The sequence below is a fragment of the Scyliorhinus canicula genome, chromosome 1 (genome assembly GCF_902713615.1).
Source record: "Scyliorhinus canicula chromosome 1, sScyCan1.1, whole genome shotgun sequence".
In the NCBI taxonomy this organism is placed as follows: Eukaryota; Metazoa; Chordata; class Chondrichthyes; order Carcharhiniformes; family Scyliorhinidae; genus Scyliorhinus; species Scyliorhinus canicula.
This window is the reverse complement of record NC_052146.1, coordinates 86,103,803-86,205,071: the sequence shown is the minus strand read 5'-3', so window position 1 is coordinate 86,205,071 and position 101,269 is coordinate 86,103,803. Positions and strand designations below refer to the sequence as shown.

At 49.0% G+C, this 101,269-nt stretch overlaps 1 protein-coding gene and 1 non-coding gene across 4 annotated transcripts; both read right to left on the bottom strand.

Moving 5' to 3' along the window:
- Nucleotides 1-4,823: 4,823 nt before the first annotated feature.
- On the bottom strand, nucleotides 4,824-89,033 carry LOC119964771 (myotubularin-related protein 9-like). 3 transcript variants are annotated; one of them, XM_038794736.1, is made up of 11 exons: nucleotides 88,458-89,026; nucleotides 46,366-46,425; nucleotides 44,591-44,699; nucleotides 42,780-42,905; nucleotides 41,398-41,571; nucleotides 39,285-39,502; nucleotides 28,419-28,580; nucleotides 26,539-26,680; nucleotides 24,399-24,619; nucleotides 18,394-18,545; nucleotides 4,824-6,672 (listed from the first exon to the last, which is right to left on the bottom strand). In XM_038794736.1, the coding sequence occupies exons 1-11, from the start codon at nucleotides 88,637-88,639 to the stop codon at nucleotides 6,527-6,529; spliced, it is 1,692 nt and encodes a 563-aa protein (XP_038650664.1). In that variant the 5' UTR covers nucleotides 88,640-89,026; the 3' UTR covers nucleotides 4,824-6,526. The 3 variants fall into 3 exon arrangements, with proteins under 3 accessions (XP_038650664.1, XP_038650673.1, XP_038650681.1); XM_038794745.1 differs by lacking the exon at nucleotides 46,366-46,425 and having other exon boundaries at nucleotides 88,458-88,949; XM_038794753.1 differs by lacking the exons at nucleotides 4,824-6,672; nucleotides 18,394-18,545 and having other exon boundaries at nucleotides 24,395-24,619; nucleotides 88,458-89,033.
- On the bottom strand, nucleotides 53,938-54,134 carry LOC119978880. The gene has a single exon (XR_005463589.1). It is a non-coding gene; the product is annotated as a U2 spliceosomal RNA (small nuclear RNA).
- Nucleotides 89,034-101,269: the final 12,236 nt, after the last annotated feature.

Below are 101,269 nucleotides of genomic sequence, written 5' to 3'. Positions count from 1 at the left end.
TGATACCATTTTCCTCTTTAATTCTTCATTTTGTGTATTTGGCTGTATGCCTCCCTCAAATTCCTTGAATCTAGAAATTTGCATATGTCTACCGCCACTGGTCCCTCAGTTGTCTAGTTAAGCTGGTTTTACTAATATGGGGTGCGATTTAACGATCGCTTTGCGCCGGGTGTGGATCCGAGTAAACCGGTTAGATCACAGGAGAGACTAAACTCAGGATACGCTCCAGGCACCAATCAGTTTCCGATCTAACCGGCCCACTCCCGTTGCAGAGGTCCCAGCTAGACATGGCAAGAAATCAATAATCACCAATTAAGGCCAATCGCCATATCATTAACGGGACAAATCCCCTATCTAATAACCTCCCATAATCTAACCGGCTCCTCAGTGAGCCTAGAGTGCGGTTCCAGAAGACTGACCTGCTGCCAGCTCTGGAGGCAGACTTGACTGAGCACCTTAATGGAGGCACTGGAATGATACCTTTGAAGTTCTGCTGTGAACTGCGTACGGGGAGAACATGAGCAGTTTGCTGCAGGCATGCTCTTGCAGACTATTTAATGTACTGCTGACTGTTCACTGTCTACTGTGCATTTAGGATTCTTTATACAAGTTTTATGTTTATACCGATGGCGAATGCCGATTATTAGCTATTGTGATGTAAGTGATTTGGTTGTATCCTTTTGTATCCTTTTGTGTGCTGTTGATTGTTTAATAAACAAAATATTGCCAAGTGGATTCCCATGGGTAGACATGCCATGTCACATTCCAATCGGACTGCGAGGCCTGGACACTTTGCTTGAACACTGGAGGCATCAACACCACAGGGGCAGCAGCCAAGACTCAAACACTCGAGTTCAGCCAGACACCGGGGAAGGTAGCGGCGGCAGCGTCGACAGAGGCTCAAGGCGGCAGCCCATGTGCAGGGGCCACTCCACATCCTGGCGATCCGACTGCCCATCAGGTGAGGGAGGGATCCAGAGGGGGAGGCCGGCGATGGCCCAAGGCGTTCAGGCATCGCTGGTTGTTTGAGGAGATGTCAGGCAGCTTGTGCAGAAGGAGACGGTGCAGTCCCTGTGCCATGGAATACAGGCAGCGAGGGCCCGGCATGTCTGGAGAACTAGCGAGGCTCTCACCCTCTTCTCATAGGATGTGGCTTCATTCATCATCTCACATCCCACCCCTTCCCACCCACCTTTCCCCCCTACCCATCCCCACTTGCCCACCTGGCCTCCCACCCCCCTCCCGATCCACCTCTCCCTCACCCCTGCCAACCATTCTCCGACCAACCCATTTCCCCCCTCCACCCAATCATCTGTTCCATCCTCCCAGGACCTATGTTACATCACTCCAGGTTAATAGGCCTGTGTTAGCACTGTCAGCGGGTCAATATACAAGACAGGAGGGTGATGATAACCCACTGTGAGCCCTGCTGGGGTGCTCCTCAATCTATGCCATAGTCTGACTCCTCTCTATCGGCTGGCAGCGCTCTCACATCCATCATCCGCACATGGCATGCCTCAGCGGGGTGGGCGCAGATCTAGCACCGCCATGTCCAGGGAACTGGGGCCAGGGTAGGGCAACTGGGGGTGCGGGCCTGCCTGCTGTGCAGAATAACATGACAGATGCTTCATATGTCTTGGGTGTAATGTGTTTTAATGGTGAATAATTGTGACCCTAACTGTCCCTCGCTGCCGATGGCGCCATCCCCTCCCGCTCCAATGCCCTCTCAGCGATCCTCAAACTGCTGAGCCCTCTGTGCTTGCCTGCTACGCCTAGGTGAGCTCCAGGATGTACGTCAGAATTGGAGGTAATAAAAATAATAATAATGATAATAATAATAATAATCGCTATTGTCACAAGTGGGCTTCAATGAAGTTACTGTGAAAAGCCCCGTTCGCCACATTCCGGCACCTGTTTGGCGAGGCCTGTACGGGTAGCCTGCAGATTACCATGCCTTGTGGCCTTTGATGCCCCTAGTGGGTGCCCTCTGTGGGCTCTGGGGCCTGAGGGCCCCGGCCGCCTTGCCGGTGGCACATGCCTCGCCATGCCACCTTGTTCCGCCCGCTGACCCCGAGACGTAATGTTGTCAGGAGCGGGAACTCAGGAGAGCTGGTCACCGCCATTGTCTCCCTGTATTGAGGCTCCAGGTTGGCCTCCAGTGTTCCCTCCTCCCGGTCAGTGCGGCTGGTGTGAGCTCCAGTGGCCCCTGCATCATCTGGCTTTGCCAGCCCTGACAGTTCCCCATTGTCTGCACCATGCTGTCAGCGCCATCAGCGATGCCCCTCTGTGACCGTGCCATGCTCTGAAGTGCCTCGCCAATCTCCACCTGCATCTGGGGCATGTTCCTCAGTGACTGGGGTACATTGTCAAGCCCCTTAGCCATGGCCACCACTCACGGTGCTGATGTCATGCTCCAGGCTTCCCACAATGGGCTCCACTCTAGAAGTGGTGGCCTCAGTGTCACGTATTGCTGGCAGCATCTCCTGCACCCATAACCTTTTGGACTCCTCCAATTGGCTGTGAACCTGCTGGTGTGTCGCTGTCATCCCCCTCTGAATCTCACAGCTGTACCCTCAAGTCTGCATCAGCTGCGGGATACCTTGTCCAGAGGTTCGGCATTGACCTGGGAGCCAGCTGAGTCCTGGGATCCAGCAGCCCTCCGACCGTTGTTCCCCCTGGACGTTCCTGCCTCCACCTGATTTCACCCTGGATGAGTCGGCACCATCAGATCGCGATCCTGCGGGAGAATGGATCTGTGGTCAGTGGGAGGGAAGATTCATTATGTCTGGTGTGAACTATACACGTAAGACATGACATCTGGCTAGGAGCCGGTGGATACACACCTCTGCGGCGCAGGCCGATCTCGATGTCAGAGACCGATGTGTCCTCGGCAACCCCCATGATCTCCATGACCCGCTCCTCATAAGGGGTGTGGACTCTGATTTCCGGCACCCCACCACCCGTCAGGGCCATTTCCCCTCTGTTATGGGCCAACGTCTCCTACAGGGACAAACAGAGGGCATTGTGATCTGCATGCTTCATGCATCGTGAGGGTGGGTGGGGAGGGGGGGGAGGGGGGCGGTGCATGCGTGGCTATGGCAGGGGACAGGCACTGGCACCACTGCTGGGAATGGGTGTGCTGTGCTGGTGAGTGCCATGGTGTGCTGGGGTACAGGTACAGTATTGCACTGGGGGAGGGGAGGGGCATGGAATGTTGCAGTTCCAACCAAAGGGTCGTCAGGAGGGATGGTGCAGCCAGGGGTGGCAGGTGAGACCAGTGTAAAGGGGCTGATGTCAACTCACCCATGCGGCTTGGTGGAGGGCATTGAGCTTCTTATGGCAATGGGTGGTGGTCCTCCTGGTTACACTGCCTCTTAGACGGCACTGGCTGACCTGTGGTTGAGCCTCCACCTCTTCCGAGGAATGTCCTGTCTTGGTTCTAGGTCAGCATTCCCGAATCATCGAGTGGGTCTGAGTGGTGGCATGGCTTCATACTGTCTGGGCGTTGCTCTGCGGGATGCGTTAAAGAATTTCTTCCCATTGTTAGCGGGGCGATGCGGGGCACGGTCAAGACAAATCCGCTGGTGGGACAGTCATTTTGTGCGTGTGCCGAGGGCATCATTACCGACCCTAATTGGCGTTATATACCGGTGACAGTCTTGCCTGGTCAGCCGTCGGGAAGCACCCGGAAATTCTCACTCGCCTCCACACTTAGAAACCTTTCCATTAGATCACAGCCAATTGTCATTTAAGCCTGATAATGTTTAGATGCCTGCTGATCTCGTTACTGGGAAAGTCATATCTCAGCATGCCTTTTGAATGCTGGCTACTGCTGTCACTCGGCAGATTTCTACCTGTTGTTGCGAAGATCACATCCAATCATGCCTTGTTAAATTTATTTCACTGATGTTACTAGGCATATCCATAACACAAAGCAAATATCTTTTCTGTTGGATATTATTCTTCAAGATAGTGGAACCTGTGTGAAGATGCAATTGAACAGTGGGTGAGAGGTCCAGGTGAATGAGATAGATTGAGAGGTCTAGGAAAGGATAAAGGTAGGAAGATGGAGAAGGAAAGCACAGGAAAGGGGAAAATGTGGAGAAAAGGGGGTGAGGAGGAATGACAGAAAGGAGAAAGAGGGGCCTCATAGTATTGCTTTGTTAATAAATAGGGTGTCCTGCCTTTTCCATGCAGGGCATTTTGGGCTTATGCATAAGGCATTGTATCATGGAGGACTCATTCATTGGATTTGAAAGCTGTACCTAGCACCATCGGTCAATGAAAAGTAGCTGCCTACAGATTGTTTATTGAATGTACACTGAACTTAACTGAATAATTATAACCAATCTTTACTCTGGACCCCCTGATAATCAAAGCCTTTGTTCCAGCAGATCCTTTGTCCCTACAGAATAAGTCATGGGTTCTATTTGAGTTTGATTATCTGAATCTAGTAAAGGTATGGGACCTGTCTGAAAATTTACCTGGTGGGATTTCCTGAGGAAGTTAAAGAACCTCCCCAGATATGCCCTGTTGTTGTGAGGGGACGGGAAGGCTGTGACACATTTACCCTCCCTCCTTCAAACCTTAATTCATCTCTCTCCCAATACACACATGCATGTGGAAACACAATGTTGCAACTTTAACACTGTCAAATGAATTGAAAACTGTATTTCATATCAGTTAAGTTACATATTGGTGACCAAACCTATTATAGATAAAATGGTAGAAATTATGCAAAAAAAGGAAAAATTAGAAATTCACATTTAAATGTTGACACTGCAAAGGGTGCATGGATTAAAAAATAAAATGTTACAACTGAGCATTGTACAGATAAACTTTATTTAAATTTTGATTTTATACAAATATAAATGCTTTGAAACTTTATTAACGTGCAGAATGAACAAACCAATTTTGATCTACAAGTGAAATAAAACCTGCCGTAATCCTATGAACACATTTTTTGGTCACTTAGTAAAACACACATCAATTGAGAAGCAATATTCAATAATGTCACAATGATAAATATATAGGGGAGGCAAAGGAAGAACGCATCACTGTCATGTTATTAACGCTTCTAATAAACGTCTGCTTGGCACCATCAAATTTCAGATTGTCTGAAACAACCTGTAAAAAATACAGGAAACCTTCACTCCAACGCTCTCTGAAATATATTAATAACATAGATGGAAATCTGTTCACTTTCAGAATTTAGTATCTTGTCAGTGTGTAAAGCTTTGCTCTGAATTGGGTGGATTAATTAGGCACATGTCCATTGAACCAACCACGCTAAATATTATTGCAGTATTTCTTTACCGGCACTAGATGGCATTGCATTGCTGGAACCATGACCTTCAATTACATTGCAGCACTTACTAAACACAATGAAAATGTGACTTTCTGAGAGAGTAAACCTGAAATAAGATTAGTATCTGTTCTGTTAGTTAAAACACAAATCCCTAGCTATTGAGGGTCAAAGCCCCCACATCTCTTACACTGTGGCTTTTTACTCTTGTCTATCATCCTTCCTATAGAGGAAAGCAAACTTCCACGTCTTTAGATAGCTGCCCATTGAAATATTGGCCGGAATTCTCCAGCCATTGGGATTCTCTTTCCCCACTGGTAGCGCACCTCCGTTCGTGGGTTTCCTGGTGGCGTGGAGTGGCTTCAATGGGAAATCCCATTGACAAGCGGCGGCAAAAGAGAATCCTACCACCAGTGAACGGTGCCGAGAAGTACGTGGCTGTGGAACGCGAGAACCCAGCCCATTATCTTTCGATGTGCATGCACATTTCTTATTGAACTTCCCTGCATAAACCAAAGCATGCTGAAAGATAATGGTGTGAGTTCAAGTGAAATTATCAACTCAAGACCATAAGACATAGGAGCAGAATTAGGCCACTCGGCCCCTCGAGTCTGCTCCCCCATTCAATCATGTCTCAGAATATCTTTCAAGTCTTTCAAAATTGTAATAAAGCTTTTCCATTAAACCATGCTAACTCTGTATTTAAAAAAAAATAGTATCCATTAGAATAGTGTGGGCTCTTCCAGTTCCAATACTGGAGAGATTTCCCAGAGAACGTGGCTGTCCCATTATGAAGTTGTATTGTTGGTCCTAACCATGTATCTACTTTGGGGTGGAAACAAGTATAGGTCAGTTGGCTAAATAATCAGTAGCGAAGGAGCAAGTGATCTGGTCACATCTTATTAACTGTTATATATTCATGGCTGATTTATTATAATTTTCATATCAACAGAGCAAATAATTAGGTAAAGACTGTGCGTTAAAACTTTTATTCAGCTACAGTTGCATTTATTAGGATGGAAACTGCTATCGCCTAACTCTCCTTCCAACTCAGTGATCGATGGTTTTCCCTGTCCACCTCTGTGGGCACACGGTCCTCGTTTTAGTTTTGTCATTTCCACAGTCTTACAGCTGGTGATGACCTTGAAAGGATGAAGCTGAGAAGTTCTGAAAATCATTCAGAGCTACGCTGGCCTCGGAATGTCAAGTGCTGAAAGTTTCCTAGTTTGCAGCATAGTCTTCTTTCAGAACGGACAGTTCTGTACTTGATGGATTTGCTTTTCTCCTGCTGAGTTCTATGATGTGCTTAATCTGCTCCCAAGCCTCGTTTTGATGCTCCGGTGTTCGAATCCATCTTAGGAACAAACCTGAAACAAAAACAACAAAATATCACTGAGGTGAGTGTCGAATTGGACCAGTTCTGTGTTCACATTTAAACCAAGGGGAACTCTTCACATTTTCTCCCTTCTTTATTTATCTAATTTTCTTTTCTTCACACTCAGCTTTGTTAACTTGTTACCCCTTCCTCTTCATTGCTTTTGCCTTCCCTCACAGATTCCTCATTCCTTATCCACCTATTTCCTCTTTTACCAACTGTCATCTTCCTCGTGTTCCTCCCACCATCTTCACTTCTTTCATCACAATTTTCTTCCAATCTATCGAATGTGCATATTACTTTGTTATTCTTCATTCTTCCATCTCCACCTTCATCATTTTTATCATCATCTACCCCTCTTCGCCTTCCTCTTCATTCTTTTAATCTTCTTTGAAATATACAGTATACTCCTGCTGCTACAATACAGCTTCTTCCTTTAGACTTTGGGATTGCTATATATAGCATAATGCTTTATCCTGAATTCTTCATTCGCAGCACAAGTGCCGGCTTGAATGACCAATATGGACAAAATAATTTTATTGTGCGAGAGAGGTGAGTGACAAGAAGGCTGAAAACTTACAAATAAGGTTATCTTTCAGCAACTATGAGATTATTTTCTGCTATTTTGGTCATGATTGATCAAGGGGGAAGAGTTTATTTAGAACCTCTTCCTATACTCACTTCCTCCTTTAAACCAGTTGCAAGTGAATGAACCTTTTTCATCCTTTCTACCTTAGGGTCTTCTCTTATTAATTTGTTCTCTATAGTGATCTCTGTATGTGCATGTCCATAAGGGGTTAATGTGTAATCAGTAGCACCACATGATCACTAGAAGGCCGGACCAACTGGGGTATAAAAGCAACCACATTGGGTCTCTCTTTCTTTTGGGGTACTGTGATCAGGGCATATCAGATTAGTTCAGATGGTTAGTGGAGTTACGTATAGTTACTGTAGTTAGATCTTGTTCACCTTATCACTCGTATTAATGTTAAAGGAAAGAACTCGCACAATTATTGTTATAGTTACTCAATGAACCTCTTGTTACTACTGGATGAGTTTGAGTCTTCTTCATCGAGATTCAGAAGACCTCATCAGTAACCAAGGTTTGAGTAACACATACTACACTCCGTAGTATATCAAAGCACACAAAGAAGTGTAATCAAAGATAATACAGGAGGGTAATAAAAGATTCTCCAGCTTGCAAACTAATAGGCTTACAAAACCTTTGAGTTGCTGACAAAATGATGTCTACATACTTGGGAAATATTATCATCCACTTTAAGTTCTCCTTTTCAGCTTGCAAACCGTCATCTTTGGTTTTGATTCAGTTACAATTTCTTCCCCTCTCATCCACTTTGGGTAGTTTCTGAAAATTTACGCTGTCAGCAGCATATTACACATTTTTAAAAGCTCCCATGAATCTTGTTTGACAAATCTCATTACAGTTTGATTCTTTCAACATCATACGTCATTGGTTTGTACATAACCATTAGAATGTTTTCTCTTTGTTCTTTGAGAACAGATATTTCTACATTCATGCATGTATTTCAATTTTCAATTGTTGTCCTGTACCAATCGCTCGCCTTATCTAAATATATCCTGTTTGAATCAGGTTCTAGCGAACTCTTCCAAAAGTATCTGGCTGATTTCTGCAGGGTAAACATTCAAAAATAATGAGCAGGGAGGGGGGGGGGGGGGGGGGGGGGGTCAAACAGCGATTCAGAAATCACATGTGTCGTTTTTTTTACAAATAAAATGAGGATTTACAGATAAAGTGGGTTTTGAAATGGAGAGATTAACCTGGATCATTCTTCAGAATTGGGCAAAGCCTTGACTGGGTACATCCACCAGCCAAACCGTAACCTGACTGCTCCAGCCCTATTTCTGCGACTCTGCCATTGAGGCTGGAGAAGGGCGGAGGTTGGGAATGGGGCGAAGTGGAGGCGGCCGAGAGTCAGACCAAGAGAGGAAGGAGGCAAATTTGGGTCTGGCGTTTGGGCCCTGGCGGTTGTCTTTCTCTACTCCAGGACAGAATATGGTGAATGGATAGAGAGCTGAGTGGGGAGGCAGTGCATGGCTAAGTGAATGTGGATGGGAGGGAACATAAGTCTGGTTAGAAATAATAATGTGTCTGCAAAGGTTGGTCATTTCTTGCGGCTCTCGAATGTCCGGAGATTATGGTATGAGACCCTTTTTGTGAGTATTCGAAAATATCCCTGAAGTGTCTGCCACTGCTTCCCTCTTGATCTGTCCCTGAGCCTAGTATCCAAGTTTAATTCAGCTAGCTCAGCTTTAATGCCCAAATAATTGTTTTTATTTAAGTTTAAATGCTCGTCTTATATCCATTCTCCCTTTCTAAATAGATCTAAAATTCAATCATATTGTGGTCACCACTACCTAGGTATGTCTTTACTCTGAGGTCAATAATTAATCCAGTCACATTGCACAATACCAAGTCTAATATAAACTGCTCTCTGGTTGGTTCCAGAATATGTTGCTCCAAGGAACCATCTCAGAAACATTCTATGAACCCCTCATCCAGGGCATGACTGCAAATCTGATTTTTCCAGTTTATATGTAGGTTAGAGTTGCCCATGATTATTGCCACCCCCTTATCACAAGCCCACAATATTTCTTCTTGTATATTTGGCCTTACACCCTGGTTATTATCAGTGGGCTTGTCGGCCACACCCGAATATTCCTCATCTCTATTCAAACTGATTCCAGATCCTAGGTTCCAAGGACATCTCTAACAATTACACAAATGCATTCCTCGATTATCATGCTATATCCACCTTTACCTAGCTTCCTCTTCTTCTTGAATATCATATACCCCTCAGTATTCAGGATGCAATCCTTGTTATCCTGCAACCAGATCTCCGTAATGGTTGTCAGATCAGATTTCTTTCATTTAATGTGCGTTATCAATTTGTTTACTTTGTTATGAATGCTACATTCATTCAGATACAAAAGGCAGGATTCTCTGATCCTGTGGCTAAGTGTTGACACTGTCATAAACGCCGTTGCGTTTTACAAGGGTGTCAACAGGCCCCCAGGATCAGAGATCCTGCGCCCTACAGGGGGCCAGCACGGCACTGGAGCGACTCACACAACTCCAGCTGCCAATGCCGGCATCAAATGGGCGCCGCATGCGTGCTGCGACTGGCGCGGATTCGCGTATGCGCGTTGCAGCCGGCGCAAACTCAAGCATGCGCGCTAGTTGCCATCTCCGCGCCGGCCCCAATGCAACATGGCCCGGTGCGGAGTTACAGGGGCCCGGTGTGGAGTAATAGAGGAGAAGCCGGCCGATCGATAGGTAGGCCCCGATCGCAGGCCAGGCCATAGTGAAGCCCCCCCCCGGGGTCAGATCCCCCCTCCCCTCCACCAGGCCGCCCCCCCCCCCCCCCCCCCCCCCCGCGGCATGCACACTGAGGTCCCGCCGGCTCAGACCACACGTGAACGGCGCCAGCTGGACTCGGTGGTCACTCGTCCCAGCCCCCGCGGAGAATGTGGGCAGCACGGTAGCATAGTGGTTAGCACAATTGCTTCACAGCTCCGGGGTCCCGGGTTCGATTCCCCACTGGGTCACTGTCTGTGCGGAGTCTGCACGTTCTCCCCGTATCTGCGTGGGTTTCCTCCGGGTGCTCCGGTTTCCTCCCACAGTCACAAAGATGTGCAGGTTAGGTGGATTGGCCATGCTAAATTGCCCTTAGTGTCCAAAATTGCCCTTAGTGTTGGGTGGGGTTACTAGGTTATGGGGATAGGGTGGAGGTATGGACCTTGGGTAGGGTGCGTGCTCTTTCCAAGAGCCGGTGCAGACTCGATGGGCTGAATGGCCTCCTTCTGCACTGTAAATTCTATGAATCTATGAAGTATCAGGTGGAGTTAACAAATCAAAGTGTGTTTGTAGTTTCCTCTAGAACAACAGCATTGCCGGTGAACGTTGTGTGGTAGCAAGTACAGTCTTCCGATAAGATATCAGAAATTTGTTTACTCTTTTTGATAATGTTCCCTGGTCCTTCAATGCTTTGATCAAATGCTATAAAGATTTTACAAAATGTTCGGCCAATCCATTCATTGCTGGATGATTGCAGCTGACTTGATCTGGTGTATGTTCCTTTTCAAATAGTCCTCAAACTCCTTTGATGTAAACTGCATCCCATTATCACTGACCATCTGCTCCAGTGCTCCAAATCTTGTGAATATTTTGTCTAGCTTTTTAATCACCTTCTCAGTCATCGTTGATTTCATTATGGTGACTTCTGGCCATTTCGAATGTGTGTTCATAATCATTAAGAACATGTGTCACTCCCGTGTACCAGCATAATCAATGTCTGTTCTCTGCCATGGCTGTGTTGGCCATTCCCACGGATGCAATGGTTGTAAAGGTGGAATGTTCCTTAGTTTTGCACAAGGTTGCCATTGCCCAACTTACACTTCAGTTTGAACATCTTGGCCACCAAAAATAACTTCATGCCAATTTTTTTATCCTCACACCAGGATGGCCCTCATACAGTTGGTCAAGGATTCTACTACATAAGCACAGAGTAATAATCACAGATTCCCCACAATCGAACTCCATTCTGTACTGTCAGCTCAAGTCTTCATGTAATGTTGGCTTGAGGTTTGGATTTTTCCGATGAATGTCTCACAGCGTTCCTTTTTGGACCAAGCCCAGCACCCACCCTGCACATCTTTTGGGTTGTGGGGGGGGGGGGCGAAACCCACGCAAGCAGGGGAGAATGTGCAAACTCCACAGGAACAGTGACCCAGAGCTGGGATCAAACCTGGGTCCTCGGCGCCTTGTGATGGCAGTGCTAACCATTGCGCCCCTGTGCACCTTCCCCATTAGTGGATTGTTTTTTGTATATCTTTGAACTTGAGATTAAGTCACAGGTATACCATTCACGAGCGAAAAATATAAAATACTGATGACATTTTCTTCTGGGTCATGCTTGACTTGTAACGGCAATCATGATAAAGCATCAGCATTTACATGGTGCTCTGACTTACGATTCTGGGTATAATTTTGTTTTAATTTAATGTACCCAATTATTTTTTTCCAATTTAAGGGGCAATTTAGCATGGCCAATCCACCTACCCTTCACATCTTTGGGTTGTGGGGGTGAGCCCCACGCAGACACGGGGAGAATGTGCAAACTCCACATGGACAATGTCATGGGGCCGGGACCGAACCTGGGTCCTCGGCGCCATGAGGCAGCCGTGTTAACCACTGCACCACTCGTGCCACCTGATACTGGATATCATGGGCGGGATTCCCCCTTCTAGGGACTAAGTCCCCATGCCCGCCGGAAAATGGGCGGGAATCATTCTGGATGTTTTCCTAGAAAGTCCGGGGTGATTATCCGTCTTCAAGGGCCAGCAGGGCCCCGGCGTTTGTCCCGCAGCTCTGGCTGCTGGCAGGACCCTGCAGTTATGCCCGCGCGGCACACATGCACACGGCGGCCGGCCGCGGGTCCACGCATGCGGGTGGCGGCTGTCTACAGGCAGCAGATGCGGAGGAACATAGGCCCCCCCCCGGAATGAGCACTCCCTCCGATCGGTTGCCACCGATCGCGAACTTAGCCACCGTGGAGGCACCCCCCCCCCCCCCCCCGAGTTGGATCGCACGGCCCCCGTAGCCAGAAAGCCGATGTCCCGCTGGGTGGGACCACATGTGAACCACGCCGGCGGAACTCGGCAGGCATTCGGCCCGTCGAGCGCGGAGAATCGCCGCGGGGGCGCGTCGATCCTGCGCGCGCAACTGGTGGTGATTCTCCGGTTGCCGGAGAATCGTGTGCCGGCGTGGAAGCCTATTTTGGGTAATTCTCCACCCCCACACCAAGCGTCATTTCGGCGCGGAGGATCGGAGAATACCTCCCCATATGTTTGTGCCGCCAATATCAATGAACATCTATACAAATTACTAGCTGCCAAGGCACAGGTATACATTGATACGGACCAAAAATTGTAGTCAAGCTTCAATGATCCATCAAAAGTGCAAAATGACGCCAATAAAGATTAAATGAAACCTTCTTACATCAAAAATCATGCTCAAAGGTTCTTTTTCTAGCTGAGCATAATTAATTTCTGTGCAGGTAATTTCTGTGAAGCAAGTGCTATCTGTCGTTCCTCGCCTGAAGGCATAATGTGCGAGACGACTGCACCAACCCCATAGGGGGACACGTTGTAAGCTAATTGCAACTTAATTTGGGGATTATAATGAACAAACAGCTCTGACTTTAGTAAAACTTCTTTCACTTCACTATGTATTTTCAATTCTTCTGACCAGTGCCAAACTGTTTGAGACATTGCAACGTGCGTAAAGGCATCAATTGTGTTGCTAAATCCAACACAAATTTACCATAATAATTGATCAATCCAAAAAACAACCTTAATTGTGACACATTTTGAGGACGTGGTGCTTTTAAAATTGCTGACATTTCATTTGGTTCTTTGGGTTGATGATGTGACCAAGGTAGTTTATGGATGACTTGAAGGAGTCACACTTTTCCTTCTTAACTCTCAGGGTAACTGCTTCAGGGTAGTTTCTAAATTCTCCAAGTGTTCCCGATCACTTGAACTGGTGCTGAGTATGCCATCTAAATTACACTGCACTCCCATTCAACCCTCTCAGAATTTGATCCATTTGATCCATAGATCTTTGAAAAAGAGCAATTGCAGATGTTATTCCAAAATGAAGTCATCTGGACCGAAACAGACCTTTGTGCGTCACGATGGTGAGTAGTGGCTGTAGTTTGGCAGCCTCATTCATTTGCAGGTACGCTTATGAAAGATCAATTTAACTGAATTTCTGTCCTCCAGAAAATTCCGCAAACAGCTCTTCAATCAACGGCAGTGGATAATGATTTACGCACAAAACTGGATTCATAGTTGTTTTTAAATCTCCACAAATTCTCACTGAGCCATCCCGTTTTAATACAGGAATGATTGGTGTTACCCAATCACTTGTAACAAAAGGCTCAATGACTCCTGTCCTCACTATTCTTTCTAGTTCTTCTTCAACTTTATGCCTAATGGCATATGGTGTGGTTCTAGCTTTGAGACATTTAGGCGGTCTGTTTGGATTGATCTTTAGCTGTAGCTCAATTTCTATCGTAGAGCCTAGTGAATCATCGAACACCTTCTCATGCTTCTTCAGAAGTTGTTGCACGTTGTTCTTTGAACCCCACTAATTGATTAATTGTTTCCCAGTTAAACCTTATCTTTGCCAACCATGCTTTGCCAAATAGAGCAGGAAAATTTGCATGCACAACGTGAAGAGGTAACTTCACCTCTGCCCATTTGTTTCTACTTTCATCATAGTGCATTCTTTTAGTGGGATGTATACATCCTTAGAATCACATTTGACGATTTTAAAGACAATTGCTTTATCTTTTGATGATAAATTGTCTCAGGTGTCAGCGATACTGCTGCCCCCGTATCCACTTCCATTTTAATTTCATGACCTTCATGTTTTGGAAATGCCCCAAAACAATGTTGATCGCCCTGTATTGATCAAGATATATCAAACCACTGTTTCACTGTCTTTTGATATATCTTGAACTTCATCCACTAATTTGTAGGCAAGACTAGATTGTTTACTTGTATTGTTCTTCTTGGCGTTGAGGTTTTCTGAGCCCAACACACTTTGACAATATGGTCCTTCATGTCACAGTTCTTGCATGTATTCAATTTACTCCATCATTCCATCTCTGAGTGTCCAACCTGTCTATAACAATGACATGGTTGCACCTTTATAGTCCTTTCCCCTGAGGTATCCATTTTGTGGATCTTTGGTCCAGACCCTATCTGTGAAGCGTCCTTTATTGCTAGCTCCATAGATGTGGCAATGTCCACAGCAGCTCTTACAGTTAAATCACTTCCTCTGAATAGCTTCACTGTCAGGTCAACAAACTAGCTTGTCTCGAAGAGTATGATCAAGTGTTTACAAAATTCACAATACCTAGCTAACCTTCTTAAAGACACTACAAATGGTAAAATGCTTTCACCTTCTTCCTGGCTATGGCAGTGGAACCAAAACCTTTCTGCAATCAATAATGGTTCAGGAGAGAAATGTCCGTCTGAAATGTTCATTAATTCACTGAAGAACTTTTCTCCTGGTTTTTCTGGTGTACAAGATTCTTTAGCAGCATTATTTTTTACGGCCAGCTGAACTGAGAAATGTTGTGACATTTTGGTCCTCCAGTCTCTGATTAACTATTGAAAACAATTGGAATCTTTCTTCATATGAATTCTATGTTTCATAATGCTCATCAAATGCGTCCATGGCACCTGCTTTTCCAGCATTTTTGATCCATGCTCCACTTCCGCCCTTCCGACTGTGTTGAAAAGTATGGCACAAACAATCCCTTGAACAAGCAACTAGGAAATCTTTCCATTTTATGCATGAGTATTTTGACTTACACACGAGTAGTGGCCTGTGCAGACTTTAAAATACCCGTTCCCTCAGCCCGGGTATGTTTGCCATGTGCACGGTCTTTGCAGCCTAGATCCCATTCACTTCAATGCAAGCATGACTTCCCCGGTCTTCTGCTTCAGAGTTCCCACATGCTGCGACCTTGACACATCATCTGTCCCTGCATCCTTAATGCATTTTTATTTATAACTTAGTTCTATTATTTACTTATTTATGTTGCTTTTTAATATATTTTACTAACAATTAGTGTATTATTTTGAACTTTTGCGATCGAATAGAACATACCCACTTTTTGTTTTGTTCATGGATTACCCATCCCTGAGGAGCATTTAAGAGTCAACCACATTGCTGTGGGTCTGAAGTCACATGTAGGCCAGACCAGGTAAGGACGGTGACTTTCCTTCCCTAAAGAACATTGTGAACCAGATGGGCTTTTACCAGATGGTTTTTTTATGACATTAGTTTCTTGGTCATCAGTAGACTCTTAAGTCCATATTTATTTAAAACTAAATTCAAATTTCACCACCTGCCGTGGTGGGATTCAAATCCAGGTCCTCAGAGCATGACCCTGATTATATCGACCACTAGTCCAGCGACAATACCACAATGCCACTGCTTTCCCGGACACTTACCACGTACTCACCAAACAGTGAGATCCTTTCCTTTGAATTTAGTTACTTTTCACCCAGTATCTTAGGCGGGATTTTCTGATCCTGAGGATAAGTGTTGACGCTGTCATAAACGCCGTCGCGTTTTACGAGGGTGACAACAGGTCGCTAGGAGCAGCGATCCTGCGCCTTACAGGGGGCCAGCATGGCACTGGAGTGACTCACACAGCTCCAGCTGCCGATACTGCCGTCAAACGGGCGCCACGGGTCTGCGTGTGCGCGCTAAGGCTGGCGCAAACTCGCGCATGCGCGCCAGGGGCGGCGCAAACTCGCACATGCCTTCTCCGCGCCGGCCCTGACGCAATATGGCGGAGAGCTACAGGGGCCCGGCATGGAGGAGCATAGGTCCCCACCAGGACAAGCCGACCCGCCGATTGGTAGGCCTATCTCAGCAGCCACTTGGCCCATTGTGCGCGGAGAATTGACGGGGGGAGGGCCGCGTAGAACGGCACCCGACCGGCGCAGCACTGACCGCGCTGACGTCAATGGCGCCAATACTCCTGTCATCGGAGAATCGGCGGACTGGCGTCAGAGCAGCGTCGCGCGAATCGCGCCCCCGCCCCCTGCGATTCTCCGACCTGGCCCGGGGTCGGACAATCCCGCCCTTAATTTGTCATCCCTCTCTAAACGACTGTCAACTCTCTCTAAAAGTCGGCATTGCTGATGTTTCCATGGATGTTTCACCATTACTATTCTCATCGCTTTTCCCAGAACTTCAACTTCTTAACTAAGTAAATTCTGCAATTATTTTCCAACATTTCAGATATTATCTGTGTGTCAAAAAACTGGACAATAAAGCCAGGATGGGGACTCGCGATCTTTGGGGTTGGGGTAGAGCCGGGAGTGCAGGAGGCGAAAGAGGCCGGTGTGCTGGCCTTTGCGTCCCTAGTAGCCCGGCGAAGGATTTTGCTACAGTGGAAGGACGCGAGGCCCCCAAGCGTGGAGACCTGGATCAATGACATGGCGGGCTTTATTAAGCTTGAGAAGGTTAAATTCGCCCTGAGAGGATCGGTGCAAGGGTTCTTTAAACGGTGGCAACCTTTCCTCGACTTCCTGGCTCAACGATAGGGTACTGGGACAGTAGCAGCAGCAACCCGGGGGGGGGGGGGGGTGGGGGGGGGGGGGGGGGCGTTGATTATGTTAGCTTATTTTATTTAAATTTGATTTATCTAATTTTAATTTATGGTTAAGTTCTCTTGTTTGGGGGGGGGGGGTGGGGGAATGTGATACATGTGATGTTACGGTATGGGGGGGAATTGTGGGTGTTATGGGGCTGTTAGTTGCATATTACTGCTTTTTGCTATACTTTTTGTTATATTTTCTGCAAAAAATTCCAATAAAAAAATTAAAAAAAAAAAAAAAAAAAAAAAAAAAAAAAAAAAAAAAAAGAGACTGGGGTCGATACAGCTGAAGGTAGTGTACAGGGCGCACCTCACAAAGTCTAGGATGAGCTGGCTGTTCGAAGTGTTGGAGGATGTGAGAGGATGTTGGTGCGGTGTGGGAGGGACCCTGTGAATCATGTACATATGTTTTGGTCCTGCCCAAAGCTGGAAAGGTTTCAGAGGATGGTGTTCAGCACCATTTCAGGGGTTCTGCATGTGCACTTGGAGCCCAGTCCCCAAGAAGCCATATTCAGGGTGTTGGATTGGCGAGGGTTGCAGGCAGGAGTGGGGGCAGGTGCTTTAACCTTTGCCTCGCCGATTGCTCGTAGGTGGGTCGTGTTGGGATGGAGGTCAGCTTCTCCGCCCTGTGTCATGGCATGGCGGGGGGAACCTACTGGAGTTTCTCACCCTGGAAAAGGTGAAGTTTGCTCTGAGGGGGGCAAGTGATGAGTTCCACAATTGTTAGGGTTTGTTCATCATGCATTTTCAGGAGTTGGTTACCATCGACTGTTGCAGGAGGGGTGAGTTTGGAGGGGCTGGGGGCTTTATATGGGGTTGTGTTCTTTTGTAAAATTGTTCAAAATTTGTTGAATAAAAATACTTTAAAAAAAAAATAAAAAATTTGATGGCCTGAACTGGCCAGAGAAAAAAAAAAAAAAAAAAAAAAAAAAAACTGGACAATGGTCATGTCTGTTCCCTCATGGGGAAATTACGACACCAGAGTCCGTTCATAGACTTCTGAAGCACAGTGGCATTGGCAAAGGAGAGAACAATAGACAAGAGAGAAACACGGGTCGTAGTGGGAGTTTGAGAAGTAGGGAGAGGGGAGAAGGAGGAACGGGAGAAAAAAAGAATTAGTATTTATAAAGAATCTTTTACGACCTCCAGATGACTCAAGTATGTCACGGTTAATAAAATATTTTGAAGTGTAGTCACTATTGTAATGTAGGAAACACAGCAGCCATTTGTGCACAGCAATCTCCCACAAACAGCAATGTCATCATGGCATTTGTTTTTTACTGATGGTGTCGGAGGGTAAATATTGGTCCTTTGCTGTTCTTCAAAATAATACCACTCTGAGAGCGAAGACGAAATTGAGTTTAAATTCTCATCCAAAATCTGTTTCCTGTCACCTGCTGCACCAGCTGATAGATGCGCCAGGGAGAGCAGGCAAAAAGGGGAATACAGGTTGCCGGTTTGCTGAATATTTTAATCAGACATACCTTGCCAAAGTTGCAAGCTCTGTGGAGCTACTGATGGCCAAATGGTGAAGTTGTTTCTTTCATACAGAGGATTAACATATTGTTTTTGCTCAGAGGGGCTATTCATCCGAGCCCAAATGGAAATTGTCTGTTCCTTCACATTCAGAGTAAACCTGCAAACAATAGAGAAAATATTCCAAAAGTGAATGTACTTTACAGAGTGTTTCTGTTGTCATTTATCTCTATTTTCTGCCAACTGTTGCAAACTTGGGGGAATGGGATAAAATTCGATACAACAAATGGGTTTTACTCTCTTCTAATTTACAAATGAAACAAGTGGCAAGAATTAGGATACAATAACAATATTGCTCATTAATTGCACCGATTGAGAGTCTGAAACATTGGCTGCTGCTGATTAGTTTGAAACCTCCTTTTCTGGGAGTTGAAATAAAATGGAAATTTATCAATCAGGTCCTCGATTAATCTGCTAATTTATCTTTGATCATTATGTTAGGTTTTATACCAGATAATATCAATTGTCACTAAGTAAATCTTCCTTTTTATTCATTGGTTAGAATTAAATTTCTTTCAAAGTAATAACTCTGTTTTGTGCTAAACACACTGCTCTTTCTAAAAGGCAGGAAGATTATATTCACATCACACAAGTACCAGGCAATGGCCATCTCCTACAAGAGAGGATCTAACCATCGCCTCTTGACATTCAAAGGCATTACCATCGCTGAATCCCCACAATCAACATCCTGGGGATTACCATTGATCCGAATCTGAACTGGACTAACCATATTAATACTGTGGCTACCAGGGGAGGTCAAAGGCTCGGAATCCTACAGCGAGTAGTTCATCTCCTGAACCCCCCCAAAGTCTGTCCATCATCCACAAGGCACAAGTCAGGAGTGTAATGGAATATTCTCCACTTGCCTGGATGAATGCAGTTCCAACAACACTCAAGAAGCTCAACACCATCCAGGACAAAGCAGCCCTCTTGATTGCTACCCCTTCCACAAACATTCAAACCCTCCCTCACCACGAACAGTGGCAGCCGTGTGTACCATCCACAAGATGCACTGCAGTAACTCACCAAGATTCCTCAGACAGCACCTTACAAACCCACGACCACTATCATCTCGAAGGACAAGAGCAGCACATACCTGGAAGCCCCACCACCTGGAGGTTCCCCTCCAAGTCACTCACCACCATGGAAATACATCGCCGTTCCTTCACTGTGACTGGGGCAAAATCCTGGAACTCCCTCCCTCACAGCACAGTGGGTGTACCTACACAGCAGGACGGCAGCAGTTCAAGAAGGCAATACACCACCACCTTGTGAAGGGCAACTAGGGGTGGGCAATAAATGCTGGCCTAACCAGTGACACCCACATCCCATAATTTTTTTTTTTTAAAAGAGACTCAAGGAGCAAAGACATTTTATATTGCTGGTGAGGTTCCATGATTGGATGTGCAGGTAGAGCCCTTGGGTCTCTGAGTGTCCTTCTCATCGTTTTATAAGGACCTGTGGAGAGTCAATAGGAAGCAGTACACGTCTTCTATGTCTTTGATTGTCCATTTTGGGACTTAGGAAAAGTCATCTCTGGAAAGCCACCTGAGATACAGGACAAGGTTTTACTGGAGTAAACCATATAGCCGCATGCAAGTTAGATTAGTTTGTGCACATTTCATTTTTAAAGTTTTTGCCCACAAAATTACTGGAAATATTGGTACGTGATAACAGCACGCATTGTGAAAGTGAAATTATTCTTTTCAGCAAAGTATGGCCATGGAATTCACTGAATTTGTATATATTTTTAAATAAATTTAGAGTACCAAATTCTATTTTTGTTTCCAAATAAGGGGCAATTTAGCATGGCCAATCCACTTAACCTGTCCATCTTTGGGTTTGTGGAAGTGGGACCCACGCAGACACGGGTTGAATGTGCAAACTCCACATGGACAGTGACCTGGTGCTGGGATTGAACCTGTGTCCTCGGCGGGCGCCGTGAGACAGCAGTGCTAACCACTGTGCTACCATGCCACCACACATCATTTGTATAAACAGATATCGCCCATGTTTTGAATAGCGCAGACTTGTTGCCAGCAGCGTGATATCAATATAAAAGTGTCTTATGATTTACAGAAGACAGTCAAGCCCCTCCCGTGTAACATCATTGCCAAATCACATTAAAAAGGTTTGATCCAAACTGTAATGATATTGACAATTTTGCTTGCCTGAAATGTGCCAGATCTCCAAGAGGAGATAACAACAAATGTGACCATTTCCTCTTTCATAATGTGCAGTGATAGTATTGTCACTGCGCTAGAAATACAGAGACTCAGGGTACTGCTCTACGGACCAGGTTTGAATCCCAACATAGCAGATGGTGAAATTTGAATTCAATAATTACAAGACTATTAATGAGCATAAAGCCATTAAAATCTCCATCTAGGGAAGTAAATCTGCCATCCTTGCCTGGTCTGGCCTACATGTGACTCCAGACCCACAATAATGTGGTTGACTCTTAATTGCCCTCTGAAATGGCTGAGCAAATCATTCAGTTCAAGGGCAATTAGGGATGGGCAACAAATGCCGGCCTTGTCAACGATGCCACATCCCATGAAAGAAGAAAGAAAAAAAAAGATGTTGGAATCTAAAACTGCTTCCTCAGTCAAAGTGAAAGGACTAATCTGAGTTACACTGTGTGAAGCAACTTCTTCTGATGTGTCACTGAATGACTGGAGGATGGAGGGTCCACCAGGAACTATGCTTTCCCACTAGAGAGCCAATTCACTTCATTGGCAAAAAGTTTTTATTAAATGGAATTATTGGCCATTGTGACCATTTTAGATAATGGAAAATAACAGATCATTGGGAATTCCAAAATCTGCCAAATTTGTGTTTTATTTTGAACTTGATGTTTTTTCTTTCTGGTAGGTTTCCACTAGTCTCCAAACTTAATACTCCCATGTTGGTTATTCAAGAGTGTGGGTAGCAGAATCTTGACTAATCATTGTATTCCTGTGTAAGGAATTTACTGAGCCTATAGATTTAGGAAATCTGAAACCAAGGTCATGTCATACACGGCTTTTATATTGGACACCATCTTGAATCAAAGGCAAATTCTGATTTTCTTATTGTTCCACCCTCACTCACTAGAATACTGGTAGCTGTGTCTTAACTTCTGTTGAAGTTGATTTTTTGATGGTCGGCTCGTCTATACTAAAGCTAAGGAAGTAATTTATTGCACAAGTAAGATTTCACACATTCCCATTGCCGACTGGATGTATGGCCTTTCCCAGAACCAACGAGGAAATGGAATTGAAATAGACAACAAAATGGTGAATTGACTTCCATGTCAATTGGCATTTTAGCAAGACAGTGAACAGGAGATCGTCATTGGGTAGGGTACAGTCAGGGCAGATGTCTCTCAGAGAGTTCAGTGAGGCCCAGGCCATACAGTCATAGAGTCCTAGAGGACTGAAAAGATCCTTTGGCCCGTCACATCTGCCGGTCAAAAACAACCACCAAACTATTCTAATTCCATTTTCCAGCACTTGGCCCATAGCCTTGTATGCCTTGGGATCACTAGGGCACATCTAAATACTTCTTGGATGTTTTGAGGGTCTCTGCCTCCACCACCCTTTCAGGCAGCGAGTTCCAAACTCCTACCACCCTCTGGGTAAAAAAACTTTTCCTCACATCCTGTCTATATCTCCTGCCCCTTACCTTAAACCTATGCCCCATGGTCATTGATCCCTCCACCAAGGGAAAAGGTTTATTCCTGTCAACTCTATCTATGCCCCTCATAATTTTATACATCTCTATCATGTCTGCCTCAGTCTCCTCTGCTCCAAGGAAAACAACCTCAGTCTATCCAATCTCTCTTCATAACTAAAACTCTCCAGTCCAGGCAACATCCTGATAAATCTCCTCTGCGGCTTTTCCAATGTTATCACATCCCTCCGATAATGTGGATTCCAGAACTGCACACAATACTATAGCTGTGGCCTAACCAACATTTTAAAGAGTTCCAGCATAACCTCCCTGCTCTTAAACTCTAAGCCTCAGCTAATAATGGCAAATGTATCCTTAACCACTGAATCCACCTGCTCTGCTAGCTTAAGGGACTAGCGTACATGCACACCAAGGTCTCTCTGATTCTCGGTGCTTTCCAGGGTCCTGCTGTTTATCATGTATTCCCTTGTCCTGCCCGAGAGCATTACCTCACACTTGCCTGGATTGAATTCCGTTTGCCACGGATCAGCCCATCTGACCAGCCAGTCTATATCCTCCTGTAATTGAAGACTATCCTCCTCACTATTTACCACCCCACCAATTTTCGTATCATCCACAAACTTACTGCTCCATCCTCCAACATTCATATCTAAATCAGTTATATAATCCACAAACAGCAAGGGCCCCAACACTGATTCATGTGGGACCACACTGGACACAGGCTTCCAGTCAGATAAACACCTCTTGGCCGTCACCCTCTGCTTCCTGCCACTCAGCCAATTTTGGATCCAATTTGCCAAATTTCCTTGGATCCCATGGGCTCTTACCTTCGCTACCAGTCTCCCATGTGGGACCTTATCAAAAGCCTTGCTGAAGTCCAAGTCGACTATGTCAAATGCATTTCCCTCATCTATATACCTGGTCACCTCTTCACAAAATGCAATCAAGTTGGTCAGACATGACCTCCTCTTAACAAAACCATGCTGACTTTTCTTGATTAATCCTTGCCTCTCCAAATTCAGATTAATACTGGCTCTCAGAATTGCTTCCAATAGATTCCCCACCATGGAAGTTAGAATGACTGGCCTGCAGTTTCCTGGTTTATCCCTTCCTCCCTTCTTGAATAATGGTATCACATTGGCTATCCTCCAGTCCTCCAGCACCTCTCCTGTGGCCATAGAGGAATTGACAATTATTGCCAGCGCCCCTACAATTTCCTCCCTTGCCTCACTCAGCAGCCTGGGATACATTTCATCTGTCCCTGGATATTTGTCTACTTCTAAGCCTGTCAGACCACTCAGAACCTCCTCTCTGTCTCTGTTTATCTCTTTAATTTTATTACAGTCCTTCTCCTGCAATAGTTAAACTTTTGGGTGTTATTTGAATAAAGCTGGATCATCTCCCCACTCAAACTCAGAAGGTGGACCTCCCAGCTGATGGTCAGGGTCTGAGGATGCTTGGCTCACAAGGAACCTGTCCCAGTGGTGTTGGTGCTGGGGAGGGGGGTTGAATGAAGAGGTTGCCACTAGGAGAAAGAGGTAAGGCTATGGATGAGGAGGCCAGGGATTCACTACGAAACCCAGGGGGGAAATCCCCATTCCTCCTGGCCCCCAGACTTTCCACATGATATTAAAATGCTGATACTTGCTGTGGCGTCTTCTTGCTCCTGCCAGGATGTGTTGTTAGATTTACTGGCCTCACGGATTTTTCAGTTAAAATGGGGTTGCGGATCAGTTATTGGAGCATGACTTGTCCAGGTAACATAGCTTTCCCCTACCCTCTGCCAGGGGCAGTCAACCATTCTTTGCTTGATCTGGGGTCAGTTAAGAGAGTGGGTTTGGAATATAGCATTATACCCCCATCCCCAAAATGTTGCCACGCCCATCAGCTCCATTCCTGTTGCGTGGGTAGGGTTAAAGTCAACCCTGGTGTCTCTCACCTTCATAATCCTTTGACATTTTAAAGGACTACATTAATTACTGGGAAAACAGGAAACTGTTGTTAAGGGAACCATGGGGCAGGTTGATGGGATAAAGGTGGGGTATATTTGGTCATCCACTGTCCAAAGAATTATTTTATTCACACCACACATGTTTATAATTTAGTTTTCAAAACATTTAACACTTCAGAAACATCTTAAAACAGGCATGAAAAATTTGACCTACAGCAACTAAAGCGTGAGAATATTGTTACTCAGACTGCTATTTTACAGAACTTGACAGTGATTCACTGACAATGCCCTTCGCACTAGGCGGAGTTTGATTTCCTCGTACATTACCGTTCCTTTTCATTATTACACAGGAATGTCCCAAAGCAGGAGGCGTATGCATGTTCAAACAGGGTGATGAGGAATTGCTCATTGAACTGGAATGAGCAGGGGAATTGGCAGCTCATCTGCCAGCAGCAGTCAAGGAAGATGAGGAAGATTGGTGCCTCTTGCTTCAGCTTGGCATGAGAATAAGCTGAGCTCGCACAGCGAATCTGGAAAGGATGACCTGCCTGAAGAAAAGGAAAATCAAAATGTGACTGAATGTTTCAGGGAGAGCAACACTGTCCAGTCACTTCTTCAAAGATATCAGAACAGAGACAACTTCAGGATCAGTGGAAGAGGAATAGCATTAATATTGTTTCTCAAAGAAAGTCTCTTCATTCTGTGAGCCTGGATAATAAATACTAGCAGGCCATGCAACCAAGTGAGGCATCACAGCTGAGCATTATCCTGTTTCCATGCAATGTGAACGTAAAGAGATTTCCCAGAAGGATCACCAGGTAGAAATCAGAAGTTGGGATTCTAGAATCATATAAAATCATAAAAGCCGACACACAGAAAGAGGCCATTCGACTCATCAAATGTCTGCTGTCTCTTTCAAAGAGCAATTTATTTAATCTCATTAGCTGATTTTCTCCCATTCCTAGCTCAACAATGCTTTGCCATTTGTAAAACACAAGCCAGTATGCTGCCTGTGAACAATTGGACCTTCGGTTGAAGGTAGCTGAGACCCACATGATCCTCTCCACGAGGGATGTTGGGCGGGATTCTCTGGTTCCCCCAGCCGTGTGTTTCTTGGCAGCGTGCCGTCTGCTGGTGGCGGGATTCTCCACTGCCGCAGGGATTTCCCACTGAAGCCACCCGACGCCGATGGGAAACCCGCAGGTGGGAGTGCACTGCCGGCGGGAAAAGAGAATTCCAATGGCCGGAGAATTCCAGCCAACTGTGTATTCCCTCAATCTCTCACGATTCGAGAGGTAGTTGCAGCCTCCTGGATCAAAAACTTCATAGATCAATAGTCTGCTGCTGAGCTGGCGGGTGGGGCAGGTTAATGTGAATACCTGATGCTGTTGGTATATCAAAGATCTGAGGATCAATGGGCTGGATTCTCCCCTACCCGGCGGGGCGGGGGGTCCCGGCGGGATGGAGTAGCGTGAACCAGTCCGGCGTTGGGCCGCCCCAAAGGTGCGGATTTCTCCGCACCTTTGGGGGCCAAGCCCTCACCTTGAGGGGCTAGGCCTGCGCCGGAGTGGTTGTCGCTCCGCCAGCCGGCGGGAAAGGCTTTCGCCGCCACGCCAGCCGGGGCCGAAAGGACTTCGCCGGCCGATGGAAGTCCACGCATGCGCCGGAGCGTTAGCGGCTGCTGACGTCATCCTCGCGCATGCGCAGGGAGGGGGTCACTTCCGCGTCCGCCATCGTGAATGCTATGGCCAACACAGAAGGAAAAGAGTGCCTCCACGGCACAGGCCTGCCCGCCGATCGGTGGGCCCTGATCACGGGCCAGACCACCGTGGGGGCACCCCCCGGGGCCAGATCCCCCCGTGCCCACCCCCCCAGGACCCCGGAGCCCGCCCGCGCCGTCAGTCCCGCCGGTAAGGTAGGTGTTTTGATCCACGCCGGCGGGACCGGCATGACAGCAGTGGGACTTCGGCCCATCACGGGCCGGGGAATCGCCGGGGGGGGGCGCCGACAGGCGCGGCGTGGTTCCCGCCCCCGCCGAATCTCTGGTGCCGGGGACTTTGGGAGACGGCGGGGGCGGGATTCACGCCGCTCCCGGCGATTCTCCGACCCGGCGGGGGGTCGGAGAATCCAGCCCAATATTCTGGGATTCTCCGGTTCGCCAGCCGTGCTGTTCGCTGGCAGTGGAATTCTTTCTTCCCACCGCTTGTCAATGGGATTTCCCATTGAAGCCACATTCATCCCACGCTGCCAGGAAATCCATGGTTGAGGATGCACTGCCAGGTGGAAAAGAGAATCTCCAGCCCTGATTGCTATTTTTGTATCTTTACATATTCATGCAGGCTTTATCCTTAAGGGATTAAATAGGCTGAATAGCGTCCCTGGTAGGATAGACTGCACACGCTCTCTGCAAAGTGTGTACTCAGGGATCAAAATTTTCTTAATAATGCGTTTTTCTGATTTTGCATACCTGTAACCATTCCCGTTCAATAAGTGCTTGAAAACCACTAATAGTCCTGCAGTCTGGATCCAAGATGATTTGTGCCAGAGATGTAAGTTGTAGTGTTGTGTCTCTCCCCTCAGAGCCATGAATCAGGACAGATGCTCCTTCCCTGGACAGAGTGACAGTGGAATTCGATCATTGATTCAAATATTCAGCCGTGTACTTTTTCAGGTTTAGTTACAGTTACTTAAATTAACTTTAAACCAACTTGATGATTCGTGTTAACGTACCGTAATCAAATTCTGCACTAAAATCCAATTTCTTTCTCCAAACAAGAAAATAGACAACACCAAACAAAATAAATGTCCTGAAGAATTTTATAGTCAATAAATTACATTTTGAAGTTTGATGAATGTGTTGCAGGCAATCTTTAGATACTAAAATTAGCATGCTAATGTTATGAGCACCCATTTAAATCTTGGGAAGACTGCAGCCATTGTCTTTGGACCCTATCACAAACTCAGTTCCCTAGTCAATAACTCCTCCCCTCTCCCTACAAACTGGGAGTCTGAATCAGAATCTCAATTTTGATTGTTGCCGAGCTCCAATGATATATCTCCGCCATCATTAAGACTGCCTATTTCCACCTTTGTCACATTGCCCGACTCTATCTGTCTCAATTTCTTTACTGCTGAAACCCTTGTCCATGCTTTGTTAACGCTAGACTTCACCATTTCATCAAACCCCTGTGTGGTGGTATGAATAGGAGCACTACCATTGGTGCAGAGCACTGGTTTCCCATTGGCTCTGGCTGGTCATGTGCCTCTCAGCTGATTGGCTGGGACTAGTCATGTGACTGCTCACCAATTGGTCAAGAGGCAAGTAGACCCCGCCTCCGAGGCGGGGTATAAGTACCCAGAGTTCCCGGCGGTCGGCCTTTCACTGTAGTCGACCACCGGGCTAACATCTAGCTGATTAAAGCCTAAGTTTGGGCCTTCATCGTGTCTCGCGTCCAATTGATGGTACATCACCCTGCTTAGTTTTTCATGATCTTCTTGCCACAAACTTGAGGAACGGGATTCTCCGTCCCGTCGGACCAGTTTTCTGGTGCAGCGCACCCCCGCCGGCAGCGGGATTCTCCATCGTGCCAGCCGGCCAATGGGGTTTCCCACTGTGGGCAGCCCCATGCCGCCAGGAAATCCCCAGGCGTGGGTGGCTGCCGGCACAACGGAGAATCCGACCAGTGGAGAATCCAGCCCGAGATCTTCCAAAACGCCTGTGTCAGCCTCACAATGTCCCTTTCCCCTATCAACCTGTTCTCACTAACCTACTGAGTTTTTCCGGCATTATCTGTTCTTGTATAAGGCATACTAGACTGGCAGAGACCATTAATTTAGAAACTGATTTCAAAGTCCCATTTAACAGTAGAATCAAGAAATAGGAAGTGTGCATTTATGCTTCACTCGTACAGGAATACAAATAATCAAATGTTTAATATAAACAAGCAAAGTTATGAAGTCCCAATGCTGTAAACATTTATCCATGAAGTTATCACAAGAGGTTCTACATTTCTTGTTGCGATGACAGTTAGATCACTGCAACGGGTCTCAATGTTTGTGAGAGGTGTGCTAACAAGACTGTTTGTCCTGATATCTATTAGGTGACCCTGTGAGGAAGTGTGGTTTTGTGAACACCACACAAGGGCAAAATTAGGTTTGACTGTAATGACTCACAGTTGAAGAGACTGCTGATAAACTAGTTTAACACAGGAGAAACAGCCACATGGGGGAGATGGTCGCTGCCACATGAAACATGTTCAAGCAAGGTAGTTCCAAGAAGAGAAAGAAGGTTTGGGGAACACAAATCTCCATGTTGTTTAAAAAGCAACTAAAGTAAGAGTCCATTACCTGTCGACACACTGTGCAGCCATACAAGCTATTGTCAGCACAGTTTTAAGATGGGTCAGCCATTTTGAAGTCTCCAGTTTACTGAGCCATCTGTCAATGCTATTGGATTGGTCATTGCAGGCATCAATCAACTTAATCAGACTTTCCTGAAGGACCCTACCTCTGCAATAAAAGAAATGCATTGAGGTCAATTAGAAAAAGCTGAGTTTTGCTGACAGTAATCCATAAAAAATAATTCAGAAACAATGGAGTCACAAACTTTATGGATATTCTGTTTTATTATCATTACAGTTCTATTGACTAGAATAGAGGGATTGTGTGCCGAAAAACTCATTGGGTGCCAGACTGCCCCTTTCTCCTTCTCCACCTGTCCGTTTCCCCAGGGGTTATAGCTGGTCGTTCTGCTCGAGGCGATACCCTTGTGGAGCAGGAACTGACGCAGCTCATCGCTCATGAATGAGGATCTCATGTCACTGTGGATGTCGGCGGGGAAGCCGATCAGAGCGAAGATGGTGGCGAGGGCTTTGATGACGGTGACAGATGTCATGTCGGGGCACAGGATGGCGAAGGGGAATCTGGAGTACTCATCGACCACACTGAGGAAATACGTGTTCTGGTCAGTGGAGGGGAGGGGCCCTTTGAAGTCCACACTGAGGCGTTCAAAGGGGCGGGAGGCCTTCACCAGGCACGGTTTGCACTCCGCACAGTCCTGGCACTCTCTGGTGATGGCCCCGACTTCCTTGACGGAGTAGGGCAGATTGCGGGCCTTAATGAAGTGGTACTACCGTATGACTCCCAGGTGACAAAGGCTGTCGTGTAGGGCCCGGAGTCGGTCTACTCGTGCGCTGGTACATGTACCTTGGGATAGGGCATCGGGGGGCTCGTTGAGCTTACCAGGGCGATACAAAATCACGTAGATGTAGGTGGAAAGCTCGATCCTCCACCTCAAGATTTTATCATTTTTGATCTTGCCCCGCTGTGTGTTGTTAAACAGGAAGGCTACCGACCGTTGGTCAGTGAGGAGAGTGAATCTCCTGCCAGCCAGGTAATACCTCCAATGCCGCACAACTTCAACGATGGCTTGGGCCTCTTTTTCGACGGAGGAGTGCCGAATTTCGGAGGGATGAAGGGTTCGTGAAAAGAATGCCATGGGCCTGCCTGCCTGGTTCAGGGTGGCGGCTAGAGCGACGTCTGATGCATCGCTCTCCACTTGAAAGGGTGACGTCTCATCGACTGCGTGCATCGCGGCCTTGGCGATGTCGGCCCTAATACGGTTGAAGACCTGTTGAGCCTCGGCCGCCAGCGGGAAAAGAGTGGGCTGGATGAGTGGGCAGGCCTTGTCCGCATAATTTGGAACCCACTGGGCGTAGTAAGAAAAGAACCCCAGCAGCGTCTGAGGGCCTTGGGGCAGTGGGGAAGGGGGAGTTCTATGAAGAGCGCATGCGGTTGGTGTCGGGCCCCAGAACTCTGTTCTGGACCACATAGCCGAGGATGGCTAAGCGGTTCGTGCAGAATACGCTGTTATAAGTGAGGTTTAGGAGAGTGGTGGTGCGGAGAAATTTGGCAAGGTTGGCATCATGGTCCTGCTGATCGTGGCCGCAGATGGTGACATTGTCTAGGTATGGGAAAGTGGCCCGCAGCCTGTACCGGTCAACCATTCGGTCCATCTCCCTTTGGAAGACCGAGACCCCGTTGGTGACTCCGAAGGGAACCCTAAGAAAATGCTAGAGGCGGCCATCTGCCTCGAAGGCAGTGTATGGGTGGTCCGCCTTACGGATGGGGAGCTGGTGGTAGGCGGATTTTAGGTCTACAGTTGAGAAGACCCGGTACTGTGCAATCTGATTGACAATATCAGATATGCGTGGGAGAGGGTACGTGTCGGGCTGCGTGTACCGATTGATGGTCTGGCTGTAGTCCACGACATTCTGTGTTTCTCCCCCGTTTTCACCACTACCACTTGGGCTCTCCAGGAGCTGTTGCTAGCCTCGATGATGCCTTCCCGAAGCAGCCGCTGGACCTCGGACCTGATGACGGTCCTGTCCTGGGTGCTGTACCATCTGCTCCTGGTGGCGACGGGTTTGCAATCTGGGGTTAGACTGCGAATAGGGAAGGTATTCGTGTCACGAGGCCTCACACCGTAAGGAGTGGTAGGGGCCCACCGAATTTCAATGTTAGGTTCTGGAGGTTACACTGGAAGTCCAGGCCGAGTAGCAGGGCAGCGCAGAGGTTGGGGAGGGCATAGAGGCGGAAGTCGCTGAACTCTATGCCCTGGACAGTGATCGTGGCTCTGCAGTACCCCCGGATCGCCACGGAGTGGGACCCGGAGGCCAGGGAGATCCTCTGTACCGCGCCTTACCATATCGGGATGAATGAAGCTCTCGGTGCTCCCTGAGTCTAGCAGACAGGAGATCTCGTGCCCACCGATCTTCATGCATGTGGAAGCGGTTGCTAGATTGTGTGGGCTAGACTGGTCGATCGTGACCGAGGCGAGCTGCGGCTGGTCATCGCTGGTGTCAGACAATGGAACGATGGTGGCGCCCACGTGCTGTGGGGAAGACAAGGTGGCGGTGCCTGACGAACCTGTGGAGGACAACATGGCGGCGCCCAAGGGCCGCAAGTGGCCTGGGGAAGGGAAGACGGTGGCACCCACTGGCCGTGCGTGGTCCATGGGGTGGGAAGATGTCGGCGCCCACTGTCCGTACGCGGGGAGGGTCGGAGCGATAGCTGCGACTGAGCGAGCCTGGCACACCACCACTAAGAGCGCCTTTTTGCCGCAGACCTTGCAAGGAGCGCTCTGGGCCGGGCAGCTTTGGCTGGGGTGTTTTGGCTGCCCACAGAAGTAATATCTGGGGCCCCCGGGATTGGCTGGTTGGTGCGTGGCACAGACGTAGGATTGACTGAGTGTGGTCCCCGATGGGGCGACTGTCTGCAGGGTCCACGATGCATAGGAGGGGTGGGCCACGCGGCCGGTGTTGTAGGCCTGGATATTGCGCGAGGCGACCGTCATCGATAGCGCCAGCTTTTTGGTTGCCGCGAGGTTGAGCATGGCCCCCTCTAAAAGTCGCTGGCGGATGTGATCTGACGCAATTCATGTAACGAAAGTGTCCCACATGAGTAAATTCGAGTGATCCGAGGCCGTGACGGCCTGACAGTCACAGTCTCTGACCAGGGGAATTAGGGCACGCCAGGAATCTACTGACTCACCAGGGAGTTGGCTACGAGTTGAGAGGACGTGCCTGGTGTAAAGCGTGTTAGTCCGCTGAGCGTAATTCTCTTTCAGTAGCGCGATGGCTTCATCATAGGTCGGCACGTCCTGGAAAAGCAGAAAAATGCTGGAGCTCAGCAGTGTGTAGGGGATCTGGATCTTCTCAGCTTCCAGAATTGGGTCTTGTGCAGACCTGGTGTAAGCTTAGAAACAAGCTAGCCAGTGTTCAAAGTCCTTTTTGGCGTTGCTTGATTGCTGATCCAGCTGCAGGCGATCGGCTTGATGCGGAGGTCCATCTTCTGAAAACTTTGGTGTAATAAATTGATGCACCACCAATTGCACAAAGACGAGAGTTGAATACAACTGAGGCTTTATTACACTAAGATGTGTGGCCTCCTACAGCAGCTGGTGAACGGGGAGCACATATATTTATACTCCGCCTACTGGGCGGAGCCAGCAGGCAGGGACTACCCCCGTACCTGTAGTACAGGGCCTTACCATACATGCCCGAATATATACAGCAGTGGTTACTACCACACTCCTCAGAGTGAAAGGCTGCATGGAAGACTCCATCTGTTTGATGTCCGTCAAAATCTTGGTGCAAGAATTCTGTCCTGCACTGCTATAGGATACACACACCATTGTGCAGGCACTTTCTGGGATCAATGAGCGTCAACGCCAGTTGGCCTCTTCGGCTCACACCAGCTGCTCCTTTATCCCAAGAAGGAAGTCAGGGCCGTCAGGCACCCACAAGGAGGAGGATCAGCTAGTGCACACCGCAGGTGATTCCGGGAGTGTCCCATCCATCCAATTCCCTCTTCTTGTGAATGCTTCAGCTCCAGCTCCACAGGCTGAGGAGGGTGGCACTACCACACAGAAGGGCCCCAAAACCAGGCCTGGGCCCTTCCCAGGTCTCAACCCTCCAGTGAAAGCCCGCCAAGGTAATCATAGAAAATAGGGCATGGCAGAAGGCAGGTTGCCTCCACTGTGGATGTTGGGCATGCACCACGATGCAACGGTAGGGTTATAAAGGTTAAGAAGCTCTAGTTGCATAGTGTAGGAGCGGGTATTAAGCACGTGCACATAATGTTCACCTCTGTAAACAAATTTCCACTAATTACACCGTTTCTATGGCACCATAAAAAGGCAGAGTGTTCAGTCCAGAGCCAAGATGTATCCATACCCTTGACCTAGTCGGAAATTTTGGAAGTCAGTGCTCCAAGGGTTCAATGCTGAGCAGTAATACATAAGTGGTGCTTGAGTTGGCATCATTTTGTGACTAGTTTGACTCAAGGCATTGAGTTACAGCTGAATGGTCTCATCTGCAATGGAAGACTGATCACCAACATGTCTTCCCATTAGCCTTGCCCCTGTCAACATCCCACCTCCAGAAGCTACTTCTCCCCCCGCAGATTTGAGTGGAACTGTCAGTGTGTGATGACTGCACATCCCTCTCCCCCACCCCCTAACGTCCCCACCGCATTCCCCCAGGCTTCCGTTCCTCTGTGAGGCCCTTCTAAGAAGCCTGTGACCCAGCAGCAGGAGACATACTCAGGAACAGTGCTTTTCGGACTCGACAATCTCCCCCTTGGTATCTTGGAATCAAGAATCCAGGACCTTGAAGGCAACAACCCCCCGTCCCCCCCGTCGTCGTCCCCCGCTGTCCCCAGTAAACATCCAATGTTACTTTGGCCTCAAGTGTTACCCCAGTTTCCCTTGAGTCAAGCCTGATCTCCCTGAGTGATACCCCGGTGCCCCCAAGTCAACCTCCTAAATGCGCGGAGGTGTTCCGCAAGCACTGCCGTGACCTTAGAACTCTGCCATTGGTGGACTAGTTGACGGGTGAAGGGTTATGATTACAATGTGTGGACCCAATAATGAGATGCAAATGTATTACAATGATGTTCCCGTCATCGAATAATGGGAAATGCGGCCTGCCGCTGTTTGGCGAGGGCGGGGGAGGTGGCTGAAAATGAACACGGCAAGCTTTCACGCCAATTTTGAGTTCCCGTGGTACTTTCCGCTCCCGTCGACAAACCCTCGCAACATGAATGAGAGCAGACAGTCTCAGCCCATGCGTTGGGAGATTTTGATGTGAGTTTATTGGGACACAGTTGTAACTGATTTTAGAAGTTATAGGCTAATGCTAACTGGAAATGAAGTTCAATCTGTCTGCACATATCTCTGGCTGGAATCTCCAATTTTGCAGCTAAGTCTGCCACATCCATCTGGTCTTCCGACCAAAGAGCCGGCACGATGCTCCATCCGGTGGAGGGCTAGCAGCCGCACCACGTAAAGCCCCCTTACCTGCTGATACGGACGCAGAGTGGCTGGGTTCGTGGTCGGGTATGCGAACGGCGGCAGACTGTGGCGCTGGCCACGCACAGACACGGCCTGCCAAAAACGACACCCCTGTAAACCCCCTCATCATCCCCGGACTACCCTCCATCAGTTCCCCAGCCCCATGTGAAGCCCCCGCTGCCAGCGGAACAACACCGCATCAGGTGACGTCCTGAGGCCCTCCCAACAGCGTGCGGCATACTCTTTGAGTATGTCTTATTTGAGGGTGGCGGAGCATCAGAAAAACGGCACCTCCCCCGATTTTGCCGTAAAAGTGGATTCCCCGGCCAATCGGCAAAGGCGATTTTGGCATCGCCGATCGGAGAATCCCGCCCCTCATGTCTGTACTAATGTGGTGACAAACCACAGAGAGCCCAGCAATTTCAACAATAGAATGTTTTACTTTTCTTTGTCTTCTTTTGAGGACCTTTAGGAATTTACAGTTGGGAATCTTTTCTGAGCTTGAACTATTTTTCATCCCTTTGAGTGGGTGGTCAGTAAATGTGCGGAGGTCATCGGGTAGGCATCCTGATTTGCAGAAAAATGCCTTTAATTTGTAGCACTCATTTGGAAGGGGTACAAAATAATGGCACAGGTGATAGCTTGCTTCCATGTGAATTCCTTTACAAAAACAATTTTCAAAAGGCTTCTAGCATTTGTACCTACGTGTACTCTGAATATTCACCACATTTTCGGGAAATCATTAGAGGCTGGCAACCCTCCAAATTATGACCAGATATGCTCCCTCTTGCTGACAGTGAGAAATAAACTGTTTAATTCACATGTGCTGATGGCAGAACAAATACAAGTCTTTGCAGGTTACAGAATCACATTAGGCCATCCACGTCTCACTAATGCAGCAGTCTTACTGGATTTCAGTTCCCAAGACCTGAATTGGATCCAATTACAATGCTAAGGGCTAAGGGCCTAAATTCTTTGCTCCGTACAGTTAGGAAACACTTCAGTGAGTTGTATCTTGCCACTGAGTCATACGGTTGTTGATGCACGATCAATTATTGCGAAAGCGAGATTAGAGAATAATCGAAGGCTTTATTAGACAAGATGTGTTCCCCAGAGGCTCGTAACAAAAAATGGCTGCAGCCGGGGATGAACACCTCTTTATACCATCCACTGGGCGGAGCCAGCAGACAGGGATTTACCCACCTATCTCTAACACAGTAGTACCTCCAACACGGGTAACGTAATACATATAATAAGGTCTACCACAGTTGTGGGTTCAAGTTACAGTCCAGAGAATTGTGCATAAACGTGAAGGCTGACACTCCGTTGCAGTCCGAAGGAACAGCCACAAAGTCTTAGACGCAGTATAAAAGCAAATTATTGCGGATGCTGGAATCTGAAACGAAAGGGAAAATTCTGGAAAATCTCAGCAAGTCTGGCAGCATCTGGAGGGAGAGAAAAGAGCTAACGTTTCGAGTCCGATGACTCTTTGCCAAAGCTAACAGACAGAGTGAGAATTTCCAAGTGGGAAATATTTATACTGTGGAGTGAGAATGAAAGATGAGTCATGGCCACAGAAACCCAAGGAAACCGGGTGCAAATGGCCACAGATACTAAGGAGAAAGAGTGTTAATGGCAGTCCCCAAAGAGGACGAAAGATGTGAAAGGTCAAACAGCAGGGAAACTAACATCAGAGGATGAACTGTAGGTGTGGGGGGAGGGGAAGGGGGAACTGAAGAGGAGAAACGTGAAGACTAGGTGGATAAGATTTGGGGGGGTAGGCAGTATTGAGACAGTACTACACTGTTCAACAGGCAGTATTGAGACGTACTACACTGTCCGACAGGCAGTATTGAGACAGTACTACACTGTCTAACAAGCAGTATTGAGGCAGTACTACACTGTCCAACAGGCAGTATTGAGGCAGTACTACACTGTCCAACAGGCAGCATTGAGGCAGTACTATACTGTCCAACAGGCAGTATTGAGGCAGTACTACACTGTCCAACAGGCAGTATTGAGGCAGTACTACACTGTCCAACAGGCAGTATTGACACAGTACTACACTGTCCAACAGGCAGTATTGAGGCAGTACTATACTGTCCAACAGGCAGTATTGACACAGTACTACACTGTCCAACAGGCAGTATTGAGGCAGTACTATACTGTCCAACAGGCAGTATTGAGGCAGTACTACACTGTCCAACAGGCAGTATTGACACAGTACTACACTGTCCAACAGGCAGTATTGAGGCAGTACTACACTGTCTGATAGGCAGTATTGAGGCAGTACTACACTGTCCAACAGGCAGCGTTGAGGCAGTACCACACTGTCCGACAGGCAGTATTGAGGCAGTACTAACTGTCCGACCGGCAGTATTGAGGCAGTACTACACTGTCCAACAGGCAGTATTGAGGCAGTACTACACTGTCCAACAGGCAGTATTGAGGCAGTACTACACTGTCCCACAGGCAGTATTGAGGCAGTACTACACTGTCCAACAGGCAGTATTGAGGCAGTACTACACTGTCCAACAGGCAGTATTGAGGCAGTACTACACTGTCCAACAGGCAGTATTGAGGCAGTACTACACTGTCCAACAGGCAGTATTGAGGCAGTACTACACTGTCCAACAGGCAGTATTGAGGCAGTACTACACTGTCCAACAGGCAGTATTGAGGCAGTACTACACTGTCCAACAAGCAGTATTGAGGCAGTACTACACTGTCCAACAAGCAGTATTGAGGCAGTACTACACTGTCCAACAGGCAGCATTGAGGCAGTACTACACTGTCTGACAGGCAGCATTGATATAGTACTACACTGTCCAACAGGCAGTATTGAGGCATTACTACACTGTCCAACAGGCAGTATTGAGGCAGTACTATACTGTCCAACAAGCAGCATTGATGCAGTACTACACTGTCCAACAGACAGTATTGAGGCAGTACTACACTATCCGACAGGCAGTACTGAGGCAGTACTACACTGTTCAACAGGCAGTATTGAGGCAGTACTATACTGTCCGACAGGCAGTATTGACACAGTACTACACTGTCCAACAGGCAGTATTGAGACAGTACTACACTGTCCAACAGGCAGTATTGAGGCAGTACTACACTGTCCAACAGACAGTATTGACACAGTACTACACTGTCCAACAGACAGTATTGAGACAGTACTACACTGTCCAACAGGCAGTATTGATGCAGTACTGTGCTGTCCAACAGACAGTATTGAGGCAGTACTACACTGTCCGATAGGCAGTACTGAGGCAGTACTAACTGTCCGACAGGCAATATTGAGGCAGTACTATACTGTCCAACAGACAGTATTGAGGCAGTACTACGCTGTCCAACATGCAGTACTGAGGCAGTACTATACTGTCCGACAGGCAGTACTGAGGCAGTACTAACTGTCTGACAGACAGTATTGAGACAGTACTACACTGTCCAACAGGCAGTATTGAGGCAGTACTAACTGTCCGACAGGCAGTATTGAGGCAGTACTACACTGTCCAACAGGCAGTATTGAGGCAGTACTAACTGTCTGACAGACAGTATTGACACAGTACTACACTGTTCAACAGGCAGTATTGAGGCAGTACTAACTGTCCGACAGGCAGTATTGAGGCAGTACTATACTGTCCGACAGACAGTATTGAGGCAGTACTACACTGTCCAACAGGCAGTATTGAGGCAGTACTAACTGTCCGACAGGCAGTATTGAGGCAGTACTATACTGTCCGACAGACAGTATTGAGGCAGTACTATACTGTCCAACAGACAGTACTGAGGCAGTACTAACTATCCGACAGGCAGTATTGAAGCAGTACTACACGGTCCGACAGGCAGTATTGAGGCAGTACTATACTGTCCAACAGACAGTATTGAGACAGTACTACAATGTCCAACAGGCAGTACTGAGGCAGTACTATACTGTCCAACAGGCAGTACTGAGGCAGTACTAACTGTCCGACAGGCAGTATTGAGGCAGTACTACACTGTCCAACAGACAGTATTGAGGCAGCACTACACTGTCCAACAGGCAGTATTGAGGCAGTACTACACTGTCCAACAAGCAGTATTGAGGCAGTACTACACTGTCCGACAGGCAGTATTGAGACAGTATTACACTGTCCAACAAGCAGTATTGAGGCAGTACTACACTGTCCGACAGGCAGTATTGAGACAGTACTACACTGTCCAACAGGCAGTAATGAGGCAGTACTACACTGTCCAACAGGCTGTAATGAGGCAGTACTACACTGTCCAACAGACAGTATTGAGGCAGTACTACACTGTCCAACAGGCAGTATTGAGGCAGTACTACACTGTCCAACAGGCAGTATTGAGGCAGTACTATACTGTCCAACAAGCAGTATTGACACAGTACTACACTGTCCAACAGGCAGTATTGAGGCAGTACTATACTGTCCAACAGGCAGTATTGAGGCAGTACTATACTGTCCAACAGGCAGTATTGAGGCAGTACTATACTGTCCAACAGACAGTATTGAGGCAGTACTACACTGTCCAACAGGCAGTATTGAGGCAGTACTACACTGTCCAACAAGCAGCATTGAGGCAGTACTACACTGTCCAACAGGCAGTATTGAGGCAGTACTACACTGTCCAACAGGCAGTATTGAGGCAGTACTACACTGTCCAACAAGCAGCATTGAGGCAGTACTACACTGTCCAACAGGCAGTATTGAGGCAGTACTACACGGTCCGACAGGCAGTATTGAGGCAGTACTATACTGTCCGATAGGCAGTATTGAGGCAGTACTAACTGTCCGACATCTTGTGCCCGTTTCACGCCGGCAGCGAGCAGGTGTGTTTGCTGCCGTGTTGAAACGGGCGTGAAAGCCCGGCCGCTCGGCCCATCGGCCTCGGAGAATCGCCGCTCGCCGTAAAAAACTGCGAGCGGCGATTCGTGGCGTGGGTCGGGCGTGGGGGGGGAGAATAGCGGGAGGGCGTGAAAAATGGCGGGAGGCCCTCCCGCTATTCTCCCACCCGGCATGGGGGGCGGAGAATCGCGCCCGTGGATTCTGTCAGTGCATATGGTTTTAGTTTAGGCAGGTACCATGGTCGGCTCAGGTTTGGAGGGCCTAAGGGCCTATTCCTGTGCTGTTTTGTTCTTTGCTCTCAGTATCGATTCTCTCCTGATGGTTACAATTTTAACGGTTGCACAGAAAATGAAGTCAATTTTCACCACCTTAATCTTGTTCATCAATGGACATGAATTCACTCGAAAATGGCATTGTAATTCAGAATATTTTGAACCTCATACTCGTGGTCCAGAAATTTTGCTCTCTTACCCGTACCTTGTTTTGTTGTAATGTTAGTGTCCTTACCTCTCTATGGGTCTGTGCAGTCTCTTCCAGTTGTGATAGTTAGTTTTAGATTCAAAGCCACCACCCTTCACCTTAGCCTGATGTGCGGCTTGTATTGACCTTGTATCAATGATGAAACCCTTCTTGTCAGGCTGAAGAACAGCAGCCAGGAACTGTTCATCCTCTTTACATCTCTTTCCATTGGCCCCAGTCAGTGGCTGGCTGCTCCGCATTATTACCTACGGGCAATAATATCTTCAGATCAGTCTAAAGCTGCAAAAACTACACCATCCAAATCGGAGTCCAATTCACTGTGTGGAAACTGTACTGGAAAATTAAACACACAGCCGAACATGCTTTCTGCTGGTGTATTAATGATCCTCCCCTCATGGAATCAACTAAAGATTTTGGGAGGGGACTTTCCTAAAAAATAGCAAAGGGTCAGGTTCTGACTGAAAGATTTTGAGTTTCTCCCCAGAAAATCAGCCAGGTTTTCACTCTACTTTACAATTCAACCAAATGGGAAAGTCCCATAGTGAGCACGTGCCGAGAAACACATGGCTATTAAAAACGACTCGAGTTGTATAAGAAGCCTCAACGCAGAACACGCGATCAAGCCGCACATAGCCTTGTTTTGAACACTATAGTGTGAGATCGGGACGCCATTTTGAAATAATTTAGATTTGTGAGTAAAAATGCATGCCACAGATTTTAACAGAGTTTAAAAGCTGACAGTTGCAAGATGGATTTCTGATAGTTTGGGAAATGGGGTAGGTGGAGGGAGGAAAGAAGGACAGAACAAGTTGGTTTAAAGATTTTCCAGCACTGCTTGGGGGCAAAGAGGAACAGGAAGTACCCCCTGCCTTTCCCAGGTTTGTTGGTCACAATCAGCCTTCCTCTCTGTTATGAGTCGACAACTTCTACCCATTTCCCCATGCCCCCTGCTCTCCCACCCCATGCCCTATCTGAGGCCCCAGATGCCCAATCACCAGGGCATTAAATTTAGCAGGATCATGTGTTACATGCATGTCCAGATCATTACAGCTCTTCCCTCGCCCACCCCACTCCATTATCGTCTCTCTAGAAATTTCAAGTTCTTTGTATTAAATAGCATGGCATGGTGGCAGTGGTTAGTACTCACAGTGTACTCACAGTGCCAGGGACCCAAGTTCGATTCCAGACTCTGGTGACTGTCTATGTGGAGTTTACACTTTTTCCCCATGTCTGCGTGGATTTCCCCCGGGTGCTCTGGTTTCCTCCCACAGTCCAGTTAGGTGAATTGGCCATTCTAAATTGCCTTTTAGTTTCCAAAATAATAGATGGGGTCACTGGGTTATAGAGATAGCTTGGGGGTGTGGGCCTAGGTAGGAAGGTCAGTGCAGACTTGATAGGCCGAATGGCCTCCCACTGCACTGGAGCAATTCTATGATTCTGAGCGCTAATTTATTTTTTAAAACTTCCTTTGTCAGTTTCCCATGTGACATTTTGGTCCCAGATGTATTTTCACTAAATCAAGCTCCCAGGTGCACCAGCAGCAGATATTTACCCTCTCGCATCGACTCTATCAGTTTATTTTTATAAAAGTAAATGAATGCTGGGCTCCTTGACCTTAGATTTGGTGGGTAGGAGTACAACGTTACCCAGCTGAAGCGTTTGAAGAGTTTATCGCCTATGGCAACAGAGTGAAATTTTTGTGAATATCATTTGAATCTCAGACTAAAGTAAATTACCCCTACTTATTTGTCGCTTGGAAGATGAAATGAAAAATGAAATGAAAATCGCTTATTGTCACGAGTAGGCTTCACTGAAGTTACTGTGAAAAGCCCCTAGTCGCCACATTCCGGCGCCTGTTCGTGGAGGCTGGTACGGGAATTGAACTGTGCTGCTGGTCTGCCTTGGTCTGCTTTAAAAGCCAGCGATTTAGCCCAGTGTGCTAAACTAACCCAGCGTTCAGGATGTATTTCTAAATGAGTATTAATTTCTTCCTACTGGTGGCAATGCTGAGCACAGCAGGACAGTTATGGCAGGGGACAATATACTAAAACTGACTGAATGACACTCCAACTGCAATAATCACAATCTGATATGTCTTGAACCGCTATGTTGGAAATGGTAGCAGAATAAGGTTTCTTACCATTTTGGTCTTTTTGTGGTAATAACTGAAGACTGGAAAACGTCCACCTTGTCGAAAGCCAGCCACCGTCTTTATTGCTGCATCATCAATACACTTGTGAACAATCACAGCATCAGGGTAGGTTGTGCACACAGCAAACTCTTTGTTCACATAACTAAGCCTCCAATTATCAGTCTATGTGAGAGAAACACAGTTAACAGACAACTTTTGGTTAATTATTGAACTGCAAAGGAATTTGTTGCTTTGAAAATGAATGGTTATATCGACAGTGGGACACAGGGAGGGAGCCAGAAAGCTGGCAGATGAAGTGAAGTGTTACAAGTTCCTGCTAACATGGAGAGAGTCTCTCACATTACGTGCAATATCTTGGGAAAAGTTCCACATTGCAGGAATTAACAATTGTAAGATAAAACTTGCACCTCCTCGCAACCAACATGTGGGTAACATTTTAAGACAGGTACAGGTACAGCTGAGTCAGTAAATAAATGGTAAATGGAGGTGGAATTGGAACAATTTCCTATCCTGGAACCAGGTTAAAATGGACATAATTCAGCAATTTGCCAGCAATGTGAGGTGTCTGCAAATCACAATAGATTTCTGCTGTCTGCCAAAGGTTCCTGGAAGAAAAGCCACCTTGATTTGGCCTGTTGCTTTTGTGGTTTCACAATCAAAATTTTAAAAAGACAAGCAAAATGATTACACATGGTCTTCAGAAACATTTAGGGCACGATTCACCATCCGTGTCCCACAGAAATCGGGATGGGACGCGGCCGATGGATTCTGGGAGACACCTTCCCGGGAAATCTCCCCCTGGATAACCAGATCTGACGAGATGTTGTGATCTCGATCCCGGCCACAATGGGAGGAACCCAGACTCGCATAGCTAAAAGTCCTTAAAAGACCACTTAACTATGTCCATGTTGGATCGAACAGCCACCTGGCATTTACTGGGCATGCTGAGAAGACGAGCTGGGCATCGTTCAGCACTGGTCATCACAAATAGAGTGCAGGCAGAGGTCTCCCAGGCAATCAGAGGACCTTGATGTTGGATTCTGCGCGGGATGGCACCATGGCACTGCTGATGCCACATGGGTACCTTCGCACTGCCAGCCTGGCAGTGCCCGCATGACACCCTGGCAGTGTCATGCAGCTGCCACCATGGCACTGCCAGGGTGCCCAGATGGCACTTAGAGGCTGGCAGGGGCATTGCCAGGGTGCATTGGTCCTGTTCATCTCTCCCGTTCATTCCCACAGCAAGGGGGGGAGTCGTTGAAGAGAATAAAAATAAGAAAATATCAATTAAATATATTAAAATCTAAACAATCTTTACACTTTTTTACTTTAAGGCTTTTTATAGGTTGAAGGTACCAGAATAAACTAACATGTATAGACAGCTTAGTAAACTGCTCTTCAGGAGTGAATAAGTCCCAGCCTTCCAGAAGGTTCAGTTGCTTTGGTCGATAGAAGAAGGGGTACATATGACTTGTAGTTTCCAGAGATGACAAAGCCTTAAAAACAAAATCAAAGCAAATGGAAATTGGCTCAAAGAAATACACCAGAAACATCAGTGAAAATGTCTCAAGATTTTATGATTGGATCAGAACGATGTAGTATATTTGCCTTTCAAGGTAGGAATAAAATTAGGCAATTATAAGATTTGTAATACAGAGGAGTGTTGGATTTGTCTAGCAATTAGAAATATGTTATAATCTGTAACTATTTTCTGAAGTAATATCAAAAACAAATGAAGCTACACAGTCCCTCCTACCAACTATCCAGCATAAACAATCGATAGGCAAGAAAAGGTAATCTAATCCATTAAACCAGCCTCGCATTAAAGATGGTGAAACATTTGTGACCCTATCACCCCACACCCTTCCTATGAGAATCAAAAAAACACAGAGAAAAGGAACATAAACCAACCGAGAAAATGTGTTTCCCACCCTCCCAGGCATTGAAAATCCAATCTGAAGATCATATTGACCATCTGTATATTAACTCTTAATTCACTTACCTTCCCCTCTGGAAAATGAGGAAATCTATTATTTTTCAGAGACCTTACTGACAGTGATGGACACTCCACATTGGTTTTCACTGTGCACCAAAAGTTTGGAATTTATTTTACATGATATGTAAGTTATTGTTTGGTTTTAAGGATCAGAATTAACAGCTATTATGAAACCTGACTTGATTTACCATGACTGTTCTTTTAATGTTTCTTGTACATCAAAGCAAAGGATATCAGTGCAGCGAATGTATATTTTTCACTTGTGGGCCCCCCTCTGATCTGCTATTATGTATGTGAAGAAGACATTTCTCCTACATTAGCACCTAACCTCAAAACATCTTACCTTTTCCCTGGCCGCCCTTTGCCTGAATGAAAAGCCCTAATCACAATGCTTTGAGAAGGACTTTGAATTATTTAATGTTCACCTGTGCTTCTGATTTCAGAATTAGTTGGCAGTTATGTGGTCTGAACTGGAACTTATTATTTAAATTTATTGCACTTGGCCATCATGTGTTAGCGTCCTTTCATCTATGAAGAATGATAGGCAGGCAACAAGCAGTGCATTTAGGTGGAGGTTCTTTGTTTGGTGCACATGTGCTGATGACTGTAAAGGCCAGTCCTTGAGAGACAGGTCCTGTCACAGGCACTGCACATGAAGCGTGATGTTGTTTCTGGTGTCGGTGCTGGTTGCCAAGCTGGTGTAGTCACTGGTTGGCATGGTAACCATCAGCAAAAGGGCATTTCCATTCCTTTTGGTTGCACTGAATTCGCATTCAGATCTCAGAGGTGAAAAAATAATCGGGATGCTTTCACAATCCATGGCTTCCTCAATCCAGCAGATTGAGCGACGTGAAAAGAGTCCTTCCCTGGAATTAAATGTAATAAATGCAGAACTGTGCATCTTCTGTGATCTTCTGTGACATACGACTTGGAGACCTCAAACCCAGTTGGAAACACAACATCCAGAAATCACCCATAATATTCCAACCTGTTCCCCCATATTTCCCATGTTAAATGACGGGTAGAAAGTCTGTTTCTGTTATCCCCAACTTGCAAGATTCTGCTGTCAGTTTTATTAGAGACAATTGTGTAGCAGCAGAATTCCTACCCTCATCTTTTATTTCCTTAATCCTTCGACAAGTGGAATAGGGATTTTTACAGATATGTTAGCACTCAATGCATTACCTCAATGGACTTTGCAATGTTCAAGCATTCTTCCATTCCTGGTATCTCCAGGGACATAACACACAAGTCTTTACACTTAATAGTTATTATCCCTGAAGACCCTGCCAATCTGGAAAAGAAAGAAGATGTTTTGGGCAGTTTAAACACGTTGCAGAATGCAGATATGGGTTTCAAACAGAAACAAATTAAGATATTTTCCCCGATTTCCAGGAACAGGAACCATCACAAATGGATTTTTTGATTCCATGTTCTCTCCTCACTGGTGCACAGTGTAGAATTCACAATGGTCTCTAATTGTATTGAAAAGAGCCGTGTCTATTCTGAAAGTGTTGAAAATGTCTTTTACATGAACAACATATTGCAATATTCATTTTGGGTTGTTCACACCCTGCTGAATTAAATAGAAGAATAGCAGGGATACAGTATTTTTGAGGTAGTAGCCTGTACGTATAAACGTGTGAAGCTAGACTCCTCTCAAGGGAGTGTAAAAGTAGAACAATTGACACCTCATTTAGTTGGCGGGTTTAATCGTGATTTCTCGCGATGGAAGATGATAAATGTGACTGATGTTAGTAACTGCTATTTGACTTAATTAAAGTATATTTTATAGATTTGTACAAAATGTGTACACTTAGTCAGAATGTAACACATAATATAAAGTGTGATTATTATATATTTACAAGTGAATCAGTTGAAGTTTCATATCCTTGGGAAGTTGTGCTTAACAACAAGATTGAGATACTAGTATGCATTAAGATAACACATTAAGCATTACTGTGGCACGTGAGGGGGAATGTTTACTCTTCATCTAACCATGTCTGGCACGATAATGCTATATTGCTCAGCACTAATTTTACTGATCACAAATTCGTCGCAGTAAATTCAAAAGTGATGGTGATACAATGAATGTTGGGTGTCCACTGCTTCAAAGATCTACAACTAGCAACTCGCAAAAAGTGCTCGAACATGCGTCAAAATCAGGCTCACCGTGGCATTAACTGGCAGATAATGAGAAAACATGATTTCGACGTGAACTCATAAAATGGAATGCTTGTGGAAGACATGGGTCAGTAAAGTTGTACATGTACCGCAGCAACATGAGTCCATTCAATGACTGTCACCACGTACAAAGAAAATGGTCGGACTCCCAATACCTCAGTTAAATGGGTAAAACAATATAACAAACAGTGGGTGTTGTTACATTAATGCATAGATTTGAGTTGATTTTGAGGTTCAGTGGTGGAAAACTATTTCCTTATTTAATAGCTCAAGAAACTGTAAAGGCCATTGCCAGGAAGCACTTCTTCACACAAAATGGAAATCTGCAACACTCTCCTCTAAAACAACTGGGACTGTGAGATCATTGTTGGGTAAGGGTTAGGAGTTACAGAACAAAGACAGACAAATGGAGTTAAGACACAGATCAGCCACAATCTGACAGAATAACATTAAGGTTTTAAGGGACTGAATGGCCTCCCCCTTTTCCTCTGTTTACAGTCACATTAAAGCAGAAAAGAGTCCATTGAATATAACAGATGCAGAAAATGCACAAACAATAGCTTTGCAACATAGCATCAGCAATAACTGAGGCACCTCTTTTTTTTAAAAAAAAAGTCCTTGCAGAAAATAAGACAATTTAGACCTTTAAAGTTCCTGTTCTGCTGAGGGAAAAGAATAATCTTGAGAAGTCACTAGAGACAAACGTAATCTGCAAAAGCACAAATGCTTTTAAGCCTAACATGAAAGAAGCGACTGACAGCAATTAAATATCAGACCTGTCCCCGTTCTCCTGATTTACAAATTTGATGCTTTGGTATCCACTTAGGTTCTGCACACTAATCAAAAAAACAGAGAGAGAGAGAAAAAAAGACAAACACAGGAGATATTAGTGTCAGAAGAGTCATTTGTTAAATTTTGAATTCTGGTTTAACAAATCCTGCTCCTCTAATCAGGTTACAGCAGAAAGTTAGTTTAGCTACTGTTGGTTAAATACAGATCATTGTTAAAGTTTAAGATATAATGGGAATTTAGAACTTGAAAAATTAAAGACATAGTGAAAACACACAGCAGGTAAATAAGTTGCTGAAAGAGAAGGTTGAACATTATTGTTAATCTGGAATTATTGTTAATGTTGTTATGCCATCTTTAACATTATTTTAAAATACCCCTGAGCTCAGAGTTTGTGGATCCTGGCTGGTTAAAGTCAGTTCACAGAGTTGGGTGGACACCTGGCCCCTTGGACCACTTCCGAGTCTACTCATGGGGTAGTGTTGGCTCTGGGGACGGGGAGGGAACCTGAATTCCACCCCCCTGCCAGCTCTGGAATGGGATACTGCCTAAATGTGGCAGAAAATAAATAGCTTTTGAAGCTTCCTCCCCTGTACAGGGTGAGGTTATGGTGTAAGTCTGGATTGTCAGGAGGACCCGAACAGTGGACAATACTGTGCTGATCATGGCTGCAGAAACGGGAGCCCTCACGACTTCCGACACCTATGTACTTATTTAAATTCAGTGGCAGCTATGCCTTTCAAGGAGATGAGGAAACTCCAACTGAAGACTCAGATCCAGTACGTGGAGCTGGGTCCTGATTTAACTTGTGGCCCTCCCATCACACTCATTCTGCTGGAGTCACAGTAGTGATGCGCTGAGAGGGCTGCAGATTTTTGGCCTTCTTTGGCCTTAAGAGTACATTCTAACTATGAGCACGATTGAACGGCCACATCGCCCCGCAGTGTGGACGATAGAGGCCGGGAGACCCAGCTCCCAGGATCCACCAAGCTCGTAATGGCTCACAAGATTTAATGCGATCTCGTGAGATGATGTGATGTAAATCCTGCCCATTGTGGGCGGGATCATTTTTAGGCAAATCTACACATTAAAGCGAGACAGCTAGTCTCATTTTAATGTGCAGAATACCGGGTTACCCAAGGCGTGGGATCTATCCACTTCACCTCGGAGACCTTAGGCGAGTGCTGTTCAATACTGGTGTACATGAACAGGGACCAGACAAAACTGCATTTGTGGGAGTCTCCCACAGGATCAGAAGCCCCAAGATGCATGCCCTTCGGGCAGGGTTGTAGTCTGTCTCTGCTGGTGCCACCCAGGCACCCTGGAACTGCCAGCCTAGCACCCTGGCAGTGCCAGGCTAGCACCCTGTCAGTGCTACCTGGGTGACAACCAATGTGCCCAGATGGCACTGTAAACTGGCATGGGTACTGCCAGGGTGCTAGTTTGGTGGTGATGAGCTGGCATTTTTTGTGCAGCAGCGATTGGGCCAGGGGTGCCCTGTGTGGGTGTTGGGGGTTGGGGGGGGGGGGGGGCAGGGAACCTTCCCCCTCCCCCTCCCATAGTGCTTTGGGGCTTGTGGGGCATCTGGGATCGCTTTGGGGGCTCCAGAGATCGGTCCACCATTTAAAAATAGAATCCCGACCCCTCCTTGCATTGAGGAGTTCTGGAGAGCAGAGCTCCTTAGTTCACAAACCGAGGCTGTGTGCGACCTCGGCTGCACGTTCCTCACTGAGGTCCCCTATCTAACTGGGGTGCCATTTTATAGCGTGCTAAACATGCTCGCTATGGGACTTTGTCCCCATTTAGTTAAATCCTGTTATTTCAACCTCTTAACATTTTATCTTCTTGCTGGAATATTGCAAATAGTTAAAGAAGATTTTCCTGCATCTTAAAAATGAAAAAAAATAACTTCTTAATTGGCCAACATTAATCTGAAAATTATTCATCACTGACAGCAAATACTTGCCAAGTGTTAAGAGAGAAATAAACCCGTTTGGCCATGTAGTGCTCATCCTTAATTCCTGTTTATTGTTGATTGATGATATACCGGAGATGAAGAAAGAAAGTGGTCCCTGATAACATTTGACAGTGAGGATTCATTCATTTATGTCATGTAAACTTTTAAAAAACACACACTCCTGTCTTAATTTTGCACAATGTTTAATCGATAGTTAATTATTGAATAGACCAAATCATTAGTTAAACAATGTTCTACCTTGAACCATTCTATGTAACCAAACATCTCAGTGTCAATATCATAGTTAAGTATTTATATGAGCACGTATGTAATCTTTAACTTCAGTGATCAGCATATATATGGTTTTGTTCCTTGTCAAGAATTTTGCTGCGTATGCAAAGAGAGACAGAGCTCCTCTTACAGGATTGGAAAGCTGGTATTGCACAATCATTTATTTTAGACACTGCAAAATATACGTCAATCATAAATCCCCGGAGATCATTTCAACTGTATTTCAATTGCTTGCAATTTTCTTTCCGTTTTTATGCTGAATTTGTGATGAATTTTGTGCTTCAGAAGTTAGACCTTTGGAAAGTCAATCAAATGAAACAATCACCTGTAACTGCTGAAGAAGGGCTATCATCATTTGGAACATTATTCACAAGTGAGCAGTCAGATTTCCTGATCGGCAGATATTTCTGCTTCTTTTTCATTGACAGGGAGGAGCTTGATAGATGAAGCAGAATAGAAACTAAAAGCAACAACTCCATTCTACTGCCAAAATGAAATAGCTACAAAGAATCCTGATCCACATTTAAAACCCTTTTGTTTTCCGCCCATTTCTGTCGGGGTTTTTTTTTTAACCGAAACTGGAGTGCAGGTGACTTCTATGATTTTATAGAGATATTAATAATTGTCAAGCTGTTGAATGATCACATGCAGCCAAAGCCAACGTGAGATATTCCTCCGTCATGAAACATTCTTTTGGTTATCCTCCTTAATGATGCACTAATAGAGGTGGAAACTCTGGTAAAATATATCATGCATCCAGGCTGGAGTATTTTCGTTTTCTGTTCCTTTTCATTTCTAGGCTCTTCAGTTTAAGGAAATCTGCATTAACTGGAAATCCCCCTCAGTCGGAGGTTTGAGGATTTTAGTTTCACATTTTTCTAACAAATTCCATGTCAGTTTGACCCACGTTATTGTAAAGTGCAGCTCTGACCTTCCTCACTGGGAATCTCGAGGGTGTTTGTTGGATATGAGCCAAGAATATTGTTACTGAAGAAGGGCTGGACTAATTCCTCTCTTTATGTAATGGGCCTGATTTCAAATCACTCAAAACTCATTCACTTACAGTGGGCAGGGTTCCCTGTTCCAGAATAGTTATAATCACAAGTATCCCACAGGGCGGTAACAATTCACTTCCCCGAGAACATTGAGTAATACAAGCTCCCCCGTTATACAATGTAAAATTGCAGGGTATATAAAGCTGGCCAGTTAGGCACCGGCAAGGCAGACCCAGTTGGCATCTACCGTGTGATGTAAATAATAGTCATTATAAATAAACTAAGTTTCCTTGAACTACTCCGTGTGGACTCCTTTGTGGCCTTTTAAAAAGAGTCTAAGTGCTCCCGCCAGCAGAGAACACTTTTGCACGGCCGCTAGGGGCTGGGGAGGATCGATTCCATCTCTACAATTGGCCAGCATGCTGCCCACGTGCATCCCGCCAGAGTCCCGATTCACCAGGCATGGTATTCACTGGGGTCGGGAATCGCATTCAGAGCCTGACAAGCTGGAGCAGTTTTTAAGTGCTCCACTCACCCCAGACTCTCATTCCAGCAAAGAAGATGGCGGCTAAAAGGCCTGCATCACCCTTCCTTGATGCAGAAAGCCGCAGGATGTTGGACGCCTTTGAGGAGTGGAGGGACACCCTGGCTGGAATTCTCAGACCGTTTGTTGACAGCGGGATTCTCTGGTCCCATCGGCAGAGTGCCCCTGCCCACGGGTTTCCTGCTGCATGGGGTGGCTTCAATGGAAATTCCCGTTGACAGTGGCGGGAACCAAAAATTTGCCGCCAGTAAATGGCGCGCAGCCACGCGCTGCCAAGAAGCATGCGGCTGGGAGGCTGGAGACTCCTTCCCAAGATGAGGTAGAGACAACAGCCTGCTGTTACGAATAAAGTCTGAGATGAAGTAGCAGATGTAGTGAGTGCTGGCACCCTCACCAAGAGGACTGACATGCAATATAGGAAGAAGAGGAATGACTTCCTTTGAGCAGCTCAGGTGAATAACCACCTGTGTGACCTTGGCAATCCTTCAGTCATTGACCCCTGACATATGCCCCTAAACCCTTATATGCCAGTAACACTCCCCCTGCCAGCATGTCCCTCAGAGCCCACTCTCCAGGAACCCCCAACATTGCCCTGCCTTCTTTGGCCAGGCACCTTGCCCACATATTCTACCAGCTAGAAAGCCCACACATAAATCTGGCATGCCGGGATCTCACTATGTCCTTCCTGTGTCCCCAAGGTTAAAGCGGGCCAAAATCTAAAGGGGCATCAGAAGATGGACGGTGGCATGCCCGACATAAGAGTCTACGTCCCTTTTGAAAAAAGAGCCATGAAACCCACAGGGGAGGCCAAGGGGTGAGCTGTGGCTGACGTGGAGTTCAGCATGCTCTGGAGAATTGAGCAAATTTAGCCAGGGGCGAAATTCTCCCAAAGGGAGACAAACAGCCGACACCGGACTGAAACTCGGAGTGTTTCACTCCGGCGTCGGAGGCCGCTCCTCGCCTCCTATTCTCCACCCCCCCCCCGAGGGGGCTAGGAGCGGCGACGCGTGAATTTCGAGCGCCGGGCCTTGACGCTTGCGTCAAAGCGGCGCGGCCGGAATGCCGCGGCCGGCGGCACCTAAGTGACAGCACCCGCGCATGAGCAGGTTCGCCGGCGCCAAACCGCGCATGCGCGGGTGCCGTCTTCCCCTCCGCTGCCCTGCAAGACATGACGGCTTGATCTTGCTTGGCGGCAGAGGGAAAAGAGTGCGTCTTTTAGAGATACTGGACCGACGATCGGTGGGCACCGATTGCGGGCCAGTCACCTCCTGAGCACGCCCGTGGTGCTCGATCCTCCTTCCGCCCCCCCACAGGCCCCACATGCAGCGGTCGCGCGATGTTCACGCCGGCAGCGACCAGGTGTGGTTGCCGCCGGCGTGAACCGGTCGGGTTCAGCAGGCCGCTCAGCCCATCTGGGCTGGAGAATCGGCGGTCGCCGTTAGAAACGGCGAGCGGCGATTCTCCGAGCGGCCTATCGCAAAACGCGACATGCCATTTTGGGGTGGGTGGGAGAATCGCGTGGGGGTGCCAGGGCGGTGTGGCGTGATTTGCCCGGCACTCCCGTGATTCTCCCACCCATCACCATCCAGCCATTCCACCATTCCACCAGCACCATGTCATTTGTCTTGCAATTCGACCACTGTTTAGATTCGACCACTGTTTAGCACACTGGGCTAAATCACTGGCTTTGAACGTAGACCAAGCAGGCTAGCAGCACGGTTCGATTCCCGTAAAAGCCTCCCGCACAGGCGCTGGAATGTTGCTTTTTAGGGGCCTCACGGTAGCATGGTGGTTAGCATCAATGCTTCACAGCTCCAGGGTCCCAGGTTCGATTCCCGGCTGGGTCACTGTCTGTGTGGAGTCTGCACGTCCTCCCCGTGTGCGCGTGGGTTTCCTCCGGGTGCTCCGGTTTCCTCCCACAGTCCAAAGATGTGCGGGTTAGGTGGATTGGCCATGCTAAATTGCCCGTAGTGTAAGGTTAATGGGGGGGATTGTTGGGTTACGGGTATTCGGGTTACGTGGGTTTAAGTAGGGTGATCATTGCTCGGCACAACATCGAGGGCCGAAGGGCCTGTTCTGTGCTGTACTGTTCTATGTTCTATCATGGAGGGTGGAGAATCGCGCCCCAGATGTCCAATCTCAAGTGAGTCTTTCATCTCCCACAGCCCTGTCCTTCCCAACAGTTCAGTTGGCCTCATGTCATTTGTCTTGCAGGATCCCCATCAGATGAGGCCAGGCCATCCGGGATCACAGCCCACCCTCCAGACCCTCAGAACATCAGGAGCAGACCTCTGAGGAAGGTATCAACCTCACGTCATTGCTTCCACCAGCACCAGCCACCAGCGCAGAGACTATCACCTCGGTGGATAATTTTAACAATCAGGCTCCTGGGTCACCCTCTAGTAGGCACCACATACATGCGGCAGCACATCAGGTGGAGACAGGGACTCTGAGGGATTGGACAGTCGGGCTGCCTGATCCCAGGGAACAACTGCCCCCAAGACATGTCGCACTTCTGGAAAAGATTATCCCTTTCCAGAATGGTACCATCACGGGCAGCACGGTAGCACAGTGGTTACCACAGTTGCTTCACAGCTCCAGAGTCCCAGGTTTGATTCCCGGCTTGGGTCACTATCTGTGCAGAGTCTGCACGTTCTCTCCGTGTCTGTGTGGGTTTGCTCCAGGTGCTCCGGTTTCCTCCCGCAGTACAAAGACATGCAGGTTAGGTGGATTGGCCTTGCTAAATTGCCCTTAATGTCAAAGAAAAAAGGTTGGGTGGGGTTACTGGATTATGGGGATAGATTGGAGGTGTGGGTTTAAACTCTTTCCAAAGGCCGGTGCAGACCCGATAGGCCGAATGGCCTCCTTCTGCACTGTAAATTCTATGATCACTGGTGCAGATTCAGAGCAGTAATTTACAGGAGGGTGTATCAGCAACTTTCCTGTGCCTGCAAGTACATTTGGAGGAGTCTAATCATCTTCAGACACAGGAGACGGTGCCGACAATGTGTGGCACCCAGGCCAACACTAAAAGGGTGGCCTCCCCAGTGGAAAGTCTGGGGCAAGAAGTCAGAGATATGTGTGAGAACATCCAAGGCTTGGGTCAGAATGTGCTGTCCATGACTGAGGTGCAGGACACGACGGCCCAGCCACTGGCAGACATGTCCCAGGCGCAGATGGGTATTGGCTGTGGCACTCCAGAACTTGGCCCACTCACATAGGGTCATGGCTGAGGGTATCACAAACATTGGCCAGGCTCTGACTGACCTTAGCCAGCCAAAGAGGGACATGACACAGTAGCAAAGGGACATGAATGAGCAATTAGAGAAATGGCTCATTTGCTGAGGGACATGTTTTGGTCACATAGCAACATGGTTGTTAGCATCAACACCATGGCCCAGACAAGAGCAGGCCTCGAGGACTGGCAGCACCAGATGATATTGAGGCCTCTGGAGCTCACTCTGATTGTCCCTCCATCCCATGGAGGAGCCCGGAAGCCAGAAAGCACTTTGGACGAGGGGGAAAGGATGGGGCCCATTCCGGGGTCTCCCGGGCGGGAGGTGCAGGAACACTGCAGACCTTTTGAATCCCACCCATCTAACACTGGTGCATCTGCTGGGCAGCAGGCAGAACACCCATCACCTGTGACACCTGAAAGTCTGCCGAGCCCATTCAGGCCCAGGCCCTACAGAGAATAGCCACCAAGGGCATCACGGGACAGAGGGCGAAACGAGTAGTAGGCTGCCACCACACTTTTTATTATTTTTTTTATTACTTTTTCTGAGTTACAAAGCCAGGGCTCAGAGTGTGGAGGGGGGCGAACCCCTAATCCAGCTCATCTGCTCCAAAAACCAATTCAAATTCAAATTGAATCCAATTCATGGTCCTCACAAGACAGACATACCAGATCTGAGCCAAAAGGCAGAGCAGATACTGCACTTGATCTTAGCCAAAAGGCCGAGATACGATAGGCCGCCACCACTCTTGATGTGCAATTGGTGGAACCTGTAGAAGGAGCGGGTGGCCAAGGAAGATCAGAAAGATAGACGACACTTGTTCGCATGGGTATAGCTGAACATAGAAGGGCACCAAATCCATAAAGACACAGCATTAAACCCCTTTCCACCACCAGTCCGACCTGCCTCTCACTGTTGTCCCATGGGTGGAGGGTTGGGCCAGGGCTGTGATCAGCAAGGGGTTTGGGGGTGCATTGGACCATGGACATCCTGTAGACGTCCATCATTACCAAGAAGTGACAGGCCATGGGAGTCGCAGTGCCCAGTGCCGAAATCGATATCAAATGGATCCAATAATGGAGGAATATTAATTTTTGGAACACACCCGGTGGATTCTACTTTTGTCCTGGATTTCCCTGTGTTACTCTGACTATCGAAAATAAAAGTTAAACCTTTTAAAAAGTGCATATTAATAGCACATCAAAAGTGCGAGAATGATATCCTTTTTGACTCCCTATACTAACTCCCTATTACTAACTCCCTATACTGGGTGGAGGGTTGGGCCAGGGCTGTGATCAGCAAGGGGGGGCGGTGGTTTGGGGGTGCATTGGACCATGGACATCCTGTAGACGTCCATCATCACCAAGAAGTGACAGGCCATGGGAGTCGCAGTGTGAGACAGCTGAGTATGACAGCATGCCCAGTCTATGAGCCCAATGCTTGCTCAATCCCGATTTTGTCAGATAATGAGGAGCACCACAGCTCATCTCACAGCGAGCTGTCATCCTCTATCCCACAGAGAAAACCCGCTGATACTGCCAACTCAGGCCCTACACCCTGTTGTGATGCTGAGATGACCTTCGGAGGGGGAGCTGCGATTGTGGGAAGGGGTGACAGGCTAAGTGGTTGGTTGGGGGGAGGAAATGGGACAGAAAGGGCTGAGGGGTGGGGGAGGGGGGGGGGAGCGATGGAGCTGCCAGTATTTTGGTCTCCTAGTCGCCGAATCAGGAACTGATCAGGGGCGGAATTCTCCGACCCCCGCAGGGTCGGGGAATCGCCCGGGGCCGGCGTAAATCCCGCCCCCGCCGTGGCCGGAATTCTCCGCCACCCGGGAATCGGCGGGAGCGGGAATCACGCCCCGCCGATCGGCATGCCCCCCGTGCCGATCGGCGTGCCCCCGCGGCGATTCTCCGAAGTGCCACCGCTGACAGGCCTCTTCCGTCGGTGGGATTGGCGGCGCAAGAGTGCCCCTGGGGTCCTAGGGGGTGCGGGGCGATCGGATCCCGGGGGGTGCCCCCACAGTGGCCTGGCCCGCGATCGGGGCCCACTGATCGGCGGGCAGGCCAGTGCCGTGGGGGCACTCTTTTTTTTCCGCCTCTGCCATGGTGGAGGCCATGGCGGAGGCAGAAGAGACCCCCCCCCCACCGCGCATGCGCCGGTGGTGACGTCAGCAGCCGCTGACGCACCGGCGCATGCGCGGACCGGCGGAGGTCTTTCGGCCAGCCCCGAGGCCGGTGGCGTGGCGCCAAAGACCGTTGGCACCGGTTTTAGCGCCGGCCGGCGGAGCGGAAACCACTCCAGCGCAGGCGTAGCCACTAAAGGTGCGAAGAATTCGCACCTTTGGGGAGGCCCAACGCCGGAGTGGTTGGTGCCACTTCGCTATGCCGGGACCCCCTGCCCCACCGGGTAGGGGAGAATCCCGGCCCAGGTTCTCCCTGCTTTTGTAGCCTTGAAGGACTCTTTCCATAGCCTGTCGAGCCAGCTCCGTCTGGCTCATCCTGACATCACCCTTGTCCGACGATGCATGCCGATCTTCCCTCTCCTCCAGCATATCGCCCAACTGTTGAGCAATGTTATGCAGGATGCCGCAGGCCACCATGATGCGCATGACCCTCTGGGGCTATATTGGAGTGCCCCATCAAAGCAGTCCAGGTAGCAAAAGCCTTTGACAGCCCGCTGCACCACTCGATGATTTCCTGGCTGCTGAGTAGGTGTCATGGACCTCCGCACAGGCATCATCTGCACTCAGCAGGTAGGCCTTGTCAGCCACTAGCCAGCTCATCACCCGAAGGAGTGCCTCGAAATTGGCAGTTAAAGTGGATATAGGAGGCTAAAGTGGAGAAGATACTCAAAAGGACATACGGCATGCTTGCCTTCATCGGTCAGGGTATTGAGTATAAAAACTGATAGTTCATGCTGTGGCTGTACAGAACCTTAATTAAGCCACGTTTGGAATATCGCGTACAATTCTGGTCGCCACACTACCAGAAGGATGTGGATGCTTTGGAAAGGGTACAGAAGAGATTTACCAGTGTGTTGCCTAGTCTGGAAGGTATTAGCTATGACGAGTGGTTGGAGAAAGTTGGATTGTTTTCATTGGAACTACGGAGGTTGAGGGGTGACCTGACAGAGGTTCACAAAATTATAAGTGGCATGGACAGAGTGGATAATCAGACAATTTTTGTCAGGGTGAAAAAGACAATTACTAGGGGGCAAAGGTTTAAGATGCGAGGGGGAATGTTTAGAGGAGATGTGCGAGGCAAGTTTTTTACACAGCGGGTGTTGAGTGCCTGGAATGTGCTGCCAGGAGAGGAGGCAGAACCAGGTACGATAGTGAAGTTTAAGGGGCATCTTGATGAATACATGAATAGGTTGGGAAAAGAGGGATATGGACCCTGGAAGTGCAGAAGGTTTTCGTCTAGACAGGCATCATGATTGGCGCAGACTTAGAAGGCTGAAGGGCCTGTTTCTGTGCTGTACTATTCTTTGTTTATGCTCTTTGCCTGGGTGCATAGAGCATTCGCCACATCTTGGATATACTTGTGTGTGGATATTTGCGCCAATCCCATTTTTGGGCTGACGCTGGATTCCCCGCCCGATCGGGATTCCCAGGGCTAGATTCACCGTTTTGGAGACTATCTCCCCACGACGGCGTGAAACCAGTGGTCTTTTAAACCACGAAAACTGGCATAAAACAGCCACTGATTCGCCGGTTTGCTAGGGGCTAGCAGGGAGGCAGCATAGAGCTCGCAGCTTTAGCTGCCTATACAGTCCTGAGCACTTCTAGTTCCGAGGCCGCGCATGCGGACGGTGGTGGCCTGCAGCGGCCGGTCTCCATGGAGTTCTCAGCCCGCGGGCCCGGACCGCAAATATAGTGCCCCCCTTCGGCCCCTCATGCGCCTCAGTCCGCCCACGCACAGTACACCCAGCCCCGGTTGAAGCCCCCCTACCCATGGATTGGCCCTTCCCTGACTGTGGCAGCACCGGACTGAATCCGCAGCCATCACGCGAAGTTCATGACGGGTGAGACCATGAGAGTCCCACGGTGTCGGGAACTCGGCCGGTCGGTGACTGAGCATCACGGGGCGGGTGTCAGCCAATGGCCCGAAGCCATGGATAATCAGCATGGCGTGTTCTGCTTTTCATGGGGCAGAGAATACAAAAACCGGTGCTGCTCCCAATATTGGCGCCAAAATAGATTCTCCGCCCTGTCGCCGAATGTGATTTTGGCATCGGGTAGTGGGGAATCCAGCCCATAATCTTTTATTATTGTCACAAGTAGGCTTACATTAACACTGCAATGAATTACTGCGAAAATCCCCTAGTCGCCACATTCTGGCGCCTGTTCAGATACACTGAGGGAGAATCAGAATGTCCAATTCACCTTACAAGCACATCTTTTGGGTCTTGTGGGAGGAAACCGGAGCACTCGGAGGAAACCCACGCAGACAAGGGGAGAACGTGCAGACTCCATACAGACAGTGACCTAAACCAAGAATTGAACATGGGATCCTAGCGCTGTGAAGCAACAGTGCTAACCATTGAGCTACCGTGCTGCCCACATAGACGGCGCGATTCTCCGGCCTCGTTGCGCTCTCGCTCAAGCATAACGAGGCTGATGGATAGCGGGAGGGGCCAAAACTGAGATCCGCACCAGGCGCAAAACAGTTTGCGATGCAACGAGCCCGCTCCCGTAGCCGAAATCGGGGTCTCGACATAGTGTGGCGAGAAACAAATTATCACCACTTAACCCCCATTTCCCTACAATTAACGAGAACCACTCCATATCCGACGGCCTCCTGTCATTCATTGGCCTGCCCAGCAAGTGCTCACTCTGCTGCCAATTAGAACTCATTTTGAAAACGTGAACCTGCCGAAATCAATATCAAATGGATCCAATAATGGAGGAATATTCGTTTTTGGAACACACCCGGTGGATTCTACTTTTGTCCTGGATTTCCCTGTGTTGCTCTGACTATCGAAAATAAAAGTTAAACCTTTTAAAAAGTGCATATTAATAGCACATCAACAGTGAGACAATGATATCCTTTTTGACTCCCTATACTAACCCATATCATATTTCACTTTGCCGTGATTTTGCTGTTTTACCTGCTAACAATAATGTTATTTGGATAAAGAGGCAAATAACCTCTCAGATTTTCTCCTTTCCATAACTCAGTGAGTGTTCTGGTGCCAGATGGAATTCAGAAGATTCTTGACACTTGAACAGTTTAAAAATGTGAAAACAACTGGATGGTTCTGTATTTGGGGAGGGACTGTCCAGGGGGCTTTGATTCATCTCCAACTTGGCTCTGAAGAAACTTCGGCCCTTCCCCTCATTTCTTGTAACACTGGCAGGCACATCAAAGAAATCAGGAGCCACTCCTCACTGAGTCTTCGCACCAGCAAAGGGATTGAATAGATTGGTACACAGCTGCTGGGAGAAACAAAAATTGGAACGAAATACAAAATACATGGATTGCTTTTGCAGTCATTCCCTTGCAGTCACATTTAGCCCATCGGATTTTCATCTTTGAGGTGCACAGCCCAAGTTGGGAAATAACACTCTCAAAATCAAATTCAACAACTTCAGATGATTAGCTCTACCCTAACTTAGTAAGAAGTCTTACAACACCAGGTTAAAGTCCAACAGGTCTGTTTCAAACAGGTTTGTTTTAACCTGGTGTTGTAAGACTTCTTACTGTCTAACGCCGGCATCTCCACATCATGGCTACCCTAACTTGACCCATTTGTTTTCATTCCATTTCATTTTAACTGTCTTTTACCATTTCTTTCTTTCTTGTCTTTCTTTATATATATTTATGTCCCCTCCCATCTGATCCACCTTTCCTTACCCTTTCTACCCTTTGCTTCCCCTTCCCCTCCCCCACATCTACATCTGTCACAGTTTACCCTTTAATGTTAGTTTCTCTGCTGTTTGACCTTTCACATCTTTTGTACTCTCTGGGGACTGCCATTAACACTCTTTCCCCTTGGTTTCTGTGGCCATTAGCACCCGGTTTCCCTGGGTTTCTGTGGCTATGACTCATAGAACAGTACAGCACAGAACAGGCCCTTCGGCCCTCAATGTTGTGCCGAGCCATGATCACCCTACTCAAACCCACAAATCCACCTTATATCCGTAACCCAACAACCCCCCCTTATCCTTACTTTTATTGGGACACTACGGGCAATTTAGCATGGCCAATCCACCTAACCCGCACATCTTTGGACTGTGGGAGGAAACCGGAGCACCCGGAGGAAACCCACGCACACAGGGTGAGGACGTGCAGACTCCACACAGACAGTGACCCAGCCGGGAATCGAACCTGGGACCCTGGAGCTGTGAAGCATTTATGCTAACCACCATGCTACCCTGCTGCCCAAAATCTTTCATTCTCTCACTCCACAGTTTAAATATTTCCCACTTTCTCTGTCTGCTAGCTTTGACAAAGAGTCATCGGGCTCGAAACGTTTGCTCTTTTCTCCCCCAACAGATGCTGCCAGACCTGCTGAGATTTTCCAGCATTTTCTCTTTGGTTTCAGATTCCAGCATCTGCAGTAATTTGCTTTTATTTTTGCCCAATTCCTGCTCTTATTTCCTATGTTCTCTCTGTGTTTGTGATCCAATCTCATAGAATCATATCATAGAATTTGCAGTGCAGAAGGAGGCCATTCGGCCCATCGAGTCTGCACCGGCCATTGGAAAGAGCACTCTACCCAAACCTACATACACCCGCACAGCCACCCTATCCCCATAACCCAGTAACCCCACACAACCTTTTTGGACACTAAGGGCAATTTAGCATAGCCAATCCACCCAACTTGCAAATCCCTGGACCGCGGGAGGAAACCGGAGCACCCGGAGAAACCCACGCAGACACGTGGACCCAGGCACAGACAGCGACACAAGCCGGGAATCGAACCTGGGACCCCGGAGCCGCAAAGCAAGCGCTCCAACCACCAAGCCACCTTGCTGCCCTGCACTGAGCCACTGTGCTGCCCTCCACTGAGCCACCGTGCTGCCCCCCCACAGAGCCACCGTGCTGCCCTCCACTGAACCACCGTGCTGCCCTCCACTCAGCCACCGTGCTGCCCTCCACTGAGCCACCTTGCTGCCCTGCACTGAGCCACCGTGCTGCCCCCCACTGAGCCACCCTGCTGCCCCCCACTGAGCCACCGTGCTGCCCCCCACTGAGCCACCGTGCTGCCCTCCACTGAGCCACCGTGCTGCCCACCACTGAGCCACCGTGCTGCCCTCCACTGAGCCACCGTGCTGCCCTCCACTGAGCCACCGTGCTGCCCTCCACTGAGCCACCGTGCTGCCCTCCACTGAGCCACCGTGCTGCCCTCCACTGAGCCACCGTGCTGCCCACCACTGAGCCACCGTGCTGCCCTCCACCGAGCCACCGTGCTGCCCACCACTAAGCCACCGTGCTGGCCTCCACTGAGCCACCGTGCTGCCCTCCACTGAGCCACCGTGCTGCCCCCCACTAAGCCACCGTGCTGCCCACCCCCACTGAGCCACCGTGCTGCCCTCCACTGAGCCACCGTGCTGCCCTCCACTGAGCCACCGTGCTGCCCTCCACTGAGCCACCGTGCTGGCCTCCACTGAGCCACCGTGCTGCCCCCCACTGAGCCACCGTGCTGCCCTCCACTCAGCCACCGTGCTGCCCCCCACTGAGCCACCGTGCTGCCCCCCACTCAGCCACCGTGCTGCCCCCCACTGAGCCACCGTGCTGCCCTCCACTCAGCCACCGTGCTGCCCCCCACTGAGCCACCGTGCTGCCCCCCACTGAGCCACCGTGCTGCCCTCCACTGAGCCACCATGCTGCCCCCCACTGAGCCACCGTGCTGCCCTCCACTGAGCCACCCTGCTGCCCTCTACTGAGCCACCGTGCTGCCCTCCACTGAGCCACCGTGCTGCCCTAATTGTATCATGTGGTGGTCGCTATTGCCAAAATGTTCCCCCACCAATACATTAGCTACCTCTCTGGCTTCATTCCCCAGAATCAAGCACTATCCCTTGTTGGACTCTGTACATATTGAGCTAAAAGGTTCTCCTGCACATATTTTAAGAACCCCATTCCATCTAAGACCTTAACACAACGACTATCCCAATTAATGTTGGGAATGTTGAAATCACTTAATATAATTAGCCTATTATTATTTTTACATACCTCTGCACATTGCACACATATTTAGTCCTGAATTTCCCGCTGACTATCTGGGGGCCTAATAAACATTTAGCGATGTGCTGTCCCTTTTTTGTTCCGAAGCTCTACCCACAAAGCTTCATTTGATGTCTCGTCCAAGATACCATATCTCCTTAATACAATAACTGGCTCCTTAACTAATAATGCAATGCCTCCTCCTCTTTTATCCCCTCCTCCGTCTCAGTTGAAGATTGTATATTTTGGGATGTTGAGCTGCCAATCCTGCCCGTCCCTCAACCACATCTCCGTGATGGCTATTATATTATAATTCCAAATGTCAATCCTCGCCCTTAACTCATCCGTTTTACCTGGAATGCTCCTGACATTAAAGTAGAGGCCATCAAGCCTCACCTTACCTTGAAACATACGACTGCTGTATTCCCTCTGACTTGATTGCATTTCTGTTTTATGCTGTGTCCCTATTCTGCTAACAGTCTGCGTCTCCTCTCCTTGCCGAATTAGTTTAAACTCACATCAACACCACAAGCAAACCTGCCAGCAAGGATGTTAGTCCTGCTCTGGTTCAGATGTAGATAGTTCTGTTGTACAGGTCCCACCTTCCCCAGAAATGGTCCCAATGGTCCAGGAATCTCAAACCCTACCTCCTGCATCAACTCTTAAGCCACACATTCATCTGCATTATTCTCCTATTTCTGTACTTGCTAGCATGTGGCACTGGGAGTAATCCAGAGATTACACCCCGGGTGGTCCTGCTTTTTTGTCGAAAACCTAACTCCCTGAATTCTTGATGCAAGACCTCATCCCTCTTTCTACCCCTGTCATTGGTACCAACGTGTACCATGACTTGTGCCTCATCATCCCCCCCTTTCAGAATGCCCATATCCATTCAGAGACATCCTTGACCCTGGCACCAGGGAGGCAACATGCCATCCTGGAATTGCTTCCACATCCACAGATGTGCCTATCTGTGCCCCTGAGTTCTTCTGTGCTGTGACTCTCTGCTGAAGAAGAGAGCCAGCTATGTTGCCACTGCCGCATGCCTTCTTGCCAGCTCAGCATCAACATCCTGGTATAATCTGATGGCATGGCACCTCCCAGCTACCATTTTGATGATCCTTCACCCATCTCAGGACCTGTTCCTTGTCCAACTAGCTATGGAACCTGACTATGATCGCCTGTGGTGGCTCCCCCGATCTGGGCTTCTGCTTCAGCAATCGATGGGCCTGATCCAACATAGGAAGGGTCAGAAAGATCCACTCACCCACCAACTTTCTCAACATAGAGATGTAATCAATGGTGTTAATACTTTCCAGGCCGTCCAGCAACCCAACAATTCTTAAATTCTGCCGCTTGGAGCGATTCTCCAGATCGTCAACCGACTATCATAGGGAGGTAATATCACCTTTATCACCTTCTGCTCCTCCTCCAGCAATGCCATTTCTATCTCCAAAGAGACAATTCGATCACTATCATCACTGCGTGCCTCCTCCACAATCTTGATTGTCACCCCATCTGCTGAGCCATCCTGTCCAAGGACACCCAAATAGGTGACATGGCCCCCTCAATCACCTTCAACAGATTCTCAGCAACCACTTGTCACTGCTTCTTAAGTTCACTTGTTAAGAAGTCTACCAACTTCTCGGTCGTTCACTGAGGGGACAATGAAGCCACTGAGGCGCCAGCATTTTCTCCTCTACTGAGGCTCAAGGACCTTCTAAATCCGATGAGAATCCTTGGTAAACCACTTGATTCTATTGTCTGGCCTGTACTGTTCCATGCATGCCTGGGCTTGTCCAGGTTGGCTCCGCCTGTGGCTCCTCCCCTTGTGTCTTTCTGTATAAGAATGGCAAGTCTCCGCCTCATGCCCCAGTTCGGGTCCAGAGGCTGGAGGCTTTCTTTTTCGTGTATTAAAGCTTCAGTTAACTTGATCAACTTGTCGTGTGTTATTGATGGTGCATCAATTTAATACACTAAACTTCTAAGATGGACTTCACTCACGCCTGATCGCCTGGAACTGGACCCACAAGCAGCTGACGTTACAGAGACTTTTGAACACTGGCTCAGCTGCTTCGAAGCCTACCTCGCGTCCTTCAATGAGGACTTCACGGACCTCCAGAAGAAGCAGGTCCTCCATGCATGGGGTAAGCCCACGAGTCTTTAACGTCATCAGGGACGCCCCATCGTATGCGGAGGCAATAACGCTGCTCAAAGGACACTATGTGAAATCCATCAACCAGGCATATGCTAGGCACCTCCTCGCCACGAGACGCCAACGCCCTGGGGAATCAGTGGCGGAATTCCAACACGCCTTGCGAAACTGTGACTGCCGGGCGATATCGGCTACCCAGCACGCGGAGCTGCTGATCCGGGCGCCGATGTCGCGCGCATGCACTCGAACTACATCCGCCAGCGTTGATTAAAAGGGGGGACACTTGGCCTCCCAGAGACAGTCCAGCTATCCAACTCACTGGAGGTGGCCTCCCAGAACATGGGGGCCTACGCCTCGGACCGTGCGGCACCCTCGTGTGCCTCGTGGCGCAGCCATCAGCCGATCCGGGCGTGATGCAAGCCTGTGCCGCGCACCGGCCCACCAACGCCCATGGTGCTATTTCTGCGGCCAGAATGACCACCCCCGACAACGCTGCCCGGCACGGAACGTGACTTGTAATGGCTGTGGGAAGAAGGGCCACTTTGCAAAACCCTGTCAGGCCCGACCCCCCCAAAGCTTCTAGGTCCAGCAGCGCTGCCTGCTGCCTGTTGGGGCCAACCCCAGCTGCCGCGCCACCCGCCATGTGCGGCCCATGGGCGCCGCCATCTTTAATATCAGCCGACACGTGCGACCCATGGGGGCCGCCATCTTGGACACCATCTTGCACCTCGTCCGCCACGTGCGACTCATGGGAGCTGCCATCTTGGGACCCCTCCGCTGCCTCCCGGGAACCCAGCTCGACTGACCATATAGGGGCTGGTTTAGCTCACTTGGCTAAATCGCTGGCTTTTAAAGCAGGCCAGCAGCACGGTTCGATTCCTGTACCAGCCTCCCCGGACAGGCGCCGGAATGTGGCGACTAGGGGCTTTTCACAGTAACTTCATTGCAGCCTACTTGTGACAATAAGCAATTTTCATTTCATTTTTATTTCATATGTTGGCCGCCGCTACCGCCGACTGGCCCGCCAACCATCTTCTGGCACTCGCCTTCCTCACGCTGGACCAGTCCCGGCAGCACCACCTCTCGAAGTCCACGATGGCCGTCCGGATCAACGGGCACAAGGTGGCCTGTCTCTACGATTCCGGGAGCACAGACAGCTTCATACATCCGGATATGGTAAGGCGCTGCTCCCTCTCCATCCTACCCGCGACCCAGAAAATCTCCCTGGCTTCCGGATCCCACGTTGTGGAAATCAGGAGTACTGTGTCGCGACCCTCACTGGTGCAGGGCATAGAGTACACCAACTTTAGGCTCTATGTCCTCCCTCCACCTCTGCGCTGCCCTATTACTGGGGCTCGACTTCCGATGCCACCTCACCTTGAAGTTCAACTTCAAGCCCCCCCCCTCACCCACTTCGCAAACCTCACCCCGGACTGTAAGCCCGTTGCTACCAGAAGCAGACGCTACAGTGCCCAGGACAGCGCCTTCATCCAGTCGGAAGTCAAGGACTCCGGCGAGAGGGGATTATTGAGGCTAGCAACAGCCCCTGGAGAGCCCAAGTGGTGGTCGTTAAGACTGGGGAGAAGCACCGGATGGTCATCGATTACAGCCAGACCATCAACCAGTATACGCAGCTCGATGCGTACCCACACCTCCACATATCTGACATGATCAATGAGATTGCGCAGTATCTAGTCTTCTCTACAGTCGACTTGAAGTCCGTGTACCACCAGCTCCCTATCCGCCCGGAGGACCACCAATGCACTGCCTTCGAGGCTGATGGCCACCTCTATCATTTCCTCAGGGTCTCCTTCGGTGTCACTAACGGGGTCTCGGTCTTCCAAAGGGAAATGGATCGAATGGTTGACCAGTACGGGCTGCGGGCCACATTCCCGTACCTGGATAACGCCACCATCTGTGGCCATGACCAGCAGGACCACGACAAGAACCTCTGGCGCTTCCTCCACACCGCGAAACTCCTAAATCTCACTTATAATTAAGAGAAATGCGTCTTTCGCACGACACGCCTGGCCATCCTTGGTTACGTCGTGGAACATGGAGTCCTAGAGCCTGACCCCGACCGCATGCGCCCCCTCCTGGAACTCCCCCTCCCCCACTGCCCCAAGGCCCTGAAGAGATGCCTGGGGTTCTTCTCCTACTATGCTCAGTGGGTCCCCAACTATGCGGACTAGGCCCGCCCACTGATCAAATCTACCTCTTTTTCCCTGACGGCTGAGGCCCGACTGGCCTTCAGCTGCATTAAAGCAGACATTGCCAAAGCCGCGATGCACGCTGTGGATGAGTCCACTCCTCTGTCGAAAAGGAGGCCCAGGCCATCGTCGAAGCTGTGAGACACTGGAGGCATTACCTGGCCGGCAGGCGATTCACTCTCCTCACTGACCGATGGTCAGTTGCCTTCATGTTCAATAACGCACAGCGGGCAAGATTAAGAACGACAAGATTCTGAGGTGGAGGATCGAGCTCTCCACCTAAAATTACGATATCTTGTATTGTCCTGGGAAGCTCAATGAGCCCCCAGATGCCCTCTCCCACGGTACATGTGCCAGCGCACAAGTAGACTGACTCCGGGCACTCCACAACGACCTCTGTCACCCGGGGTCACCCACTTTTTCCATTTCATCAAGGCTCGCAACCTGCCTTAGTCCATCAAGGAGGTCAGGTCCGTGACCAGGGACTGCCAGGTCTGCCTGGAGAGAAGCTACACTTCTATCGGCCAGACAGAGCACACCTGGTAAAGGCCTCACGCCCCTTTGAGCGCCTCAGCATGGACTTCAAAGGGCCCCTCCCCTCCACTGATCGTAATATGTACTTCCTCAGCATCGTTGATGAGTATTCCAGATTCCCCATCACCATCCCCTGCTCTTACATGACCTCTGCCACCGTCATCAAGGTCCTGCACAGCCTTTTCCCCCTGTTTGGATTCCTCGCCTAAATCCACAGTGATCGGGATTCCTCCTTTATGAGCGACGAGTTGCGTCAGTTCCTGCTCAGCAAAGGCATCGCCTCCAGCAGGATGACCAGCTACAACCCCCGGGGAAATGGGCAGATGGAGAGGGAGAACGCGACAGTCGAGAAGGCCGCCTTCTGGCCCTACGGTCAAAGAATCTCCCAGTCTCCAGCTGGCAGGACGTCCTCCCCAATGCGCTCCACTCGATCTGGTCGCTCCTACGTACAGCTACTATCGAGACCCCTCACGAGCATATGTTTACCTTTCCCAGGAAGTCCTCCTCCAGGGTCTCGCTCCCGTCCCGATTTGGATCCTGCAGGCTCCCCGGAGACCATCACCACTACCCTACACTCTACACCGTCTTCCACCACCCCTGCCCACCTCCCTCGCGAACTGACACCCGCAGGCCCACCGGCGACAAATACTGCCACCTCCGCCCCTACACCGCCCCCTCCTTCACCGACCCAACATCTGGGTGAAGAAGCTGATGACAACACGTTTCTGGACGTGCAGGCCTCGATGCTGGCGCCAACACCACAGCCAGGACTGAGGCGATAACGGCGGAAGGTCAAGACCCCCGACAGACTGGACCTTTAAGACCTCTCCACCCCCGCCAGACCTTTTTTAAACAGGGTGTGAATGTGGTAAACCACGTGACTGTATTGTCTGGCCTGTACTGTATCATACATGCCTGGGCTTGTCCAGGTTGGCTCCGCCTGTGGCTCCTCCCCTCGGGGCTTTCTGTATAAGAGTGGCAAGTCTCTGCCTCCGGCCCCAGTTCAGGTCCAGAGGCTGGAGGCTTGCTGTTTAGTGTATTAAAGCCTCAGTTAACTTTATCAACTCGTCGTGTATTATTGATGGTGTATCAAATCCCTTGCCCGACTTCTGTTTCATGTTGTATCCACCAGGCATCACGCGAAAGAGAGGATCTTATTCTATCATGCTGCACCACTTTCTTCTGAAAAATCCCCTGTTAACTGGACAGAAAGAGCCAAAAAACAAATCCTCAGGCAGGAGCCATCACATGTGCGACTGTTCACCTAATAGCTGCCACTGGAAGTCTATTAAGGAAGTCTCAACAATGCACTTAGAAAAGCATAGTATGATTAGAATAAGTCAACATGGTTTTCATAAAAGAAAATCCTGATTGGCAGCTTTATTAGAGTTTATTTGAGGATGTAACTGGTAGGGGGGATAAAAGGGAACATGATGATGTTATGTACCTGGATTTCCAAAATGAATTCAATAGCGTGCAGAACAAAAGATTAACAAGCAAAATAAAAATGTATGGAATTGCGGTAATGTATTAGCATGAAGAGAGAATTGGTTAACACTAGAAATCAGATGGTGGGCACAAACTGGGCTATTTCAAGCTGACAGGTAGTGAATAGTGGAGTGTCGCAAAGATCAGTACTGAGACCTCAGCTATTTACAATCTATATTAATGACTTGGATGACGAGACAGATTAGGTGGAAAGGTAAGTTGTGGAGAAGACAGAGAAACTGCAAAGAGATACAGACAGTTAGATGAGTGGGCAACAAGATGGCAGATTGAGTATAACATCGGGAAATGTAATAATAATCTTCATTAGTGTCACATTAACACTGCAATGACGTTACCATGAAAATCCCCCAGCCACCACACCACGGCGCCCGCTCGGGCACACCAAGGGAGAACCCAGAATGTCCAAATCACCCAACAGCATGTCCTGCCAGACCCGCGGGAGGAAACCCGAGCACCCGGAGGAAACAGGGAGAAAGCGCAGACTCCGCACAGACAGCGACGCAAGCCGGGAATCGAACCCGGGCACCCAGCACTGCGAAGCAGCAGCGCCAACCACCGTGCCATCCCCCAGCACTGCGAAGCAGCAGCGCCAACCACCGTGCCATCCCCCAGAGCCATAGATGTTTACAGCATTAAACAGGCCCTTCAGTCCTGGCTGTCCATGCTGCCCTGTCACAGTCACTGAGCTCCTGACCTCATTACAGTCTTGGATCAAACTCAAACATGGACAAAGGGGCGGCACAGTGTCCTTAAATGATAAGCCATTGATATCTGACCAGACTGCTTTGGATATAATTCTGATTTTTATTTAAAATACAAAAACAGAAGAATTAGGAGCAGGAGTAAACCACTCGACTCATCAAGTTCTTCCACCATTCAATGCTATCATAGCTGATCCTGGGCCTCAACTCTCCTATCCCGCCCATTTCCCATATCCCTTAATTCTCTGAGAGAGCATCAACCTGTCTATCTCAACCTTGCATGTAATCAACGAGCATCCATAACACTCTGGGCAGAGAATTCCAGATTCCCAACCCTTTGAACAAAAGGGATGGATTCTCAGTTTGCCGACGCCAAAATCGTGAAACGTGATTAGGCAGAGAATCGCTTCCATTGGCGAAATCACGGCAGATGCTGGTTTGTTGCCAAATTGGGATGCTCCGGCACCCCCAAAATGATGTAAACGCGCAGCCTGAAAGTACAGTAGGCATATCATTAGCGGGCCTGATGCCCGATGCTGCGGGGCCTCCGTAATTCAGCACCTCCGATGGGCCGAGTTCCCGATGGTGTGGTTCACTTGTGGTTAGTAAAATCGTGAGCCTGGCGTCCTGGCTGCTAAGTGAGAGAGAGGAGGTAGGAAATGGTGTGGAGTGACGGCGGGCTGCTGGCTCGGACACCGGCCTTGCTGGCGGTGGCGGGGGTGGGCTCCTGCCAGGGTCAGGGGAGGAGGAGGAGGGGGTAGGCCAGGCCGAGCAGCCGGGGAGACCCCCACAGGACTAGGGTGGTGCCCGACACCGACCGCCATTACACCGGGCATCTTGCTGACCACCCACCATGGCCCCTGGTTCTACACAGTGACACTGGCCATATGGATGCGAGCACTCCCGCACCCCACCCCCTCACCACAGCGTGCCCACCACCCCGCCCCCGAACACCCCACCCAACCGGCATCTACCCACCGGCTTACCACTCAGGGCCATACGCACGGCAGCGTCCAGTGACAGTAGTGCCAGCCAACGGTGCCCCTGGCAACAGGGATGGACGCCAAGATCAGGGGCACTGACGGGGCCGGCGTCCGGAGGTGGAGCCTGCAGTACCAACCGAGGCCACCATGTAGCCCATGGTACCTGGTTGGGCACGGGAGTATGCGCCATGCTAACATGTTATCCTTTCACCCCCTGCAGACACCAACAGGCTGAGGAGGAGGAGGTACTAAGGGGGCACCGGATAAGGCCCCTCATGTACCGCACCGCATGTCGTTTGAGGACCTGCCGGACCGGGAGGCTGCGGATGAGCAGAGAGACCGTCAGACATTTCTGTCAGATGATGGCACACCTGCCACCTCAGGGGTATGGGGGGGACAACCGATCCCGGTGACTGTCAAGGTGATGGTTGCCCTCAACTTGTACGTGATGGGGCCCTTCCAGTCGCCGAGTGGGGACATGGCCAGCATTTTACAGACATCGCCGCACACGGATGCCCTATATGCCCAGGCGGACCAGTACATCCAGTACCATGTGGACCGCGCCCACCAGGATGTCCGGGCAGCAGGGTTCGCTGCCGTCGCCGGGATGCCCCGGGTCCAGGGGGTGATCAATGGGATGCATGTTGCCCTACGGCCACCGGCGGATAACAGGCCACTGCACCCAAACAGGAAGGACTACCACTCGATGAACATCCAGCTGCTCTGTGACCAGCAGATGCGCATTATGCACATCTGTGCCCGATACCTGGGCAGTGTGCACGACGCATTCATACTGGTGCACTTGGCGATCCCCTGCTTTATGAGGGGCAACACCCCCCCCCGCTGCGGAGCTGGCTGCTGGGCGACAGGGGTTACCCATTGCGGTCGTGGCTGAAGCCGCCCATACGGAGGCCACAGACTGACGCGCAGACCGCTACAATGGCGCCCATACAGCGAACAGGGGTGTGGTGCTTCGGGGTCCTGAAGATGCGCTTCAGGTGCCTAGACTGCTCTGGAGGGGCCATCCAGTACGAGGTTAGGAGAGTCGCCTGCATCATGGTGGCCCGCTGCGTCCTGCACAATGTAGCTCAGCAGAGGGTGATGTGCTGGAGAAGGATGAGGAGGAAGGGCAGGCCTCGTCAGACGAAGAGGATAGGGGGAGGGGGGACAATGAGCGGGACATGGGGCCTGGCCAGGCACGGGAGGCCACACAACGCTATCGCCAGGGTCAATGTGCACTGGTTGCCCTTGTCGCTTCACGTTTCACCGACTGGGGTAGGGGGGTTGCTGACCAGGGGCACGAACTCCACCATCCCAGACCCACACGGCCTCACCACCAAACACCCTCACCTCCCACACCACCAAATTACCCGCATGCAGACCCCCTCCACGACACATACCTGTTGACACATCCCCTTGGTTGGCAGTGACAGCAGGTCCAGTCCATGGGATGTAGGATGATGACAACCCGCGGTGCAATGAGCTCCGTGCTCTACATCGCACGACAATGTCTGACTCATGCACACAGCAGCACCTTCCACCTAGGTGATCTCGGCATGCGAGCTGGCCAGTCCATCACATGGTCCGTCGAATCCCTGGAGTAGGGGCGCTGGGCACGTTCGAGGCAGGGGGAGCACGGTCCACCCACGGGGCCATCACTCGTCCACCCCCCCCCCCAACCCCCCTCCCCCCCACTGACCGCCCCACCCCCACAGCCATCAGACGGAGCACCGAGGCAGGTTTGAACGCTGTTAACAGGTGTTTATTGTGAACAATTATATACAGCCTGTGCCCTAGCCCCTATAACTCAACTGTGCCCTGCACCCGTGCCAACTTAACTGGTGACCAACTTTCTGGCCTTACGGCCACTAACACTGTGCCTGGGTGGATCCCCAGATGATACAGCCTGCTGTCCACCAGATGCACCATGGACAGGAGAGGGGGGTTGGGGTGCAAGATGCTGCGCTATTCCAGCACCTCCTCTGGGGGAGGCACCGGCATTGACCACAGCACCTCCTCCTCATCCCTCGGGGTGCCCGATGGCCCCTGACTACTCCGTGGTACGGGAGTGCAAGGGGGAGGCCATCCCTGAGGACCCCCCCATCACCTGGCACTGCCAGTCCTGGAGGCCCGCTCTGTTCTCGACCAGGGTCTGCATGTTCACGGCCATGGAGCACAGGAGGTGGTCCATATCTGACTGGGACTGTGCCACCACACTGAGGGTCTGTGCCATATCAGCCAGTGACTGCGCTACGTCCCTCTGGCTGTGGGCCACGTTGGCCAGTGTCCAGGCCACATCCCGCTGGGTGTGGCCGACATCCCTCTGGGTGTGGGCCACCTCCTTTTGAGTCTGCACCACGCCGGGGCAATGTCGCCGACATTCTCAGCCATGGCCTGCTATAACTGGGCCACGCTGAGGAGCGCCGCTGCGATGTCCAGGTGGCACTGGCACATGGCTGCCTGTGAGAGGGCAGCCCTCTCCTGGGCCCCAACTCCCACCTGCACAGAATGCCCCAGGTCTTGCACACGCTGACCCATATCTGACACCTGTGGTGAATGTGATTCACACCGGATTATAATCTGTATATACATGTGTCTATATTGTAAGTGCAGTTGCACTATCTGACCTCCAGGGGGAGTAGCTCTGGAAATGCTTGAGAGTTGTACGGGGCTTCTCCCTTGGCTCCGCCCAGGACTCCTCCCCCCGGGAGCTGCTGTATAAAGATCAGTGCCACAGAGTCAGCCGGCCAGTTCACCGAAAGTCCAATGGCTAACAGGCTGGCTCTGTTGTGAGTATATTAAAACTGCTATCCTAATCCTACAAGCACGTGTCCGTAGAATTGTTGGTTCCAACAATACCATTGCCTCCACTGCAGACGCCACCCATGCAGTGTCGGCCTGGCTGGAATGCATAACCGGCATCACCCCCTGCTCCTGCACATGGATAGACTCCTCCACCTACGCTCACAGGTGTTGGAAGTCGGCCGCCATCCCCTCCCGTAGTCCCTGGGTCTCTGACTGCACCTCCATTGTGGGTGGGACTGGATGATCCAGGAGCCCGGGACCCGACTGGACAGCTGGTTCCTGCCATCCGACCGTCCGGCCCCCCCTCCGGCTCCTACTGTACCGGACCAGTTGGGTGGTGCACACCAGATAGTGTCCCAGGAACCTCTTCACGATAGTGCCCAATGGAGGTGATAGTCTCTGAGATGGTGGTGGGTGTTGGAGACTCGAGCAAAGGGCCAGTGTTCAGATTGCTCTCCCCGTCAGTGCTTGGCCCCTTGGGGGCTATGACTCTAGCACTAGCTGGGGGCGGGAGTCATCGGATGGCCCGGGCCCATTTCCGCCAGGTCCTGTAAGACACAAGACGACATGTATGAATTGACAGCGGGCTGGGGGGTGTGTCTGTGTGTGTGTGAGTGTGTGTGTGTCAGGCGGGGGTGGGGGGGCACGCAAACACAAACATTGACACTGTTAGGCATTCCGACGCATAAAGTCCAGGGGTTGGGTAGATGATGGCATCAGTGGCCAGGGCACCCAGCCACTGTGGCTGGCATGGGTGCTGGCATGTGTGGCAGGATGGGCATTCGGCTGTCCCCGGGGGGGGGGGGGGGGGTCTGGGTTACATGTGTGTGGGGGGGAAGGGGGGTTGGTGCCAGGGGCTCAGCGCTGCGTACTCACCCTGGCAGCCCTGAGGAGGTTGTGCAGTTTCTTCCTGCACTGGATACCAGTCTGGACGGCGTAGCCAACGGAGCTGATCGCGTCTGCCACCTGCGCACCTGACGGCCTTCTTCCCAGGCTGGGGCACAGGGTCATCCTTCTCTCCTCCACGGTGTCCAGGAGGGTGTCCAGCTCACCGTCCCTGAACCGTGGTGCTGCTCTCCTTGCAGCCATCTTGTTGACTGGGGCGATGTGTGTGTGGGGGAGGATCGTTTAAGTGCGGCTGCGGCGTGCGAGCCTCATGTGCGCCATCACGGACCCTGCGAATCCGGCGCCATTTTGCTTGGAACCGGTTGCGTTCCACGTGGCGATGGTGCGCGCTGAATTGGTGCAGCTGTTGTGCCGTTTTTGCTGGTGTAAAACACCACCGTTTCCACGCCGCCGTCAGCACTTAGTCTCAAATCGGAGAATCCAGACCCTGATTTTTCCTCATTTCAGCCCAAAATGATCAGCCTCTTTATCCGAGACTTGGCCCCCAGATTTTAGGTTCCCTGACCAGCAGAAACATCTCTCAGTCCACCCAAACTGCTTTAGAACTTTGCAGGTTTCAATGAGCTCGCCTCTGATTGTTTTAAACTCCAGAGAATATAAGCCCAATTTACTCAGTACACTCTGAAGTACCTACAGCTGAATTCTGGCCTTGTTTAGTTCTCTTCTTCCCAGTGCTTTTAGCTATGATCATAAATTATTATTAGAATGTGTTGCTGGGATTGCATTTTCAGCTGCAAAAACAGAAAATGCAGATGTCAAGAATGCCACACTCTCACAGGACAATTCAGCAAATTGTGAAATGGTTTCGAAACAACAGACCACACACAACAGATGTTAGGCGGCTTTTGAAAACGTACAAGACGCAGGAAGGCCAGGATTGTTTTATGATGATCTTTTGTTTTATTACTGCCCCTCTTTTCCATACACTGAACATCTCACAGTAAATTTGGACCTGCACCTGAAGATAACAGTTACTTTCTCTCATCTCTGTCCAGTTCATTGCCAATGACAACTTTTTTGATTGGTTCGCAGTAAATTTAACTTGTACTCAGCACAAAGCATTTCCTGTTCAAAGACATCTGCTGGAAATGGAACAGAAATTTGATCTTGATTTCTTTAAGGCATTTGCTACATCTTACCTTTCTTCATGGGTCTTGTACTTTTAATAAGGAATATGCAAAACATAAACTGTAATGAACTGCATTGAAACTAAAAATAGATATTTGTAAATGTTATGGGTGGAATTCTCCGTTTGCCGACGCCGATTTTGTAATCGGCGATCGGGCAGAGAATCCATTTTTACAACTGAATCGGGAGTGGCGCCTGTTTTACGCAGATTGCGCACACTCCATGCCCTTCAAAGCGGCGTCATCGCGGCGCTCACCGCACACCGTTCAGACAGCCTCAGGACGTCACCTGAAGGCCCTCCCCCAATGCTCCGCCCCTGATGGGGCAAATTCCTGACCGCACGAATGACGCATGGTCTCAGTGGTCGGGAACCCGGCGTGGCGTCTGCGGACTGTGTCCAGCGCCGCCACAGTCGGGTGGGAGCCATGCTGTTGGCCGGGGGGGGGGTCTTCGGCGATGGCTGGGGGTACAGGTCGGGGGTGGCCAAGGGTGTTCAGGGGCACTATCTGGCAGGTCAGGTCCGCGCATGGCTGGGGCCATGCTGTATGGCGCGACCACTGCAGGTCGTCGCCGTGTGCCTGCTCGGCCACGGTGTGGTGATATGAGTGGGAGCACTGCCATTGGTGCAGAGCATTGGTTTCCCATTGGCTCTGGCTAGTCATGTGCCTCTTGTCTGATTGGCTGGGACTAGTCATGTGACTGCTCACCAATTGGTCGAGAGGCAAGTAGACCCGCCTCCGAGGCGGGGTATAAGTACCCAGGTTTCCCGGCGGTCGGCCTTTCTCTGTAGTCGACCACCGGGCTAACAACTAGCTGATTAAAGCCACAGTTTGGATCTTCATCGTGTCTCGCATCCAATTGATGGTACATCACACAGACCCGGTAATTCTACGCCCATTTACTTCGCGGAGGCCGGCCGTTTTATGTGGCACGACTGCTAGTCCCTCACCGGTTGGAGGATCGGTGCTAGGGCACCGCCAATTTTTCCCATGTAAAACGCCATGGACCCTCCAGACATTGCCTCAAAGTCCAGCCTATATATTTTTATCATGTAAACCATAGAACCAGAGAACCATAGAACCCCTACAGTTCAGGAAGCCATTCAGCCCAATATGACCTAAACCTATTTGAAATTAAAGTTGCCTTCGTCCCAGAACGTCTTTTTGACTTGACGGCAGCATCCTATTAGTGTTGAATAGCACTCTTGTTGCTACTGCATAGTAGCAACTTGAAGCATCCAGCTTTGCCTGTTGCTCAAATTGTTGAGATAACTTACTGTTCTGGGTGATCTGTGGTAGACTGGTATTTTTCAGGGCCAAAGGTGATGGTTTGAGGCCTGTTTTTTCTTTCGGCTTTAGGCCTGTTAATGAATTTGCACAATATACAACACAAAATGACCTGGTCAGAATAGCCATTACCCCACAGGATGGCTTTGATGCACCCTTTTTACTGACTACGATGATTAGTTAACCATTCCATGATAATAAGAATAATAATCTTTATTATTGTCACAAGTAGGCTTATATTAACACTACTATGAAGTTACTGTGAAAATCCCTCAGTCGCCACAACCTGGTGCCTGATCGGATACACAGAGGGAGAATTCAGAATGTCCAATTCACCTAACAGCACGTCTTTCGGGACTTTTGGGAGGAAACTGGAGCACCCGGAGGAAATCCACGCAGACACGGGGGGAACATGCAGACAATTTTCACAGACAATGACCCAAGCCGGATATCGAAACTGAGACCCTGGTGCTTTGAAGCAACAGTGCTGACCACTGTGGGTTGGTAAAGGAGAACTCGGTGAATTGAACCATTTTTGTCCTATGTTAGTCATTAAAAATAAATTATACACAAACCTTACTGAAAATTAACAGTACATTACCACATTCAATCTGTCAAATTATTAAAAGGGAAATGAAAATGAACATTAAAAGCTACTGAATAGCTTAAACCTCTGAGACACCTTACCCTCCAGGGTAATCTGAGGTAGACTGGGCAAGTTTCAGGGACTAAAGTAAGTGGACTGAGTGTCAAAATGTCAGAAACCATCCAATATTGGGACAGTAACCAACTGGCTGAAAATTAGATTGTCTGGTACAAAACTGGATATCTGTCCATCCTATTGCTAATGCCAAGAGATGAAGGAATGTAGAGTCCTGACAGGTGTAGATCTACAGAAGATTACCAAAGGAGGTAATAGAGAGGCCATGAAGGGACTTAAACATGAGGATCAAAATGTTAGCATTGATGAATGTTGGTGAGCACTCAGGGGCGAGTGGGTAAGAAATGGTGTGCAAGGTTTTGGATAAGCTAATGTTTATGGAGAGTGGATGTGGTAGTGTGACCCTTTTAAGGGGGTGAGTTCCATCGATCACACGATTGGCTCGGGGCCAATTGCACGGGAGCGTGCGAACCCCGGCCAATAGGAAATTTACGCAGGGCCCTGGGAGCAGGACCCCAGGCAGTATGGACCAGTGAGCTGAAGAGCGAAGATCAGTGGCCGGATTCTCCGTTCCTGAGGCTAAGTGGGTTGACACTGGGCAGGATTAGTGGACTTCTATGACAGCAAAACAGGCGCCGCACCTGGACCAATGCACCAACCATTGAGGGGCTAACACCATTGCCACGTGGAACACGATCAATTCCAATGGAAAATGGTGGTAGACTCGTTGGGATCGGGATTTGGTCTCGAGAGGCTGACAAGCTTCCGCCGCAATGAGCACTCCAATCCCCACACACACTCATCCCAGCCAACAGGATGGCACTGGTTGTGCTGGAACGCGCCCATCCCGTTCATGGGTCGGCGGTACCTAAGGGGTTGGCCTGGGAGACACACCCAAATGACTCGTGGTCCTAAGTTCACAGTGGGCAGTCAGTGGCGTGTGTTCTGAGCCCATCCATCCCAACCCCACAGCCCACCTCCTGGCCACACCCTGCTACTCCCCCTGGCCCTAGCAGAAGCCCCCCTGCCAGCGGCACAATTGTCGGCAAACTATGGTGATGTATGACACTTGCCATACTCCCTCTCTCCCCCACAGCAGCCATGGCACCTGCTTCTAGGTTTTGGAAAGCACAAGTGAACCTCGCCGTTGGGAATACCCCCCCCCCCCCCCCTCCTCGTGGAGGTGGAGAATCACGGAGGCCCCGAACAATACCGGGTCAGACCCGTTAATGATATGCCAACGCCATGAATGCAGTGACACCACTGTCTAGGCATCGGAGAATTGTGATTTGCCGTGAATCTGGTGCCTGGCAAGATTTTGGCGTCAATCGCCTTTCCTGATTCTGGCATCAGCCGATGGGAGAATCCCGCCCCTGTTGTGTCGTGTTCTGTGACTGTTAACCAACTGCCTTTGCCTTTCATCAATAAACCTCTTTGTTAACGACTGGGAGCCTCCAGTGTGTGTCTTGAGCCATTACAGTGGCTTAAACGTTTTCAATAGCAACCGACAGTCGTTGTTAATCGAGGGGGTGGGGAAGGGACAATTGAGAAAGTAGAGAAGCTCCAACAAGAGTTGGAATAATTAAAACTGTGAGCGGAAATATCTATTATTGGGAAACTAGACGTGTTTGGCCAAGGGGTTGATGCCAGTACATCAAACTGCTCCGTTTCTTGTTTGCCACAAATGGAATCGCAGGCAAGGACAAGCAGAACACGATACCTCTGACAGTTTGTGGGCTCCAGACCTATTATTTGATTGAGAACCATATGTCCCCGAAGGCACCTGACTTGAACACCTTTGACCAGATAGTGAAATTGGTTAAAGAATATTAAGGGGCAATTTAGCATGGCCAATCCGCCTACCCTGCATATCTTTGGGTTGTGGGGGTGAGACCCATGCAGACACGGGGAGAATGTGCAAACTCCACACGGACAGTGACCTGGGTCCTCTGTATCATGTGGCGTGTTAAATCTTTGAAGAACTGTAGCAAATTAGTCAAATATGATTCACCCTTCATAAATCCATGCTGCCTCTGATGCATTGCGTTTTGACTTTCCAAATGCCCTCATATTACTTCCCTAATAATGGATTCACCCACTTTCCCAATAACAAATGTCAAACTAACTGGTTTGTAATTTCCTACATTCTGCCTCCCTCCCTTTTTGAATGAGGGCATCACATAGCAGTTTCCCAATCCACCGTTACCTTCTCCATGTCCAGGGAGTTTTGGAATATTATAACAAATGGATCCAATGTCTCTGCTGCTTCTTCCTTCAACACCCTGGGATATCATTGTTAAGTACTGTTTCCCTATTGATGCTGATAGAACTAAGTTCAACCCTTTGTATTACCTCTGAATTCCCCATTCCTATAGGAATGGTATTTAGTGTCCTCCACCATCTCCACCATTTCTGTGTTCCCGACTATTAACTCTTGGTTTCATCTTCCAATGGACCGACATTCACTTTAGCAATTCTCTTCCCTTTTATGTATTAATAGAAGCTTTTACTATCCGTTTAGATGTTTTGTGCTAGCTTTCTTTCATAATCTACCTGAACTCTTTTGATTAGATTTTTATTATCCCGTTGTTTGTATTTGAAAGTTTCCCAATCTCCCAGCCTGCCACTGGCCTTTGGAAATTAGTGTACCTTAGTTTTTGTATTTATATTGTCCTTATCTCCTTGTTTAGCAATGGATGTGTTTTACTTCTCTTACTGTCTTTCTTCCTCGTTGGAATATATTTTAGTTGTGAGGAATTGAGTTTCTCTTGAAGCAACTGCCAGTGCTCACCAGCTGTCCTATCTTTAACCTTCCGGCCCACTGTACTCGGGCCAAATCTGTCCTTATACGTAGAGAATTATCTTTATTTAATTCCAGAATGTTAGTGTGGGACTCCACCTTCTCACCCCCAAACTGAATTTTGAACTCGAGCATACTATGGTCACTATTCCCTAGAGGATCCTCAACTATGAGTTAATCAATTAATCCCTCCTCATTACACAATACTAAATCCAAAGTAGCATGTTCCCTGTTTGGTTCCACAACATATTGTTTCAAGAAACAATCTCCCATACATTTAATGAATTCTTCCTCGAGGTTACCCTTGCCAATTTGATTAATCCAGTCTATGTGCATATAAAAATCATCCATGATTATTGCTGTACCTTTCTTACAAGCCCCTAGTATTTCCTGGTTTATACTGTGCCCCACTGCGAGACTACTGTTTGGGGACCTATAGATTACTCTGACCAAGGATTTCGTCCATTTGCTATTTCTTATTTCCACCCAGACTGATTCCACATCTTTACCTCCAGTGCTTGTATCATTTCTCATTACAGCACCGATCCATTTCTTCACCAGCAAAGTTACACCACCTCCTTTTCCTTTCAGTCTATCTTTCTGAAACACTGAGTAGCCTTGGCTATTCAAATCCCAGACCTGGGGCGGGATTCTCCAACCCCCCGACGGGCCGGAGAATCGCCGGGGGGGGAGTGAGGGGCGGCATGAGTCCCGCCCCGACCCTCTGCCACCAGCAGTGGCCCACCCCGGCGATTCTCTGTTCCACGATGTGCTGAGTGGCCACCTGTTTTCGGCCAGTCCCCCCAGCGTAAATCAAACAAGGTCCTTACCGGCGGGACCTGGCTCTGCGGGCAGCCTGCGGAGTCCTCAGGGGTGCACGGAGGGATCTGGCCCGGGGGGGGGGGGGGGGGGGGGGGGGGGCATGATGGCCTGGCCCGCAATCAGGGCCTACTGATCTGGGGCAGGCCTGTGCCTTGGGGGCGCTCTTTCCGTCCGCGCCGGCCACTGTAACAGTCCGCCATGGCCGGCGCGGAGAAGGACCCCCACTACACATGCGCTGGGATCACGCCAGAACACGCTGGCGCTCCCGCGCATGCGCCAACTCACGCCGGCCTAGCCCCGAGAAGGTGCGGAGGATTCCGCATCTTCCGGGCGGGCTGACGCCAGAGTGGTTCACGCCACTCCTCGGCACCGGTACGGCCCGCCCTGCTAGATAGCGGAGAATCCCGGCCCTGGTCTCCTTGTAACCATGTCTCAGTAATCGCCATCAAATCATACCCTTTTGTCTCTATTTGTGCTGTTAACTCATTCATTTTGTTCTGTTTGTTTCGGCCATTTAAATGCAAACCTTTTAAATTTGTTCTATTGTCAAATTTCCCTACTCTTTTAGAATTCCCTCTTGCAAAAGGACATTCAGCCATACTGTCCCTCACCTCTATTTTGTGGTAATCATCCACCACATCGCTAACCTGCACTCCTACCTTCTTTAATTTTAGTGTCTAATTTTCGCTGCAACTGAATCCTACCTCCCCCCTACCCATTCAATTTAAAGCCCTATCAACAACCCTAGTTATGTAATTCGCCAGGACTCTGATCCCAGCATGATTCAGATAAAGACCGTCCCATCGGAACAGGTCCCTCTTTCCCCAGTACTGGTGCCAATGAACTGGAACCCATTTCTCCCACACCAATCTTTAAGTCACACATTTACCTCCCTAATCTTATTGACCCTGTGCCAATTAGCTCGGGACTCAGGTAGTAATCCAGAGATTATTACCTTTTTGGTTCTGCGTTGTAATTTAGCCCCTAGCTACTCATATTCCCTTAGCGGCATCTCTGTCCTTGTTCTGCCTATGTCATTGGTACCTATGTGGACCATGACAACTGGATCTTTACCCTCCCATTCCAAGTTCCTCTGCAGCCCAGATGAGATATCCCGAACCCTGGCACCAGCCTTTGGTACTCTCGATCCTGCTCCCAGAGAATAGTGTCTATGCATTCTTCAGCATTTCCGTGTCTTTCTGCCTCTCATGTTATGCACCCAGCCTTTTCTGTTGTCCAGTGAATGTTTATCCAAATTTCAAGGATCTTCAGCAGCCAAACTACAAGCAGTATCGGCAACACTGAGGGAAGTATTTGGTTCATTTTTAATCAATAAACACTTTTCAACCCTTCCAGCTTTACATTCTCTTTGTCCCTTCAGCTGGTTACTTTCAGCGACAAGTAACGCTGAGGATTCAATCTTCGCCGAGTTGGCTGGCTTTATATGTACCATTCTTTGTTTTACAACTTTTACCTCTTCCTTAGAGTCTTTGTGATCACAGCTTTTGTCCCCATTTAGTAATACCGATTTATAGATTTCAACTTTTCTTCTTTACTTTCAGATATACCACGGTGAAGCCTGTGGCTGGGAGTGTCCATGATGGATGTATTGAATTGAAGAGACATTGTTCTTTGAAATGACGGCGGACTACTTTTAACAGCATTATCAGAATCAGAGGATAGCACATTGTTGGTTCCATTAACTTTCTGTTTTTTGTTAACAGATGTGATTGCAGAATCACTACGTAGTTCTTTATCCACCTTCCTCTTCACTTTCAAAACAAATTGATCACTAATTATTTCATCCCCTTTGCTATTTGCTTCCTTTAACTTGAAGAGGTACTGTGTGTCTTTAATTGGAGGTGGGTTAACCATCTGCTTGATGTCATTTCACAGTCAATGCTCATCCAGAATAGCTGAGGCAATGCTATTATGTATATTTTCCTTCAAGACAGGCATGCCCTGGGAAATATTTGTACCTGAAGTGGATGGCAATGGGTTTACAGCATGTGACCGTAACAAGTTACTTTTATGAATTCAAATTCACTTTCTTCTTCCGATTTTCTGTCTTCTTCCTTAGTTTTGGAAGAATTATTTGCCATCTGTTCAAGATCAGTTAGTGACAGGTCTAATGGTCGCAGTTGTTTAACATTACTTCATAATCAGAACCCAAATCAGAATCAGAACTTTCGTCTGAATCTTCATCACTGTTGATACTATCAGATTCAGACTCCTCTTTCCTAGGATCACCTTCAGTGTTGGATTCCTCAGAATTTGGTTTGCTACTGGATTTTATCTTTGACAAACTTCTGTGTGGAATCATTCTCATAGAGTTAATTTCATCAGTATCAGCAGAATCAGATTTACTGCCATTGTCATTTGATGTGTGATTGATGCCTTTCAACATTTCTTTCTTTGAGTCATTTACTGCCCAATGAATTTTTCTAATTCCCATACGTCGTACCATTGGTAGATGGGCTTTTCTGCGGTATTTCCCTCGGACTCTCTGTAATCATGAATAAAGCTACAATCTTCAATCCTGCCCAATCATTCCCCAAAAGTAAGTCAACTCAGTCCACAGGTAACTCCTTAAGCACTCTGACAACTACTGGACCTGATACTAAATCACACTCCAATTGTATGTTATACCATGGAACCAGGGTATAATCTCCACTCGTGACCATCACCAATGCCTTAACTTTCCTTGAACTCTCTGAAGGGAAAACTAAATCCTTTTCCAGCAAGCGAGCACCTGTGTCCCTTAAAATAGTTATGGGTTTTTCTATATCAGTTGTAGAAAATGGGGTGATCTTCCCCTTAGACTAAAACCCTGTATATCTCTCATCTACCTCATTCATCGTTCCTGCTCCCAGAGCAGTGTTTACCTCAGGTCTCCTGAGACTAGTTCAAGATACAGTGCTGGATTCACCGTTTCTGAGGCTCTGTGTTGATGCCAGCGGAGGATCCTGATTTGGCATCAAACCAACGCCTACCGCGATTTTGGCGTTGGAGGCTATTCTGCACCCTATCGCGTTTCATGATCTCACCATCGGCCGGAGCCAATATCGCGGTAGGCACCGGTTTGACGCCAAATCTGGATCCTCTGGTGCCCCAAAAATGGAGTAGGCGCGTCGCTCGCCACTCAGCGTTTAAGCACCATTGGCATATCATTAGCCTGCCTGACCCTCCATTCTCCAGGGTCTCCGTGATTCACCGGGCCGAGTTCCCAATGGCGCGGTTCACTTGTGGTCTCAGAGGTCAGGAACCCAGTGTGGCAGCTGCGGACTGGCAGGGAGCCATGCTGGTAACAGCAAAAATAAAGAAAGGAGAAATAAGAGAATCAATAGGAAGGCCCCTTATATTACCTCGGAGCATTGTGCCACCATTGGTCCCCAGAGATCATTCTAGCCCAAGGCACTCTACCAGTATCCAAGGGGCACATTCGCAGCTGGATTCAAAGAGACCCTTTCTGAGGTCAAAGGAATTATATAGTTCAGCTGGCGATATGAGAAGTCTGAACTGCGGAGACTGTACATCATTTGTCGAGATGAGTTGACAGATGAAGACATTGTGATTCTCTTGGGATCATGGGTGGTCATCCCGCCTCAGGGTAGGGGCTCCTCCTTCAAGAGTTACCCAGCAACCACCCAGGGCAGGTAAAGATGACGGTGTTGGTGTGCGGTTACATCTGGTGGCCAGCCATAAACAAAGCCATAGACAAACTCATACAACAGTGCCACCCTTGCCAAATGCAGCAATCTCTGCTGCCTTCAACCACACTTCACCCCTCGGAATGGCCAGGCCACTCGTGGACCAGGATCAACATGGATTATGTGGGCCCAATATTGGGCAAGCTTTATTTTGCTGATGAATGCCCACTCGAAATGACTGTTGGTCCAGTAGATGGGAACCACAACCTTGCCGGCCAGAGACTCTGTGTTGAGTGCTTGCCATTCATGGGCTTTCCAAGTCAATCATTTCAGACAATGGTACCCCCTTCACCGGGATGATTTCCAGCATTTTGTGAAAGCAAATGATATACGATACACAGGAATAGACCCCATCACTCAGCATCAACCAGCCTGGTTCAGCAGACCATTCAAACATTCAAGAACGCCATGACAAAAGTCAGATGAACCACTTCGCCAGAGGTTGGCTAATATTTTGTTGTTGTACAACTCAAACCCTCAGTCAAACACGGGGGGGTCTCATCAGCTGAGCAGCTCATGAACCACACTGGCGTCGGGCCGACAGGAAGTAGCAGAATTCTCCGCACTTCCAGTCCGCACTCCGCACTAGGTTGACGCCGGAGGGGTTGGCGTTTCGCCAACAGGCGGCGAAGGGACTGCGTGAGTCCAATCATGCGGTAAAGGGCCAGCGTGATCCCGCGCATGCACGGTATAGCCAGCGTATTCTGGCGTAGGAGGGTGTCTTCTCCGCGCTGGCCATGGTGGAGCCCTACAGGGGCCGGTGCGGAAGGAAGAGGTGCTTCCATGGCACATGCCCGCCTGCAGATCGGTGGGCCCCAATCCCGGGCCAGGCCACCTTGGGCCCCCCCCAGGGTCGGATGCCCCCGCGCCCTCCTGAGGACCGCCCCAGCCGACTTACCTGTCAGGTCCCGCCGTGTGGGACCATGTCTAATCCATGCCGGCGGGACTGGCCAGAAACCGACGGTCACTCGGCCCATTGGGGCCCGGAGAATTGCCGGGGGTCCGCTGCCAAAGGCCCCCGACCGGCGTGGCATATATGGTGAACCCAGCCCGAAAACCGGCGCCGGAGAGTATGGCAGCCGGCAACGGGGAGGGATTTGCACCGCCCCTCGGAGACTCGCCAACCCGGCGGGGGGGGGGGGGGGGGGGGGGGGGGGGGGGTCAGAGAATCCCGCCCTCTATCTTTCCAGAGAGAAAGAGGGTTAATGGATGAGATTCCCTGGCCTCCCCACAACGTGTTTTCGGCAGTGGGATGTGACCAGCTGTTGGCCGGCGGCGGGATCCTTTGGTCCCAGCGCTATCAATGAGATTTCCCATTAGTTCCAGCCCAGACTGCTGGGAAACCCTCAATGGAACCACAGGGTCCCACTGACGTGAAGAGCTGAAAGATCATGCCCATAGTTTCAAGTTCTGAGGAAGATTCACATGGACTCAAAAGGTTAACTCTCTTTCTCTCCCCACAAACACTACCAGGACTGCTGAGCTTTTCCAGCAATTTCTGTATTTATTTCAGATTCCAGCAGCTGCAGTATTTTGCCTTTATTTTAGCATTACAAACCAGGATTTGTTTTAAAGCAAGATAACATAATAATCATAAAGAGAACATTTCGCATCAGTCTTTTTATACGGTTTTTAGTTTTCACTACAAAATATTGACCTTAATTTATATGTGCTTTGGCTGTTTCTTATTTCATTTTAGGCATCACCACGGGTCCTTATCACATCTATCTCACTGAATATCTAAAGACAGATGTTTGTGTGGATGACTTTTTCTTTTAATGTTAAACATGTCCCTGCAAGATGTGAAATGCCAGCAACTGACAAACCAAACACACAGCAGAAACGCATTTGTGATAAAAAGATAAAGTAGAACACATGGGGAATTTAATCAATTAGATTTGAGCAACAACATCTTAATTTAATTGCAGTAAAATGCAGTGATGGAAAGGTGATGAGTCTATCATATAAATCAGGGGTTTTCAACCAGGGGTCAATGGCCTTCTACAGGTCCATGAGAAAATTTCAATTGGTCCACTAATTTTCAGAACCTATGCCAAATGGCCTAACTCTAGTTTAACCTGAACTACAACACACTGAAACACACAAAGCAAAGAGAGCGCGAACGAGAATGTCAGAGAGACACAGAGAGAGAGGAGAGAAAAAGACAGGAGGAGAGAGAGGGAGAGAAAAAGTGAGAGAGAGTATATGAGAGAGAGAGACAGGAGAGAGAGGGAGAGAGAGGAAAAGTGAGAGAAAGTGTATGTGCGACAAAGAGACAGAGAAAGGTGGGGGAGAGAGAGAAAGTGAGAGAGAGTATATGTGTGACAGAAACAGAGAGAGGGAGACAGGGAGAGAGATAGGAAGGGAGAGAAACAGGAAAAGTGAGAGAAAGTGCATGTGTGACAGAGAGACAAAGAAAGATGGGAGAGAAAGAGAGGGAGAGAGAGAGAGGGGCAAAGTGAGAGAGCTTGTGTGTGTGACAGAGAGAAACAGAGAGAGAAAGACAGAGAGAGAAAGTGATAGAGTGTATGTGTGACAGAGAGACAGAGAGAGACAGAGACAGAGAGAGAGAAACAGAGTGAGAGAGAGATAGACAGAGAAAGAGAGAGAGAGAGAGAGAAACAGAGTGAGAGAGAGATAGACAGAGAAAGAGAGAGAGAGAGAGACAGAGACATGGAGAGAATACCAAAATAAAATAAAACATGCCTTGGTGCTTGGAGCCAGAGAGCAGTGACAGGACCATCCAAAGACATCAGGCTCTGAGCCTCTGCACCGCCTCCCTCTGTACCGCACATATAAAAATAAACTGATTATTGCAATCCTCGGGCTTGTGCCAACCAAACTCTATCTGGGCAAAATTAGTGTCAACATTCTGCCAGTTAATACTAGAGATGCACTCGGGTCTAATCATGGGTCATTTCCAAAGGTAATTATCCTTGGTGTAGAGTGGGCAGACAACCTCTAGTTCATACCATGTGGAAACTTGCTGTGGCTGTTGGTGTGAGATTGCAGACAAAATCTCAGCAACATTGAACATTTTACACTCACAAGTTTCACATAATGTAGAACAAAAATTTAAAAATGTGTGTAACTGTACAATAATATTTTAGATGGTGATTGGGTTGTATCACGGGGATCTATGGAATTTCTATAGCACGGGTCAGGTGTCTTCAGAAGCAAAAAGGTTGCGAATCCTGATGGAGATAAGAGTCAATTAACTCCAAAAATTCTTAAAACTGGCATCTGAATTATTGTAAAGTGTCATCCAGGTGTGGAGAGAGGACTGATGTTGTTAGAAATACAGAATCTATATAGTTTGCCGTTGAAATGTCATTTTCTAACCTTGCTGTCAGATATAAAACAGTGAACACAGGCAGACTGTGATCTCACACTGTTTCCCCTGTGTTGGGGAAGTGGGTTACATCATCAGGCCATGTTAAAATATGTTTACGTTACAAAGCACCAATCTACCGACTGGCAAACCATATGGTTGTCCGAGGAATGTATGAAATGTATAGTGCCCGGTCTCCATTGATTGGTCTGCTTTAAATTTGAAATGTAACCTTATCCGGGCTCATCTGCACCAGTACTGAGGATAACAAAGTGTGGTGTTGAAGGCACCTCCTGAACAGCAAATGACAAAATCAGTTACTGCACAACAGCACAAACAGCCAGGGGATAACGCCAGACTGTATAATGAATATCAGCGACTCCACACTGTGGTTTATGTAAATCAAGCACGTTTTTAGATTTTGATCTTTGCACACTTTTGAATATTTTCAACAGTTCCCATCATTTTTACTTTCTTCAACTGACACATTTTCCTAAATGTTATATACCTTTGTGTATACACACATCAATCAAGTTAAATACAGCATGTTATTTTTCTGTACAACACTTTACCCTCCTGTGAGAAGGACATGCATATGGCTGTGTTTTGATTAAAAAAATATATAAATCTTGGTATGAACTACTAGATTATGTGAAATTGTACAATAAAGCTGACCGGCCAGCTGAAATGTGTCTGCATTGGTTGGCGACAAGGTGATGTAGTTGGATGGAAATCAGAGAAAAAATAGGAAATAACTAAATGAAAATAGAAAATCTAATGGATAAAGCCTCAAACTAGAGTAAACTAGCCCGGGGGAACAAATCGACAGAACGTACACAGTTTTATCAAAAGGTTTGACAGCAGATTCGAGATTATATCACTGATGCGGCTCAGATCACATTTATAAACTGTCCCAGTGGTTTATGCCAACATCTGGACCTCTGAAGATAGTTTATAGCTTCGGGCGATGTTCCAGTTCTATTAAACTCTAAATGCAAATTTCTAAAATACAAAAGCCCCGAGAGATACTCGCATATCCTTTAAAAACAAGCAACAGAAAGATCTTCAGAACACACTGTGCACTCCAGGAAGTCAGAATGATGTATTTCCGATTCAGTTAAAATAAAGTTGTGAGTTAAGACGGGACATGTTTTCTGACAGGTTCCGTGTTCGTATCCGGGGAGAGTTTAAACTTTTACGTTTGCTTTTTCGCCCTATTTACATTTTAAAAATGGGTTGAAGTCGCACGAGGGAGGTTTTTTTTTACATCGTTCAGTATCTTCCCGGATTATTTAGGTGTGCCATTATGCAGCTTCAGCGAGACAGCAGTTTTAATAAACTGACCTCTTTTCGATGGCATCTATATTCCTGATCAGCAGCCAAAGCTCCTCTTTGTCCCCAGCCCTGGAGGAGAGCAGCAGATGATGGCTGGTCACACACAGGGTCCCTTTAACAGGCTGCAGGAAAGGGCGAGAGAGCAGGACATGGTCAACTTTAGAAGTTTCGATCAGCTCCGATAACTCCATTCTGCAGGAAGCGAGCAGATCAACACTACCGAGTGGACCCCATCTTAATGAAAAAAAAAGCAGACAGCAGCATCTGAGGGGTCGGAAAAGGAATGTACTGTACACTACACCTCATTTGAATATAACGTAACAAAGAGCAATTCAAAATGACCTAATTTGGCATCTTGGATTTAGTTGTGGTCTACAAATAACACGTGGAGAAATTTGATATATATATATATATAATGGCTCTGAAGTGGTTTGACAGTTTAGGGTTGCTTGTAGCTTTACTGATAAAATTAACGGTTTACAGGAATCTCTCCCTTTCGTTAAAGAATGGGCGGGTTCAATGGGATGTGATATTTAAAGGGGGTTGTTGGCCACGTTAAGCAAATGCAGTGTTTTTGCACAGTCCTCGGCTGCTGTCAATTCGCGTGACTTGTTTTAATCCATCCCACATTATCTGATTATCGGCTGCAGCAAGAAATTGAGGAGGAAAGCTGCAACTTTGGAGTTTCACATCATTTAATTCTCTGCTTATTTGTCCCGCGGTTTTAAAACCTACAACCTCGAAACATTGTAAGGGTAGCATAATATTTCCCTCAAAGAGCTTTCGATCATCTTTCTCCTGTGCGACAGCGAAGCCGGCGACTCGAGTTTGTTCTTCGAGTCATGACTGGCAGTCCCTCTGACCATTGATGGTTTCCAAAGCCAGGAGGCCAATGAAGACTTGGCAGAGGCGGGGATTATAGAGGCGGGATTTAGAGAGGCAGGAAGATCAAACAGATCACTTTCTTTTCGACGTGTTACCAATACTCCTGGTCAGATCAAAAGCCGAAACTTGCATATTTTAATTCGACACGAGTGGAGTTTAAAATTAAGGTTTGAAACAGGCTGGGCTGCTATCTGCCCACTTGGAGCAGAGTCCAAACTTTCTTCCACAGAACTTTAGAATGTCCGAAACTGATATGTTTTAGGAAAAAATGATTGCTGCTCACGCTGGAGGCGATATAATAAATTGGGATCTCACCCTCCAGCATTTCCGCCTCCCTTTCCAATTTGAGGTGTTTTTTTGCAGATGACACTCCCTGTAAATCCACAAACGCAGCCCTATCTCCGGCACTTACACTAAACATGAAACGATGCCCAGGAGGAGAATCAATCTGAACATTGTTAGTCAGGCAGGAGAACCGCATCTGTCCTGTCCCCAAGGGCGATTTCAGCTTTTGGTCATTTTCATTTGAAATCTCATTCTCTCTGCAGTGAACATAGAACAGTACAGCACAGAACAGGCCCTTCGGCCCTCAATGTTGTGCCGAGCCATGATCACCCTACTCAAACCCACGTATCCACCCTATACCCATAACCCAACAACCCCCCCCCCCCACCTTACTTTTTAGGACACGACGGGCAATTTAGCATGGCCAATCCACCTAACCCGCACATCTTTGGACTGTGGGAGGAAACCGGAGTACCCGGAGGAAACCCACGGACACACGGGGAGGACGTGCAGACTCCACACAGACAGTGACCCAGCCGGGAATCGAACCTGGGACCCTGGAGCATTTATGCTAACCACCATGCTACCGTGCTGCTCCAGTGGCGGACCTACATTTTTGGGGCCTTGAAGCTTGAACTGTTATGGGGGCCCCTTCGCAACCAGCAACGAGGTCTGGGTAACCACTGTTATCTTCTTCAATGGGGTTGTTCCACGACAGATCACCATCACTTTTTTAAAAATGTAACCACTACATCTCACATTTTGATTAAAATTGCTGTACTAAATTATCTCACATCTCAAAATCACTGGTGTGAATAAAAATTCCCTATGCCTTATAGTTTTCGAGTTAAGGGGGATGAAAATTTGGGAAATGTTATATATACAAGGCATCATAGAATGATGAAATAAAACATAGAAAAGACCATAGTCAATATAACCTTTTATTTTAGACACCTATGAGAATACATACTACATGAAGCACATTTTACAAAATACTTTTTTCTGTTTTTTCTAGCAACATATTCACGTACAGTTTTGTCATATGAGAGCTTCCTTGGAATGTCATTTTCCAGAGACAATATGCAGAAAGAATTTAAGCGCTCTTCATAGTGTGCAGACCATCTAGTTACACTTAAGCTCTGCTGTACCATCAATTGAACGCGAGATGAGTTGCTGAACAAAAGTATGGCTTTAATATACTAGATGTTAAGCCCTGTGGTTGATTACAGTAGAAGGACGATCGCCGGGAGTACTGGGTATTTATACCCCGCCCTGGAGACGGGGTTAACTCAGCCTCTCGACCAATTGGGGAGCCGTCACATTACTGGGCTCAACCAACTGGTCGAGAGGCACATGACCGACCAGGGCCAATGGTAAGCTGGTGTTCTGCACCAATGACAGGCAGCTATGCTAATCATACCACCACATTCACCCCTTGCAGAGAAAGAAGCCCGGGGGGGGGGGTTAACGAGAGCTGGGGGGGGGGGGGGCGGGAGAACTGGTGGTATGAGTAGTAAGGAGGAAAGAAAATGTATCCTTGGCTTCCCACTGGCCCAGACATTTAGCAACAGTACATAGTGTCCATTCAAGGTCCGTGGTGGTGTTGAAGTTAAATGGACTCGATCAGCCTTTTCGTTGCCCATGACGTCCTGGCCGACCGCCGCAGGGGAGTTGGTGACGTTGGTTCAGCCGATGGTGGTGGTTCAGCTGATGTCCTGGACTCCGGGAGCGATGGTCCTTGAACAGTCTCCGTACCCCGGGCTGGTGGTGGAGACGCCATGGATGGGGAAGGGGTGGCCTGGGTGGGGCGCTGGGGGAAAAGGGGCGGGGGGGGGTCTGTGGTGAAGGGGGGGAAGGCCGCACGCCGGCGGGTGCCAGGTCCCGGAGGGAGACCGTGTCCTGCCGACCATCGGGGTACTCCACGTACGCATACTGCGGGTTAGCGTGGAGTAACTGGACTTGTTCCACCAACGGGTCGGACTTGTGCACCCGCACATGCTTCCGGAGCAAGATGGGTCCAGTGGCGGCTAGCCACGTCTGGAGAGGGGATCCGGAGGCCAACTTCCTGGGGAAAACAAGAAGACGTTCATGAGGTGTTTGATTAGTTGTTGTACAGAGGAGGGAGCGGATAGAATGTAGGGCATTGGGGATAACCTCTTGCCATCGGGAAATAGTGAGATCTCTGGACCGGAGGGTCAGTAAGATGGTCTTCCAGATGGTACCATTCTCCCGCTCGACCAGTCCATTACCCCGGGGGTTATAGCTGGTCGTCCTGCTAGAGGCAATGCCCCTGCTGAGCAGGAATTGACGCAGCTTGTCGCTCATAAAGGAGGACCCCCGATCTCTATGTATGTACGCGGGTAGCCGAACAGGGAGAAGATGGAGAGGAGGGCCTTAATGACGGTCGGTGTGGTCATGTCGAGGCAGGGAATGGCGAAGGGGAAGCGGGAGTATTCATCGATCACTGTCAGGAAGTAAATGTTGCAGCTGCTAGAGGGAAGGGGCCCCTTGAAGTCTATGCTGAGACGTTCGAAGGGGCGGATGCTTTGATCAGGTGTGCGCGCTCGGGGCGGTAGAAGTGCGGTTTGCACTCTGCGCAGATGTGGCAGTCACAGGTTACTGTCCTGACTTCCTCGATGGAGTGGGGCAGGTTGCGGGTCTTTATGAAATGATAGAAACGGGTCACCCCTGGATGGCAGAGGTCCGCGTGGAGGGAGCGGAGGCGGTCTATCTGCGCGCTGGCGCAGGTACCGTGGGACAGGGCATCAGGAGGCTCATTGAACTTCCCAGGACGATACAAGATATTGTAGTTGTACGTGGACAACCCGATCCGCCACCACAAGATCTTGTCATTCTTAATCTTGCCCCTCTGTGCATTATCAAACATGAAGGCTACTGACCGTTGGTCTGTGAGGAGGGTAAATTTCCTGCCGGCCAAATAGTGCCTCCAATGTCGCACAGCTTCGACAATGGCCTGGGCTTCCTTTTCCACTGAGGAGTGGCGGAGTTCGGAAGCCTGGAGGGTTCTGGAGAAGAAGGCCACGGGTCTGCCCGCTTGGTTCAGGGTGGCCGCCAGAGCTACTTCTGATGCGTCGCTCTCGACCTGGAAGGGGAGGGACTCATCGATGGCGCGCATCGTGGCCTTTGCGATGTCCGCTTTGATGCGGCTAAAGGCCTGGCAGGCCTCTGTCGACGGCGGGAAGGTCGTGGACTGAATGAGGGGATGGGCCTTGTCGGCATAATTGGGAACCCATTGGGCGAAGTAAGAGAAGAAAGCTAGGCAGCGTTTGAGGGATTTGAGGGTATTGGGGAGAGGGAGTTCCATCAGGGGGCACATGTGTTTGGGGTCGGGGCCTATCACTCCGTTATGCACTACGTAGCCGAGGATGGCTAGACGGTCGTTGCTAAACATGCACTTATCCTTATTGTAAGTTAGGTTAAGGAGTTTTCCGGTTTGGAAGAATTTTCGGAGGTTGGTGTCATGGTCCTGCTGGTCGTGGTCGCAGATGGTGACATTATCGAGATACGGGAAGGTGGCCCGTAATCCGTGCTTGTCGACAATTGGGTCCATCTCCCGTTGGAAGACCGAGACCCCATTTGTGACACCGAATGGAACCCTGAGGAAGTGGTAGAGGCACCCATCTGCCTCAAACGCGGTGTACTTGCGGTCACTCGCGCGGATGGGGAGCTGGTGATAAGCGGACTTGAGATCCACCGTGGAGAATTTGTATTTCGCAATCTCGTTTACCATGGCGGAAATACGGGGGAGAGGATACGCGTCCAGTTGCATAAACCGATTGATGGTCTGGCTATAGTCGATGACCATCCGGTTTTTCTCCCCAGTCTGGACCACCAGCACTTGGACTCGCCAGGGACTGTTGCTGCCCTCGACGCCCCTTCCTTCAGCAACTTATGGACCTCAGATCTGGTGAAGGTCCAGTTCTGGCCGCTGTACCGTCTGCTCCGGGTCGCAATGGGTTTGCAATCGGGGGTGAGATTAGCAAACAAGGAGGGGGGGTCCACTTTGAGGGACGCGAGGCTGCAGACAGTGAGGGGGGGTATAGGGCCGCCGAATTGGAAGGTCAAGCTCTGCAGGTTGCACTGGAAGTCCAGTCCTAGGGGGGTGCGCAAAGGCCGGGGAGGATAAGGAGTTTATAATTTAAAAAACCTTCCCCTGGACCGCGAGGTCTGCGATGCAGCACCCGGTGATGCGGACGGAATGCGGACCTGAGGCTAACCCGATTTTGTGTTTTACAGGGTGGACAGGGAGCGCGCAGCGTCTTACCGTGTCAGGGTGTACGAAGCTTTCTGTGCTCCCGGAGTCCAGCAGGCAGTCCGTCTCATGCCCATTGAGGTGGATTTGCGTCGTCGTCTTGGCGAGCGTGCGTGGACGTGACTGGTCAAGCTGAATGGCCGCGAGCCGTGGAGAAGATCCATAGTCGTCGTCGTCGGCCGAGTGGGTGCTGGCAGGACCTTGTGTGCCAGTCCAGGATGGCGACGCCCAGGACCCGCGCGTGGAGTCGGGGCCCCAAGATGGCGGTGCCCAGGACCCGCACGTGGGGTCGGAGCCCCAAGGTGGCGGCGCCCGCAGGACCCTCGTGGTTGCTGGGGGTGGGGTTAGCGGTGCCGGCGGACCGATCGGAGCGGCTGAGAGCGGGGGCAGAGAGGCGCGCAGGCCGGACGCAGGGGCCCGGGGGCGGGGGGGGGGAGATTGACGCGGTGCACTTGAAGGGCCCGGAAGGTCCCGGAGGAGGAGATCCCGGGTCACTGCGCGGCACAGCAGCGACCGATTTGGCCTGGCAGACCGACGAAAAATGGCCCTTCTTCCCGCAGCTCTTACAAAGGGCGGAGCGGGCCGGGCAGCGCGGGGGGGGGGGGGGGGGGGGGGGGGGGTTTGGCAAGCCCACAGAAATAGCAGCGGGGCCCCGCAGACTTGTCGGGGCGTCCCGCGGGGCAGGCCTGACCCCGTCGGGAGCGGCGGATGGCGGTGGGGAAGCGTGCCAGGAGGCCCAGGGTGCTGCAGCGCGGCTGGGGACATAGGCGTGGCCGTTTAAGTCGGCGACCTCCAGGGAGGTGGAGAGAGTCCGTGCCTCAGTTAGGCTGAGGTCGTCTTTTTCCAGCAGCCGCTAGCGGATAGCGGGGGACTGCATCCCAGCCACGTAAGCATCTCTGATTAAAAGTTCCATGTGCTCAGTGGCTGAAACTTGGCGGCAGGCGCATTTCCTCCCCAGGACAGCGAGGGCCCGGTAAAAATCATCTAAGGACTCACCGGGGAACTGTTGTCTGGTGGCCAGCAGATGTCGGGCGTACACTCGGTTTACCGGCTTAAGAAATTGTCCTTTTAGCGTATCCATGGCCACGTCATATTCTTTTTCTTCCTCTATCATTGCGTAGGCCGCCATGCCCACGCTGGAATGGAGAATATGAAGTTTCTGTGCCATGGTGGGGGGGCTGCTTGCGGTCGCCAGATAGCTATCGAAACACGCCAGCCAATGCTTGAAGATTGCCGATGCGTTCGGAGTTTGCGGGCTGATGCGGAGGCAGTCGGGCTTGATCTGGAGCTCCATCTTCAAATTACTAGTATATTAAATTGATGTACCATCAATTGAACGCGAGACGAGTCGCTGAACAAAAGTATGGCTTTAATATACTAGATGTTAAGCCCTGCGGTCGATTACAGTAGAAGGACGACCGCCGGGAGTACTGGGTATTTATACCCCACCCTGGAGGCGGGGTTAACGCAGCCTCTCGACCAATCGGGGAGCCGTCACATGACTGGGCTCAACCAACCGGTCGAGAGGCACATGACCGACCAGGGCCAATGGTAAGCCGGTGTTCTGCACCAATGGCAGGCAGCTATGCTAATCATACCACCACAAGCTCTTTAGAGAAAAATGTACATTGCCCTGTGTGTTTAAAATCCCCCATCTTCGTGGAGATCGAGAAAAGAAAACATACAGCTCCTGCAAAATGCCAAAATAGTCAACAACTTCAGGTATAGTAGACAATAGGCTCAGGCTAATCTAACACTATTTCACCTTTATTACTTACCTTACTTTTCTAAATATAACATGCACTTTTGAGATGGGGGTAATTAAAATATTGTACCCTTATGAACACTTTATTGTAAATTCACGCTAGCATTGTGATTGCCTTTTCAAAGGCTCCCCTTTTTTGTTACGACATGTCATCTACTGTTTGTATTTCTTTCATAGATGTTAATAGTGTTTTAAATTATTTATAATTTTATATTAAATATATTCAGAATGAAACATCCTTAATGTGAACATTTTTTCGTTTACGCAAGCCTACATGATGCTTTAATAACCTTTTAATTTTTATTTTAACTATTATTTTGTATTGAATTACACTATTAGCAATATTATTATTTTTTTAAAACCCCTTCTCATACAGTAGACCCAAAATTTTTAAGCAATGTGGACTAAAGTCGCTTCTGGGGCCCCTCCAGGATTAGAGGCCCTGAAGCTTAAGCTTCATTAGTTTCATAGTAGATCCGCCTCTGCTTCTCAGTCCTTGTAATTGACAGCATTGCTAAGACAACATCAGCCTTTGCAGATTTCACAATAGGGAAATATTCAGGTGCCATTTCCTTCTGGCATTTAGAGTGACAGTTTTGCTCGAAATGTTCATGTTTTATTTGCGTCCTCTTTCTGTCCTTCAACGTGTGTGACGTGGATTCCACTCAGCTCAATGTAGCAATACTCACATTCCAGCAGAGAGAGGCGCTGAGTCCCCTTGTGTGAAGTGTTCATTGACCCGCGAGATCCAGGCGCCAAGAGAACAGCAGCCTGCCACACATCACATGTAGAAAATTGGAACCATTTTGCCAGGATTCTGTGACACGGACTGAGCCAACGGCAACTTGCTCTCATATTCCACCTTTCACGAATCAAAGCGTCCATGGCGTTTCACTAAACTTTCATTGAGGCGTGTGTGATCATGCGAGGTCAAATAACCAAAAGGATTTGATTAAAAAAGTAAGTTTTAAGAAGTACCTGAGACGATGAAAGTGAGACAGGCAGGTTGGGGGGTGGGGGGTGCAGTTCAAGGCCAAAATCGGGGTGTTTCATAGATTTCATACAATTTCTTCTGCAGAAGGAAGCCATTCAGCCCATCGAGTCTGCACGGCTCTTGGAAAGAGCACCCTACTTAACCCCACTCTATCTCCATATCCCTGCAACCCCACCTAACCCAGGAGCAATTTAGCATAGCCAATTCACCTAACCTGCACATTTTTGGACTGTGGGAGGAAACCGGAGCACCCGGAGGAAACCCACGCCGACAAGGGAAGAACGTGCAGACTCCGCACAGACAGTGACCAAAGCTGGGAATCAAACCTGGGACCCTGGCACTGTGAAGCCATAGTGCTAACCACAATGTTGATGAACTAGAAGTCACTAAAAGCCGCTTTCCTCTTGCACATTATTTTCTTTACAGTAGTTACATAGTTTGCAAGAAAACAGCGGGTGAGTTGAGGAGTGCAAGTGTTAATGGGGGTTTTAATGATGAGGGGACAGCACCTGAGGAGCAACATCATTTACAATGGGAAACAGCATGGGGACCAGGAAGGGTAGCTGGGTGGTCACCTGTTTAATGGAATTGGGTACAGACAGAGGGAGGTAGATATCAGCCAAGATGAATTGGAGGGAAGGTCACAAGAGAAGTCAGGAAATAAACTAGAGAAAGATCCGTATTCAGGGCCTGTAGAGAGGATAATTATGGGGGGGAGGATGATTCCTAGGATGATAGAATCCCTATAGTACAGAAGGAGGTGATTCACCCATCACGCCTGCACCAACCATCTGAAAGAATACCCCACCCAAGGTCAATCCACCACCCAACCCCTGTAACCCCACCTAACCTTTGGATACTAAGGGGTAATTTATCACGGCCAATCCACCTAACCTGCACATCTTTGGACTGTGGGAGGAAACCGGAGCACCAGGAGGAAACACACACAGTCACGGGGAGAATGTGCAAGCTCCACACAGACAGTCACCCAAGGTTGGAATTGAACCCGGGCCCCTGGTGCTGCGAGACAGCAGTGCTAACCACTGTGCTACTGTGCCGCCCTTTGGTGGTTAAGGGAAAGGGACAGGTAGACTAGACAAACTAGGTGGCAAAAAACAATTCTGAAACTTTAAAGATATTGAAATGCCTTTATTATGAGCATGATTAACTTGACTGAGTGCCCAGGAGCAGGGTAGTCTGCAGCTTCAACTCAGTGGCTCCTTTCTCCTTGTCCTTCTAGAACTTTCCAGCAGGTAACAGCAGTGAACAGTTCTTTCCCACTCTCACACATACCCATAACCTCTCAACTATTTCCCTCCAGGCACACATGCTCATTGACTATCCAATTGCTTCCCCTTCCTTGCCCGACTCTGAGTGACAGGTTTGTGATATGGGTTCTCGTCAACAGAGAGCTTGTGAGTGGAGAGTGGGTATCTAAGTGTGAGTGGGGAGTGGGTATCTAGGTGTGGGAGTGGGGGGTGGGTATCTAGGTGTGGGAGTGGAGAGTGGGTATCTAAGTGTGAGTGGGGAGTGGGTATCTAGGTGTGGGAGTGGGGGGTGGGTATCTAGGTGTGGGAGTGGAGAGTAGGTATCAAGGTGTGGGAGTGGAGAGTAGGTATCTAGGTGTGGGGGTGGGTATCTAGGTGTGGGAGTGGAGAGTGGGTATCTAGGTGTGGGAGTGGAGAATGGGTATCTAAGTGTGAGTGGAGAGTGGGTATCTAGGTGTGGGAGTGGAGAGTCGGTATCTAGGTGTGGGAGTGGGGGTGGGTATCTAAGTGTGGGAGTGTAGAGTGGGTATCTAGGTGTGGGAGTGGAGAGTAGGTATCTAGGTGTGGGAGTGGAGAGTGGGTATCTAGGTGTGGAGTGGGGGGGTATCTAGGTGTGGGAGTGGAGAGTGGGTATCTAGGTGTTGGAGTAGAGAGTGGGTATCTAGGTGTGGGAGTGGAGAATGGGTATCTAAGTGTGAGTGGAGAGTGGGTATCTAAGTGTGAGTGGGGAGTGGGTATCTAGGTGTGGGAGTGGAGAGTGGGTATCTAGGTGTGGGAGTGGAGAGTGGGTATCTAGGTGTGGGAGTGGAGAATGGGTATCTAAGTGTGAGTGGAGAGTGGGTATCTAAGTGTGAGTGGGGAGTGGGTATCTAGGTGTGGGAGTGGAGAGTAGGTATCTAGGTGTGGGAGTGGAGAGTGGGTATCTAGGTGTGGGAGTGGGGGGGTATCTAGGTGTGGGAGTGGAGAGTGGGTATCTAGGTGTTGGAGTAGAGAGTGGGTATCTAGGTGTGGGAGTGGGGGGGTATCTAGGTGTGGGAGTGAGGGGTGGGTATCTAGGTGTGGGAGTGGAGAGTGTGTATCTAGGTGTAGGAGTGGAGAGTAGGTATCTAGGTGTGGGGGTGGGTATCTAGGTGTGGGAGTGGGTATCTAGGTGTCGGAGTGGAGAGTGGGTATCTGGGTGTAGGAGTGGAGAGTAGGTATCTAGGTGTGGGAGTGGAGAGTGGGTATCTAGGTGTGGGAGTGGGGGTGGGTATCTAGGTGTAGGAGTGGAGAGTAGGTATCTAGGTGTGGGAGTGGAGAGTGGGTATCTAGGTGTGGGAGTGGAGAGTGGGTATCTAGGTGTGGGAGTGGAGAGTGGGTATCTAGGTGTGGGAGTGGGGAGTGGGTATCTAGGTGTAGGAGTGGAGAGTAGGTATCTAGGTGTGGGAGTGGGGAGTAGGCATCTAGGTGTGGGAGTGGAGAGTGGGTATCTAGGTGTGGGAGTGGGGGGTATCTAGGTGTGGGAGTGGGAGAGTGGGTATCTAGGTGTTGGAGTAGAGAGTGGGTATCTAGGTGTGGGAGTGGGGGGGTATCTAGGTGTGGGAGTGGGGGGTGGGTATCTAGGTGTGGGAGTGGAGAGTGTGTATCTAGGTGTAGGAGTGGAGAGTAGGTATCTAGGTGTGGGGGTGGGTATCTAGGTGTGGGAGTGGGTATCTAGGTGTCGGAGTGGAGAGTGGGTATCTGGGTGTAGGAGTGGAGAGTAGGTATCTAGGTGTGGGAGTGGAGAGTGGGTATCTAGGTGTGGGAGTGGGGGTGGGTATCTAGGTGTAGGAGTGGAGAGTAGGTATCTAGGTGTGGGAGTGGTGAGTGGGTATCTAGGTGTGGGAGTGGAGAGTGGGTATCTAGGTGTGGGAGTGGAGAGTGCGTATCTAGGTGTGGGAGTGGGGAGTGGGTATCTAGGTGTAGGAGTGGAGAGTAGGTATCTAGGTGTGGGAGTGGAGAGTGGGTATCTAGGTGTGGGAGTGGAGAGTGGGTATCTACGTGTGGGAGTGGAGAGTGGGTATCTAGGTGTGGAAGTGGAGAGTGGGTGTCTAGGTGTGGGAGTGGAAAGTAGGTATCTAGGTGTTGGAGTGGAGAGTGGATATCTAGGTGTGGGAGTGGGGGTGGGTATCTAGGTGTGGGAGTGGAGAGTAGGTATCTAGGTGTGGTAGTGGAGAGTAGGTATCTAGGTGCTGGAGTGGAGAGTAGGTATCTAGGTGTGGGAGTGGAAAGTGGGTATCTAGGTGTTGGAATGGAGAGTAGGTATCTAGGTGTGGGAGTGGAGAGTAGGTATCTAGGTGTTGGAATGGAGAGTGGGTATCTAGGTGTGGGAGTGGAAAGTGGGTATCTAGGTGTGGGACTGAGGTTGGGTATCTAGGTGTGGAAGTGGGGGTTGGTATCTAGGTGTGGGAGTGGAGAGTGCGTATCTAGGTGTGGGAGTGGGGGTTGGCATCTAGTTGTGGGAGTGGAGAATGGGTATCTAGGTGTGGGAGTGGAGAGTGGGTATCTAGGTGTGGGAGTGGAGAGTGGGTATCTAGGTGTGGGAGTGGGGGTGGGTATCTAGGTGTGGGAATGGACAGTAGGTAACTAGGCGTGGGAGTGGGGGTGGGTATCTAGGTGTGGGAGTGGAGAGTGGGCATCTAGGTATGGGAGTGGAGAGTGGGTATCTAGGTATGGGAGTGGGGGTGGGTATCTAGGTGTGGGAGTGGAGTTAGGTATCTAGGTGTGGAAGTGGAGAATGGGTATCTAGGTGTGGGAGTGGGGTTGGGTATCTAGGTGTGGGAGTGGGGGGGTATCTAGGTGTGGGAGTGTAGAGTGGGTATCGAGGTGTGGGAGTAGAGAGTAGGTATCTAGGTGTGGGAGTGGAGAGTGGGTATCTAGGTGTGGGAGTGGAGAATGGGTATCTAGGTGTGGAAGTGGAGAATGGGTATCTAGGTGTGGGAGTGGAGAGTAGGTATCTAGGTGTGGGAGTGGAAAGTGGGTATCTAGGTGTTGGAATGGAGAGTAGGTATCTAGGTGTGGGAGTGGAGAGTAGGTACCTAGGTGTTGGAATGGAGAGTGGGTATCTAGGTGTGGGAGTGGAAAGTGGGTATCTAGGTGTGGGACTGAGGTTGGGTATCTAGGTGTGGAAGTGGGGGTTGGTATCTAGGTGTGGGAGTGGAGAGTGCGTATCTAGGTGTGGGAGTGGGGGTTGGCATCTAGTTGTGGGAGTGGAGAATGGGTATCTAGGTGTGGGAGTGGAGAGTGGGTATCTAGGTGTGGGAGTGGAGAGTGGGTATCTAGGTGTGGGAGTGGGGGTGGGTATCTAGGTGTGGAGTGGACAGTAGGTAGGTC

Coding starts and splice junctions, on each gene's coding strand:
- LOC119964771 (XM_038794736.1), bottom strand. CDS start 88,639: ATGGAGTTATCGGAGCTGATCGAAACTTCTAAAGTTGACCATGTCCTG. Junction 46,426..88,457: donor ATAGATGCCATCGAAAAGAG/GTCAGTTTATTA, acceptor TTTTTTGATTAG/TGTGCAGAACCTAAGTGGAT. Junction 41,572..42,779: donor TTACTAAGCTGTCTATACAT/GTTAGTTTATTC, acceptor TCTCTCACATAG/ACTGATAATTGGAGGCTTAG.